The 144179-nt window shown below is 34.9% G+C and overlaps 2 protein-coding genes and 1 long non-coding RNA gene across 6 annotated transcripts; 1 reads left to right on the plus strand and 2 right to left on the minus strand.

The window, feature by feature from the left end:
• Window positions 1-14091: 14091 nt before the first annotated feature.
• Window positions 14092-75478, minus strand: ANKEF1 (ankyrin repeat and EF-hand domain containing 1). Of its 4 annotated transcripts, none has more exons than XM_074287861.1 (10): window positions 75183-75478; window positions 45441-45816; window positions 43647-43846; window positions 42554-42703; window positions 41758-41881; window positions 24136-24958; window positions 22097-22323; window positions 20748-20926; window positions 17916-18053; window positions 14092-14420 (listed from the first exon to the last, which is right to left on the minus strand). In XM_074287861.1, exons 2-10 carry the CDS (start codon window positions 45784-45786, stop codon window positions 14262-14264), a joined length of 2346 nt encoding a protein of 781 aa, XP_074143962.1. In that variant the 5' UTR covers window positions 45787-45816; window positions 75183-75478; the 3' UTR covers window positions 14092-14261. The 4 variants fall into 4 exon arrangements, with proteins under 4 accessions (XP_074143962.1, XP_074143963.1, XP_074143961.1 ...); XM_074287862.1 differs by lacking the exon at window positions 75183-75478 and adding an exon at window positions 72862-73258; XM_074287860.1 differs by lacking the exon at window positions 75183-75478 and adding an exon at window positions 46800-49095.
• Window positions 66657-69493, plus strand: LOC141555187 (uncharacterized). The gene is made up of 2 exons (XR_012486088.1): window positions 66657-68787; window positions 69387-69493. It is a non-coding gene; the product is annotated as an uncharacterized LOC141555187 (long non-coding RNA).
• A 1333-nt stretch (window positions 75479-76811) lies between the features above and the next one.
• LOC141553317 (short-chain dehydrogenase/reductase family 9C member 7-like) lies at window positions 76812-115295 on the minus strand. Its single transcript, XM_074285051.1, has 4 exons — window positions 114797-115295; window positions 113002-113154; window positions 108198-108328; window positions 76812-78173 (listed from the first exon to the last, which is right to left on the minus strand). Exons 1-4 carry the CDS (start codon window positions 115203-115205, stop codon window positions 77847-77849), a joined length of 1020 nt encoding a protein of 339 aa, XP_074141152.1. The 5' UTR covers window positions 115206-115295; the 3' UTR covers window positions 76812-77846.
• Window positions 115296-144179: the final 28884 nt, after the last annotated feature.

Consider the following 144179-nt stretch of genomic DNA (forward strand, 5'->3'; position numbering starts at 1 on the left):
TCAGAACACAAAATTTTCGTCTATTCCTATTGGGACAAGCTTCATGAAAAATGAAATAGTTTCAATAATTTCTTTACCAATGTTTTATTTAAGCAGGTAGCATAAACTTCTGTTCTTTGATCTCTGTTAGTTTATTTGATTTTTTGGCTACAATAATTTTTAATTAAATTAATTCATGAACCAACAGATAATTTACTAAATTGGTTATTAATCTCAAAAACATTCATTTTGTAAATTTCAGTATAAAATTTATTGGCAATGCATTGATTTTAGAATGATGTTATATATAAATACAGTGTAAATAAAATGATATTGATGGTGTTAAAGTATGAATTATAGAAAAAAGCATCAGTGATGGTATATGGAGTAAATCTGTTTCTTTGTAACCATTATTATAACATTAAATACTTCAGATGCAAAAAAATAGTTTAGGAGTCAAAAGCTCTTGAGCTTCTAGCTTAAGATGGTAACATGAAAGCTTGTGGAAAAGCCCAGCTTTTTTACATAAATCTAAGCAATGATCTAAAAAGGGGACACCAGATAGACTAATGAAGAAATCAAAAAAGAAATAACGTTAAACTTCTTCATCTGCACATGAACATAAAGACATCCAGAAACTAGATAATTACAGAACTCCGACTAGGAAAATGGAACTCTGTCATCACTCAACAGGGACAAACAGGGACATAAAAGGTTGTCCATGAAATGAACATGTTGTCCAGGAAATTGAGGCACAAAGAAGAGTATAATGAGAAAAATATAGGGAGACAAAGAAAAAGCCTGAGACTTCTACAGCAAGAACCATGGAGTATAGTATGAGTAGAATATGGCATATGTTACTTTACAGATGCACAAGTACATTGCTTATAGTTAATTTTCAGGAAACAAAGTGTTTATTAGTTGTCACAGATAGTCCAAGAGCATTTATTTATATGGCTTGCAATTTTCATTATTTGTGAGGGCTTCAGATAGAGTGCTATTTAAATCTTAAATCTCATAATTGGATTTAAGAACTTTATTCACAAATAAAAGATGGTGGAGGGATATTTTTATAAAAGCTTTTTTATTTTCAAAACATATGCATAGATAATTTTCAACATTCATCCTTGCAAAACCCTGTGTTCCAAATGTTTTCTTCCTCTCCATCCATCCCCTCCCTTAGATGGCAAGTAATCCAATATATGTTAAACATGTGCAATTCTTCTATACATATTTCCACAATTTTCATGCTGTACAAAAAAAATCATGTCAAAAAGGGGAAAAAATGAGACAAAATACAAGCAGTCAACAAAAGGAGTGAAAATATTACGTTGTGATCCACACTCAGTTCCCACAGTTCTCTCTCTGGGTGCAGATGGCTCTCATCAACACAAGATCATTGGAAGTGGCCTGAATCACCTCACTGTTAAAAAGAGCCATGTGTATCAGAATTGATCATTGTATAATCTTCTTGTTGCTGTGTACAATGATCTCCTTGTGATGCTCACTTCACTTGGCATCAGTTCATGTAAGTCTCTCTAGGCTTCTCTAAAATGCTTCTGCTGATCATTTTCTATAGAATAATAATATTCGATAACATTCATATGCCATAACTTATTCGGCCATTCTCCAACTGATGGGTATCCACTCAGTTTCCAGTTTCTTGCCACTACAAAAAGGGCTACTATACATAGTAGTCCTTTTTTTTGCACATGTGGCCCTTTCCTCTTTTATATGATCACTTTGATACAGGCCTAGCAGAGACACTGCTGAATCAAAGAGCTTGCACAGTTTGATGGCCCTTCGGGCACAGTTCCAAATTGCTCTCCAGAAAGGATGGATCAATTCACAATTCCACCAACAAGTGCATTGATATTGGCGAGTCCCTAGTGCTGGTGTCTCAGATCATATGGAAGATGATAGACAATTGATTGGCTAGTTAGAACTGGGTTGTGCACTCTAAAGTTTCTTCCAAGTGAGGAATCCAGGAATAATTCCTCAAGGGGAAAGAGACCTGAAGCCTTTATGTCCTTACTTGAGCCACCAAATGAAGTCAGAAGAGAATGGCCTGTTGCTTCTAAGTCTCTATTATTTCTATTCTTTCTTGAATTGAAGAGGAGTTTGGGGATGGCTATGAATTTGTAAACATATAACCAAAAGCCCTTGAGTAAACATTGCACCAAGATTCTCTTGGTGCTAGATAATAAGGTGCCTATTAATAAGGTGATCTATTGTAATAGATCTGCCCAGCAGACTAGTAATAGCAAAGTTGCAACTTCGTCTACTCATAGACCATGGTAGATTTAGAAGTGAACTTGTTGAAACAAATGCTATATGAAAACTATTTAGTCTCAAACTGTTCTCCTCAGGGACTCACGATGGTATAGAGGAAAATCTAAACCCCAAGGGGTGAGGGGAAATGTTTGTACTAAACTTGCTATCACTGTGAAGATTCCTTTCTAAAAATTAATTCATGTTAACTAGTTAAATGGAACTGGGGTACTAATTACCAGTGGCTAATAGTTTGTATGGTAAAATACCATAAAATAATGGCTCAAATCAATAGTATTAGTGAAAGTCACTTTATTACTCTTCTCAGTGATATTCCTACCCTGAAAGAAGAATATTTGTATTCACTTTTAAGTCTAGAGCATTACTGCATTAAATATTTCCCTCAATATTAGGCACTGATGAAGCAAAGCATTAGGGGAGATATGGAGGGAAGATTCATTATCTCCAGGTGGGATGATCATGAAAGACTTCATAAAGGAGATTTGCACTTGAACTGGATTCTAAATGATGGAAAGGTTATGTAATAGATGAAGGAGAGGAAGGAGATTCTTGGCATAGGATATAGTGTCAGCAAAGGTATGGAGAACAGAAAGCACTGGACATGTTGGGCAGACATATAGTGGCACAGTCTAGTTGAATTGTACAGTTCAAAAAGAGGAATAATATGAAAAATTTGGAAAGCTTGAGTGATATCAAGTTGTGAAGAATGTTGGATGTCAGTGAAAGGAATTTCAGTTTTACACAGGCAAAAATCTGAAAATTTATAAGCAAAGGTATGACATGATTCAATCTGTATATGAGGATAATTGTATATCCTAAGATTAGAGTAGTAGAAATAAAAATAATACATAGAAAATGGAACAGATTGAAGAAGTCAAGGAGATTATGTAATTTAGGTGGATTACAATAATTTTTCTTCACTGGTGGCAGTGAAAATGGAGATAATGGAGGGTGACCCAAGAGTCATAAAAAGTAGACTTGACTTGGCAACTAATTGCATGCAAGATGTAAGCAAGAGAAAAAAAGGCAAAGTTAACACCAAGGTTTCATACTTGGGAGACTGAGGGAATGAGTGTGCCACGGACAAGAAAAAAAATAAAGGCGTATGGAGCAGATTTAGAAGGAAAAGCAGTGAGCTTGGTTTTGGATATTGAGACACAAGAGTGATGGGGAAAAAAGAGGAGAAAGTATAGAGAATGAAGAAGAGCAACTAACATAATAAAATGGATTGACTGAAGCTGGAATCTTGGGGAATAAAGACTTTAAAGGGTCAGAAAGATGACAACAATGAGTAAATGAGGCTGAGGAAGAACATGCTATTAGAACCAAGATACTCCAACATCTCCAAAGGTGAGGGAAATAAGATTATCTAGAAAGTGTCACCAACATAGAAGAAAGTTGAAGAGGTATGAGAACTGAAAATGAAATAAAGATGATGATATAATATATTATACAGATCAATGAAATTGGGAGCAGGAAGATCTGTGCTCAGATATTCTTCATTTCACACTACCTATGTGACCTTGGGAAAAGTATTTTACTTCTCTGGACAATCAGAAGATTGACTGAGGTGACTTCCAAGGCAAGATGTTATTAATATTTTTTGTGTCATGGGGTCCCTTTATCAGCCTGGTGAAACTTATGGATCTTTTCTTAGGATAATGTTTTTTAAAATGTATAAAAATTTGAAATACAAAGAATTAAAAATGAAACATATTGAAAAACTATTATTAAAAATTTCATAGACTTTTGGTTAAGAACCCTGCTGTACAGTGTTACTATTGGGCTTATATCCCAGAGATCTTAAAGAATAAAAAGGGACCTGTGTGTGCAAGAATGTTTGTGGCAGCCCTCTTTGTAGTGTCCAGAAACTGGAAACAGTGTGGATGCCCATCAATTGGAGAATGGCTGAATAAATTGTGGAATATGAATATTATGGAGTATTATTGTTCTGTAAGAAATGACCAGCGCAATGATTTCAGAAAGGCCTGGAGAGACTTACATGAACTGATGCTGAGTGAAATGAGGAACAGGAGATCGTTGTATACTTCAACAATACTAAATGATGACCAATTCTGATTGGACGTGGCCCTTTTCAACAAGGAGATGAACCAAATCAGCTCCAATAGAGCAGTAATGAACTGAACCAGTTACACCCAGTGAAAGAACTCTGGGAAATGAGTGTGAACCACTACATAGAATTCCCAATCCCTCTGTTTTTGTCCGCCTGCATTTTTGATTTCCTTTGTACACTATTTCAAAGTCCGATTCTTTTTGTACAGCAAAATAACCATTTGGACATATATACATATATTGCATTTAACTTATATTTTAATATATGTAACATGTATTGGTCAACCTGCCATCTGTGGGAGGGGGTGGAGGGAAGAAGGGGAAAAATTGGAACAAAAGGTTTTTCAATTGTTAATTCTGAAAAATTACCCATGCATATATTTTGTAAATAAAAAACTATAATTAAAAAGAACCCTATTGTAAGATTTTTTTCCAACTCTTAATACTCAAGGAATTCCTTTCTTTTACACTGACAGATAATGTATGTATATGTTCTTGTATCATGTAAATTTTCAACCTTATGGACTCTCCTCAATTTATTTGCTCTTTAAACAGATTAAATGTAAGCGAAAAAAAGAAAATTAAACACTTCAGAAGATTCAGGATAAACCTAAGTCATTCATTCATTCATTCAGTATACATAGTAAGGATAACAAATTGTTCTAAACCAATTACTGATACTTTCAGTTTAATCTTTATATACCTTTTGGTAGTAGACTCCATGGTATCTTCAATAATAGCCAACAAGAATATAATACTTTAAAGTTTATCCCCAAAAAAGGCCACAAATAAAATATTTTTAGTAATCTGTTCCTCTGCCTCCTATTAAGCAAAATTTAAAGGAAACAAATTAAAAAAAAACACAAGTCCCTCAATACATAGAACAGGGGGAAAGGGACAAACATTTAAATAAAGCACCTACTCTGTTGTCAGACAAACTGCAAAATACTTTACAAATACCTCTTTTGATTCTTACAACCTACTTGCTATACAACTTCCCCCAATCCCCACATCAACCTTGTCTAAATTTTGATGGGATATAGTTTAAATATACGTGTGCTACATGTACTTGTGTGTGTATATTTATCAAAAATATGTATACATATATGTGTGTGTATGTAATATTCTTCTCTAAAATGTAATCTTCTCTTGTTGAGGTTTCCTTGGGATCTCTGGAGGCAGCCTTAGTTTCAGTTCAGTAATCACCCCAAATGCAGCCAGTTATTAAAGTCCAAATCTTTTATTGTCTCTTTCCAAGTCTTGTCTCCTTTCTTGCATCCCGGTTAGCTTTCTTAGAAGCCTTCTGTAGTCTTGGTTCCGAGAGCTTGAGCTCTGGCTTCTGAATCTCCCCAACAGAATCCTGGCTGAGGCTCTGAGAGCCACTAGTGCACTTGTGTTTCTGGTCCTAAGAGCTTCTTGCTTATATGCCCCACACTGAGTATACACTAATCATTATATCACTAGAAAACCATAATTTGTTGTAGGATTAAATCAATGCTAAACTAGATTTAACCATTGTCTCAATTACACTCAGTACCTTGTTTCAAGTTCTGGCCCATAACATCTCCTTCTAGGATTAAATCAATCATACTGAACCATGCTAAATTAGATAACTATCAATTCCACTGACTTAGCACCTTTTTTCAAGTTCTGGCCCATAACATGTATATACACACACATTATAAGTTGATCACTTCCCTGTTAGAAGGCATGTTTTGTTTCATCTTCATTCTTTTGGATTTGTGGCTTATCATTGCCCTGACCTGAATTTTAAAATCATTCAAAATAATTTTTCTTCTTTTTAGTGTCATTGAGTGTGTGTAAATTGCTCTCCTGGTTCTGATGACTTTTTCTTCTGACATTTTCCATTTTGTTATTTCTTATGACAAAACATTGTATTGTTCACATAAAACATTGTTTAGCTATTGTGCAATAAAAGGGCATTTCTTTGGTTTTTAATTTCAATACATGAAAAGCTGACAAATTATTTTTTTAACCTAGTACTGATCAGTTCCCCCCCCCACCTTTTTTTAAAATAATTTTTATTTACCAGATATATGCATGGATAATTTTACAACATTGACAATTGCCAAATATTTTGCTCTAATTTTTCCCCGCCTTCCCCCCCCCCCCATAGCAGGTTGACCAATACATGTTAAATATGTTAGAGTATAAATTAAATACAATATATGTATACATGTCCAAACAGTTGTTTTGCTGTACAAAAAGAATCGGACTTTGAAATAGTGTACAATTAGCCTGTGAAAGAAATAAAAAATGCAGGCAGACAAAAACAGAGGGAGTGGGAATTCTATGTAGTGGTTCACACTCATTTCCCAGAGTTCTTTCGCTGAGTGTAGCTAGTTGAGTTTATTACTGCCCTATTGGAACTAATTTGGTTCATCTCATTGTTGAAAATGGCCACATCCATCAGAATTGAGCATCATATAGTATTGTTGTTGTCTTAATCCTGCTCATTTCACTCAGCATCAGTTCATGTAAGTCTCTCCAGGCCTTTCTGAAATAATCCTGCTGGTCATTTCTTACAGAACAATAATATTCCATAATATTCATATACCACAATTTATTCAACCATTCTCCGACTGTTGGGCATCCACTCAGTTTCCAGTTTCTTGCCATTACAAAGAGGGCTGCCACAAACATTCTTGCACATACAGGTCCCTTTCCCTTCTTTAAGATCTCTTTGGAATACAAAACCAGTAGCAACATTGCTGGGTCAAAGAGTATGTGCAGTTTGATAACTTTTTGAGCATAAATTCCACCAATAATGTATCAGTGTCCCTGCTTTCCCACATCTCCTCCAACATTCTGCATTACCTTTCCCTGTCATTCTAGCCAATCTGACAGGTGTGTAGTGGTGTCTCAGAGTTGTCTTAATTTGCATTTCTCTGATGATAACTTGGAGCATCTTTTCATATGAGTAGAAACAGTTTCAATTTCTTCATCTGAGAATTGTCTGTTCATATTCTTAGACCATTTATCAATTGGAGATTGGCTTGATTTCTTATAGAGTCAATTCTCTATATATTTTGGAAATGAGGCCTTTATCTGAACCTTTGACTTTAAAAATGTTTTCCCAGTTTGTTACCCTTCTAATCTTATCTGCATTAGTTTTGTTTGTACAAAAACTTTTCAATTTGATATAATCAAAGTTTTCTATTTTGTGATCAATAACGATCTCTAGTTCTTCTTTGGACATAAATTCATTCCTCTTCCACAGGTCTGAGAGGTAAACTATCCTATGTTCCTCTAATTTATTTATAATCTCATTCTTTATTCCTAGCTCATGAACCCATTTTGACCTGATCTTGGTGTATGGTGTTGTGAGGGTCAATGCCTAGTTTCTGCCATATTAATTTCCATTTTCCCAGCAATTTTTGTCAAGCATTGAGTTCTTATCCCAAAGGCTAGGGTCCTTGGATTTGCTGACAAATATTTTTACACATAGATATTTTTTTCATCTTTATTTGAAGAATTTAATTGGGTCAAAAGGTATGTATAGTTTGAGTTGAGGACCTAAGACAGAGTCTTGGAAGAGCTCTATACAGTCTTTGAATTCAGTAAATACTGAAATGAGGTCAAACAAATGAAAAAAGGAAATCAGGAAAATAGTGTCACATTTAATTTCTTTACATAAAAACTTTACAATTTTATATAGTTAAAATTATTTACTTTATGTTATGAGATCCTATGACTCATTTAGTCATGAACTCTTCCCTTATCCATATATCTGAAGGATATTTTCTTCCTTATTCATTAATTTATGATGTGAACTTTTGTATCTTGGCCTTGATTTGGAACTTATCTTGATATATGGTATGAAGTGCTGCTCAAAACTCAATTTCCGTGAGCATGCTGTCCAATTTTCCCAGTATATTTTGTCTAATTTTCCCAGTATATTTTTGTAACTCAATCATTTATTCAATCAATATTAAGTATCTATCATACATACGTTAGCCTTATGGTAAGTGCTGGGGATACAAAAAGGAAAAGGTAGTCCAGATGCTGTCCCCTCAAAGAGTCTAAAATTTAGGGAGGCCTTTCCCTAGTAATTGTTGTATTTTGGATTTATTAAACACTATATTACTAATTGAGGCAGTTAGGTGGCACAGTGGATAGAATGCTGGACTTGAAACCAGGAAGACCTAAGTTAAAATTTAGCACTACAAACTTGTTAGCTGTATGACCTTGGACCAGTTACTTAATTTCTATTTGTCCCTGGAGAAGGAAATAACAAATCATTCCATTATCTTTTCCCAAGAAAACCTCATAGACTGAAGTCCACAGGGTCATGAGGAATTGGACAGGATTAAAATGACTACACAACAGTTACAGTTTGCTTAGTTTTGGTGTTCATCTTATTTGTTCTGATTGGCCTCTCTCTTGGCCAGTTTCAAATCATTTTAGTAACTATTGCTTTGTTAGTCCAACTTTAAGATATGTTACTAATAGATCTCTCTTACTACTTTTTTCTTATTCATTACTCAGTAAGTTCTGGATATTTTGGTCCTTCATAAGAATTTTGCCATTTTTTCATTCTATAAAATATTCTTTTAGGAAGTCTGCAATAGAACTGAAAGATTTTAACTAGATTTTAAATTTTTAAATTATATTGTTGATCTATCCATGATTAAGGTTCCTATGATTATTATGTTTATATTTCTACCAACAGTGTTTTATTGTTCAACTCATATAGACCCTAAGTGAATCTTGGTGATAGACTCCAAAATATTTTTTTAGAGTGGTGTGATCTACTTGCTAATGCGGTAATTAAAATTTTTGTGCCAATGCTCATTAGGGAGATTGATCTGTATTTTATTTTTCTTTTTTCTCTCTCTCCCAGGTTTAGATGTCAAAACTTTTGTGTATCAAAGAAATATATTGGAATGATCTTATTGAAAAGTTAATATTAATTATAGAATTGTTCTTTGAGTGTTCAATAGAATTTCTTTTGGAATTCATTTGGTGCTAGAGGTTCTCCCCCCCTCTTTGGGAGTTCACTTACACTTTGCTCAATTTCTATTTCTGATAATGTATTATTTAAATAGTTTTTTTCTTTTCTTTTTCTTTTTTTTTTTTTTTTTTTTTTTTTTTTGCTGAGGCAGTCAGTTAGGGTTAAGTGACTTACCCAGAGTCACATAGCCAGGAAGTGTTAAGTGTTGGAGGCCAAATATGAATTCAGGTCCTCCTGACTTAAGGGCCAGTGTTCTATCCATTACACTAACTACCTGCCCCCAGTATTTTCCATATATTCATCTATTTCCTCTAAGTCATTAGTTTTCTGAACATTCAATATAATGACAAATAGCTTCTGATAATATCCTTTATTTTCTTTTTGTCATTTTTCTATAAACAATTTGGTTTTTCTCTTTTTACAAATTAATATTTTTACTTTTTAAAAAAATAGTAACTGCTAATTTTTGTCAATTAAATGGCCTTTTTGCTTTTAAACCGTCCTTTGTCAGAATTTTACTTTGTTAATTGAAATTTTTGATTTGTTGATGGTCAAATTTATTTTTAATTTTAAACTGAATGTCTATTATTGGTTTGTTCTTCTCTTCTTTTGTTTAAAATAAATGTTGATATATCAAAGTTCCCCTCAAAAGTGCTTTAGTTGCATCTCATAAAATTTATTATGTAATTTTATTATTGTCAATTTCTGATATAATTTTATATTTTTCTATAATTTGTTCTTTAATATAGCAGTTCTTTTAAATTATATTACTTTCCAATTACATTTTACATATTTATGTTTTTTTTACTTCATTGTAATTAGAAAAAAATATTTTTACTATTTGTGCTTTTTTATAATTTAATGTGCCTCAGTACATAGTCTGATTTTGTAAAGATGCTATATACAATGAGCATTAGGTAAATTTCTTTCTATCCTTTCAGTGATCATTAAAGATCTCTAATTTTCCTGAAGTTCTCATTATGTCCATAATTTCTTTCCTGTTTATCTTTGGATTACATGTTTTAGGTGTAATGTTTTTCCACCATTATAGTTTTATCATCATTTTTTTCCTCCAATTTAACACTTAATTTTAAGTATTTGAATGCTATATTATTAGGTTCATATGTACTAAGTATTGATGCTCTTTCAACATTTATGGTGCCTTTGAGCATAATATACTTTCCCCATTCATTATTTTATAATATTTATATTTACTTCAGTGTCCTTATCTGATGCACCATGATTGCCAGACTGCTCTAGTTCAACTGATGCCTTAATTTCTTGATTTGAAAACTGTCCATAATCTTTGAGGATTCAGGAATGGAAAATGAATTATATTCTTATAAATTTGACTTGGTTTTATCAGAAACACTTGCTGTAAAAATTGTTTCCCATTTTTTTTCTTTTCTTCTAATCTTGGTTGTGCTAGATTTCTTGTGTAAATAAATAAATAACATCAAAATGATGCATATCTTGCATTTCATAACATTCTTGATCTCTCATTTGCTCATAAATTTTTCCTTCTCCATAGATCTGAAAGGTAAATTATTCCTTGTGCTATAAATTTGTTTACTGCATTATCTTTTTGTTAGGATTACCAGGTGAGAACTCAGGTTTTCTGGACAGTGACAAGGTGAGAATTCAGGTTGACTTGACAGTTCTCTGGCTCAGACCTTTGGTTCGGGCCTTTAAAGGGAGTTTACACCTTAGGAATTCTAGGAGGAGCAAGCTCATTGGTCGGAGTACTTCTTCCCAGAAGCCCTTGCATTATCCCACGCCCATTCTCTGGGAGGATAAAAAGAGGCAACATTGAGCCTGGAGAGCAGTCTGGACTGGGGAAGGACAAGAGCTGGAGGAGATTCAGAGCCAGGATTCAGGAAGAAGAAGAGGCTGGCTGGAGGCTCCAGAAGCTTCCCAAGAAACCTGCTCATAGAGGAAAAGATTATACAGAAAAGAAACCTCCTCCCAGAAAAGATTTACAACTGAGAGACGATCAGAACTTTACATCTTTTAGTCTACATGATATACCTATTTTGATATCCTGGCATATGATATGAGATGTTGGTCTATGTCTATTTTTTGTCATACTATTTTCCAGTTTTCCCAGCAGTTTTAGTTAAAGAGAGATTGATAACCATTTTATCCCAGAAGTTGGAATCCTTGAGGTTATCTATTTCATCTTTCTCTGTTTTATTCATGTAAGCATTTAGAGATATAAAATTTCCCCAAAGTATTGCTTTGGTTACATTGCACAAATTTTGAATATTGTCTCATTATTGTGATTCTCTTTGATGAAATATTGATTGTTCCTATGATTTGTTGTTTGACTCATTCTTTGGAAATAGATTAGTTCCTAATTATTTTTTAAATTATCTTCACTTTATGTATGTAATTTTTATTTATCTGAAAATGATGAATTTTTAATGTGTCTTCATGCATTTCATTATGAGGTTTTTATGCCCATAAGTGACCAATTTTTGTGTAGTGGTGCCATGTACTGTTGAGAAATACATATATTCCTTTCTATCCCTATTTAGTGTTCTCCAGAGCTCTGTATCTAACTTTTCTAAAATTCTATTCATCTCCTTAATGTTTTTTCTTTTTTTTATTTTGTGCTTAGCTCTATTCTAGTTCTGAGAGGAGGAGAGGGAGGCTGAGATCCTCCACTAATATAATTTTGCTATTTCTTCCTGTGACTCAGTAAACCTATCCTAGAAGAATTTAGATGCCATACTACTTGGTGCATATATGTTTATATCAGTTTTCTTTTATCTTTTCATTAGATCTATTTTTGCTTTTGATTTGTCTGAAGATCAGGAGAGCTACTCTTGCACTTTTTTTAAACTTTAGCTGAAACATTATATATATGTATATGTGTGTGTGTATACAGACACACACACACACACACACACACACACACTGCTCCAGCCTCCAATGTTTTAACTTTACTCTGTGTATATCTCTTTGCTGCAGATGCATTTCTACAACACAATGTAGGATTCAATTTTTTAATCCACTCTGTTCTTCACTATTGTTTTATGGAACAATTCATTCTATGCAATGACAGTTATTACTAAGTTTATATTTCCCTCCATCCTATTTTCTACCCTTATATACTTTTTCCTTCCTTTCACCATGTCCCTCTCCTCATTAATGTTTTGCTTCTGACCACTACCTTCCCCTGTTTGCCCCCCTTCTATCATCAGGTTCCACTTTTATTTCCCTTATCCCCTCCTACTTTCCTATAGGGTAAGACAGATTTTTCTACCCAACCGAGAATGTATGTTGATCCCTCTTTGAGCTAAATCAAATGAGAGTAATATTCAAAATATGCTCATCTTTTCTTCTATTGTAATAGATCTTTCATGTCTTTTTATGTGACATATTTTACCCCATTCTACATCCTCCTTTCCTCTATTCCCCAGTACAACCTTTTCTTCACTTAATTATTTTTATCATCACAAAGTCAATTTATACCTATATCTTTTATCTAAGTATACTCTTTCAATTGTCCTAATAGAAATACAGTCAAGAGTTACAAATATCATCTTCCCTTGAATTCAAACATGTAGGGAATTCAAACAGTTTGATCTTATTAAATATTATGAGGTTTTTTCTTTTCTGTTTACCTTTTTCCCTTGAGTCTTGTATTTGAAGACCAGACTTTCTGTTTAACTCTGGTCTTTTCATCAGAAAAGTTTGAAAGTCCCCCATATCATTAAATTCCCATCTTTTCTTTTGAAAGATTCTGCTCAATTTTGCTAGGCAGTTGGTTCTTGCCTGTAATCCAAGTTCTTTTGCTTTCTGGAATATCAAAATCAAAGTCCTCCAATCCTTTAATGTAAGAAGCTGCTAATTCCTGTGAAATCCTGACTGTGGCTCCTTTAGATTAGAATTGCTTTTTTTCTAGGTGCTTTCAGTATTTTTTCCTTGACCTGATAGTTCTAGAATTTGAACTAGTCCCTTTTTTTCTGGAGCAGAGGATGGCAGAAAATGAGCACTTAATATGATAGAAAGCCAAAAAAAAAAAAAAAAAGAAAAAAAAAGATTTCTCTAGGACAGCTAGATGGAAGTCAGGAGAACCATAGTTCAAATACCAAGACAGACATTCACTAAGCTGTCATTTAAATTTTGTTATTCTCATTTTCTTCATTTGGAAAATGGAGATAATATGATTGTGATGAAAATCAAATGATATAACATATAAAAAGAGCTTTGAAAATTCTTGAGGGCTCTATAAGTATTAAATATTATTAGTCTGAGGTTGGCAAGTGGCAGAACTAAAAAAGGAAAAACACATGAGGGCTAATTTGTAGAAGCTGTTTGCTTTTTTATACCTAAATTTATACATAAAATATGAAAACTTTTGAACAATGATGCTTTGTGTTTAACTTCTTTTAAGTCCCTCCAAAATGTCACACTTTCCAAAGGAAGCCTTCTCTAAATTCTCTTAATTCTAGTACCTTCTTTTTTGTTAATTATTTCCTATTTATCCTTTGTATAACTTGCCATGTATATATTTGCTTGTACATCAAATCTGTTAGATTATAAACTCCTTGAGGATAGACATTTTACAAACTATTTTTATATCTCCTGCACTTATCATAGTGCCTAGCACATAACAGGTGCATAACAAATATTTATTGATTAAATACCATCATTATCATAATGATAAACTATATGGATAAGTATATTTTACAAACAAAATTGTTGATTAAAATTATATGAAAACTAACTAGCATTAAAAATAATTCATTGAAAAAATAACATGGTTCTTCTATGGTACAGAATATTTATGGCTGTGTTTAAGGATGTTGGCTCTCATTTGTAATCTGAAGTATAAAATTAAAATGACATGATTTATCTTTGCAGAAACATCTAACTCCTCTAAATTTACATCAGTGCTATGTAAGGCATTTACCAAAGACAGACTTGAAATATTTTAGGAAGCCATAGAGGCTTCGAGAGCTTGAGCTTTTTCAGTGATATTCTTTTGAAATGGCATCATGAACTCTTCAAAGTCCACCTCATAACCGAAACGCTCACGTCGCATTTCTCTTTTCTTGACTAATTCTGCAGTTGAAGCTTCAGGGCTCCAGAGCTGTAAAGAAAAGTAAGGAATCATTACAACATGTCCAATAGGAAATAACCCTGAGGTTAGAATAATTTTTGGTTACAATGAAATTAGGATGATTAAAGCACTCCTATTTATTTTTGAGTTTTATCTTTTGTGATAATGGTCACTTCTAGCACCATCCAAGAAACATGTATTATGTTCTTACTTTGGACAAGACATTATAGGCACATCAATAATTTAAGTATCTAAACTTAAACTAATAACAGTAATAATAATTTTAAAATAGAGACCTAAAACAGAAGAAATAAAAATTATGGGAATATGAGTTGTCTTGGAATTACTATAATGATGAATTCAGTGAGTCTGCAGATAAGGGCACATTCTAATATTCTCATTTTCACTTCTGAAAAGCAGACATTTTAACCACCTGTACAATAGTCCACAAACATGGGAGGAAGATATTGGGGTATTATCAGCAAAATATCAGGATAACAATTTGTTCCTGGACTGTTTCTATCTCATCTTTCCAAAAAAGGCAAGAACAGGATAATAATAATAATAATAATGATAGCATATCTGATAATTGATATAATGCTTTTCAACTGTGTTATCCAATCCTCACATCAACATTGTGAAGTAACCAAGTAAGTATTATTATCTGCATTATAGAGGAATAAAAGCTGGTCTGAGGAGGAGGAGAAGTCAAAGGTCAGACAATGTTTTTTCCCACTGCTGTGCTATGTTGTCTCCCCTTCTAAATACCCTCTTACTAGCTCCTCTTAGCAAAGTGGTCCCTGGTTCAGATATCTAAAGTTTAGAATGGAAAGAATGGAAGAAATGGAAAATGAAAGAAAAAAGGGAGGAGACAAAGAACTCATTAAACTCTGCTCCCTTGTGGTACCAGGACTAAATTTTAGAGATTATCCACAGTTGTAGGCAATACAAACAATATATTCAGGTGAAGGAAATTTTTGCCTCAATGCTATAATTTGATGGACATTGGGAAGCGCTCCCTTATCCTAAATAATTTCTCCACCACTTTAAGTGGAAATGAGCTAGTTGGAACATTTCAGATATAAAGCAGTAAAATATTATACCCGGGACCGCAGTGGAAATAAGAGAGATTTAAAGAGGAAGACCGAATCTTAGGACTCAGAGTTGCTTATTGTCTATTATAAATGGAGAAAGGAATTCAAAGATATCTTTAGAAAGAAAGGATTCAAAGAACTGCTAATAAAAATGTAGAAAGAAAACTAATTTAGAGTAGAAAACAAATTCAATTTAGACCCTCAACTGAGGTTAACGTCAGGATAAGCTGTAGGGAAACAGGGAATTAAGAATTCAGGGAGAATGGCAGTCTTAAGAGGCAAATTTGAAGATTTTGAGTATAGGTGATAATTGAAGTTTTGAGATAGGAAGGCGCTCCAAAGGAAAGAAATACAGAATCAAGAATTACAGAAAGGGAAATCTGGCCTTAAAAAGGCCTAAAAGACAATGAAAGTAGAGAAAGGAATCAGTAAAAGTGGAGATGGGAATTTCAGAGTAGAAAAAATGAAGAAAGAAGAATTTGAAGAAGAAAAGGATTTTTAAAATGCCAAATGTCAAAATGGGATTAAGAAAATGAGCATTTAGAAAAAACCTTTGAATTAATTTAAAAGAGGTCATTAGTTAATGTTTATAGGGCTTTTTTAGAGGAATGTTTGGTGTAGGAACCAAATTGAAAAACCTGTTATAGGAAAGGAATATGTGATGAAATTGAAGCAACAGAAATAGACTATTTGGTTCAGGAATTATACTCATAAAATATAAAAGCTATAAGGCCCCTTAGAATTCTATATTAAAAATAAATAAAAAGAAAACTATTGTACATATGCTAATATCATATGTACTATCAAATGAGAATTCTGTAGGGTGAGATAACCAAAATGTTTTGTTTTGTTTTTTCCCCCAAATGAGGAAAACTATATACATATAAAGACAATATAAGATGTTATTGGAAAAAAATGTGATTGAAAATACTAGAGAAGAAAAGATTAATTTATAAGATGATAAAACCTCCCACTTCTATGCCTTTCCATAGATTCTTCCAGGCTTGTAATTCAGTTTCTTTCTCATCTTTGCCTGTTAGAATACTAAATTCAAAGTCTCTCTGAAGAATTTTGGCATGATATGGGAGATACTGGCAAAGGACCATCCAGCATGTCATGTCCACATCAAAGAAGGCTCTATGCTCTATGAACAAAGTCTAATTGAGTTACTCAAACATGAGATGCACAAATTTAGAGAATTTATAAAATGTTTTAATACATACCTGTTGATTGATTATTCCTTAACCAAATTATTAGACAGCAATAGGTTAGCTTAAGAAAGAAAAAAAGATATTTCTTTCTCAGAGAGAGGTAGAAAGAAGACCAAGATGTGTTAAAATGAAGATAAGAGCAGATGAGGACGCTTATGGAATGATTGGTCACAATACAGAAACTGCTTTATCCATTAGAAAATGCTATATTTAGAATCAACAGGCCTGCATTTAAATACTGGCACTTTAGTCACTGAACATCTCTACGACTTAAAGTTCCCTTTCTAAATTCCTTTCTCTTCTAACTGCTATACTATTTCTGGACTTTTCAGTAAAGCAAAAGTGAGGTTACCTACTTAGAGTGAGATGGGATAAAGAACTTTAAGAGAAGTCCCAAACCTTGTAGCTATGAAAAGTATACTAGGGAAACAAGAAAAGATGTATGAAGAGACTATAGTAATTAATTGTATATAACAAAAAATTTCAAATGTCTATAATAGAAACCTTAAAAACATACAGAGAAATATATGGCATAAAATTATTATTAATATTAAGAGAATTCATCATGAAATAAAAAGAAAGACTTCAAAGAGTAAAATATCAGTTCTTATCTCTAATTCTACTCTCTTTTCCATTTTAACAATAAATTAGTTTCTTTGTAACTTAAAATTTTGATTTGTTTAACATTATTAATATATGTAACTAAAATATTTGTAGATATGGAAGCTTTTACATCAGGAAATTAACTGATGGCACTTAGCAAATTAGTGGAAGTTAGCATTGGATTATAGCTCATCTTTTATTCAACATCAAAATATTTGGAAGAAAAGTGGAAAATTCAGTTAGCTATGAGGATTTTGAGGTGCTGTTTACATAGCCTGAAGGTTACAATTTAAATACTGGTTAGCTAAAGAAATTCAGGATCTTCTCTTTCCTCTGAATTATATTCTTCATATAAGCAAGTATACTAAATATCAAAATTTAAAAAGAAACATGATCTGAGAGAAAAGATAAGTAGATCTTAACACTTTAAAAACTACTAAAAAACAAATGGCTAGTGATATCTTTAAGCATCTTAGCAGATTAGAAATTAAATCAGAGGGTTATGTTGACATATAACATTTAATATAACATTTAATCAATTCACATGTTATTTCAAGAGCATCTGAAAAGTTATAGTGTGAAATTATAAAATATGTGTCTTCTGTTAAAGTACTTACTCTCCGTGGTACGAATGTGATGTTAACTTTCTTTGTAACTCCACTGGTAATCAGGTTATTGAGATGAACAACATTATCCTTAACAGGCGCTTTTACTTCCTTTATATGTGGGATATTATAAACTGGTGGAAGTGACTCCTGAAATTTAATCCAAAGAAGTTATTACTTATAGAAAAGTATTTTGTATGTTTTATAGTTTCTTTTTTTTTGTGGCTATATTCTAAAGCAAGAAATAAACTTATTACCATTTCATTCTATAAGTAAAAATTCCAATCCAAGCTGAAATAGTTCCAATTCAGAGATTTGGGCAATTTGGGAAAAAATTGGCTATCTTGGTTGCTATGTTAGTGTAGCAACAACCATATTTCATAAAGGCTTACTCTAATCTTTTATGACTAGGTGCTTTCTCATTGGTTGGAAGGCTTGCTATCAACTGAAAATTACATTAGCATATGACATGAATCTGTCACTTATCACAGTGAATTATTATCACTGTCACAATCAGTTTAACTGTTTTTGTCTCATACCAAGATTCCCCCTCATTCCTCTTCATGCTAGGGCTGCAAGGACTTCCAAAGAAGTCCTTATTTTCTACCACACTAGCAGTCCTCATTGTTGAAAATAGATACTGTACTTCTTTGCAATCACAGTAACATTCAGAAATACCTATATTCAATTCTTCACTGGTTTTCCAGGTTTTAGCATGAATCTTTTTGGTAACTGAGAACTAGATGGATAGTAAACTTGACCCATTCCCAGTAGATTGGAAACATTTCAGGAGAAGGAGGGAATATAAAACATTCTGTTGTTTAGATTACTAAGGCAAGCATGCCATCAAATTATCACCGAAGCACAACATCTCAGATAGAAGCATCATTAGCCATCAGATCTAAGCCATCCCCAAAAAGAATTCCCTTCCTTCTGGGAACACTATAACAAGGGCCATACAGACTTTGCTTGAAGACCTCCCTTAAAACACATCCTTTTTTTTTTTTTTTTTAACTTCTCTCTCATATAAGACCAAAAAAAAAAAAAAAAAAAGGAAAAAAAAATGGAAAACATACAAACTTTCATAACATGACAATTTAGTTTGCAAACTCAACATAATTATATACATATAATACCTATGTGATTATGTTTAACTTAAAAAGGATACAAAGGCAGGCTCAAGTAAAAACAAACCATCCCCTCCCCACTTAATACTCAATTTTATGCTAAGTTCCAATTTCCAATTATAAGAATGTTTTAAATTAGGCTGAAATATGTCTCTCTGAGACTTTTTTGCAGCTCCTCTAAAGCCACTCCTTTTACACTTGACAGTCCTCCAAAAATCTCCTCTTTTTACTTTCTCATAAAAGATGGTTTTTGTAATCTCATCTACCTAATAACCATTCTACACTTCAGCTTTGCTAGTCATATTCACAAAATTTAGTGATTTTGTGAATTAAATTAAATTTTAGTTAATTAAATTTAGTTTTAAATTTAAATTAATTTAATTTAATTAATTTAGTATGACTTTTTAGACATGATTCATGATAGCGTTCCAGATATCATTTGACTAAAGCAAGGAATGGCATGATTCTATCCTACCTAAGCTTCTCTTAATGAGGATTGCTTAGGTGTTATTTTCTTATCATACCATATTATTGACTCATATTATTGACTCATTGACATATTATTGACTAAGTTCACTAAAATCCCAGGTCTCCTTTACATGAAGTGAGATCCAGAACATGTACCCATTTCATATTTGTGAAGTCGTTTTCTTAAACCAACCCTGGGAATTTACATTTATTTTCTATAAAATTTAATCTTAATAGAGTCATCCTATTGTTTAATCCTGACTCAGATTTTTTGGCTCCTGATGCCAGGTTGAAGCATATGAACAGATCAATAGATTTATGATTCACCCCAAAAGAAGCATCACTATCACTCCAGGTTGAAAATGACATTAATTAATGACCAAACTCTTAGTATGATGATGTAATATTGAGAGTTTCTGTGTATTAGATACATATACCTCTTGACCCAAGAGTTCAGGTTCAGTGAAATATTTTCAATATATTTTAGAGAAGTATTAAACCATTATAGGCTTGAATGAAGCAATACAATCATTTTAGTGATTCTTAATAAGAATGCCTTCTTTTTCCTTGAACCATATTGATATTTAGTTTGAAGAATTTAGAATTCAAGGTGGATTTTTAAAAATATGCTAAAGTTTGAACAGTTAAACTGAAAAACTTTTTTTTTCTTAAATAATCTTAAGAGAAAGGTAGATGCCAGTATTATTATGTCCACCATTTTATGTATAAAGATCTAGCTATGGATACAGTTTTTATTTGCCCCAAGGATTTCCAGGAAAGCTTCGTTCTTAAGATAGACATATTTTTATTTGTTGTATTTCTAATACAATTATAACTTTTCATTACATATATAATTTTTATAATATTTTATATATACGTATATACATGTATACATATATATGTATATACATGTATACATATATACACATATATACATGTATATACATATATACATATACACACATATATACATATATATACACATATATATGTATATACATAGATATATAGATATAGATATAGATATAGATATAGATATAGATATAGATATAGATATAAATATATTTAAGTGACTTGCCCAGGGTCACACAGCTAGGAAGTGTTAAGTATCAGAGGGCAGTTTTGAATTCAGGTCCTCCTGACTTCAGGGCCGGTGCTCTATCTACTGTGCCACCTAGCTGCCCGTAAAAATATTTTAGCACTATAAATTCTTCCAGGATCATGTCACTTGGACATTTTTTTCTCTTACCTCTTCTTTTGGAATTTCAATTGGAGCTGCAGGTTTTGGAGGTAGCTTTGGTTTAGGAGTTGGCTTTATACCCTTTCCTTTTGCTTCTACTGCTTTTGGCAAACGGTCTAACTTTTCTTGAATATAATTAATTATTCTGGTGTCAGCAAAGGCTTTAGCAATATCCATAGCATCCTGTCCTGTTAAAAAAAAAAGACAGCAGTCAAAAGATGTACATGGTGGGTATAATATTGGTTATGCCAATAAATCTTTGAAACATTAGTCCTATGTAGTTCAAAGGATATTTAAAATTGGAACAGAACCTTAATGATCACCCCTCTTTATTCAGGTTCTTTTTCCACTAAGCTGCATGACTACTTGAGTTTACTAAAATTAAGATACATTTAAAATGCTCTTTTATTGGCATTATTAAAATGACTAGCTCTATTCCTTCCTTTCCCCTTTTTTAACCTGTCTCTGATCTTTCTTTGATGAAGTATCTTCAAAATGGAGACTGTAAATATCAATAATTCATATATTCTATATCTTTTAACTATAGTTGCTGCCTCCAAAGAATCATGGGCTGTTGAAGCTGGCTATCATTTTAGAGTACTTTAGTCCAATCCCCTTCATGTCACAAATGAAGAAACCAGGTGAGAGGCAGAGAAAGTAAAACATTTGCCCAAGGTCTAGTCAGGGCTGGAATCTAAACTTGCTTCAGATGCTTCTGACTCCAAATCCAGGGCCTGTTCCAGCATATGTTGATTTCCCTCCCAAGAATGGTGCTACATTTCTGCTCCACTATTATAAAGGCTTGGGATGGAGGTGACTGAATGTGTATAGCGACTATTCTGTTAACCCACTGCTGACTCAACATTGCACAGGCTCATCTATGATAGTTTTATAGAGCTTAAGAGAGGTTACAAAGATTGTCACTAACTAGGAAATAATTCATCTCTTAAATGAGATTAAGTTTCTTTTATTCTCTCTATGATTAGGAAGTTATTATTCCTCTCACATCTATAAAGGACCTAAACATAAGGATTTTAAATTTATCATGTGGCTGTGATTTCCAAGAAACTCTTAACAGAACTGGCCCTACATTTTTGATTTATATTCATTTGTGTGGAATACCCCAAATGGCTTTTCCTTGGATTCTCAGAGCAACAACAACCATTACTCAAATCAATCTTTTATTCCCCTGTAGGAGGAAACTGGAGTCACTGCACTGCTTATAGATTATAAGATGTGTTTATGTTTGTAGCCATAGACAAGAAGTTTCAGAAGTACAGTCACATGACAATAAAATGCTAACTGTCTTGAATGCTACTATGCCCAACTCTGATTCCAAATTTACTTCTCCAACATACCTTTTCTATCTTTTGCCTGAAAGTCAGCACCTAATTCTATTAAGTATCGTACAGTGTCCAGTCTACAACTTTCAATGGCTCTCATCAAAGGTGTTGAATTGTTGATTGAAGGTGCATCTATTATGGCGCCATTCTTAACAAGAAGTTCAACAATGTCCTGTTGACCTGCATGGCATGCATGATGGAGTGGAGTCCACAGGAAATTATCTGTTTCATTAACATTGGCCCTGTTTAAAAAAAAAAGTTGCATTAATTAATGATTCTAGATTATTTTCAAGTTACTTTTCTTTAAAGTTAAATCTAAGTTGAACTTTTAAGATAGTATTGCATCTTCAAGGTGGTACAGTATATAGAGCATTAGGCCTGGAGAAAAAATGAATTCAAATGCAGCCTTAGACACTTACTAGCTCTGTGACCCTGGACAAGTCTTTTAACCTATTTTCCTAAGTCCCTTACCTATAATGGAGAAAGAAATGGCAAGCTACTCTAGTATCTTTGCCAAGAATATCCCAAATGGGGTCACAGAGAGTCAGACATGATTCAAATGACTGAACAACAACATTATTTCATCATTTTTTATGAAACTTCTTCAAACTAGGTAAGTTATGACTACGTAAAATAGCTTGCCATAAATTTCAATGGGACTTAAGATTTCTAAAATAATTTTGTTTTTTTCTTTGCCTTTGTCTTTATCAAAGTTGCTACATGACAAATAGCAACAGCTCATGTTTATATAATACTTTATAATTTATGATGTACTTTCCTTATAGTAACCCCAAGTAGCAAGCAAAATAAGTATTATCACCCCATTATGCCAATTTCAAAGAAAGTGAGGGTCAGAGAGATTAAAAGATTTGTTCTTTGTTTTAAAGCCAGTAAGTCTTCAAGTCATGACTAGAACTAGTTATTTTGACTTTGAAGTGTTTATTTTTACCTCACCTCACTGGCTCTAATTGCTTTAAGTATGTATGCATGCCTGTATGTATATAAACCTAAAGGCATATGCCTATATACAGGCATATAATAAACTAATAGATATGCATGTATATAGTACCCATATGAATGCTTATATATATATATACACATTTACATACACATATGCACATACATTTATATAATATATATACATTTATATATATGTACATATATATACACAATATTTACATAAATATTTACATAAATATACATATATAGATGTAAATCAGAGTTCATGAGAAAAGCACTATAGAGACAATCCAATTTTGGATATTATTTTTTCTTAACATACTGCTACTTGTAAAAATAATTCTTATGTCTAGTCCCAAGCATAATATTTTAGTTTCAAATCTGCATTATCTCATAAAGGCAAGTGCAAATAGATTATACTTGATTTTCAAAGAAGCTATTATTTACTGGAAAAAAATTAACTAGTGTGCTTTAGGAAGAAAAAAAATTCACCTCTTGCTTGAATTGACTGGAGTGTCTCAATTAAAAAAAAAAAAAGACATCTCCAAAAAGAACAACCCCAAACCATTTAAAAAGAACATCCCCAAACCATTTAGTGGTCCCGATCGTTAACCAATTAGGTTAGGGGAAGTTTAGAAATCTGATGGTCTAGCCATTTGGATTCCTTACTGCTACATGGAACTTTGAGTTGGGGATGAGAGTGGAGTGGGGAATTGTTCTTTACAACAAGCATTATCTTCTTTCACCAAGGTGGTAGGAGTCTACTCTCCCACAGGAGAGTAAAGAGAGTAAGCCACAGATGATGACCTATAGATCACAAAAGGAATCCAGAACTAAGTTCTCCTGTGGCTTTGTAGGAGAGTCCCTCTCTAGATTTGCAGAAAGCAAAAGGATTTGAAGAGATCACCTGTAATCATGATTTTAGTCAACTACCCTAAGGAGTCCAGCAGGGAGTTAGTACAGAAAGACAAAATGCTTTTAGGGAAACCAGTAAAATTCTAGAGTGGAATATTGATATCCTAATCTTTATTACAATTTCTTTTGTTCTTGAAGAATGATGACCAGAAAAAGCTTCACCAAACAAAGTAACATACCCCCTTTCAAGAAGAAATTTCACAGCATCTATGTTTCCACATTCACATGCGGCCATTAATGGAGTTCTATAAAATTTGTCCTTCATATCTACTGGTATTCCTGCTTCAAATGCTTTTTTCAGGGATGCCAGATCTCCAGCTTTAGTGATGTAATTAATATCGCAGTATACTTTTCCAGGGTCATCAATATACCAGTTAGAATCATCCTGAATGGGATGTCTAGGTGGAAGATCTCGATTAAATCTATTGCAGTCTGTAACGTTTTGGTAAGTTTCAATCATATAATAAGGTGGCCCGCCCTCCTTTCGGTGTTGAAATACGTTGTCAGGAATATAAGGAACTGGAAGAGGAAGAACAAACTTGCCTTTCTTCGCTTTCTTGCCCCTTCCCTTCTTCTTTTTCTTGAGTCCGTAGGATCCCAGCACAAAGGACTTTTGCAAATATCTAGTCCCTTTAAAGAATTCATTAATGTTAACACCTGCTCCTCGGGTCTTTTCATGTTGCTGAGCAATAATTGCTAATTCTTCACTGGTTGCTATGGTTTGCATATCCTCAAGCATAATCACAAAGTCCTCTTTAGTTATAGTTCCATTGCCACGGTCCAGAGGAGCAAAGATCTCTCGCAATTCTTTTTCATGTTCATCAGACCAATCATGTAATCTAACAGCCCAGGGGGGATTTGGATTTTTCACTCCAGGCCTGGCTAGCTTTTTGGCAATTCGTTCAGCTCTGCGTATTTCTTTGGATGCTGCCTTGAAGCCACCATCTTTAGCAACATTTCTTGGTGTCTTGTGATCTAAATTCTTCCATGTTAGTTCACATCCTAAAAAAACCCATATATTTCTTTACTAATTGGGCAAAAGACTGGCATGGCTTTTTTGTTGTTCTAAAAGGACTACAAAACAAATCTGTATATTATTCAAATAATTATTGCATATGTTTACAATTCTAACATAATCATGGTTATTTCTATAGTTGTGAGGACATTTACATAGGAAAAGATTGCTCAGAAATAGAATGATATATCTTTCAACTCTTATAAAACTGAAACAGTTTCCACAACATGGGTAATCCCTCCTCAGACTCAAATCTCAATTTTTCTATGCCCTTCGGAATTGTAAAAATATCCATTATCACCTGTTGGCTAATCTGGTGATGGATATTTCTTTGAACTCAGCTAGGATATCCTCAGAGATATATGTCCAAATGCTTCCTGAAAGCTTTTCAATTTTGTAGACTAGGTAAAGAAAGGTAAAGGAAATCAGAGCAAATGTTGCAATTCTAACTTAATACAGTATATTTGTAGACATGGTGGCTCAAACAGCAATCATTCTGGAAGATTCTAGGGAACACAAATTTGACAACGAATTTCCTTCCCAAAGTGAACAGAACTCAAGTCTAACATCAGGAAATATCTTAGAAGAATAAGCAATTTTAAAAGGATCCTAACATCAGAAGCAATGTTGAAAGGGATGCTCAAGACATATCCATAAGAAGAGAATGAATCTCAAAACTTTACAATGTTTCAAAGAGAAAGGTGCTAGAAAAATCCACTAGAAAAAGATGAACTTGTTTTTAAAAAAAATCACTTAAAATGATTTTATATTTAAATGAAATGAGAAGACTAGAAGAAATAACAGAAAAGAATTGAGGGCTATGGAAAAGAGAAATGGAAAGTGAATTAATAGCTTGTCAGAGGAGCTAAAAATCTTAACAAACTCTTTGAAAATTAGAATGGATCAAAGAAAAGCCGATTCTCCAAAACAAGATCAAAAGATTGGGGAGGAAATGAAAAACATGTAAAATATCTCATAGAAAACAAAACAATCTAGAAAACGATCTAGATCGAGAAAAATTCAAGAATTATTGCATCATATCTAAAAGTCATTTAAAAAAAAAAGCCTTGACACTATAAGAAAATTAAAAACTGTCCAGATCTCTTAGAACCAAAGGGCAAAATGGAAATAAAAAATACACACTTGTCCCAGTTAATGTTGGGAGCTCATTGGTAACATAATGCAACTTATACTCTTGTCCCCAAAGAATTACCTCTATAACATCCCCAAAAAGTGGTCTTCTCGAATATAGGGGAACACTAATTTTTCCCAAAGCAACCATCCCACTTCTGGACAGCACCAATTATTAAGAATTTTCTCCTGACATTAGGATTAAATATGCCTCTTCCCAGATCCCCATAGTGTTCCTATACTGTTCTGCTTCTAAGGCCAAAAAGAACAAGTTTAATCAGGATTACACATGATAACCCTTCAAATTCCTGAATTCATCTACCATCTATTCTCTGAGTCTTTTCTTCTGCAAGATCAAGATTCTTTTAAATTTCAAAAAAATCTTTTGACATGGACTCAAAGGCCTTCAATATTTGAGTTTCCCTCTTATGGATACTCTATATTTCATCAATGTCCTTTCTAAAATATAACATTCAGGAGTGAACAAAATACATCAATTGTGATCTGACCCATACAGCAGACAATAAAACTGTTACCTCACTGGGCAACAGGAAGTGCAGTGAATAAAATACCAGGCCTGGAATCAGGAAAACCTGAATTAAAATCTGGCCTCAGACATTTACTCACTGTGTGATCCTGAGCAAGTCACTTAACATTATTTGTTTTGGGTATCCTCATCTGTAAAATGACATTGGAAATGGCAAACCAGTCAAGTATCTTTGCCAAGAAAACCCCAAATGGAGTCACAAAAAGTCAGACACAACTAAAATGATTGAACAACATTATCTCCTGATTTCAATGTAGTTCCATTCACTAAGACCTCTAGATTTTTTTCAAAGTCCTATCTTATACAGGAAGTTTTTCGTTAATCTCAGCATACAAATCTCTTTATTTGCCCCTACTAAGTTCAAGGTTCTTTTTCCTCGAGATCTTTTTATATTCTTACTTTCAGATTATATATATATATATATATATATATATATATATATATATATATATATATATATATATATATATATATATATATATATATATATATATATATATATATATATATACATACATATATATTAGCTAATCTTTGCATAATCTGCAAACTTAATGGGCACATGCCTTTAATCCTAGATAAGAGTTTAGTTACATAATTACAGATTTACATACTATATTTCCATATTCAATATGAGGTAAAATAGTCAGGTGGGATCAAAAAAAGATAAGGGTTCACTCATCAAGAGAAAATGCAAATATAATCTTTCTTTTTGCACTTAAACATAAAAGAAAGCCCATTCCATATACACATAAAATACCTGATACAACAAAGAACACAATTAAATGAATTCACACAATGGCCCTGTCCAAAAAGCTGTTTCTTTCTGTAATCTGATTTCTATTACCTCTGTGTTAGGTTAGAAAACATACGCTATTATAGTTATCAGGAGACATGGTTAATCATTATAACTGTAGTTCTTAAATCTTTCAAAATTGTATCCTTTATGTTACATTTTTAAAATATTGTTGCTTTTGTATAAATTGTTCTCCTGATTCACTTTACTCTGCTTTAGTTTGTACTACCCAAGATTCTACTCAAATCTTTTGTCATTTCTTGCTAGATTTCTCTTTTGTTTCAGAATTCTAACATAACTGATCATTTCAGAAGGAATGTTTGAACATCCTCTACTCCTTGTTGTCCTTATTAGAGAATGGAACACAAAACTCTTCAGGGTAACTTTTTACTGCTTATATATAAGTTTATCTTTTGTCTTTCAGAATATTATATTTGAAAATCTATTTTAGTAGGAACTTCCAGGTCTTATAAATCTTTAAAACATTATTTTTATATATTTGACCGATTTCTTTCTGGATTCTCATAGTATTTTTCTTTGATATAGGAGCTCTTAAGTTTTCCTTATGATATCTTGAGACTTTTTCTTTAAGATTTTATTGAGATAATCAGTAGGTACTTTCCATATTATCTTTGTAATCTGGTTCTAACGAATCCAGGCAGTTTTCACTTTTAACTTTTCTGAAAAATAGCATATAGTCTTTTTTTTTTTTTTAAATCATGGTTTCTTAATAGACCATTGATTCTTAATTATCTCTCCCTGAATTGTTTTTTCAGGTAATTTATCTGTTATCTTACACTTTCTTCTATTAAAAAAATCTTGCTTTTTTTCTTTTTTTGCTATTTCATGGACCCATGATTTCTGTCTGGTCCATTCTAGGTTAAAAGGAGTTATTATATGTTGAAGATTTATTTCTTCCTATTCTATTTGTTTTCTTTTCAATTCTTTTTCTTGTTTGTCTTTTGCTTTGTTTTTTTCCATATATGCATATAGTGCTTGTAGAAAAATCAATTTTTCCCATGTTAAGTGATTACTGTTATTTTTAACAAAGTTATTAGGTAATACAGTGGGTAGAACATTAAGTAGCAAGACCTGGAACCTAGAAGAGCTCAATTCAAATCTAGTCTTAGAAACTTAGTAGACTTTATGCCTGAGAAAGTCATTTAAACTTCTGTTTCTCACAGTTACTTCAGATATAAAATGGGAGTAATAATATCACCTACTTCCCTAAGTCGTTGAGCATCAAATGAGAGAATATTTTAAAGTACTTGGCATAGTGCCAAGAACATAGTGGGTACTTAATAAATTCCTGTTCCTTTCTTAAGCGTCTATTTATAGGTCTAAAATAGTTTCTTGATATTTGTGTCTCTATTCATATCTCCATCTTTTCTTCCTGAATTGGGACCCTCATGGTGATTTTTTTATGACATGTCTGGCTATGCTTGGTGTTGCCTGGATTACCTGGTCTCTTGTACCAACCTTCTGCTCCTTGGATTTGCTTTTTCTTGGATCTGTGAGGTTTATTAGAATGCTGTAACTTCGTGAAAATCTATAGCATTGGAACATAGAGGACTAGAAAAACCTTGGAACCCTTTGGTACTATGGCTTTGGTACCAGACTGGTTGCTGTTTCTCCCCAAGCCTGTGAAAAAGCTGTGAACTTCTACATATCCTTGGACTTTCTGACTCCCCAAGGCTTTCTTGTAGGTACTTTTAGATATGTAGAATCTTGCAGACTACCATTGTCTTTGGCTCTTCCCTATTCATACTTGGGAGGCTACTGAAAATAGTACTGATGCTGCATATGGACCTTTGGTGATAGAGCAGGCTTTCCAAGAATCCCTGATAAAAAGATAAGAGTTGCTTAGAAACACTGATATGCAAACACAAGAGTCAAAAGAAATATAAGAGAAATAAATATGAGGAGAGAAAAACAAATTAGAAATCAAAAGGATGGCCCACAATTCCTGAATGAATGAATAAACCATGCTATATGAAATATGTTGGAATACTACTATACTATATAAGAAATGCTGTGAGAAACAGAATATTTCAAAAACATGGAAAGCCTCATATGAACTGATGCAAAATGAAGTAAGCAGTACTAGAAAAAATTGTATTGTAACAATAATTTTTAACAGTTTTGAAAACTGATAAAGTATGAAATGAGCAAATTCAGGAGAACAATTCATTCAATAAGAATAGCATTGTAAAGTCAAATAGCCTTGAAAGCTATAAGAATTCTTATCAATGCAACAACTATTCATGTTTTCAGAGAACTGGTGATTTTAAAGAACTGATGATTAAATTTGTAGTTCACATCTTGATAACAGAGGTAATGGAGTCAGATTATAGAATGATAAATATGCTTTCTGAAAAGGCCAATGAAGTAATTTGTTTTGTTTGCCTATGCAAATTTTTTTCTTTTTTTAATGGGGTATGGGTGGGAAGGAGAGAAAAAAAAAGTTCTATTCATTAAAATATAACATTTAAAAAATGAAAAATGGGAAAGTAAACAATTCTACTTTTTTGTTTTTTCTGAAGCAATTGGGATCAAGTGACTTTCCCAGTGTCACACAGCTAGGAAGTGTTAAGTGTCAGACCACATTTGAACTCAGGTCCTCTTGAATTCAGGGCTAGTGCTCTATCCACTGCACCACCTAGCTACCCCATTTAGTTCTATTATTTTTTTTAAATTTTTAATAGTTTTTATTTACCAGATATTTGCATGGATAATTTTACAACATTGACAATTGCCAAACCATTTGTTCCAATTTTTCCCCTCCTTCCCCCGCCCCCAGATGGCAGGTCAACCAATACATGTTAAATATAAATATGTAAATATGTTAGAGTATAAATTAAATACAATATATGTATATATGACCAAACAGTTGTTTTGCTGAACAAAAAGTTAATTCTATTTTTTAAAGAGAAGTAAGAAAATGGGGAAAATCTTAGTTGTAATTTTCTCTGAAACACGTCTCATTTCTTAAGGAATTGACTCAAATTTTTTTTAAAAAAGAGCCATTTTTAAAGGATAGTCAAGGACATACGCATTTTTCAAAAAAAGAAATTTAAGCTATCAAATCTCACATAAAATACTATAAATCATTAATAGTGAAATTCACATTAAAACAACTCTTAAGTGCCATCCCATACCCAACAGATTAGCAAGTTGACAAAAAAGAAAATGACAAATGTTAGCATGATTGTGAGAAAATAAGTATATTCATTCACTGCTTGTGGAGTTGTAAACCAGGTCCAGCCATTCTAGAAAGCAAATTGAAACTATGCCCAGACACTGACTAAATTATGTGTTTTCTCTTGATCCAGTGAAACTACTACTTGGTCTATATTCTAAAGAGATCAAAAGAAAAGGGGGCGGGGAGGAGCTGTAATTACAAGTATTCAGAGCACTTTTTTCCTGGTAGCAAAGAACTGGGAACTGAGGAAGATCCACCAATTGAAGAATGAATGAATAGGCTGAACAAGTGATGATATACAAATATGATGGAATACTATTGTGTTGTAAGAAATGATGAAAGGGATAGTTTCAGAGAAACCTGGGAAGACTTGTTTGACCTGATGATGAACAAAGTGAGCTAAGCCAATATTATAAAGACAACCTTGAAAGACTTAATGACTTTCTACTAATATGGCTTTGGCAAATCACTTCATCCCACTAGGACTCAATTTCCTCAACTGCAAAATGAGATTAAACTAAATGGCCAGATTGTTTTCAAGATAAGTACTCTAACAACTCTAGAAGCTACATAAACAGGAGCAGAATCTGGACATTAGTCATCCTTTATCTGATTTTCCTATATATGGATAGTTAGATTTAACAAGGAGTATTATTCCCTCCCACCCAATTTTGATAGGTTAGTTTATAAAACTTATTTTGGAGGCTGTACAGTATTACTGAGACTCATCCATAAACAGAAATATTTGAAATACATTATTTCTATGAAATTTCTATTCATACCAGCCAGATGGTCAAAAAACATCTTAGCACTTTTTTATGCCTTATTTAGCATTGTTAATAAGAGGGCACACAAAGTTATTCTATTGTATCTTTTAATAAAAGACCCATGATTCTGAAAAATATATGGGAGACAGAAACCTTAATCAATTAAATATGGGGTTTTTAGGAGTGAAAAAAATATTTCCCATATTTTATCACTGCCTATTTCCTGAACTTTGCCATAATGTATGTGGTTATAGTGTTCTATTATAGAAAATGACTTGCACAAGGCCACTTTTTCCCTTTTGTGTTTTTTCACTTACCCTCAATAAAAATGATTACCATTTTCTACAAAAAGCCTTATGAAAAATAAAGTGGGCACATGGAATGGTAGTTTAACCATCTATGACTTTTTTCAAGTGAATTTATCTTTCCCTATTTCATATCTATACTTTGTCTCCGTCTAGCTACTTCTGTTGTGTTTTTTTTTAACTGCAATTTATTTCTACTTTCTTATGTGGCATATTGGGTACTATTATATGCTAGAAGTCCAAATGTATTTTTAAAAAGTTACAGAAACAGTGATGATTTTATTCTAATCCATTTTTCATTTTTACCATTCATTGATAGTATTTAGACAGGTCAGGTAAAAGTTGCCTCGATTAATCCATTATCTTCCCATTTTAATTTTTTTCTTCTAATGTGGTAGTGCTTTTTACTTTAACAAGTTAATGGCTTAATGGAACATTTTTTTTGTTTAACTGCTGAGATCGATCTTTTGCCAACCTCTTTGTAAATTTTTTCTATCATATATTCTCTCTAAAATGTAATATTCTTAGCACCTTGTTTCAAGTTCTGGCCCATAACAATATAACACTGTTTTATCAATGAAGTTGATAAAAGTCTTCTACAGTCCTACTCCATAAAATTTTTCAAGTTATATCTATCTCCAAACAAACATTTGGTTGTCGTATCTCTCTTCTTTGCAAGGAGATCAGGTTTTTGACTCCTAGAATCTCAGAGGCCATCTAATTCAATCCATTCCTCTTTGCTGATATGTTTTCTAGAATCCTTTGGCCTTCTCACTGTAATAACTTTTATTAGCTAAACTCCAATAAATAGTGATAATTCTATTCTAACACATTCTTCATTTTAACCATTGGTAGTATTGTTTTGATAGATCAGGTAAAAGTTGCCTTGACAAATCCATTCTCATTTTAATTTTTCCTTCTAATTTAGTATTGATTTTTTTCTCTTAACAAGCCAGTGGCTTATTGAAACAGAAAGTTAATTTGAAAATGACTTCCTTATCAGTAACTATCCATTTCTAATCTGTTAAAATAGTCAAAATTTCATTTATTATGCTATTCAGTACAATTTCCAGCATTTCTCAACTCATCTTGAAGAAAGCATTTATGATACATAAGTATGACTTCTGTGCAGTTTACAAGCCTTTAACCCTTTTTTTTTAAATAGTGTGCATTTTCTACAATAATTTTTCACAGTCCTTACCTATATCTTCCCTTTGAAGTGCAACTGCTGTATATTAAAGTTTATGGTGGATGAATTTAAAGAGTATCAGTGAGTTCTTCATAGAATTTCTTTACCTCCTTGCCATGCTAATACATAAGCTTCTTGCAAATACTGATCACAGATAATGAACATACAATGATGGGATGCTCTTCATGGTATTTCTTTTTTTCCCTTATACAAGTTCTTCTTAGAAAGAAAACTAAAGAGATTGGTTTTTACCATTTAGCCAAAGGAAAAAAAGAATATTAGAGGGGTTTCCTGGAAAAGAAAGATTGAACAAATAACAAAGAACAGAAAAAGAGCAAAGTCTATAGCTATAGACTACTGTAGCCCCACACACACTATATACCTAACATTACTATTGTCAGCTTTCAAAATTGAAACTCCCCCACTGGCAAGGAGCAACTTGAAGTGCCAAATACAGAATTTTGGAAAAGAACTGTTAATATTTGAGATGTAAAAGTTGGGTATTAGTGAAACTGCCTTGAGGATTTCTCTCTAGGTTTTTTTGGGATGCTCACTTCCATTCCCCTCTCTTCTGCATTTTTTCCTTTACTTTAACAATTCTATAATAGAGAACCCACTAAAAGTAGGTTAGTTGTACTTCTCTAAAATTATTTTTGAACAATATTAAGTGCTTCTCAATTTGTGTATGACAATGAACTATAACCCAAGTGACCATTCAGATACTGTCACTAAGTTTTATTTGAATGTTAAAAGAAAGGGCTCAGAATAGAAAGAAACCATACTCCAAGAGAAGAAGTTGAAGTACCAAATTATAAAATTAATTTGGAATCATCAGTACAAACAGATTCAATTGATACAGCCATAAATGAGAAGAAAAAAAGCAGTAATATTTGAGACCAGATTCCTCCTGGGACAGAAATAGGCAGAAAAATTTAGAGAAGCAGGAGGCCAAGACTAGGTGAGCTTATTTTCAATTTTAAAGTATGCAGTCTTTCTTGTTGTAGTGAATTGTGAGAAGGAAAAACTATAATCCTGATGGTGAGCTGAAAGAAATCCACCGTTTTAGGGAAAAGAATGAGTGTTCATTTTACAAGCATGTTCAATATTTCCTCTAATATAATGGATTACTGGCAGCTATTTGCTAGCACCACCAGCCTCTTATATTTAAAGCTTATGGATCTGAAAGCGGTCTAATTCTTAGCACTCTCATAATGCATGTTCACATATTACTGCCAGTAGGATGTTTATCTATCTACTGAAATCTTCCTTCAATGACTTATAATACAGAAGTGGCCCTGAATTTTTAAAAAATAATATTTCTTTTTTGAACTTATTATTTTATTTTTCTCAGTAACATGTAAAACTCTTTTTAATCTTTGTTTTTAAAACTTTGAGTCCCAGATTCTCTCCTTCCTTCTCCAAGGAGCAATTCAATCAATATAGATTACACATCTGAAAGTCATACAAAACATTTTTATATTACTTGTGCTGTTAAAAAAAACACAGACTAAAAAAACTCAAGAAAAATGAGTTTTATTTGAATAAAAAAACTCAAAAAAATAAAGAAAAGAATATTCAATTCTTTTGGGGGGCATGGATAGCATTTTTCATCATAAGTTCTTCAGAGTTGTCTTGGATCACTGCATTGCTATGAATAGCTAAGTCATTCACAGATATCTTAATATTGCTATTACTTTGTACACCATAATTTTATTTTGAATCAATCTTTCCAGGTTTTTCTGAGAACATCCGGCTTATGATATCTTATAGCACAATAGTATTCCATCATAATCACATAACACAATTTGTTCAACCATTCCCCAATAAATGGGTATGCCTTTTGATTTCCAGTCTTTGGATGTCCCTTAATTCTTAAAAGCTATCCTGGGAAATATTGGCTCTGGCTTCTCTTATCAAGCTGTAAATACTTCAGTTAGTGTCTCAGTAATAGGAAGTATCTCTCTGTGTATAATCTAAGTATTCATCAAGCTATGCATTGAGGCTAGAGAAGATAATCACATAAAGATTAGATACTAGATAGTGAATTATTTGGCTATAACAAACACAGTTAGAACATTTTTCAATTACTTCTTTTAAGGTGTGGTCTTCATTGATGGAAGGCTTACTCATACCAATCACAATTATATTTTAAAAAGGATGCAGATTTTATGGTCTAAAGTTTTTAAGATAGTCATGAAATTGGTTATTCTTCAAAGATCTTAAGATCAATGAAAAAAATTTCTAAAATGAGCAAAAGATACTCTCATCAATAGATAATATGACATTGTTTACACAGAACTAAACTGAGACCTGTTGAAAACCTTAGGTTAAAAAGGCCAAGATCTCCCACTGTACCTAGGGCCATCTCTAGTCACCTTGATCTGTATCCTGCCACTTACCCAAATGGCTCTGGAGGGGAAAATGAGGCAGGTGACCTTGACCAGCCTTCCTTCACCTAAATCCAATTCACTTGCATGTCATGACATCACCTTCCTGACATCATGGTCCTCTTGCAGAAAGAAGGACAAACAACACCAAGAGAGTCAAGACACGAGTTCAAATTCTACCCCAAATACTTACTAGGTATATTGTGAGGAAAATAATTTGCAATTCTGATTATTATATTGGAACTACTCTCTTCAAAAAGAGTAGAAAATAAAAATATTTACCCTAAAATACTCGAATAAAACAGTGAAGTGAGCTACTAAAATATTTTGAGATATTATAAAGCAAGATAAGTCTTTCAGAAATAGCAATACCTAAAAGTACCAAGAATTATGAAGAACATTATATTTTATTTGTGCATCTAATGATCTGAAATATAGAGCTTTCTAAAAATTCTATTATTTTTTTAACATGCTAGTATTACTCATTTTAAGTAAAATTTAACCAGAGAATAGAGTGAGACTCTTTAAGAAATGAGAAAATGAAAACTATGTTGGAAATTGGTTCATACTGATCAATTAGTCAAGCAGCATTTTACTGAGCGTTTATTATGTGTCAGGTACTATGTTTTAGTGATAAAATAATGGCTTCCAATATTCAGAAACAGAAATATAAGTGATAAATGGGATAGTTCCTGCAATTCATGGAATTACTAAAACAACAAACAACATATTTAAGGATTTATATTGGAATTGTACCTTGAAAATTCTAGAATGATTAATACCCTTTCTCTAGGCACTCCATTTCCAGACTGCAGACATCTCATTTGTTGTCCCCCCACCCCCACCCCTCATGTTTGGAACTCTCTACTCATCTCCGTCTTCTGGCTAAAAGTTCTCCTACTGCAAGCTTTTCCTAATCCTTCTTAATTCTAAAGCCTTCTTTCTGGGTTGTCCTCTATTTACCCTATATACAGTTTATTTATGATAGTTATTTGCATATTGTTGTGGCCTTATTAGATTGTAGCTGCTTGAAGCAGCAAGGACAGTCTTTTGCTTGCCTTTGTATCCTCAACATAAGTCCCTAAAACAGAATATATAATTAGTTTTTATTGACTAACTTATTAAAATCCCTGAGAATGCTGGTTTTTAGAAATATTATCAGGGATTCTGTGAAACATTTTTCTTTTTTGCCTTTTGTATCAAAGGGGCAAGGCCTGTGAACAAAAGAATGAAGTCTTGGCTGACTTCATATTTTTTCATACACTTGTAAAACATTTTGGTTCATCTTTAGAAATAGTTGTATCAAATCACAAAATAAGCTAAAATGTTAAATGCTAAGCTTGATTCAGGGGGAAAAAATTAGCTTTAGTTAAGAAAAATTTCATTAAGAAAGCAAATGCCAGAAAAAGTAGAAATATCTGACAATAACAGTATAGAAAATGAAAAGATTAGGGAAATTAATTTGGAAAAAGTTAAATTCAGTAAGGGGTTATTTTTCCCCTTCTCTTTTTTCCTCCTTTCTCTTTTTTAAGCATATTTTCTAAGAACTGTGTAGTACTTTCTATTTATAAATTTAACAATAGTATAGAACATGGAATTAAAACAAAAAAATCGATTCTTCATTTTAAGGCCAATGTTGTCTTTTTTACTTAAATTTTCAATTCTTTGTCAAACACTAACAAAAAAGATGCTTGATTTCTTACATGAAGTCTTTCCTGATTATCCCAAATGCTTACTTCTTCCTTTTCTTTTATTTAACAACTTATATTTATTCTTTATATTATTCTTATATATGTTTGTACACACACATATACATATGTGCCATATATATATACAGACATAGTACATATAAATATAAATACACACATGTATATTTAATGTGCATATATAAACTTGCCCCTTCCTTGAAGAGATTATTTCTTTTTTTTGGTATTTGTTTACTTAGTGCCTAGAGTATATAGTGGTTTTCCAATAAATGCTTATTGACCGACAGAGGCTGCCTAGCACATAGTAGGTCCTTAATAAATACCTGCTGATTGGTTAAATTCAGAATTTTGCAGATGCACTCAATTAAAAATGAAAAACAATAGAAAATATGCTAGAGTAAATTTAAACATTTTATACTGATATACCATGTATTCATTATTTATGTATTACGTCCACTAAAAGCCTACTCTGGTATATTTCATCATCAGTCATAGATATATTTTTGACTACTTAAAGACTGTACCATCAAAGTACCAGATGATGACAGGTTTTATCAAGATGGGAAAAATATGAATATGGAACAGGATCAACTATACCTGCTGTCTAAAACCTAAGCCAAGTGAAGTTTTGTGGATGTTTACTAACATCTATTCAGGGATTATAATCTAATCTGCATTGGGAACTAGTGTCCATATTTTAAAAAAATCTTATATTCTTCAAATAAATTCTTCAAACATTCTTCAAATTATATTTCTTCAAATAAATCACAATTAAATTTTAATATACAAAGTATTTTATATGCAAGCCAAGTTATACTTGATTTTCAGTTGTTCTTTAAAATTGACTTTAAACGTAAAACCCAAAAAGCTCATCAGAAATTTTATCAAAGTTTTCAAAGAATAGTGAAATAGTGAAATATGGACTATTGTTCTGAATTTATTTCTTCAGTGGTTCCCCCAAAACACATATATTATTAAATCATATATTGTGTGTTGAGTATTAAAAACAAACTTCCAAAATTACTATTGAAATTTATGTACTCAGAAACTTATTCAGTTATTCAATGGCATTTTAACCCTTTATAACTTCTGCTGAACTAGTGAGATGAAGCTCTTATCTTTTAAAACGATATTAATCTAACAAAGTCTCAAGAGTAGAAAAAAATGACAGACTAAACTAAAGAATCCCTTTTATTAAACATTGGCAATTGTAATCCAGCCTTTGCATGAATATTTTTAAATAAATCCAAACTATCTTTTGGATTGCTATAATTGTTATTATCTTAGTTGAAGAAGCCTAAATTTGATTCTTTAAAATTAACACCAATTACTACTAGTCCTACTACACAGCGTCAACCAGAAAAGGTTTAAATCTACTTCTCTGTGATAAGTCAGATATAACCTTCAAGGTACATCTCCTTTTCTCTAGGCAGAGCATGATCCAGTTCATTTAAATGATCCACCTATGGCATGATCTCAAAATTCTTCACAATTTTGATCCTCCTCCTCTGGACTCTCTTCAGCCTAATAATATTCCTTCTAAAATGTGGAGCCAATTTAGATACAATTTGCCAATGAGGTCCAACAAGGCCAGATTACTGGAAACTACCCTCTTGGATACTATGCCTTGGATACTATGTCTCTTCTTAGACAACCTAAAATGCATGATTGCTTTATGATGTTTACTCATATTGAATTTATACTTCATTAAAACCCCAAGATAATTTTCAAATTAGTCACTATGTAGCTATATGTGCTCAAGATGACTGCTGATAACTCATATGAGATTTTATACTGGCACCTATTAATATTTTATTATATTGAATTTTGACCTCTATTGTTGTTAATGTTAATTTGTTTTTTTTTGTTGTTGTTGTTATATATTTGTTTGATTTTTATCCCAGTGGTATTATATAACATTTTGGCATACTTCCCAGGACTGAGTTACTTAAAAACATAATAAGCATATCTTGTAGCCTTTATCTCAGACACTGATTAAAAAAAAAAAAAAAAAAAAAAAAAAAAAAAAAAACAATGAAAATCCCAATTATAAATCTTACAAGCTGACTCGGAACATTAATGACTACTTTTTGGCTATAGCTATTCAATCAGTTCCAAAATCATCTAATAATACTCTCTCTCTCTCTCTGTATGTATGTGTATATGTGTGTGTGTGTGTGTGTGTGTGTGTGTGTGTGTGTGTGTGTGTGTGTGTGTAAAACTAGATCACATCTATTCCTCTTATCAACAAACATGTAAGACTTCATTATATGTTTTGATGAAATTATATGATACTACAGCATTCTCCTGATGTACTTGTTCAGTAAATATATCAAAAAAGGAAATGTGGCTGACCAGGAAAAACTTCTTATTCTTTAGAAAGACTGTCTTTTTGTGATATTGAATTTTTTCTGAGATATTCTTTAACCTTCTTATCAATAACGAGTAGAATAATTTTGCAAGGAATTAAACTCAAATTCATTACTCTTATTCTGAAGGTTCCACTCATTAGAACCCTTTAACTCACAACTGTCCTATCTCATGCTTTGTATTCACCACATACTCTTTTTTTCAAGGATTACTAAAGATAGTTCAGCAAACACATTTACTGGTTTCTTCAATATCTTGGGTTATTATTTACCTATATGCGATAAATTTTAACTCATTCAGGTAGCTGGATGCTTTCTTACTATCAAGCTTCTTATCCTGTATTTCAGTTCCATATTTATTTTTGTTCTATCTTTGAAGCAAGAAAGTTCAGTATATTCTATTGTCATATTCATATATCTTAAGCCACCCTAGTATGCCTTCTTTCCATAAATATGTGGATTTTAAAAAGTATTTGTTTTCTTTATAATATTTCTTTATCAACTCAGGTCATTCTAAACTTTAATGTTGAAACAATCCATATAGAAAATGCCATGATTTTATATTCATCATCTTCTATCCACTTTTATTTCCATTTTTTGTATACATGTTTCAAAGCTTAGATTGAACAATTATTTCCTTGGAATATAAGTTTCTCTTTTGACAACTTCCTTTTTTAATCTTCACTGGAATTATTTTATATTTTGTCTTTAATTTTCATTATTGAGAATTTTGATCCTTCCTGGGCTTATTTAAATTTTAATTGATCAGCCAATTTCAAGAGGCTTAAAGAATGGAGCTTTTCTTTAATCTAGGGTATATGTCAGACTGTGCCTGGCTTCCCTCTCCCCTTATCTATTACCACTTCCAAATGAGGTTTCATCTCTATTTACACAACTAGTACTCTCTTTTTGGTGATAATCAGGTCCAGAATGGCTAGTTTTGTTTCTTCCTACTTTAAAAAAAAATGAAATTTTAACACAGATTTATCTACAAAAAACTCTTCTTTTATTTCCCAACATGACTCATATGGAAATGTTAAAAATGAATGTATACATATCAGATTGATTGTTACTGTGGGGAAGAGGAAGGGAAGAGGAGTAGGAAGAAAAAAATATTTGAACTCAAAATCTTACCCAAAAAATTGGTGTGATGGAAGGGGCTCTTTTCAACAGCAAGGTGATGCAAGTCAATTATAATGACTTGTGATAGAGCCATCTGCATTGAGAGAGAGGACTATAAGGACTGAATGTGGATCCCAACACAGTACTTTCACCTTTCTTGCTGCTATTGTTTGCTTGTTTGTTTTATTCTTTTTTATTCTCCCCACTTTTGATCTGATTATTTTTTTTTTGTGCAGCATGATAAACGTGGAGATGTTTAGAAAAATTGCACATATTTAACCTATATTGGATTACTTGCTGTCTAGGGAAAAGGAAAGATGGAGAGGGAAGAAGAAAATTTTGGAACACAAAATTTTGCAAGGGTGAATGTTGAAAACTATCTTTAAGTGTATTTTGAAAAAGTAAAAGGCTATTATAAAAAAAGTTGAAAATCATCTTTACATGTGATTAGAAAAATAATATACTACTAAAATAAAATTAAATAGAAAAAAACTTGCCTTGTTTTCAATTTGGATCTATAATTTAATAGCTCGCTGTTTTGTTGTTCAGTCATTCAGTCATCTTTAAAGTCATGTCTGACTCTTTGTGACCCCTTTTGGGGTTTTCTTGGCAAAGACTGGAGTGAGGATTTTATCATTTCCTTCTCCAGTTTATTTTACAGATGAGAAAACTTAGGCAAACAGGGTTAAGTGGCTTGTCCCAAGTCACGCAGCTAGTGTCTGAGGCAAGTGTTGAACTCAGGAAGATGAGTCTTCCAGATTCCATGTCTGGCACCCTATCCACTGAATCAACTCACTGCTCTTTGTAAAGTAAGTAACTTGCTCCTTAGAAACCTCAGTTTCCCAATCTGCAAAAAGATGAGTTAGGACTCTATAACCCTCATAGACTTTATGTTCTGTGATATTATGACCCACCTCTTCTGGCTTTACACTACTTTTATTGATTTCTCCATGACTCCAACTTTGGGTATCTTCTCTTCTTTCCCACTTCTCACATGTTTTTTTGTGGTTTCTGTCTTATCCCATTGCTCCATGAAGGCAGGGATTGTCTTTTTCCTTTTTTGGATCACCAGAGTGTAGCACAGTACCTAGCACGTAGTTGAAGCTTAATAAATGTTTATAGACTATTGATTATAACTTTTAAAGTTTCTTTCAACTCAAAAAACTTTATGATTCCGTGATTAAGACTTGATAATTGAATACTTATATAGTAAAGATTATAAATCGACAATTTACATAGCTACAATAAAAAGTTAAAAATTTTACCTCGTTGAGTTATAAATTTACAGCAGTCTGCAAAACCACCCATGGCAGCATAATGGAGTGGTGTATTTCCATTCATTGCAATAATCCCCAAATCTCCATTATAAGCAGAAATAAGCTTCAGGATCTAAACGAAAATAAAAGGTTTTAAAGGAATATAGAATACATAACAAAGGACACAGATGGAGTTTAATAATTGTTTTAATGAAGTAATGAGCCTTTAAGAAATTAGGATGTTAACTATTAAAACTAGGGAGAGGAATTTTAATGGGCTGAAATTGTTTTTTCAGAAAAAAATAGCCCTTATATTCTTTCAATTTTGTTATTTTTATTTATTCTATTTAATTTTACCTATGGATTACTATTTGCTGGTTCAATTACATGATTAAAATTTTAAATTTAGAAAAGTAATGGAACTCACAGAAGACATTTTGTAAAAGTATGATAATTATAACCAGAGTTGGAATTATTGAAATATGTAGGTCCTTTCAAATTAGCAGAACTTCAAACTTTGTTACAGTTGAGCAGACTGAGATAAATTTTCAACCAATTATAATAAATTAAACAGTCACTATACAACATATAAGTGAGCAACTGTATAAAAGAGGTAATGCTTTAAAAATTTTGCCTGAAATTGTTGCAAGTGTATAATCTTTTTGGGAAGTCACAATGGCATTTAAGATATACATAACTCAAATTTTTAAAATCTCTGTTTACTAAAGATATTATGTAAATCCTGGGAAAAGGGAAATATAAAATCTATGGTAGGAATTTTAGAAGTACTTATCAAGATTATTACATCAAAAAAGCCTCCTTTGGCAGCAAAATGTGAAGCATGTTGCCTCTCATTGTCATAAGCATTAACGTCTCCTCCTCTTTCAAGTATACCTCGAACCACATCTATCTCTCCTTCTCTTGCAGCTTCCATTAATGCAGTTCGACCTGTTGACTAATATTGAAAAAAGCAGGTAATATTTACCTTGATTATACAAAGCAAGTCTTTGCCACTAGATTGATTTTAACTTCATGCTATATAAAGCCCAAAACATAATATCCTTTTGAATATAAGATTCAAAGATTCAAAAACTATTAGATCCTTGGGTCCTAAAATTTTAATAAGTACAATTTATATGACAGTGATTAAGCCTAAAAAAAAGAGACCTTAAATGAATGGTGTCAAAAAAGGAATGGCTATAAGAAACTAATGTTAAGGAAAGTATGTGTTGTAAAGTTGTAAACAGCTGATCAATAAATTGGGATAGAAAAAATAATGAAGTTAATTAAATGAAAATTAAAGAGCCTATACCTACTTTAAAAAAAGTAAATTTTGAAAATACTCTAGTACCATAAAATAATTATTATAATATAAGGAAATAAAATAATAGCTAAATTAAAACCTGAGTAAATGTTTTTTTAGTATATAAAAATAGCAAAAAAATTTACTTCTGTTGAAATATAATTTATGTAAGTAGTCTTTTCTCTTTTATCATTTTCTATTTTTCTGTAATGATATTTTACTTTTATGTAAAATTTTAATTTTTTTCTAAATAAAGGTTTTGTGTGTCAACTTATAATGTTATTAGTGAAGGAGGACTTTTTAAAGAAAACTTCCTCCACCAATCAGGACAACTCCTCTTCTTCAAATTATAATTTTATAGAAGTATCTAGGAAGTTATAATATTAAGTGACTTGTTCAGGATACATTATCAAAAATAGAATTTGAATATTCACATACAGATTAGTAGAAATAGCTGCTACTAATCTGAGTTTGGTATCTTTACTCTAAGCAATTAAAATTAGCTTCTGACCTCTTAATATTTCTATATTTAAACATTAACATTATACTAATATAGTATGTAAAGAAAATAATATTTATCATAATATTGTCATACCGAATTGATTGCATTTGGATTGGCTCCTTTTTCCAAAAGTCTCATACACACATCTTTAATTTGATGTGCTTCTTCACAAGCTTTAAGAAATACTGGCGTTCCTTCAAATGTACAATTGTTGACATCTGCCCCATTTTCCAGGGCAATCAGAACACAACGATAGTGTCTTTTGGTGGGCAATAAGCAGTAAAACAGAATCCCTGTAGAAAACCAGAATCATATCACTGAAAAAAACAGTATTAGTCTGCAATGCATCAGGTTCTGAAATGCAAAGAAATTTCAAATGTCAGTAAATGTAGCATATATATGTGTATTATGTATTTAATATATGTATGTATGCATATATGCATGTGGGGAGATAGGTAGGTGAATAGATCAAATCGACAGATAGATAGATGGATGGATGGATGGATAGACAGATAGATATGCTTAAGCTGATAAGGCCAGACAGGTGTTCCACAGACCAAATCAGATCTCCCAAATATGAATTTTATTAAATATCTTTCAGCAAAGGCTTAATACCACAACTTTATTTTACTCATTTACTATCATTATATAAAAGGATTCTGTCTCTAATTATAAATTACTATAAAAATTTTCTCTGTGTTTAAGATTACTTCACACACAAAGGAGCAACTGACCTTAATGGTTTTGTAGTTTTGTTAGCTCTTTTAGACCACGAATAATTCTGCCAACTCACTCATGCTTAAAACCAGTATAAATTGCTGGGGCTTATCTGGTCTATTTCTTGGTAGATTGAGTGCTGAAAATCCCCTACCCAGAACTACTTAGAGAACTGACAAGGGGAATAATAAGATGCCAGTATTTGGATTGTTAACACAGAACAAGAGGCCCAATTGACAATTAAGCAAGCCCTTTTCAGACAGAAGAGACTATAACAAAGCATTATTACAATGATTATTATTACAAATTATTTACAAATCTATTAAAAAAACAACTCAAATGAACTGGAATGGAGTACCACAACTAATTCAATCTTTTTTTGAAGCCTAAGTTTAAAGACTTGAGAATGGCCTAGACTATAGAGCTAGTATGAAGAAAAGAAACATCCTCAGGGACAGTACTGGCTTAGAACAATTCTATTAAAACTAACTAAAACATGGAAAAGTATAAAAATCTGGACAACAGGATTGTTAAATATAATGGTTCCTGCTGCTGGAGAGATTAGGCTGGTTTACTGGATTACTCAAGTTTAAGAGTTCTGAGTTATTACAGGGCCAAGTCTGATACTAAAAGAGCCACATCACTACTACTATCACCTACTACTGCCCAGAGCAGAGGCCACAAGACTGACCAATGTAGAAAATAGAACATGTAGGAAAATAGAGCAGATTAAAGCTCTTCTGTCAATCAGTATTGGTATCTAGCCTGTGAAAGGCTAATGTATTTCCAAGCCTGGGTGAAATAGGGGGATTCAGTTTCAAAAAAATAAAATAAAATAATGAGTATGTTCTTTGTCATTACAAATATAGGACAGAATATCATCCCATGTAATGCTGACAATTTCCTGTTTAAATTTAAAATCAATTAGTACATATTAATTTTTCTAGTGCTGACTTCTTTTACCCTAAAAAACAATTCAAGCTAAATTTTTTACAGAATAAATAAGTATGGTAAGATTTTGGCCACTGGAAAAAGCATTGAGTAAATTGCTTAATGATGAAAATGTTAAAATCAAGGACACAGCTTAGAAAATGAGAAAATGCTGCTTCTACCTCTTGGGATCTAGCTGCAAATATAATTTTATGTTTGATATTATGATGGGATTTTTACCTTTTCCTTCATTATCAACAATGGTCATATCTGCTTGTGCTGCAGCCAATTTTTCCATAGTTAAGTCATGGCCCAGCTCTGCAGCTCTCATAGTTGGAGTACATCCCCTTCGGTCTTGCACATCAGGATGAGCTCCTAGCTGAAGAAGAAAGCTGACCATATCAACATCATTTGAGACAGAAGCCAAATGAAGAGCACTAACACCATTAGTAGGCTCAGTGAAATTAATAAGTTCAGGGTATCCCATTTTGGTCAGTTTCTCTATCTGCTTCTTATTTCTTTCACGAACACATTGAAGAACTTTATATATCTGCAAATTTTCAAGTCTCTTATCCGCTAACGCCATTCTTGATCAACTTTTTCCTAAAAATCGTTTCTAGATTTAAGAAATGGAAATATAAGATCATTAGTTTTAATCATTCCGTTTTATTAAAATATTTTTATTATCTTAAGAACTATTTTTTCTCATTTTGACAGTGCTATCATTTTATTGTGTAACCCGAAGTTAATATGCTTGGGGAAAGCACATATAAAAAATAATACCTAAGGCATTTACCTTCATTTTAATACTTATCGAAAGTAATAGATAATTTCAAAAGTAGAAGATACTTTAATAGTCACCTAATCCAATCTCAATCACTACTTGAAAAAGGTCCCATCCCTTCATAATTCAGCCACAAATTTGATAAAAATACATTTGTTAAATATCTATTTTATGCTTGGTGCTGGAGAAAAAAGACAAAAAAAACCCTGTCTTAAAGGAGTTTATGTTCTGACTTTAATAAAAATATATCCTATTTTCCCAAATAGAATTTTTTTCATCCTATGGGGGTAATTATTTAATTATCAAATTAAATCTGATTTACTGTGCTATTTAAACAATATATCTAAGTTAATTACTATGCTTTTAAATGTTCTTTAATTAAAAACACCAAAATATGGGTTATTTCATAATTTTAAAGCACTAAGTAACATCTGGATCACCACTTGCTTCTTTCACATGGGACCTCCAAAAACAGTAATCCAGGGCCTAGGTCCCCTGCAGGTCCGAAACCATGCAAACCAAAGCCTCACAAACCCTCAGCAATGTAGTTTCTTTTAACAATCTATCTGAAGAACTAATTAGCTAAAAAGCAAAGACATTTAATGAAAGAACATAGTAAGAAAATCAAAGTAGCAATGGAAAATTTTGCCCATAAATGTCAGAAACATTTATCTATAAACACACACATTGAGAAAAAGATAATTAAGAATCAGATAATTAAGAGTCACATATAGGTGTGTACACAAAGGAATACACAAAAATTCATATTTAGGGAATACAAGATGCCCAAGGACATATGTGAAACAGCACCTCACCCTCCAAAAATTCAGGGTTGTACCACTGTTTTCTGTTGCTCTTTTTGAACGAACTTCATTTGGGGTTGAATCTGGGCATCATGTTGTATCTCTGCTGCTCTTTGTCTTTTCCTCCAATGCTTTTCTGCCAGATATGTCTTGTGATCATTGATTAACATTATTTCTACCTTCTAAGTTTTAATTCCTCAGGGACACCTGCCAGTTTCTGTACTCTTAAGATATAAGAACTGGAAAGTTTCTCCCTAAGGAAGGATGATAGTTTTTTAGTCAGAATCTCCATGGCAGAGCACCCTAATGACCCTCAATCAGGACCAGCAACCCCATCATCTTCACCTAGGGTGAGATAATTCAGCTTTGGAATTGAGCCCGTGACAGAACTGCCATCCATAGTGACTGGAGGTGACTTCATAATGGACTCTCCAAAGGGTAAATCTATTAATAGAAAGATTTCTGACTTGGACTTCTCTTATCTAGTCACTAGTCTTTGACTCTTATCATTAGACTAGAACTAGAGCCTAAATCAAATAGATATCTTGCCATCTTTCTGCTGTAAATGAACCCCATCTACCTCTTATTCAGAAAATGGTTCAATTCTAATTTGAGATCTAGGACTGAACTACCTGAAAAGCCCACAAAAGCCTCCTACCTTAAAGAGCAATCAATAAAAAGACTTTATCTTTATTAAGCCTTTACCATGTACCAGGCATCGTGCTAAGCAACTAGAGAAAATTTTCTTCCACTCAGAAACTATGTGATTCAGAGTCATAGAGTGTCCAGTGTGAAATTTCCCTTTCAATATTACCATTTCTCTCTCTTATACACATCTATATGTCTGCCTAATTCCCATGTTCCTATCTCAACCTATCCTTTCATTTCATTGGGCCCAATGCAACCTAGGTTCTACTGTGAACCAGTTACCTTTAACGTTACTTTTCTTATGTTCCTTCTGTTTTCCTGAAATTCTTAAGTCTGACACCTCTTAAAAATCACTGGGGCAAGGATCACTTTCTCTAAAAGCCAACTTTGTAGACTAAGAGGAGTAAATATGTTTCTTGTTCTTTCCCCTGATATTTCTTGACTTTCACAGTCACTCAGCAACTTGTCTTCTTTGTGGTTCACAAACTCTATTACCCTGGTGGTTATAAGGTACTGGATTCCAGGTCATTTTGCTTCTTTCCTTCAAGAAACTCAGAGCCTGATTAACAGCCTTCAAATCTACTCCAAACTATCATACTTGGGGACATCAGCCCAAATATTCTGGTTTTCTATTCACCAGCCTCCTTAAATGGAGGGATAGTCATAAATTAAAGTCAAACCTTGATCCTCATTAACACCCACAAGTCACACATCTCCATAATCAATAACTTTAAAATTCTCCTGAACAAAAATCCTTATTCCCTCTTTCCCTATGCATCTCATATCAATAAAATTTCTGTCTTTATCAAACCTCTGTTCCTTCCCAAGCATCAACCCTACTCTAGTTTCATTCCCCTTCTTTCAGAATCTTCAAATCCCCCATATATTAACCTGTTGTACATATACTGTCCTCTACCCATGAATCACTTATTTCTTTGTCTAATACTTTTCATTTCTTTCCAAACTACAGTCCTTCCTTACTCTTGACAATCTCTTTCACTCATAATCACATCCTAGAGAATAATCCCACAGGAAGCCATACAACCCCACTGACTGCATCCCCTTCAAGTATGTTATTTAGGTTCTTATTTCTCTTCAGAAATTCTTGTTTTACAGAAAACTCACATATGAAAAGTGCTCACATGGTGATCAGAAGAAACAACACAAGGACACTCAATATCTCTCTGAAAATGTTGGAATCAACTATGTAATAGGGGAGAATCTGGAAAAGGACATCTCAACATGGTGTGCCTTCATGAAAAACAAAAGTGCTGAATGAAGCAGAATTGCAGTACCTCAAAAGAAAGGCAACATAGTCAGATTTAGAAACATCTCTACTCCATGTGGTCATATATACTATTTTTGCCCTATTAGCTTCTAAACTCATAATGGTTTGTTCAGCCATAGTTAGACACACTATCCCTTGTACATGGGGATATCATTTTGGTCCTCTTCAAGAATTAAGGACAACAATGAATCAAAACCATTCCAAGCCTCCTTTTTCTCTCATAATCAACATGATCCCTCCTCTTGCCTCTCATCAGAGTACTTCAAATATAATGCTTAGGACAATAGTTGAACTGGGAAGGCCTAAATTTTTTTTTAATTTTTTAATTAATTTTTATAATTATAACATTTTCTTTGACAGTACATATTCATAGATAATTTTTTTATAACATTATCCCTTGTACTCCCTTCTGTTCCAAAAATTTCCCCTCCTTCCCTCCACCCCCTCCTCTAGATGGCAGGCATTCCCATACATATTAAATATTTTATAGTATATCCTAGATACATTATATATGTGCAGAACCGAATTTTGTTGTTGTTGCAAAGGAAGAATTATATTCGGAAGCTAAAAATAATCTGGGAAGAAAAACAAACCAAAACAAAACAAAACAGTGCTCACAGTTTATATTCATTTCCCAGTGTTCCTTTTCTGGATGTAGCTGATTCTGTCCATCATGGGAAGGCCTAAATTAATCTCCACATACTCCCCAATATGAAATAGGGCTGTTAGGAGTCAAGAAGCAATGGGGCTGTATGAATTAACTTGCATCAGGTGGACCCAACTATAGACCTTTTGGGCAAGGAGGATAGAAAGACAGTTTTAGGACTTTGTCAAGGAATTCCTGTGACTTGAAGGAATGTCCTTGCTGATTGATTTTAAAATTCTTTCTGATTGTATAGATGGCTCTCATCATCACAAGATTATTGGAACTAGCCTGATTCATCTCATTGTTGAGAAGATCCATGTCCATCATAATTGATCATCATATAATCTTGTTATTGCTGTGTACAATGATCTCTTGGTTCTGCTCATTTCACTTAACATCAGTTCATGTAAATTTCTCCAAGCCTCTCTGAAATCATCCTGTTGATCATTTCTTATAGAACAATAATATTCCATAACATTCATATACCATAACTTATTCAGCCGTTCCCCAATTAATGGGCATCCACTCAGTTTTCAGTTTCCACAAACATTTTTTGCACATATGGGTCACTTTCCCTCCTTTAAAAACTCTGGATATAAGCCCAGTAGAAACACTGCTGGATCAAAGGGTAAGCACAGTTTGATAACTTTTTGAGCATAGTTCCAAATTGATCTCCAGAATGGTTGGATCCTTTCACAGTTGCACCAACAATGTATCAATGTGCCAGTTTTCCTACATCCCCTCCAATATTTATCATTATCTTTTCCTGTCATATTAGCCAATCTAAAAGTTGTGTACTGTTACCTCAGATAAAAAGTATTTTTAAAAGAATTCTTTTTAAAGAAAAGAACCCTCAGAGGAGTTTTAGTAATTCACTGTATCATAGAACCCTGAGCAAGATGGCCAAACTATCCATACTTCACTATTTACAAAATTCCTTTGCCCTAATTTTATGACTCAAATCTCTCTCAATATGATTCTCATTCTCTCTCTTTCACTCGAAGCTTAGAGGAAGGGGTGACTTCTGCTCAAGGTCAACTTACCTAGGCAATGTGTAGCAGTGAACAGACAATATACTTAACAGTTAAGAAGACCTAACTTCACGGACAACTTCATGATAGTGGATAGAGCAACTGCCCTAGAATAGGGAAGACCAGAGTTTAAATCCAATCTTAGACATTTAACACTTCCTAGCTGTGTAACCTAGCAAGTCACTTAACCCCAACTGCCTTGCAAAAAAAGACCACCTGAGTTTAAATCCTGCTGCAAATACTTCTCTGTATTATCCAGACAAGTCACTTCTCTGCATTATCTAGACAAGTCACTTCTCTGTTTCCCATCTATATAATGAGGCAGCAGAACTTCCAAGACCAATTCTAAATTTATTATTCCCTTATTTGTGTCCTTAATCAGATATATTTATAAATGTAACAATGTAAATGTAACAACTAGTTCTCCCCCCAAAAAAATATGTTGCACACACTTTTAATCTTCAATATTAATATTTTCTCCATCATTCTCTTGTCTGATCAAGAAAAAAAATTAAGTTCTGATTTGTACTACTCTCAATTTCCAAGAAATGACCACACTGAAAATTTAATCATCAGCTCCAAAACAAACAGATTCTAATTCAACCCTACCTTATTTCAAATTCCCTGACTCATCTCCTCTGGAAGCTTGAGCTTTGACCATTCCCCTCTGTTTATTTACTAGTTCTTTTCCTCCTGAGTATAAACCTGTCCAGATCATTCCCATTATTAAAAAACCTCTTCAAGTGGCAGCTAGGTGACACAGTGGATAGAGTACCAGCTCTGAAGTCAGGAGGGTCTGAGTTCAAATTCAGCCTCAGAAACTTAACACATCCTAGTGAACCTGAGCAAGGCATTTAATCCCAATTGCCTCAGCAAAAAAAAAAAAAAAAAAAAAAAAAAAAAAAACCCACAACAACCACCTCTTCATTTGCCAAGCTAGAAATATGTATTTCCTTTCCCTTTCACAGGCAAACTTCTATACACCTTCATTACTTCCTCTCTCTCTCTCTCTCTAAATTCCCCTCATATTCTTCAGGTCTTTGCAATCTAGCTTCCATTGTAACCACTCAAATGAAGCTATTCTCTCCAGGTCTTTAAAGATATCTTTATTGTTAAATCTAATGACTTTCTTTAGTCCTTATCCTTCTTGATCTAACTGAAGCTTCTGATACTAGTAAATACTCCCCCTCCCGTTTCCTGGATAATTATCTCCGTCCTAGGTCCTTGTAACATTGCTCTATTATGATTCCTGTATCATTCTATCCCATTTATCTCACTCTTCTTTTCAGGATCACTTCCATGTCTTACATGTTTTGAATATAGATACTTTAAGACTCTCTATACTCTCTGTGATTTCATAAGCTACCATGGTTTTAATGATCATTTCTATGAAGATAATATTTAAATCTATATATTCAGCTCTCAATCTCTCTCTTTAATTCTAATCTCATTTCAAATGCTTGCTAACTACTTACTGTCACCTGCATTAATAGATCTTCCAAATTCAATATATCCAATATTGAACTCAATATTTTCTCCTAAATAATAATTAACAAGTTTTGGCCTGGAGTATCTCTTGCCATATATATGGCATCATGAAGAACAATCATGAACTGTGGGATAAAACAGGAACTACAAACATTTCACATATCTTACTGACCTTAACAGTATAGAAATTCCCCAACCACCTTGTGTCTTAAAGAGTGAAAAGCACATATAAATAAGATAGTATAAATTATTCAAAGACATAAAATATATGGTCTTATCCACTGTTGCAACTACTTTAATTTTCCTTTCCAACCACTTCCTTTTTTTATCCTGGATGTATCAATGTTTGTGCAGAAACTTTTTACTATCAAGAAATCAAACATATCTATTTTAATCTTTTATACTTGCCTTCCATCTCTTGATTTAGCTTAATAATAATTTGTCTTTTGCACATTCATACAATCCTGGGGTTACATGTAACCTTAGGGATCATCTCATCCATTCTCCCACTTTTCCATAAAGGAAGCTCACACCAAGAAGATAAGCAATTTATTATATACTGTGATCATTAAGCTAGTTTTTGACAAACTGTGGCTATTTGTTTGCTTTCCAGATAAATTCTATCAATTTTTAACAGGTCCCTTTTTCCATGCTTTTTATTTTCTTTTTTTTTGCAAAATTCAGAGTATGGAGCGGCATTACTTGGAATAGACGGTAGTGTTCAATTATTTATTTTGGAGCAAAGTACTAAGCAACTTATTCTGTTCATGTTAAGGACTAAATCTCGAGAAATTTGAATTCCTGTCAATTTTTAAATTAATATTATGCCTCCATTGTCCTAACTTCCTAGAAAATAGGCTGAAATCCAAATAAGAAACTTGATTTCTTGGAATGAAGTAAATAACAATAGATCTTATTTTATCATATGTCAAACAACAATTAAAAACAAATCTTCAAGGCATTCACATGTAATGACCAATAATAAGAAGGATGAATGGAATAGTCAATGAATATTAGAATTTGGAAAAGGGGCCTGAGAAGTCACCTAGTCCAACCTGGAGAACTAGGAATTGTCTACACAAAAATCTCCATAAACTGGTAATACTACATCATCTTTGCTAATAGACCTATTTTGAAGGGGAATTCCCTATTTCCTGAAGCAGTGGACTGTATTTTTTGCACATCTCTAATCTTGGGATTCTTCCCCCCACAACACAATGTAGCTGATGTAGTTACAAAAAAAAGCCAAGAGTAGTTAAAAGAGATGATGACATGTTAACATATGAACACAAGTATTAACACCCAGTGATCCCTTTATGAAGTATGAACACCTTTCTCTGAGTTAATCATAAAGGGCAACAGGATTATCTGGTTTTAAAAATGGGCTACATTGTCTTGGAAGCTTCAGCAGCTCCAGATAGTACATGCTAACATCTGCTTGTGAAGCAGGTAAGGAAGAGGAGATTTCTCTCATCTTTCCCTCTATAAATTGTAATGGAGCATTGAAGGAGAACTACACTAGAATATACTGTCTCCAGTTATGAGCAAGAAGCACATATTTCAGAAAGACACAGACAAAAAGGCTGTCATTTAAGGCCAAAAGCAAATCAAAAAAAGTGAACCTGGCTGCAGAAAGGTACAGCTATATACAGAAGTGAAAACTAGCCCTGGCAATACTGGGTCAAGCTAGAGAGAAACACTGGAAGATTATTTGAATAACATACCTCTTAGAAATGTGCCAAGCTCAAAGAGCTGCTTTCTGAGGACTGAAATGCAGAGAAGGAAAAGTCCTATAGTACTAGAGTTTGTAAATTGTCTAAGCTTTTGAGTGAGTGCCTATTTTTTGCACAAAAGTTGCATATATTTGTGGGAGATGGTGCTCCCCAAGTTTATGAGGAAGAATGTTCTATAACTAATGATTTTACTGCAATATCTTAGTAAATGTCTTGTGTCTAATTGTATTTCCTTGCTTATCATAAAAGTGAAACATATTGGTGAGGGCTCATTGAGTTCTACAGTATTATCAAAACATTGATAAATGGATGAGCTTGAAGAATAGAAGACCTGAGGCTTATCTTTCTTTTCTACCTTATTCATCACAAAGAAATTATAAAATATAAAATTATAAACCCTTTAAAATCAGGGTTTATATGTAGGCTTATATGTCCCTATTATCTGGCACATCTTAGATACAGGAAACATTTAATAAATATCTGTTGAATGCTTTGAACCAGAAAAAAAAAAAAAAATGTAAGTTATAAACCGGCATCAAACTGGCTCCTTCTATGAAAAGAAAATAAATATTTTCTTACCAAAGCAAGAAGTTTCCTAAATTGAGCACAGGAAGTTGAATTTTGATTTCCCATACCAGACAATACCAGACAATATTCCTGTCAAATTTAGATACTTCATATCAAAAGCATTCATATCTTGACTTCCATTTTAAATTTTAGCAATTTACAATTAAAACACTTTTTGGATTTCAGGAATCTGCTCCTCTTCCCAATCTGATTCTCAATTGCCAGGAGTCATGATCCTCAAAGGTGCTTCCTCCTTCAGGTATGCCATATGGTCTGTATGTGCCTCTATTGTATCAATTATTCATTGAACTTTCTTAAATCAATGATTCCTCAAACAGTTAGATGGAGTAATTGTCACTCCATTGCTTAATTGTTATATGTTATGTTCTATAACCAATTTTGGAAGGTGTGAGTAGGTTGTAAGGAGGTCAGGGGGAAAGGATCCTTTACTTTTCCTCACAATGGCTTCTTCTATTCAATTTTTCCTGGCGTGAAAATCTCCCAGAACTGTTCAAATTTAACTAGAGCTTTGCAATATAAAACCACCAAAGAAATGGGCAACTCAAATGGGAAGCTTTTCTCACACTAATCAAGAGAAGTATTTGAACCTTATAAAGAAATCAAAGCATATATTCATTTTTATAGTTAAATACTCCATTAACATCTCATGATTGCATTTTGGGTCCCACTCTGTGATCATATCAATTAGAGCTCAAAATGCTCTCCTCCACATAACTTTATCAAAAATTTTGAAAAATCAGAAACAAAATTTTTGATATTGAATTGAACATCAAGGCAAAATAAGGTACTATGCAAGAATTATCACTTGACAACTTTACCATTATCATTTTGGGTGGCTTAGGAAAAAAATTCTTTTACAATAAGGAAAAAGATAAGTAAATAATTAAGTCACCAAATTTTATTTTCTAGATTTTTCAGTCCCACATAAGAGGAGTAGAAATCTTTGTTTCTCTTATGAGCAATTGAAAAATGAAACTGAAATTGGTATTCTATCTGCTAATTATTTTTCAATTCAACAAACATTACCTACTTTTTTTGTGTATGTTAAATACAGGCAGAATCCCAAACTGGAAAAATGCTATTTCTAACCTCATGGAATAACATAGTGGAATAAAACAATGTTTTGGCACAGTTCCCTTCTAATTGTCCTGCCTCAGTTTCCCTTAAGTTGTTCTGCTTCAATCCCACTGGTTGCAATACTAGCATTCTCTCCTGATCATTAGGACTGATATAATTAGGGCTGGCTACACTAACATTATAAACTGTAAATGTTTCATCCAGATAAGGAGTAAGACCTTCTATCTTAAACATCATGACCCCAGACCTTCCCTACTTATCAAAATGTCCAGTGCCCCCTCCATTCTGTCATTGTTGCTCTTGATCCCAACTTATTAGAATGTCCTGTGCTTCCCCCTACCCTGTCAGAACTGGATTGATAGTTCATTCCGGTTCACAGTGCTCTGACTCCACCCCTGCCTCAGTCTACCCAGTAGCTTGGAGCCACATGTATATGTTATTTCATGGGAACCTCACATTCCTGGCTAGATGCTTTGAGAAATCAGCCCTGGTGGCAACATGCCTGCAGCACAATCTCTTCCTCTCAAAAGTATTAAAAACTCTCTAATCTCCATCTTGTCTCAGTTTCTCCAACTTTACATTTGGAGGTCTCACCTAGATATGAGATAAAGATTAGAGACTTTTCAGTTCTCCACCTGGGGCCTCGGGAAGGCAGAGAATCTGGGTTCTTGACCTAGAAAGGCTGGCCCTCTGGATTTCTCCACAGTCTCCAGAAAGAGAGCAATTTTCAGGTACAGCCAAGCCCAATAGTGGACACCTTCAATTTGGGCCATAGGAGAGTTAATTCTGGGTGTGTCTTACGGCATAATCTGATCTGTTTATCTGTTCTGTTTGTCTGTGCTAGCTTCTGGATTCTCATTATAATAAAACACCTATGGGTATTGACTTCTGAGGACTGTGCACACTGGACTCAGTATGGTACAACAACTCTGGTTCTGAGTACCCTTGGGAGACACTATCTACTTCTCTGGGCATTCTCTGGGAAGGCACGAGAAATGCACCAAACTAGAGTTTGGAAACTTAAAAAGCTCCATTTGTCTTCTGGGAGGGGGGGAAGACTTTAGAGCTGCAACAACTTCCCTCAGGGATTTACTAAGGTTTCCAGATAGCCCCTTGTTCTGTATATGTTAAGTGTTTTGTTTAATGTTGTAATTGTACAGTCTATGTTTGTGTGATTTGTGTTCTGTGTGACTTGTCTGTGTTTTGTTGGTTAAAAAGCTCTGTTAAAGTTTTAAGAACAATGATTAAAAATTGGTCATTTCAATGCTGCAATTGTGCTTAGTATAAAAATTGCTTGTGGGTCTCAACTTCTTAACCTTTTGAACTAATTTGTAAGAAAAAGAAAAGAGCTTGGCTATTTTAAAACTGGCAGGTAGGTTTTTCCTTGAAGCAGTTTTCAAAGGGTGTTAGTAAGATTAAAGGGGAAGAGCAATAAAATTCAGGATTGGCCTGGGTTGGGCAATAAAAGTTCTAGAGAGAAGATGCTAATTGCTGTGAGAAGAGAACTCAGGCAGAACAAAGAGAGAAAAAAGAAAACACACTTTATCCTTTTGGGCATTTTTAAATGGTGTTGTGGGAAATGGTTTTACTATAACCTGTGCATGCTAGATATGGTTATCTTGAGTATAAAATCTTAGAATCTGTCTGAATATTGAAACATTTGATACTGAGGAGAAAACTTATTTTTCAAAAATTGTATTTGATTTGATTGAGTTTAACAATGGCTTGTTAAAGTGAAGTTATGTTAACTTGCCTGAAAGAGGTTACATGCCTCCAATTAGGTAAAGTATGTTACCTTCTGAAAAATACTGGGTAATTTGTAAATATTATAAGTTATGCTTTGCTGGACATGTGTGGGTTTTATGGATTTATTTAGCTGTTCGCTGTATTGTGAAGTTTTGAAGGGAAAGGACAAGAGAATCTCTGAAGCTGATTTAAGAGAGAAAGGGAAAGAAAGTATAGGGAAGGTATTTGGGAGGAGAGATGAAGGAAATTTTGCATGTGGAAAAGGAGCTGGGTGGTGTAGGGAGAAAAGGAATCTTTTGTCTTCAAAGGTAAACTATTCAACTCCCCCTTCACTCCTCCCCCACGGCCTTCTGTTACTTTAGCAATAGAACATCTAGTTAGAAAAGTGGTTGGGTAAAATTACCCATGCATATATCTGGTAAATAAAAACTATTTAAAAAAAAAAGAAAAGAAAAGAAAGATGGATGTTTTGGGAAGTGTTTAGAGTATGGAGTATGTAGCAAGAGGAGAGGAAAGTTGAGTAGAAGGTCCAGAAGCATGGTGGAGTTAGGAGAAATGCTACATGCCCCGTGGAATAGGGGAAGTGTGTTCCTGGAAAGAGCACTGTCAAGGTGACAATATAATTATCCTTCTCCCCTCCTCCTCAGGTGTTCTAGCTGCTATTTGCAGAAGTTTGGCTTTGGGCTGCAGAAAGCAAGTGATTTCCACTTTTATTATAGTTAATTGAATATTTCTTTTAGATACATAATGGTTTCCTCGGTTAAGAAATATGGTCATAAACATGATCTATAATTTGGTAGGGTTATTTCTAAAACTTTAATTAATATTTTTAAGAATCTCTTAGATTCTTTTATGTGGTATTTGGATATACAGTATTGGATATTATGTATAAGTTTTAATTGATTGTATTGATTATATCCTGAAATTATGCCCATTATTTAAAGGGCCTCTGAAAATAATAGTTTTTTTCTTTGTCCTTTTGAAAATGTTTCTGTTATGGACAATTTACAATTTGGGATTTCTTTATGTATTGGATATTATGATTTGTGTAATGTTCAACTTACAAAACTACCTATGTAGATATGAAAGAGAAGTTGTGGAACTCACTGGGACACATTTCTTACTGTTATCAATATAAGGTCATGGTAAACTTGTTTGGGACTTATCTGAAGTTTTGGTTTATTGTTGGAGGTAAAATTTCTTGGGCTTGGAGTTAATACTATTTAGAAATTTTAAAGCTCCATCCTTTGACAGTTAGTGGGACAATTAACTGGAATAAAAATAAGTTTTCCTGTATATGCTGAAGGATCAATTTTTATATTGTAGTCATATTGATGGGGGTTGAGATCCCTTTAAGATTCCTTTCTGATTTCCCAACCCCCATGGCTGACCTTTGATTCACAAATCCTAGTCAAAAAGCACCCTTTTGAATTCTAATGATATCCGGGCCCAACCCCTATTGGATCTGAGCTGGCTTGAGTTTATCTGCTCAGGTTTCTCCAACCCCTATAAACAGTTTCTTCCTTATCTGAAAGTCTGCCATGAACTTGGCACCACCCACAAGTCCCTTTTAGGTATAAAAGAGCACTCTCTTTGCAGGAGCCCTTCCCCCTAAAACATGGTATCCTTCTGGCTATGTAAGGGTTCCTGCCTGCCCACTTTACTTTACTTCTAAACTTTACTTCTAAATCCCTACAATTAACCTTTTTATTAATCTAGATTTCCAGGCCTGTAAATTCATTTACAGGGGACACTGCGCCGTCATGGGACTATCTTACTATCTATGCGCTGACCAAACGGGGTCCCCCTTTCCTATATCTCTCATCATTATCCCTGTATTTTTCCCCCTGTGACTGATCAGAGCCAATGGTCAATAGAAATTATTAATGCAATTCAATTATGTCATACCTTGCTGTTTCCAATCTGATTGTGTGTCTGTTACTGGATATTTGTATCTGTAGATAATTAGGTTTTTAAAGATTTCTAACTTTAGCACAGTTGTCTGTGAAACCTAACTGCTGTTTTATTGGGACTATAGCTGACAGCCTTTTCTCTGTCCTGTGAGCCAAGCATGTCTCCTTACATGGGAAGCTGCTGGCCATATTACCCTTTTCACATTTTGTAGCAGACTGTTCTAATCTTCATTTGTTAGATTTGGGTTTTTTCCCCTAGATTTTGGTCAAATTACAGCTACATTAAACTACTTCTGGGACCAGGATCAGCCCATGGGAAGTTTTGACCATTGATCAGCATACAATACACATCCTCCTGCTTGGACTGAGAGTCTCCGCCCCTTATCAGCATGAAGCAGTATTTGAATGAAACCATCACCCCTACTCCACTTTGAACTGATATGGGGAAATTGGGAATGGTTGATGAAAGACTGTTAAACCCTGACTGGGTCATCTATTACTGTGTGTTTAAGATGGGATGGAATTGTATTACTTTGTGTTTAAAATTTGGGATGGAAATGTCAAAATTGTGTAACTATGGCTGTTATGTTTATGGAATTTTTAGGAAACCCTACTGTACTAGTCTGATGTGTATAGGAATTTAATTCATCTCAGGATTTATATGTAGGATGGTTCTTTGATAAGAAAAGCAAATGACTTAACAAAAAGGGGAGGAAGAAATATAGGTAATTAGGGAAACTAGTAGATTTTTCTCAAAAATACCTGAAAAAGTGGGAATCCCTAGTTCCTATCCACTTTGTCTTAGGCACTTCTGTCCCACCCCTTATCTCAGTAGTTCAGATTGAATTGGAAATCCTTTAAACAGTGCTTTTTTCATTTTATTATGCTTCAGCCTTGGAACCCCTTATTCTGTTGGAATTGCCCTGGAAGACTCAGTTTGGGGGGCTATTTTTTAGGAAATCTCCAAGATATAGATACCTGTCTTGGGACTGGCAGTCTTGCTGATCTGTTTCTCCAGTCCTGTAACCCCAGTTCCTTCATTAGTATTTCAGCATTCTCAAAGGACATTATAGTTTGATATAAGGCCTCTAAAAGTTCAGAGTTTGCCTGCCTTGATGGTCTAACTGTGCATTCTCTGATAACTCCACTCAGAAATCTGGATCCTTTCAGTATCCTGGTAGCAGTGTTTCCCAGTCTGTCTGTTCTCTCAGGAGGGGATGGATAGATCCACTTTTGGTCCCATTTTTCCCCCTGGAGTCTATCAGACAGAGAAGTGCTCTGCCATTCTTTCCCCTCATATTAGGGTTAGGGCTGGCAAGCACCAACACCCTTAACACTGCAGCCCTCCTACCAGGCAGTTCTGGATATGTTAAGTACACAAATGACAACAGATCTAACTCACAGTGAACTGTCCATCTCACAATGGATTCTCTAGCTGATATGCTCCAGAACTGCAGAGGCCCTGACATGTTGCAACAGGGAGCCTTTGTACTGCTGTTAACTCTGGACTTGTCAGGGAGAAAGTTGTCCTTGCCTCAAGTCCTTGCATTTTTCTAGTTTTATTTTGGTTTATTTGCTTCACATAAGGTTGGTCAAAATTATGGTGCTGAGACCTTCCAGGTATCTAGAGGAAGGTAATTCAATGATTTGAATATTCAGAAGAGAAAGTATGGAATGTTGTGCCACAGTTCCCTTTTAATTATTCTGCCTCAGTTTCCCTTAAATTGTTCTGCCTCAGTTCCTAATTGTTCTGCCTCAATCCCCTGGTTGCAACACCATCCTTCCCTCCTGATCATTAGAACTGATGTAATTTAGGGCTGGCTACACAAAGTTATAAACTGTAAATGTTTCATCCAGATAAGGAGAAAGACCTTTTATCTTAGGCATCATGACCCCAGATGTTCCCTACTTATTAGAATGTCCAGTGCCTCCCCTCCATTCTGTCATTATTGTTCTTGATCCCAATTTATTAGAATGTCCAGTGCCTTCCTCCACCCTGTCAGAATTGATAGTCCTTTCCCCGCTCACAGTGCTATGACTCCATTTCTGCCTTGGTCTATCTTGGTACCTTAGAGCCACCTGTATATATATTTCATGGGAATCTCATGTTCCCAGCTGGATGCTTTGAGACATCATCCCTGAGAGCAACATGCTCCAAGCACAATCTTTCCCTCTCAAATAAAATATTAAAAATTCTTTAATCTCTATCTTGCCTCAATTTCTCCAACATTACCCCAATAAACATAATTTATGTGAGTAATTTTTTTTTTGTTTTTTGGAGGAAAAGGGGGGTGCGTGTCCAGTACCTGTGATTTTACTGGGATAGGGAGATCCCTGTGAGGAAATGCTTTCTTTACAATTCACATCGCTATTGTCTGCTATTCAATTTCTATATAGTCTTTAAGAGTTACCTGGGGGCACTGAGAGATTAAATAACTTACTTTACTTGTCCAAAATCAACATCACTAAACCATTATATGTGTCATCAGCCTTAGTCTGTCCTTTCTTCCTGAAGGAGGACCATGACATTGGAAAGATATCATTACTTGCCAAATGAACTAGATTTAAGTGAGGAGGGCTATGCAAAGTCAACAGCTAAACTCTTTCCCCTACAGAGTCCAGTGGTGGGACTAGGTCCAGTGGCAAAGTGGCAAGTCATATGATTAAGATGACAGGGCATGGTCCTTATGGCAGTGGGAGACGTGGACTTTTTAAAAGATTATTGTCTTTAAGTTTAAAGTTTGGCCAAAGCAACACCTATTCGGTGTTCTATTTAGACAAAGAATAAGCTCTTTTACCTAATCCAGAAAACAAAACCAAACAAACATATCAAGGTAGGAAATGGAAGCTCTCAGGGTTTCTGGCCAAAAAGGAAACAATTGTTATTCACACTCATCTGAGGCACTGGAGCCCAAACCATGACCAAATGAGGCTTGGACTGGGACCAACTGTACATATCAATCAAGGAGAGCCAGAGTGATTTAAGTTTAAGATTTAATGCATAATCCTTTAGAAAGTAATCTAGCCTATAAACCCCTGTGTGTTATAAGTGATACTGAACTCAAATATCCTGACTCTAAGACCAGGTCTCCATCCAGTACTCCATGCTGTCAACAAATAAAAGTTAAAAGCTAGGATAAGAAAGGAACCGTTGAAATAATGAAAAGTCTACTTCAATTATCTGATAAATATAAGATATATAATCAAGAATATAAGAATATAAGAAACCAAACTATTCTCCAATAAATAAATGACCAAAAAAATATACAAATAATTTTTAACTGAATTTAAATTTTCAAAACACTTTTTTGACCTTTATATCCTCAGTGCTTTTCACATAGTGCCTGGCACATAACTAAACGAAAAAATAATTTAAAACTATTAATAAGCATAGGAAAGATTTCTCTAATCACTAATAAGCAGAGGAATGTAAATTAAAATGCAACTCAAATTTTCTGCTAATATAGGATAAGAGAAAAAAGAATTGTTGAACATTGGTGGGATTATTGATATGCTGTTGATGGGCTTCTACAGATTGGTTCAATTATTGTAAAAATTTGGTACTACATAGTACCAAACTATACTGTTTATATTCTGACCTACAGGCCCCACCATGGTACATATACTACAAGAAAGTCAAAGGAATAAAGGAAATCGGCTCACACATACCAAAAAATTCACAGTATTTTTTCAAAGCAGCAGCAGCAAAAAAAACTGATAAAAAGATTAGTGCCTATAAACTAGATAATGTCTGAACAAATTATGGTATATTTTGTGGCATCCTAAGAAACCAAAAACATGAGGAATTGAGATATATACTAGAAAATATATACGAATGGGTAGTATGTGAAATAACAGAATCAGGATTCCTAAGTAATAAACAATAACATTCCCTCACAAGAGTGTAAAGAGGAAATTGGAACAACGTCATTGTCATTAAGTTCTAATTCAGAGAAGAAGAGCTTATACCTTTCTCCTTTCTTTATAGATGTGGGAAGATATGGATACACAATGTTAAAATGCTGTTAATACTGCTATTGTGTTGTTTTTATTTTAAGTGGCTTTTTTTTTCCCCATTTCTCAAGGAAAGGCTTATGGTGTGGATGGTCTCTGCAAATGACTGAAGTAAAAAGCAAAAAGGTATGATTAAGATTTTTTAAGACCATGAGAGGCCACGTAGTATAACAAGGTTGGAAGCTGTGGAAAAATCTGGATTACAATCTCCCTTCGCTCATTGTAAATCCCTAATTTCCTGAATTTCCACAACTATGAAGTAGGGATAAAAATGCCCTCACAAAGTTATGAAGAACTTCTGTTGAGTGCTTTACAAATCTTAAAAGACTAACTATATTAACTTACTTTCCCCTTTAGTTTCCTTACTACTCCTTTTCAGTTCCTTCTGCAGGATCATTATCTCCTGCCAATATCTGGTATCTTTCCAAATCTTCTTGATATAGGGTTTCCCTGCAGTGAGATCATCTGTTCCTAAGGCTTATATTATATCTTGCATGTGACTCCCAAAACTATACAAAGTATCTTTTTTAAACTTGTTAAAGCTTACAATGAATAGCAAGGTGATGTAGTGGATAGTATGTTGACCTGGCGTAGGGATAAGGTCATCTTCTGGACTTCAAGATCCCTACTAACTGCTTGACCCCTGAGCAAGTCACTTAATCATGTTTGCCTCAGTTTCCTCATCTGCAAAATAAGTTAGAGAAGGAAATGGCAAATCACGCCAGTATGTCATGAATTCAGACACAAGACTACAAGCTAATATCATGCTACATGAAGGATGCATCAGCAAGTTAGATAGCAATTCACAGCTTATTAAAAGTTAAAATGGCATTACAACTTTCGGGGTACTGTGTATCTATTCCAGATATCTCTTCTGAACATAAGATCTATATTTCTGTTTTCTGGATACCTCTTTCCAGGCATCCCACTGGAGCTTTAATTTTAACATATCCAAAATTCCAGATGCCGCATCTTTTCTCCCATAAACCAGCCTCTCCTAAATATGTGTATAAACCTGGAAAACATATGTGTGTGTGAATTCTATTGATTGCCAAGGATATAGAAGAATCAACCAGTTTTGACAACAAATTGGAGACTGGGTGAGGGAAAGGATGAGGGGAAAAGCAATGAATCCCAGTTGTGTTGCCCTCAACAACAACAATGAATACATATGTACATGCATATATATTTGTGTGTATAGATTGTATTATGTACATATACATGTGGATATATCCATGCATATATTTGTATACATATATATATATATGAATATATCTGTGGATATATCTATATGTACATATGAATATATGAATATATGTATATTATTATTCTTGAGGGCAACACAATTCAACTTTATGATAGATTGTTTCCTCTTCCTCACCCTCATCTCCAATTAGTTTAAATCTATTGGTTATTCCTTCACATTTTTGACATCCATCATTTCTGCACACTCCCAACATTTTTTTGAGAAAACATTCTTCAGTTACAAATTGTTTTCTCACTAAAAATGTTTTAAAATTATGGAAAGAGAGAGAGAGAGAGAGAGAGAGAGAGAGAGAGAGAGAGAGAGAGAGAGAGAGAGAGAGAGAGAGAGAGAGAATAGGTGTCTGCTTTCAAAAAGTTCACACTTTAATTGAGGAAGACATTCATATAAGAGAGTTCAGCAGGTCAGATGGAAAAACTTCTATGTTCTAAGGCTGTAATGGAATTTCAGACATCAAAGCCCAAGCATCCTTGGGGGGGTATATCAGCAGGTGAATGTCAATGCCCTGGAGTCTTATTAGCACAGCAGCTAAAAAGTCCAAAGGAGATAAAGTCCAAAGGAGAAATTCTGGTAAGTACCAGTTAATTCCCTATGTCACTTTAGAAGGATTGCAGTTTTTGATTGAGCCTTTAGCATATCCAAGAGTTGTGAGAGACCATTTGGGCAATTGATTTATAAGACTGGTATTAATATTAATGTAGCATGAGGGCTTGGCCTATAAAAGCCAATCCTGAGAGCATATTCAGATATTCTCTGACTGTTTTAAATTCAATTGACTATATGAAAACTTGACAGAATGTCTTTCGAGCTGTGCTTGAATGAGAGACTGGTACTGATGATAACAATGTTCTGGAGTCAGAAAAGTTAATGACTTGGGAGATTGATTAGAATAGATGAGAGGCAACCTGTTCTTCATTATTTTATATTTCCTTTCAAGTGAAGTGTGACTACTTTGAGCTGCCTCCCCAAGAGTGGGAGGAATCCAAGTAGATACCCTCCAAACATGTCATATTAGTTGTGAGCATATGGCTGTTTCTATTGCTGAACTGCTTTTTTCTGATCTTGGGAGAATGAATATTTTGAGATAGAAGTGTCCAGTCAACTTTGTAAGATTGAGAAATCCAGGATTTTCATCAGCAGTCTGAACTTAATGATAGGTAGCAGTAGCCATCAAAGCAGTAGCGGCCAATGGTGTGGAAATACCTGCAATGGATGTAGAAAGAAAGTCTGAGGACAGTGGAAGTTTCAAGAAGTGTGTTCCATCATGGTAGAGAGAAATGTTGGCTATGGATTCAAGAAAGGCATGGGTACTGCAAGTCTAGATGAATGACCTATTCAGTAGTAAGATATATCTGAAGAGAAAATCATGAAGACTCTATGAAGGAAGAAAAGAACTTCCAAAGCCAGGAATTGGGAAGTATCCCATTGCCACATGTTTCTCTACAGGTATGTCTTACTACTATTGTACTTTGATCTTGCAACCATCCTCCCCATGCATACTGTATATATTGGTGGGACAGCGTGTCCCCAGGGGACACAGGTTTTGAGGGAATGTTTTGCCCCAACTATTCTTGCTATATTTTCTTAGCAAATGCTTCTGATAAAAATAACAACAAAAACAACTGAAGCTGCTGGCTGATTGTTAATGGTGAGTACACAGATGGGGGCTTAGAAATAACACTATTAAAAGTAGTCACCCTTAAGATTATTTATTCCTAGACTGGGAAAGAATAGTCACTCTCTAGGGACTTCAAACTACAAGGGCAAGTACAAGTCGAAAAAGTAATCCCATAAGTGGTGCCACATCAGTGATAGGAACACATCTCTATCACTGTTGTTTATAGTTTCAATTCTTCTTTTGGTATCCATTAACCATTTATTCTTTGGGAAATGGCTCTTGCAACGTCACATATTTATGTTAATTCTGTAGATCTTGGATTTTTCTCAGAGATGATAGATTCAAAGTTGTTTCTATCATTACTATCCCCTATCCCTATTTTAGTTGATATTTGTAGGTATCCTGTCATAGTAGGTATTAAGGACCTAATTCAGGGCCTCATTACTTTTCCCCCAGATTATTGCAATGGTTTCTTAACTGGTTTCTATGATTCTGGCCTCATCTTTTCAAATCCATCCTTCATATAGTTGCCCAAATTATGGTACTTAGGCAAAGGTCTGACCAAGTCATTACCCAACAATTCGTCTAAGATGAGATCCTACACAATCTGGCTCCAAGAATCTACCTTCCCATCTTCAAGTGCTCTTATGTTCTAGCCATACAGATCTGACTATTTTCCAAATTCAACATGACATTTATTATCTCCATGCATTCCTAGAAATCCTAGCATTCCATTTCCATCTTTCAGAAAATACTAATCATCCTTTAAACAGCTCAAGTATAATTCCTCTGAGAAAGTTTCCCAATTATCCCCAGTTTTTTTAATTTAATTTTTTTATTTTATAATTATAACTTTTTTTTGACAGTACATATACATGGGTAATATTTTACAACATCATCCCTTGCACTCACTTCTGTTCCGATTTTTCCCTTCCTTCCCTCTACCCCTTCTTAGATGGCAGGCAGTCCCATACATGTTAAATATATTATAGTATATCCTAGATACAATATATGTGTGCAGAACCAAATTTCTTGTTGCACAGAATTTGCTTCAGAAGATAAAAATAACCTGTATCCCCAATTTTTAATGCTCCTAAAAGTTCCTCAGATTTTCCTAAATTGTGCTCCTTCGACTCCCTACCCTACATTATTCTTGCCTATGCATGTATCATCTACCAAAGATTTTTGTTTTTATCTTTGTATGATACAAGTATTCTTAATCTGGAATTTGTGAAATTGATTTCAAAATATTTTTTAACTATATTTAATGTAATTGGTTTCCTTGGAGATTAGTATGTTTCATGCATTTAAAGAATTAAAAGGACCCATAATACCAAAAAAATATGAAGAACCTCTGGCATTATGTCCTATAGTAGCTCCTCCCTACTCCTCCTTACTTTCTTCCAATATATGCCAACTAGAAAACCAAGTTTCCCAGAATCGTCAAAAAGAAAAAAAAATCTTTGAATACTATTAATTGTTTTAATGGAGAGCACTGACACTGAGCATATACATATGGTCATTCATATGTTCACTGATATATTCAACTGTGAAGTGGATTCACGCTGGATATATGAGAAGTTTTACTATATTTATGTAGCATTATGAAGTATTTTAAACTGCTTGTGAATTTTGTTGAACTTCTTTCTTTCTAACTAATGTGGTCCTTCCTACCCTTCCCCCACTTAGAATATAGAATCAGAAGCATTTGGACATGTCAGGGAAGACAGCAGGTGACAATGGAAAGAAAACCGGATTCAAGCAAGGTTTATTTCAAATCCCAGTTCTGCCAGTTATAGCTATTGGTTGCTATTGCTGAATGGTGTCCTATTCTTTGTGACATGAATTGGGGTTTTCTTAGTGAACATACTGGAATAGTTTGCCTTTTCTTTTCTAGTTCATTTAATAGATGTGGAAAATGAGGTAAGCAGGGTTAAGTGGCTCACTGGATAAGTAATTCGGCTAGTGACTAAGGCTGGATTTTAACTGATGTGAAGATGAGTCTTCCTGATTGCAAGCTTACTGCGCCATAGATATATTACTTCTCTGAGTTTTTTCATCTGTAAAATGGGAATACTACTTATTTCCTTACCCCTCTTCCCAGAGTTGTAAATTAAAGCACAGATTGCATAGGTATAAGCATGTATACCACTGATAAAAGCTTCATGGGAAAATCACAATAAAGGTTTTTGTGAACAAAAACCACATGATCCTGTAGCCAGTTTGGTGACTGGCTTCTCTAGACTTAAAGGGGTGGATGTTCAGATGATAATTATAAACTCAGTTAATCACCAGTTCAACATGTCTCCAGCTTGGAGAGCCCGCAAACACACAAACTCACACACATGCCATTCCCTCTTCCTCCAGGGCTTCATGCAACGTTTGCATAGCCTTCAAAAAACCAGGATTACCATCTCACCAGATGGAGGAATAAGATCTCTTATTTTAGGATGAAATCAGAGCTACTGTCATGCTATGGATGCTAATGCTCGCTGCAATGTTTCATCTTCACCTTTTTGAATACCACTAAAATTGTATAGGGTTCCATATCCCCCCCTTGGACAATGCTTAAGGGCGGGAACACAAAGCTCTTTGGATGGGCAAGACCCGCCCTGGATTCGCCCGACAACTGTGCGTCCTAAAACTGTACACTGCTCAACAAGTATTTTCCCACTAGCCCATCCCCCGACATCCCCAGGGAGGGAGCCGAGGGATGTCCTCAGCAGTCTCATTTCAAGGGCCCAGTGTATCCAAGTCCCTTAACTCCCTATGCAGTCTCACTTTGAGGGGCCCAGTGTATCCAAGTCCCTTAACTCCCTATGCGGTCTCACTTTGCGGGGCCCAGGGTTTCCAAGTCCCTTAACTCCCTATGCGGTCTCACTTTGCTGGGCCCAGGGTTTCCAAGTCCCTTAACTCCCTATGCAGTCTCACTTTGAGGGGCCCAGTGTATCCAAGTCCCTTAACTCCCTATGCGGTCTCACTTTGCTGGGCCCAGTGTATCCAAGTCCCTTAACTCCCTAAGCGGTCTCACTTTGCGGGGCCCAGGGTTTCCAAGTCCCTTAACTCCCTATGCGGTCTCACTTTGCTGGGCCCAGTGTATCCAAGTCCCTTAACTCCCTATGCGGTCTCACTTTGTGGGGCCCAGGGTTTCCAAGTCCCTTAACTCCCTATGCGGTCTCACTTTGCTGGGCCCAGTGTATCCAAGTCCCTTAACTCCCTATGCGGTCTCACTTTGCGGGGCCCAGGGTTTCCAAGTCCCTTAACTCCCTATGCGGTCTCACTTTGCTGGGCCCAGGGTTTCCAAGTCCCTTAACTCCCTATGCAGTCTCACTTTGAGGGGCCCAGTGTATCCAAGTCCTTTAACTGCCTATGCGGTCTCACTTTGCGGGGCCCAGGGTTTCCAAGTCCCTTAACTCATTATGCGGTCTCACTTTGCTGGGCCCAATGTATCCAAGTCCCTTAACTCCCTATGCGGTCTCACTTTGCTGGGCCCAGGGTTTCCAAGTCCCTTAACTCCCTATGCGGTCTCACTTTGCTGGGCCCAGTGTATCCAAGTCCCTTAACTCCCTATGCGGTCTCACTTTGTGGGGCCCAGGATTTCCAAGTCCCTTAACTCCCTATGCGGTCTCACTTTGAGGGGCCCAGTGTATCCAAGTCCCTTAACTCCCTATGCGGTCTCACTTTGAGGGGCCCAGTGTATCCAAGTCCCTTAACTCCCTATGCGGTCTCACTTTGCGGGGCCCAGGGTTTCCAAGTCCCTTAACTCCCTATGCGGTCTCACTTTGCTGGGCCCAGTGTATCCAAGTCCCTTAACTCCCTATGCGGTCTCACTTTGCTGGGCCCAGTGTATCCAAGTCCCTTAACTCCCTATGCGGTCTCACTTTGCGGGGCCCAGGGTTTCCAAGTCCCTTAACTCCCTATGCGGTCTCACTTTGCTGGGCCCAGGGTTTCCAAGTCCCTTAACTCCCTATGCAGTCTCACTTTGAGGGGCCCAGTGTATCCAAGTCCTTTAACTGCCTATGCGGTCTCACTTTGCGGGGCCCAGGGTTTCCAAGTCCCTTAACTCCCTATGCGGTCTCACTTTGCGGGGCCCAGGGTTTCCAAGTCCCTTAACTCCCTATGCGGTCTCACTTTGCGGGGCCCAGGGTTTCCAAGTCCCTTAACTCCCTATGCGGTCTCACTTTGCTGGGCCCAGTGTGTCCAAGTCCCTTAACTCCCTATGCGGTCTCACTTTGCGGGGCCCGGGGTTTCCAAGTCCCTTAACTCCCTATGCAGTCTCACTTTGCGGGCCCGGGGTTTCCAAGTCCCTTAACTCCCTATGCGGTCTCACTTTGCTGGGCCCAGTGTATCCAAGTCCCTTAACTCCCTATGCGGTCTCACTTTGCTGGGCCCAGGGTTTCCAAGTCCCTTAACTCCCTATGCAGTCTCACTTTGAGGGGCCCAGTGTGTCCAAGTCCCTTAACTCCCTATGCGGTCTCACTTTGCGGGGCCCAGGGTTTCCAAGTCCCTTAACTCCCTATGTGGTCTCACTTTGCTGGGCCCAGTGTATCCAAGTCCCTTAACTCCCTATGCGGTCTCACTTTGAGGGGCCCAGTGTGTCCAAGTCCCTTAACTCCCTATGCGGTCTCACTTTGCTGGGCCCAGTGTATCCAAGTCCCTTAACTCCCTATGCGGTCTCACTTTGAGGGGCCCAGTGTATCCAAGTCCCTTAACTCCCTATGCGGTCTCACTTTGCGGGGCCCAGGGTTTCCAAGTCCCTTAACTCCCTATGCGGTCTCACTTTGAGGGGCCCAGGGTTTCCAAGTCCCTTAACTCCCTATGCGGTCTCACTTTGAGGGGCCCAGTGTATCCAAGTCCCTTAACTCCCTATGCGGTCTCACTTTGCTGGGCCCAGGGTTTCCAAGTCCCTTAACTCCCTATGCGGTCTCACTTTGCGGGGCCCAGTGTGTCCAAGTCCCTTAACTCCCTATGCGGTCTCACTTTGTGGGGCCCAGGGTTTCCAAGAACCTTAACTCCCTATGCGGTCTCACTTTGTGGGGCCCAGGGTTTCCAAGTCCCTTAACTCCCTATGGGGTCTCACTTTGTGGGGCCCAGGGTTTCCAAGTCCCTTAACTCCCTATGCGGTCTCACTTTGCTGGGCCCAGAGTATCCAAGTCCCTTAACTCCCTATGCGGTCTCACTTTGCGGGGCCCAGGGTTTCCAAGTCCCTTAACTCCCTATGCGGTCTCACTTTGCGGGGCCCGGGGTTTCCAAGTCCCTTAACTCCCTATGCGGTCTCACTTTGCGGGGCCCGGGGTTTCCAAGTCCCTTAACTCCCTATGGGGTCTCACTTTGTGGGGCCCAGGGTTTCCAAGTCCCTTAACTCCCTATGCGGTCTCACTTTGCTGGGCCCAGTGTATCCAAGTCCCTTAACTCCCTATGCGGTCTCACTTTGCGGGGCCCAGGGTTTCCAAGTCCCTTAACTCCCTATGCGGTCTCACTTTGCGGGGCCCGGGGTTTCCAAGTCCCTTAACTCCCTATGCGGTCTCACTTTGCGGGGCCCGGGGTTTCCAAGTCCCTTAACTCCCTATGCGGTCTCACTTTGCTGGGCCCAGTGTATCCAAGTCCCTTAACTCCCTATGCGGTCTCACTTTGCGGGGCCCAGGGTTTCCAAGTCCCTTAACTCCCTATGCGGTCTCACTTTGCTGGGCCCAGTGTATCCAAGTCCCTTAACTCCCTATGCGGTCTCACTTTGCGGGGCCCAGGGGTTTCCAAGTCCCTTAACTCCCTATGGGGTCTCACTTTGTGGGGCCCAGGGTTTCCAAGTCCCTTAACTCCCTATGCGGTCTCACTTTGCGGGGCCCGGGGTTTCCAAGTCCCTTAACTCCCTATGCGGTCTCACTTTGCGGGGCCCAGGGTTTCCAAGTCCCTTAACTCCCTATGCGGTCTCACTTTGCGGGGCCCGGGGTTTCCAAGTCCCTTAACTCCCTATGCGGTCTCACTTTGCGGGGCCCGGGGTTTCCAAGTCCCTTAACTCCCTATGCGGTCTCACTTTGCTGGGCCCAGGGTTTCCAAGTCCCTTAACTCCCTATGGGGTCTCACTTTGTGGGGCCCAGGGTTTCCAAGTCCCTTAACTCCCTATGCGGTCTCACTTTGCGGGGCCCAGGGTTTCCAAGTCCCTTAACTCCCTATGCGGTCTCACTTTGCGGGGCCCAGGGTTTCCAAGTCCCTTAACTCCCTATGCGGTCTCACTTTGTGGGGCCCAGGGTTTCCAAGTCCCTTAACTCCCTATGCGGTCTCACTTTGCTGGGCCCAGTGTGTCCAAGTCCCTTAACTCCCTATGCGGTCTCACTTTGCGGGGCCCAGGGTTTCCAAGTCCCTTAACTCCCTATGCGGTCTCACTTTGCGGGGCCCGGGGTTTCCAAGTCCCTTAACTCCCTATGCGGTCTCACTTTGCGGGGCCCGGGGTTTCCAAGTCCCTTAACTCCCTATGCGGTCTCACTTTGCTGGGCCCAGTGTATCCAAGTCCCTTAACTCCCTATGCGGTCTCACTTTGCGGGGCCCAGTGTGTCCAAGTCCCTTAACTCCCTATGCGGTCTCACTTTGCGGGGCCCAGGGTTTCCAAGTCCCTTAACTCCCTATGCGGTCTCACTTTGCTGGGCCCAGTGTATCCAAGTCCCTTAACTCCCTATGCGGTCTCACTTTGTGGGGCCCAGGGTTTCCAAGTCCCTTAACTCCCTATGCGGTCTCACTTTGTGGGGCCCAGGGTTTCCAAGAACCTTAACTCCCTATGCAGTCTCACTTTGTGGGGCCCAAGGTTTCCAAGTCCCTTAACTCCCTATGGGGTCTCACTTTGCGGGGCCCAGGGTTTCCAAGTCCCTTAAATTCCCTCTCTCCCCCAACCTTAAGTCTTAGTCTTAAGGATGAAATCTGGATTTAAAACAAACCAGACAGACCGTGTGTAAGGGAGCGAGGGAAGGTGGATAATGATCTCAAAGGAAGGGTTGTAAAGGAGCCGCGCGGACGTGGCGCGTCACTTACCTCTGCAGCTCCGTCTAGCTCTAGAACAGAAAGGGCAGCGCGCGGGGGCCGGCGGCCGGCGGGACTGCCTTACCCTCGCAGGTGGCTGTCCCCGCTCCCTCCCTCCCCGTGAATTCTACCAGCAGCAGCTGTGGTCTGTGAAACGGGGCTGAGCACCTCGTTGCTAGTGATGCTGCCCGAGGCAGGCCTGGAACTCTGCAGCCGCGTGGGTAAGAAAATAAAGTCTCTATTCTCAGAAGGCAGGCTTCTAGGAGCCGGGGAAAAGGGGGTCGGCTGGAGAAAGAAGGGGGTGGGGATGGGGACGGGGGACAGCGGACAATTGTTCGTCTTGGCCACGCCTTTAGCTACCATAGCAACCAAACCTAGGGTGCGCGGCCACGGAGCCAAGCACGTCCAACCTCAAAGGCATGCAACCAACCACTCACTCGCCAGAGACGCCCCTCCTCCGCGTGGAACGCGAACTCGGGATGCGGGGTTGCGTTGCGCATGCGCGTGGGGACCACCCTGTCCCCGCCCACTCTAGGAATAAAGAGAAGACCCGACGCGCGCGCCTGCCGAAGCTTACTGGGCGGAGCGCATGAGTGTTCTCGAAGGCTGCCGGGCCACTGACTGCTTAAAGATGCTGCCATTCTCTCACATCCCTCCAGCTCCAGAGCCACCCTGCTTGACGCTTATCGTCAGAAGGGTGGGGTTGGTTCGAAGTCTGCCCGGGGCTGTGAGCTGTCATTGAACCTGCTTCTTCATCAGTTCATTGAGAGTGGGGGACTAAAACTCTCTAAGTTCCCTGCAAACTGTAGATTCATAATCCCATGGCCCCTTCTCTGAGTCTCTCCCCTGGCAAGTCAGTGGCCCGCGCGCCGCTCTGCCCGAGCCGGCTCTGCAGGCTGAGCCTCTCACCACGGGGGAGGGGACCGCGCCCCTCGCTGGCGCGCGCCTTGCGGCTGTCCCCCAGGTCCGAGGGCACAGCACGGAAGGGGCCTCTCTGCATGGGAGAAGACCCGGGCCCCGCTTCTCTTCTGGACCTGCAGCTGCATGGCACCGCTCTCCTCTGTATCCCTTCGCTGGGGAGGGTCTATAACCGCAAGTGTCTACTAAGCTACTCGTGTTTGCCAGGCCTGGTGCAAGCCACAGAATAGAAATGCAAAGTATGATGTCATTCCTACCCAGAGAGTTCATAGTGTAATGAAACGCAAGATTGTTTGATACACAGATTCACAAACACCATGGGGAAGACAAGTTGTATCACACACACACAAGTATACAGAGTCATTTGGGCGCTAACAGCTGGGAGATGGGGAAAGGATACCCAGTTCAGACTTATCCTAAAATTAAGTGAGGTACATTCTAGAAACGGGAAAGACCCGTGCAAAGACAAGGCAGCGGGAGATGAAGTATTCAGAACGAGAATTATCCCGAACATCGCTTTGCGTGTGTCAGAAGGAGAAGTGATAGCGACTGAGGTGGGGGCAGTTTGAAGCTAGGTTGTGTAGAATTTTAAAAACGGAGACATCTTATCCCACTAAAGTTGGGTGGGGCATTGTCATGGTCAGATCTTTAAGAAAAATGGCTCTGACGTCAGGGTGCAGGAGTAGTGGGAGGCTGAGGGAAGTAGATTAAAAACTAACTTTTGGAGGGGGTGGAGTAATAACTCGGTCAGGGCCTAGTTGACAAAAATAAAGCTGCTATTGGGAGTTGTTTTAGGAAACAGTGGGCAAATTGCTGGGCTTGGACTTCCAATTTGTTCAAACATTATTAGCTATATAACCTGAAACAAGTCACAACTCCCTAGACCAGGAGTTTCTTGGCAAGATCAGGAGGTATCTATAATAGTCTTCATCTCTGTGTTGCTGTAAAGACCAAATAACATAACTATATAAAATACTTTGCAAAATTCACAATAGTATATAAATGTCAACTTTTTGTGAAAATACTTTGTACTCTTTGAATGAGAATTACTTAGCCTAATGAAACATTATATTTGACTTTTTTCATCATTCTTAATCCTTAGGAATCTCCTCCTTGGGATGAAAAATATTCCCCTTTTATTTCCTATTGTATTTTTCAGTGGCTAAAATAAATGGCAGATGATTCGTTTTAGTATTAAGTGTGAAAAAAATTTCCCCAAAGAACAAACCATTCTCAATTGAAATACTGAAATTAAAAAGTACTTTTGGATAAGGAGCTATTCCACAGTGAGTTAACCAGAATTCAAATCCATCTTCAGACACTTAATAGCCAGATGACTTTAGGCAAGTAAGTTAACCCCTTCAGTTTTTGCCCTCTATAGAAAGGAGATAATAGTAGTTCAAATACAGTCCCACCTTTAATCACAGATGAAGTTGTAGCAATCCTTCCAATAGTTCTTTGCTTGATCTGCTTGCTAGTAAAAATGCCAGAAAGGGGAGGTATATGGGGAAGATGGCATGCAATTTGGGGTCTAGGCCCCTGCTTATTTATGGCCTGCGGGTAAATTCTGTACTCTCAATAATCCATTTTTCCCGACCTTGAAATAAAACCCTAAAAACTTTATGAACTCAATCCTTGTCCAACAAGAACAAGTTCCCTTGTAACCCACCCACCACCCACCACCCTCTTCCCTCACCAACTCAGTAACTGTGGAAACATCAACTAGGCACATACTTAAGTCTGGATCTATGACCTAGGAGACCCTTAGGACTCACGTGAGAAGGCATTGTGACATGGTCTAATTACCACTTGCTTACCCATTTCTCCAATTGTTTTGAGGGTCCACTGCTTGGGAATGCACTCCATTGCTCAGTACTGCATAATAAGGAAGGATATTGCCTTCTGTGTTGACTGGAAGACATATATATTCCCTTCTGCTAAAGCCCTCTTGCTCAATCACAAGCTAGAAATGCCTCCTAAGTGAGCACCAAGACTTAAAGAGATGTTCTTAAACCAATTGCAATTTGCATTTCAATTACTGACTTCAGAACCCAGAACCAGCACCAGTCAGGACTGCTATTCCCTTGATTTAATAGTGTGTGTGTGTTGGGTGTGTGTATTGCAAGTAACCAATTCATTTTCCATCTAACCACATGTAGATTCTCTATCTAAAGCAGAAGACTGACTATGGAATTCTCTTGCAGGATAAACATAATAATAAAATAGCTAGCATTTATTTATATAGTGTCTACTATGTTACCAGGCACTATGTTAAACTCTTTATGAATTTTATTTTGTAATCATCACAAAAATCCTATTATTCCCATTTTATAGCTGAAGAAATTACCACAAACAAATGACTTGCTCAGAGTCACAGTTTGTAAGTGTCTGAGACTGGATTGAATTCAGGTCTCTGTGACTCTTGGCCCAGCACTCTATTTATGGTATCACCTAGCTTCTTTTGTGATTTCAATGCACATTGCTTCTCTAAAGATAAAAGCTAAAGAAGAGTATGTTCACATACAGAAATTTCTCACACTAAAGTAGTTTATGGCAGAAGTTCCTCTATGGGAGATTGGGCTCAGGGGATCTCTAGAAATGTCTATGGATAAATTTCAGGAGGTCCATGAACTTGGATGGGAAAATAGAAATTGCATCTTCATATTCATTAATAATTAACTCAGATTCTTAACCTTTTCTATTTCTAGGATGCTTTTAACAGTGTAATGTTGAAACCTGTACATCCCCTCTCAGAATAATATTTTAAATGCATAAAATAAAATACCTAGGACTAGAAAGAAAACCAATTATGTTAAAATATAGATTTCAAAATATTTTTAGAAAATAAGTTTGCAATATATTTTACATAATTAAATATATACATATATATATATATATATATATATATATAAAACTCATATCAAATTGCTTATCATATTAGGGAGAAAGGAGAGAAGAAGGGAACTTCGAATTGAAAAATTTTTAAAGTGAATGTTAAAAATTGTTTTTACATACAATTGGGAAAAAATAAAACATTACCCCCCCCCACACACACACACACAAATTCACAATGTGCAGGTTAAGTTCCGGCTCTAATTAAAAAATGAGCATTTCCAAATATTTGTAAATAAATGTGGCTTCACAAGACTGTCAAAGAAGTCCAAAGTATAAATGAAATTAAGAATTGCTGGTCTACACTATGGTCATAACAATAAACACACACAAACTAAACAAAAAACAACTCCCCTAGTAAGCTCATATTAAACTGAACAAGTCACAACCTCTTTCAGGCTCATTTTCCTCATCTATTAATGGGGGTGGACTAGGAGGATTATAAGGTCCTTTCCAGCTTTAAATCTCTGATCATATCACTGTTAATAATCTAGAAAACTGTGCTGAATAATTCAACAGGAATGAAAATGTTAAATCTTGTACTTAAGTTCAACAAAGCAACTTTAAAAGTCCTGGGTTGAACTGAGGGAGGGAATTGTAGAGTTAGCAGTTATATATAAAATATCTAGGAATTTTAGTGGACTACCAGCTCCTTATAAAGGCTCTGAAAGCTACTGCAATCTTTGGCTACACTAAGAAAAGCATACGTTCCAGCAACATTCCAGATGATAATGCCCTACTATAATCTGTCCCATAAGTCCTATATTCAGTTCTAAGAATAATGTTTTAGGAGGGATATTGATAAGATAGACAAGGTTCAGAGATGAACAACCATTAAAAGGTAGAGGGGAGTAGTCCATATCATACATTGACTGAAGTTAATTGGCGTGTTTAGCCTGGATTAAAAAGGATCAGATAATTATTTAGTATATTCAAAATTCATTTATTTTAATTAAAGATGTGGTCATATGTTCATGTTTCCAAAAGGTGTACAAAATTGATATTTTGGTTGTAAATAAATTATATTTTTATTTTAGTGGCTTTTAGAATTTCGAACAATATTTTCAGGCATCCTGGTTCTTAAAATTCTATTCAATATGACTTTGGGAGATGATTTACTTTTTCTGACAAGTGAATCATAGACTTCCCATAGTATTTTTAAATTTTATTTCAGGCTCCTTAAAGAATTATTTGAAGTAAAAAAATGAATCCTTTAGGGATGCTGGCAAATAGTAATAAGCATAAACACTACATTTTTCCTTAAAAGTAGCAACCAAATATCTTGATTTTGGCTGTTGACTCAATAAAGCATCAACTATAGCATCAATAACTTCTTTTGAGTCATGCTTTCCATTTTTTAATATTTCATTCACTCTGTTAAAAAATAATTGTAGGTATTCTTTACTATAGCTTGCTTTAGTTTCTTCATCAAATGTATTCCAGTATTTTTCCACACTCGGTACTTTCAAAATATTAGTGGCAGGACAATAGTTTCCTGGTTCAATAAGAGAAACCTGAAAGACAAAATTAGGACATTCATATTTTGTGAAATTAATAAAATAAAACCCCATCCATATTCTCTACTCTATATAAACATGAAGGGATTGGAGTTTTATGAGAATAAACAAAGGTTTACTGCTTTTCTTTACACAATAGATTCTACTTTATGACATTACATTTTCAGGCTTATTATTGGACAATGCTCAAAGGAAAGTTATACTAACACAATGAGAATGGTTTTAAATATTTAATTTGGGGGCAGCTAGGTGATGCAGTGGATAGAAATCAACCCTGAAGTCCAGAGGACCTGAGTTCAAATCTGCCCTCAGGCACTTAATTAACACTTCCTAGGTGTGTGACCCTGGACAAAGTCACTTAACCCCAATTGCCTCAACAAAAAAATAAAAATAAGTGTATTTAATCTGTTTGAAGCAAATACATAAGGAAAATGAGAAAATTTGGAAAGTTGCTCCAGAGAGGTGATTATTGAACTCTTTTTTTTAATAACCACATTTTCAAATAACTGGTCAAAGGGGCTACCTTAAAGAAAGAAGACCTCTCTCTGCCCTCAGCATCCTAATACCTAATTCACTCAAAAATTTTAAATTCACACCAATAAATAATTATCAAGAAATTCAATGAAATTTGTAGTTTAGCTATAAAAGTGGCTTCTTCCAACTCAAAAACTGCACTAAAAGTCCTTTTAGTATTATAAAAAAACAAACTTATAAAATGTAATAATTTTGAAAGACATAAGATTTCTGATCTTAATTATCATAAGCCATAATTCCAGAGCATCACTGATAAAGTCCTAATAGAGAGATTTTGTTCAGTTAATTTTCAGTCACATATGACTTGTGATTCTATTTGGGGTTTTCTTAGCAAAAATCCTAGAGAGATTAGCCATTCCAGCTCATTTTTAGGTAAGGAAACTGATGCCTAAGGTTTCACATCTGGTAAATCTCATCTGGTAAATGTCTAAGGTTGAATTTGAACTCAGGTCCTACTGACTCCAGGCCTGAAATTTTATACACTCTACCTGCTAGCTGTCCAGATACACAAAATGAGACACATTTTTGACATGTTCAATATGAATATTTGTTTTGCATGACATTCTTTAAAAAAATCATTTTCTTTTTTTTTTCCCCAGTGGAGAGGTGGCAATTGAGGGAAAATACATATTTAATCCTCTTTTTAAAAAATACATAAATTTTGAAAGTCAGCCTGAAGACTATGATCAATAGGAAAGGGACATGATAGTCTAATACCAATGAAGACCACTAAGTTGGCAAATTCCCAAAGTGAATAGAGAAGTATGTGAGACACTTATTGCCTCAAAATTCTAGATTCAGAGGCATAAAGAGGACACCTTCACGAAAGCCAAATATGATCACATAACTCCCAAAAAAAGAATTAATCCCAAAACAAATGCAACAGATACTTGACTATCTTCAGATATTCTACAAGGATTATACAAAAATCTATAAGATATAAAGCAAGTTTCAACAAAAAAGAATACAGTCTTGGAAGAGGTAAACTTTAATCAAATGAGTACATGAGATAGCAAGAATAACAAAAGATTGAAAATATCAAGAACTGTTGACACAGAAAATAGGTTAGTAAGAGATAAATTAAGAATAATTGTAGATAGAGCACCAGCCCTGAAGCCAGCAAGATATGAGTTCAAATCTGGTTTCTATGGCAATTATGATTTTTAAGAAAGCTTGGAGATTATATTTCAAGAAATCACAAGTAAAAATTGATCATATGTAGTAGAACTAAAAGGCAAAAATGAAGTTAAGAAGAATTAACTGATGACTTAATTTGATGACAAAACAAAACAAGTTCCAGGAATGAATGGTATACCTCAAATCCAGAACTCCCATATCAAAAGAAAAAATACTGCAAGCATCCAGGAATAAGTCATTGAAGTATTAAGGAAACAGGATCATTTAAGATCTAGAATCATCTGATAATAAAAAGAGATTTTGGAATATGGTATTCTAATAGGCAAAAGATTTCAATTTGCAACCAAGAAAAGCTCACTTTGCAAAGTGTTGTGTATCATTCTACAGGGAAAAGAAATGGATATTTATTGAAATAGCACATTTTCAAAGATTTTTGATTAAAATTTCAGTTATGTCAGAATTTTGAAATATACTTGTTGAAAAAAAATTTTAAAGAAATATATATATATATATATATATATATATATATATATATATATATTAGAATTAAGAGAAACTTAGGAAGAAATAAGAAATTACTTCAAAGAATCTTGGGTAATATGAAATGAGGTAGAATGAAGGGATCAGAACTTATAGAACAATTTTTTACAAGAACAATATTTTTAGGAAAAAAATACTTTTAATGATTTAAGAACTACAATCAATAAAATGAGCAGCTATGTCTATTGAGGTCCTATAACAAAATATGTTTATGGACATCATTACATAGAGGTGATAAAATCAAGGTGCAGAGATACATTTTTGGAGTCACCATGTGGATCCATTTTGCTTAACATACACCTTTCAAATTTTTTTTTCCTTCTGTCAGTTTTTAATTAGGGGCACAAACAGGATAGCAGAGGTAAAGGAAAGTTAGCAAAAATGATACCAAAAAGAAGAGTATTATTTGAACAAGTTTTAAATGCAAAGGAAAGGATTAAAATAAGTTCAGATGAGAAGCAGATAAGAAGCACAGAATTTTTTGTGAATTTTTAAAAAATAAAAACTAGTTACATAAATATACCTTGTTTCATACTCAATTTGATTTTGTGTTTTGTTGTATTTTAAAAAATGTTCCTTTTCCATATTTAAGTCCAGAATAAAATGTTAGTTGCTTGTTGTTCTTTGTTTTTGAAGAGGATCAAAATGATATCACTATGTAAGAGTCAAGTTAATTCTGACTGTGACTGATCAGACCAGAAGGAGCTCAGAATCCAAATAGTCCCTATGAACACATATTTGAGGAGGATTAAATAAGTTTTAAAAAACAACAAAAAAATATATACTTTTTTGTTCTCTGGAAAAGGGAAGTCTCAGAATCTAGGTGGTAGATGGGCAAGTATCTGGTGAACTGTCATGTGCATTTTGATTAGATCTGTTTTCTTTGATGCTTAAAAAAAGGACTAGGAGGGATGGGTAGAAACTTGCAAGGAGGCAAAATTAAGGCCTGATATCAAGAAAAATATCTTAGAATTTGAGTTCTCTAAAAATAGAATGGACTGCATTATGAGGTAGTGTATTCCCCACTGAGGTCACCTTATCACTTTTTGGAGATGTTGTAAACAAACCCAGTTGGCAGCAGGGTAAAAGTATGATTTGTACTTTGACATCACTTAATTCCCAACAATAAAATTTCTTGATTTTGTATTAAGTATACCATTAACTTTTTAGCGAATGACATTATACTGATTGTATTAAACCCTTGGATATAAGATTCATCATTACTCAGTAAAATTTTATCTTATCTACAAAGAGAAAAAGTAAATAAAGAACACTATTATCTAACATATGACTTTCTGTCAAATTGTTCATTGAGTTCACAAACTTCTACATTACAAAGAAACTGCAGAAGGACAAAGTATTTGTCTAGAGTTGAATGGGACAAAATTTCAGGGTTTTCATAGTTCTTTTAATGACCCCAAGCTCCTCTATGAAAAAAAGATGTATCTCATTAACACCAATATGACTACAAGTCATGGAATACATGAGGATACTATGAACTGAAAGTGAGATTAAAAAAAAAAACAAAAAAACACATTCAGGGGCAGCTAGCTGGTATAGTGGATAGAACACCAACTCTGAAGTCAGGAGGACCTGAGTTCAAATCCAGATAGATACCTGGCACTTTGTGTTCCTAAACAAATCACTTAGCCACAATTGCCTTACTCCCTCTTTCCCCCCCCCAAAAAAAAAACACATTCAAAGTAACCACAAATTAAATAAAAAATTTGAGCTTAACATATCAATACAAACTCAGGATTTATATGAACACAATCACAAAACACTCCACAGAAATAAAAGAAGCATAGGATGGTTATTTTTAGTGATTCAGTTACTGTATCTGAAATAGTTCACAAATATTACTGCTATGCCAAACAGCCACATGGATACTTTATAGAAGTAGACAAAATAAGAACATTTATCTGGAAAAACAAAGTCTATAATCCCAGAATAAATAATGAAAAAAATTAGAACTGAAAGTATTACTAATTATCAGGCAAATGCTATAAAATCAGATATAAAGTAATAATCATCAAAGATATTTGGTACTATTTTGAAAGATGTTACTCAATGAAATAGATTTAAGTCAACAAATACAGAAGCGATTGAATATAGTAACAGTTTTTGGTTTTTTTTAATTAATCCAAGAATTCCAACCACAGGGGGTGAGGACTCTCCATTTGATTAAAAATTGTGGGGAAAACAGAAAAATATCCTGGCAGAAATTAGCCTTAAACAAGCAGTTTATACTATATATCACAAGCAACATATGAATACATCAAAAATATATAAGTTCATATAATATCTTTCACAACTATGACTAAGAAGAAAAATTTTAATTAAATGGAGGTTTAAAAATGAACATAGAAAATAAAATGGATAATTTTGCTTAGACAATCTTTTACAAAAGGAAGTTAAAGCAAAATTTAAAAAAGTAGTTATCAGTAAATTTCATAATGCTTTCTCACAAAGGTTTACTATCCAAGATATATCAGTAATTGACACAAATACCCAAGAATAAGATATTTCCAAATTGTCAAAATAGTTTTCAAATGGGGGACAGAGCCAGGATGGCAGAGAGTATACATGCATCTTCCTAAACTCTCCTTTTCTCTCAATCTATTTTAACAATACTCAGCCTTAGAATTAATACTTGACTGTCAAAACTCACGAACATTGGGAGCACAACACATTACCAACAGAAGATATTCTCGAAATTATTCAGAAAAGGTCTGTTTTTCCTTGTTGGCAGGGACGGAACAGGGTTAGGCCAGGCACAGACTTCAGCCAGGCAGTGAGCTGTTTCCCGTGAGAATGACTCGAGGAGGCCCCAAGAATCAGTCAAGTAAAATCAAAAAATGAAAAAAATAGAAAAAATATTAAATACCTACTTGGTAAAACAACAGACCTGGAAAATAGATCTAGGAGAGATAATCTAAGGATTATTGGACTCCCTGAAAATCATGATGAAAAAAAAGAGCCTAGACACTATTTTGCAGGAAATCATCAAAGAAAATTGCACATATGTTATAGAAATAGAAGGCAAAATAGCTATTGAAAGAATTCATTGATCACCTCCTGAAAGTGATCCCAAAATCAAAACTCCAAGAAATATTGTGACTAAATTGCAGACCAAAGTTGGTCTTTGAATACCCTCCCACCTTCTTTTCTGCACCATCCTAGACAACTTCCACCTTCTTGTAGGTTTCCAGGCTTCCCTTTGCTGTATACTAGCCACATTTAACTCCTTTTTTTCTGAGACAATGGGGCTTATCTGACTTGCTCAGAGTCACACAGCTAATAAGTGTCAAAGTGTCTGACATCACATTTGAACTCGGGAACTCCTGATTCCAGAGGTGGTGTTCTATCCACTGCATCTATCTGCCCAGAAACAAGCTCCTCTTAAAGCACCCCACCTCCACCTCTCCTCCATTCAGTCAGAACCCAATGTTCTAGATTACAAAATCACTTTTCCCTCTTTTATCTTTCCATCAAGCTATTATTTCCTCTGTCAGTTTTATATATACTAGGGATTACTGTGAATATTTAATCCTGAGTAAATTCTTAACCCTCTTAAGGATATTTGTATTTTATTACAGTAATCCTAAATCCAAGGAAAAAATACTACAAGCAGCCAGAAAAAAAAATTCAAATACTGAGGAGCCATAATAAGGATCACTTAGAATCTAACAGCATCCATATTAAAGGCTCAAAGGTCCTGGAATCTGATATTCCGAAAGGCAAAAGAACTTGATAGGTACCCAAGAATAACTTACCCAGCCAAACTGAGCATTTTTTTCCAGGGAAGAAGATGGGCATTCAATGAAATAAGTGAATTCCATTTATTCCTGATGAAAAAAACAGAGCTAAATAAAAAGTTTGATCTCCAAATATAGGACTCAAGAGAAGCATAAAAAGATAAAAAAGAACTCTTGAGAACTATATTTCTATTATGGGTAAACATAAAGAGTACATGTATAATTTGGTTTTACTGTTATAATATTAAAAAAAAGGAACTAGAGTTGGAAAGGAAATTGTACCAGAAAAAGGGAAAAGTAGAGGTAAAGAAGAAAACTACATCTCATGAAGAGACAAAGGAAATCTGTTATATCTGAGGGAATGAAGGGAGGGGGGTGAACATAGTGTGAATCTTAACTCTCATCAGATTTGGCTCAAAGAGAAAATATTAGCCATAATTGGTTTACATAGAAACTTCTCCCACCTCATTGAAAAATGGGAGGGGAAAAACGAAAAGGGAAGGGTTGGGGTAAATAGAAGAGAATACAGGAACTAAGGAAAAGGCTTAAGAAAAGGGGAGGGACTTCAAGGGGAAGGGAGGGATTCTAAAGAGGGAGGGCTGAGTGAGACAAGTGGTGCTCATAAGTCTAATACTGGGGAGAGGGATAAGGGGAAAAGGAAAGAGAAACACATAATTTGGGGATAATAAGATGGCAGGAAATATAGAATTAGTAGTTTAAACCATAAATGTGAGTGGGGTAAACTCCCCCATAAAGTGGAGGGGGATAGTAGACTGGATTAAAAGCCAGAATCCAACAATATGTTGTTTACAGGAAATATACTTGAAGCAGGGTGCTATATAGAGAATAAAAGTAAAAGGCTGCAACAGAATCTACTATGCTTCAGGTGAAGCCAAAAAAGCAGGGGTAGCCATCCTGATCTCAGATCAAGCAAAAGCAAAAATTGATCTAATAAGATCAAGGAAGATAAGGGAGGGCACTATATTTTGCTAAAGGATAGCATAGATAATGAAGCAATATCAATACAAAATATATATGCGCCAAGTGGTATAGCACCTAAATTTCTAAAGGAGAAGTTAAGAAAGCTGAACAAAGAAATAGACAACAAAACTATAATAGTGGGAGATCTCAACCTTGTACTCTCAGAACTAGATAAATCAAACTACAAAATAATTAAGAAAGTTAAAGAGGTAAATAGAACACTAGAAAAGTTATGTATGATAGATCTTTGGAGAAAACTGAATGGATACAGGCATACATTTTTTTCTCAGCAGTTCATGGAACTTATACAAAAATTGACCATGTATTAGAACATAAAGACCTCAAATTCAAATGCAGAAAGGCAGAAATAGTAAATGAATCCTTCTCAGATCACAGTGCAATAAAAATTACATTCAATAAAAACCCAGGGGAAAATAGACCAAAAAGTAATTGGAAACTAAATAGTCTCATCCTAAAGAATGATTGGTTAAAACAGACAATCATAGACACAATAATTTCACTCAAGAGAATGACAATAATGAAACGTCATACCAAAATGTGTGGGATGCAGCCAAGGTGGTAATAATGGGAAATGTTATGTCTCTAGAGGCTTACTTAAATAAAATAAAGAGAAAAATCAATGAATTGGGCTTACAACTAAAAAAGCTAAAAAAAGAGCAAATTAAAAAGCCAATCCCTAATCAAACACTAAACTTGAAATTCTAAAAATAAAAGGAGAGATCAATAAAATTGAAAGTAAAAAAAAAATTGAATTAATAAATAAAACTAAGAGTTGGTTTTATGAAAAAAACCAACAAAATAGATAAATCCTTGGTAAATTTGATTTGAAAAAAGAAAGAGGAAAATCAAATTGTTAGAATGAACTTCCACTAATGAAGAGGAAATTAGAGCAATAATTAGGAATTACTTTACCCAACTTTATGCCAATAAATTTGATAACTTAAATGAAATGGATGAATACCTTCAAAAATATAGGTTATCCAGATTAACAGAGGAAAAAGTAAATTGGTTAAATAGTCCCATTTTAGAAAAAGAAATTAACAAGCTATTAACTTCCTAAAAAAAAAAAAAATCTCCAGGACCAGATGGATTTACATGTGAATTCTACCAAACATTTAAAGAACAATTAACTCCAATGCTATATAAACTATTTGAAAAAATAGGGAATTGTTAGGATTCTTACAAGATGCTAAATCACTGGAATGGATATAATTATCTAATTTAGTGTGGTACTTAACAATTCTCTAGTTCAGTAATGTATTTACTAGAATTCCATGAGATTCACACCTTTAAGAGAGCAAACTTTTAAGGAGTTCCCACAAGCCCAGAGAGTACCCACAAGCACATTCTCTGGGAGGATATAAAAAGCCAGGAGTTAGTCAAGGAGAGGACTTCTCAGGAGAACTTCAGGGGACTTTGGAGGAGAGGACTTTGGGAGATTCAGGGCCAAAGAGGACTTTGGGAGATTCATAACTAGGACTGACTTCTGGGAATTCCCACAAGCCCACTGTAACCCACTCTCGGAGGCAGAGTCTGATTCATTCCCATATCTACCTTTGTGGCTGGAGACATTGGGGAGGACAAGAGGCTGGAGGCTGAAAGACTAACCTTTGGATTTGGAGACATTCGGACAAGAGCTCTCGGGAGTCAAGAAGAGAGATAGACCTCTACTAAAGCTAACCAGGCCCCAGGAAAAGATTCAGGATTTTGAAGGACACAATATAGGATCTGGACTTTAACTCCTGGCTGCATTTTGGGATTGAACTGAAACTAAAGCCAAGGCTGCCTCCAGAAGCTCCCCAAGAGATCTACTCACAGAGAATGATTACAATTTAGAGAACAGAACATTACAGGAAATGAAGGAGTCTTACCAAATTCCTAGATTATGAATAGATCATGAACACATTTTGACATGGGTTTTATGACACAGACATAGTACTGATACCTAAACCATGTAGGATGAAAACAGAGAAAGAAAATTATAGACCAATCTCCCTAATGAACATCAATGCAAAAATCTTAAATAAAATCTTAGCAAAAAGATTACTGAAAACTGTCTCCAGAATAATACACCATAATCAAGTAGGATTTAAACCAGGAATTCAGGGCTGGTTCAAAATTAGGAAAATTATTAGCATAATGACTATATCAATAACCAAATTAACAAAAACGATATGATCATCTCAATAGATGCAGAAAAAGCATTTGATAAAATCTAACACCCATTCCTATTAAAAACACTAAAGATTAGGAATAAATGGATTTTTCCTTAAAATGGACAATAGCATCTATTTAAGATCATCAGTAAGCATCATATGTAATGGTGATAAACTGGAACCATTCCCAGTAAAATCAGGATTGAAACAAGGTTGCCCCCCTTTCACCATTACTATTCAATATTGTATTAGAAATGCTAACTTTGGCAATAGGTTGAGAAATAGATTAAAGGAATTAGAGTAGGTAATGAGGAAACCAAATTGTCATTCTTTGCAGATAATATGATGGTATACTTAGAAAAGCCCAAGGATTCTACTAAAAAGCTATTAGAAATAATCCACAACTTTAGCAAAGTTGCAGGATACAAAATAAATCCACATAAATCATCAGCATTCTTATACATCACCAACAAAATGCAACAGCAAGAGTTATAAAGAGAAATTCCATTCAAAATAACTGTCAATAGTATAAAATATTTGGGATCTATCTGCCAAGGGAAAGTCAGGAACTATATGAGCAAAACTACAAAACATTTCCCACACAAATAAAGTCAGATCTAAACAATTGGAAAATATTAAGTGCTCCTGAATAGGTCAAGCAAATATAAAAAGATGATAATACTACCTAAACTAATCTATTTATTTAGTGCTATACCAATCAGACTCCCAAGAAACTATTTTAATGACCTAGAAAAAAAAAACAAAATTCATCTGGAAGAACAAAAGGTCAAGAATTTCAAGGGAACTAATAAAAAAAAAAATCAAATGAAGGTGGCCTAGCTGTACCTGATCTAAAACTATATTACAAAATAGTGTCACCAAAACCATTTGGTATTAGTTAAGAAATAGACTAGTTGATCAGTGGAATAGGTTAGGTTCACAGGACAAAGTAGTCAATAACTATAATCTAATGTTTGACAAACCTAAAGGCCCCAGCCTTTGGGATAAGAATTCATTATTTGACAAAAATTGCTGGGAAAATTGGAAATTAGTATGGCCGAAACTAGGCATTGACCCATACTTAATACCATACACCAAGATAATATCAAAATGGGTTCATGATCTAAACATAAAGAATGAGATTATAAATAAATTAAAAGAACATAGGATCATTTACCTCTCAGACCTGTGGAGTAGGAAGGAATTAATGACCAAAGAACTAGAAGTCATTATTGATCACAAAATAGAAAATTTGGATTACATTAAGTTAAAAAGCTTTTGTACAAATAAAACTAATGTGGACAGAATTAGAAGGGAAGCAATAACCTGGGAAAAGATTTTTACAGCTAAAGGTTCTGATAAAGGCCTCATCTCCAAAATATATAGAGAGAATGAACTCTAATGTACAAGAAATTAAGCCATTCTCCCATTGACAAATGGTCAAAGGATATGAATAGACAATTTTTAGATGATGAAATTGAAATTATTTCCATGCATATGAAAGAGTGTTCCAAATCACTGTTGATCAGAGAAATTAAAATTAAGACAACTCTGAGATACCACTCCATACCTGTCAGATTGGTTAAGATAACAGGAAAAGATAATGATGAATGTTGGAGGGGATATGGGAAAACTGGGACACTGATGTTTTGTTGGTGGAGTTGTGAATGGATCCAACCATTCTGAAGAACAATATGGAACTATACTCAAAAAGTTATCAAACTGTGCATATCCTTTGATCCAGCAGTGTTACTACTGGGCTTATATTCCAAAGAGAGATTAAAGAAGGGAAAAGGGACCTGTATGTGCAAAAATGTTTTTGGCAGCCATTTTTGTAGTGGATAGAAACTGGAAAATGAATCAATGCCCATCAATTGGAGAATGGTTGGATAAATTGTGGTATATGAATGTTCTGGAATATTATTGTTCTATAAGAAATGACTAGCAGGATGAATACAGAGAGGCTTAGAGAGACATACATGAACTGATGCTAAGTGAAATGACTAGAACCCGGAGATCATCATATACTTCAACAATAATACTAAATGATGATCAGTTCTGATGGACGTGGCTCTCTTCAACAATGAGAGGATCCAAATCAATTCCAATTGATGTGTAATGAATAAAACCAGCTACACCCAGAGAAAGAACACTGGGAAATGAGTGTGGACTACAAAATAATATTTCTACTCTTTCTGTTATTGTTTGCTTGCATTTTTTTTTCTTCTGAGGTTATTTTTACTTTCTTTCTAAATCCAATCTTTCCTGTGCAACAAGATAACTGTATAAATATGTATACATATATTGTATTTAACATATACTTTAACATATTTAACATGTATGGGACTATCTGCCATCTAGGGGAAGGGGTGGGGGGAAAGAGGGGAAAAGTTGAAACAGAAGTTTTTGCTAGAGTCAATGTTGAAAAATTACCCATGCATATGTTTTGTATATGAAAAGCTATAATAAAAAATAAAATTAAAAAAAAAAGTCTTCAAATGATTATAAGCAATCAACAATTATATGAAGAATGTCCCAAATATATATATATATATATATATATATATATATATATATATATATATATATATATATATGTATGTATGTATATATATATATATAATATATACATATATATGTATGTGTGTGTATGTGTATACATATGTATTATAAATCTAAATTAAAATAGCTGTGAATTTCTATCTCATATCTATAAGAAACAAAAAGATAACAAAAGATGAAGAAGGTAATTCTTGTAGTTTTTAGAAAGACAACTACTTTGATATTAGTGCTATTTGATAAAATAAATAATTAGACTAACTGTTTTCTAGAAAACTTTTATACTCTATCCAGAAGATCATAAACAACTTTTGACACAGTGATTCTTCTACTGGATATATAACCTAAAAAGGTTAAAGGTTCAGTGGGAATACCTATATGATAGAAGTACTTCTAGCAGCATATTTTTCTTGTAAGAAACAAAGTAGAGAGGTGTCTATCAATTAAAAATGGAGGCTTTAGAATATTGAGTATAATAGAATATTAATAAATGACAAATATTAATAATTTAGGAATCTCTAGAAAATTAATATGTTGTTGGCATATACAAAATTAATATAACTAGAAAAAAATTTACATGATTACCATAAATAATAAAATAAAAAGCTACAGACCTAAAATAAATTCAGTAGTCAATATGATGCCTTAAAAACACTGAAGATACAGCATGCTCTAAACAAGAAGAATGAGACATAAATTTTCTGATCTGGCCATTGGGTTCTGCTTGATTATACTTATATGTTATATGTTATATGATAGGGCTTCTGTTCGGAGTGTGTGAGGCAGGTGAGTTATTGAATAGTGATAATACATTACAGGCAGTTAGATACTTATTAATTGAATTAATAGAGATGCAAAAAATAGGGGAAAGGGCATCAAAACACTTTAAAATAGAGAAAAAAAAGCAGAGAAGTGCAAAGTGGAAGAAAAATAGAATTTTGTTATTGCTTTGTTAAATTTAATATATACAATTTTAAAATAAACTGTATATAAGTTATTTCATATGCAACTGTTCTCATTTGTCCTTATATCACCAATTGTGCCTTGTCAAGCCTTAAACTTAGATTATTTTCACTATCCACACAGCTTTCAATTATTTATACATGAGCAGCTGAATAAAGGTGGGGAAAAAAAAAACCAACTATTTTGAATTCACTGCAGTTATGATCCCTTATCTAAAAGATCCCTCACTGCTGCTAGGCAATAATTCTATACTCCGTTTATGACCTCACTATCCCCACTCTTTGTGGGAGTTCTTTCCAGTCTTTTCTTTATACCCTGCCATGGCTTCTCTCTCCCTTCCCTCTCAGCTGAGAAGTTTGCTCTTCACTATATTCTCCCCTTTTCTTCTTTCTTCCTCATCCCATATCACTCAGATGCTTCCTATTCCTGTCTCCTCCTTAAACCCATTGCAAACAAAGAAATGGCCTTCTTAACAATACTAATCCCTCCACCTACACAGGCAATCCCATTCCATTCCATCTCTTCCAGGAGATTATCTCCTCTGCCATCTCTCTTCTGATTTATCTTCAGTCTATTCCTGTCTATGGGTCCTCTACTGTCTATATGCATATTTGTAATTCTTCCATTCTAAAAAACCCTCACTTTTTCCTTCCATTCCATTTATTGTCTTATTCTGCTCTTTGTGGCTAAATTCCCTGAAAGGGTTGTCTCTAATAGGTACCTTTACTTTTTTCCCCTCTTACTTTCTTCTTAGTGTCTTTAACAATCTGGTTTCCACTCAACATTCCACCAAAACTACTTTCTTCAAACTTACTTATACTTATCTCTTAACAAATCCAAAAAGTCTTTTTCCAGATTTTCCAAATTCCAAATTCCAAATTCTTTTCAAATTCTTATTCTCCTTAACCTTTCTGAAATCTTTGTCACTGTTGGTCATCCTCTGCTTTTTTGCTACTTTCTCCTCTCTAGATTTTTCAGAACTGTGCTCTCTATTATGAAATCATTCCTGTTGCAAGAGAACTCAGCAGCTCCCAGCGAAAAAAGACTGGAAAATGAAAACCAGCTTACCAAAGTCAGAGCTGGATCTGGAATAGCCACAAAGATGGGAAATACCATGAAGTTAGAACAGGCTTCACAATTAAAACTAATCAAGTCAATAAATGACAGGCTTGTGACAAGTGTCAGAACTATCATCATGTGCTCCCACCATGATGAACTCTAATAAGGGCAAAGAAGAAAATTTTATGAAGACCCAGAGACTCTCATCAATCTGCTAAAGGAGGACAAGTTTGTAAATCTGCATGACTTCAATGCCAGAATAAGCACAGACTATCAGACATGGCAAAAATCAATAGAGGGACAAGAGTCAGAAACAGGAATAGCAACAGTCACTGCTGAAGATTTATGTGACCCATGATCTCAACCACACTGTCTTCCATTTAACTAAAGACAATAAACCTTCAGAGAGGTATTGTCATAGCAAACATTGGCATTTAATGGACTATATCATTGTCAGAAGAGACAGGCAGAATGTGAGAGTTACAAACATGATATGTGGTACAGAGCTCTGGACCAATCATACATTTATCCTTTCCAAAGCTAAATATTTGCATTCAACAAAAGCAGCAGCCTTAAGCCAAGACAACTACTAGAAGTTCTCAGGTGCTTCTCAGTGTGCACAAAGTTTGTTGCTGACTTGGAGGGAAAGCTGGATCAACATATATTAAAGAAAAGGAGTGGATAGTTTTCAGAGATTTGGTGCATTTACTGGTCTGAGAACATTCACAAACATTAATCTTGGTTTGATGAAAATAAAGGAAAAATTTAGAATGCTAGTTGAAAAATGAGAATACCATTAGCAGGATTACTAGCAGGATACTTCATCTGTCTTCAAGAAGGCAGAGTTCAACTCCTTCAAAAGTAAAGTTCAAGAGAAATTTAAGAGAGATGAAGCATTCTTGGATTAATAACAAGGATGACAAAATTTGGTTTCATGTTGATAGTAACAATCCAAAGCATTTTCATGATGTTCTGAAGACTATTTATAGACCAAAGAGTTATGGTATATCTCAACTACTTAGTGCCATATTGATTAGTGATAAAGGCATGGTCCTGGAGAAATGGGGTGAACACTTGAATAGAGTTCTCAATAGGTCATCATCAACCAATGCTGAAGCCATTAACTATATCTCAGATTGAAGTCAAATCCTCTCTAGTCAAACTTCCAACTCAAAAATAGATTTTTATTACTCATGAAAAAGTGCTAATTCGTTTTCACTTGAGTTTACAAAGCAGAGGGTCTTCTGCTCACAAAAATAGTTATCTAAAATCTTCAAGTTATTAGGCAAGACAAGGTTTATTTTCCAGGAGTTCAAGGATACCTACATTATCCACCTATAAAAGAAAAGAAAATAGTTTGTCCTGTGACAATCACAGGATGAGAGAGAGAAAAGGGGGAAGGCTTTTCAGTCATTTCTGGCAAAATTTTTGCCAGTGTTCTCAATAGGTTGATGCTTCATTTGGAAAATGGTCCTCTACCTGAGAACCAACGTGGCTTTAGAAAAGGCAGGAATGTTTGATATGGTGTTTATTGCAGAACAAAGTTATGTACACAATGTTTGTTAAAACCTTTGATACTGTCCAGTTGTAAGGGTTTATGGGAAATTATAACAAAATTTGATTGCTCAAAAAAATTCATCAGTGTTATAAGACAGTTCCATGACAGCATACTTGCAGAGGTTCTGAATAATGAATGATGCTTTCAAGTTTTCCCAGTCATCAATGGAGTAAAGTAGGGCTATATACTTGCTTCCATGCTTTTTAGCATAATGTTTCAGTGATTTTGTCTAATCGCCTTTAAGAAGAATGAAAATGGCATCAGGCTTGATACTGTATTGGTTGTAAATTATTTTACTTGAAAAGGCTATAAACCAGAACTAAAGTGGAAGGAAATTGATTCATGATTTTTGTCAAATGATTATGCACTTAATGTAGCTTTTGCTACTGAGATCCAATTTAGTATAGAATGATTCTCTGTTGATTGTGCTAATGTTGGTCTAACAATTAACACAAAGAAAGTAGATTCTTCATCAGCCATCACCAAACAGAATTTTTCAATGCTGTGGATAAGTATACTCACTGTGGCAGTATACTTTCCAGAGTTATACACATATCCCTGATGATTAGGTTGACATACTTATTATCAGTTCTGGTTCAGAGTTTAGGAGGCATTGAAAGAAAGTATGGGAGAGAAGAGGTATTAGACTGCCTACCAAACTGAAGGTCTACAGAGCCATTGTGTTGACCTCATCATTATAGACTTGTGAAACTTGGTCAATGCCATACCAGGAAACTGAATTGCTTCCACTTGAATTTTCATAGGAACATTCTGAATATCAACTGAAAAGAACTGAATTGCCTACCATTCAATAAGGCAAAGAGTGTAACTCCAATATTGAAATTATACTAGTGGAGAACCTTAACTTTCCCTTCTTCGGTACTAGATAAATATAATTGCAAAATAAACATGAAAGTTGAGGTGAGTAAAATCTCAGAAAAGTTGGAGGTGTTAGACATCTGGTTAAAGTAAATGAGGATAAAAAGGAATATACCTACACATAACAACACCTACACAAAAATTGAACATTAATACCTCACAATCAAATTCAGAAAGACAGAAATATTAAATGCATCCTTTTTAGATGATGAGGCATATATATATATATATATATATATTAAAGAGCCATGGAAAGATAAATTAGAAATTAATTAGAAACTAAATAATCTAATACTGAATGAATAAATGAAAAAAATCATAGAAACAATTAATTTTCATCAATAATTAGGCAACATGCTAAATTTTATAACACGTACCCAAAACAAAACTTAAAGGAAAATTTATATCTTTCAATTCTTATATCAGCAAAATAGAGAGGATCAATGTATTATGCATGCAACTAAAAAGTAGAAAAAGAACTAATTAGAAATTCCCCTTTATGACCCCATTTAGATTTTTCTTGGCTAGGCTACTAAAGTAGTTTGTTATTTTCTTCTCTGGTCATTTTATTGAGGAAGAAACTAAGGCAAAGAGGGTTAAGTGACTTGCACAGTTTCACAAAGGTAATAAGTGCCCAAAACTAAATTTGAATTCGTGAGAAAAAGATTTTTCTGACTCCACAGCCAGTTGCTACAGGAATCAGGAAGAGCACTAGTAAGATCTAAATTCAAATTTGATCTCAGGTACTTATTAGCTATGAGCCTGAACAAGTCATTTAATCCTGCTTCCCTTAGTTTCCTCATCTTCAGAATGAGAGGGATCAGGAAATAGTAAACAATTCCAGTGTCTATACCAAAAAAAACCCCAAATGGGATCATGAGGGGTTAGACACAACTGAAATGAATGAACAACAAATATCTCTAATTAAAAATTAAATTTAGAAATTCTGAAAATCTAAAGATAGATTAATATAATTGAAAATAAGAAAATTATTGGGTTATTAAGTAAAATCAGAAATTGATTTTATTAAACTAATAAATAAACCATTGGTTAATTTGATTTAAAAAGTAAGAAAAAAATTACCAGTATCAAAAGTAAAAAGGGTGAATTGACCATTAATGAAGATGACATAAAAGCAATTATTAAGAGTTATTTTGCCAAATTATATGGTAATATATGTAGCAATCTAAGTGAAAGTGAAATGGATACATATAAATATAAAAGATTTTATAACTTTTATAAATATATATTTTTATAAAAATATAATATATGTAAAAATATAAATATAAAATATAATTTACCCAGATTAACAGAAAAGGAAATAGCATATTTAAATAGTACTATTTTAGAAAAAAGAAATTAAATAAACCATCAATGAACTCTCTAAGGAAAAAACCCTAAAATCAAATAAAGAGTCACAAGTCAATTTTGCCAAACATTTAAAGGATGTTTAATAGCCATGCTATATGAACTTTTTGGAAAAATAGGCTTTGAGTCCTATGAAATTCCCTTTATCACACAATTATGGTGCTGATACCTAAACCAGAAAGAGCAAAATTAAAGAGAGCTAGAGACAAATTTCTCTCATGAATATTGATGCCAAAATTTTAAATAAAATACTAGCAAGGAGATTATAGCAATATATCACAAAGATCACATTATCACATTATGAACAGGGAGAATTGATAGTAGAATGTTTTTAAATTTTAAATTTTTTCAGTTTTTAAAATTCATTTTAAACATAAATATAAAACAGGCTAAAGGGGAGAAAAGTACATGTCCATATACAAAGCAGTGCATGAGGGAATTCAATAAAAAAAATTTCCATTTTAAGATACCCTCTGTAATAAATAAACATTCCACATTGTTTTCAAAGCTATCTAGCTTTGCTTCCTTGTAGTTTTTTTTTTTGTTGTTGTTGTTATTATTATTCTTTTGTGCATATTTTACTTTATTTTTTTCCTCTCCCTAAGATGGCTGCAATTAAATATGTATGAATGTGTGTAGAGAACCACACATAGTGGGGGAACTTTGGGTAAGGTATAAGACCCTTCAGCGCAGAGAAAACCCACAAATAATATCTGGTTTGGCTCCCCATTTCCCTTTGGTGCCCACATCCCTTCCTGAGAAGTCAGAGAAGGTGTGATCACCTTCCTTTAGTGTTTTCACCTTTTCCTGAGAAGTCAAGGAGGGCATGACCACCTATATTCTACTTGAAACAAGGGATACTTACGGTAAAGAGAGGTGTTTACATATCAACCGCAAGGTGCTTATCTAGTTAGCACTTGCACAGTGTGATTGATAAGATAATGGTTTTCTAGTTGTGCCCTTACTTAGAATGCTGTAATGATATTTAAGGACTGAGAGGACTGGAAATAGAGACTCTCCATCTTTGACCCTCCTCGTGAGTCTCCTGCCTACTTTACTCTTCCATTAAGACCAAGGCTGGTCTCTAGATCCTCCAGAGAGCTAGTCTGGACACTACATATGTGTGTGTATGTGTATACATATAGATATACATATAGATATAGATAAATATACATAAATATCTATAAACATACAATATATACATACATCTACTCATACACTTATATGTAAAACTTTACTGTGCATATTTCCATTTGTCATTTTTTTGTCTGGAGGTTGACAGCATCTTCCTTCATAGGTCCAAATCTCTCATTGTTTTTCTAAATCAACCAACTCATCATTTCCCATTTCATCACAGTATTTTAACATAATCACAATCACATACTATCTGAGAGATTAACCATGAAGTTTCCCCCAACCCCAATTTTCTGCATTCCTTCTTTCTATTCTTGGTTACATTGCTTTTATTTTAAGCAAGATAATTTTAACTTAATATAAATTTTCCATTTCACACTTCAACAATGCTTTTGTCACATATTATATGTTAGGCCTGATAGTGCTGGTTATTCTTCTTTGCATTTTTCCCCTCTGATTTCTTTGAAATTCCTAAACTTTTGTTCTTCCAAATTAACTTTGCTAATATTTTTTCTAATATAGTAAAATATTTTTAGTAGTTTAATTGGGATGGCATTGAATAAATTGATTAGTTGGGTAAAATTAGTTCTATTATATTGACTTTACCTATCCCCATACAATAAATAGTATTCCAGTTATACTTTATGTTTCTATAACTTCTGTGTTTGTTTTGACAGGTGTAATCTCATGTATTTTATACTAGTCTAGCTAGTTATTTAAAATAGCCTAAAATAATATGAAATAATATTGACACAGTGTAGTTTCCCTATTTTTATTTTTAAATCTATTTTAGCTTTAGCTAAAATGTCTGAAACCATGATTAATATGACTTTCTTATATAATAAATTTGACTCTAGCTCTTCACCTCATCTCTGCATATACCTTTTATTTTCATGTGTGCTTCCTAAAAACATCAAATTTTCTAATTCAAATTTTTGCTATCCATTTCATATCATTCACATTCTCATTCATAATTACTAGTACTTTTTTTTATTAGTTACGGAATACCCTTCTCATCCTATTTACCCAATATTTTCTCACTTTTCTACTTCTATACACTATCTTGCCCTTTTCTTCTTTAATCTACCCGCCTCTCTAAAAGTCCCTTCTTTATTCTCTTTTCCTACCCTATTCTCTTGCCCTCTTATTTATTTCAGAATGTAGAAGACTTTTATCCCCTTCTAATAAAGTATGTTGTTCCTTCTTTTAACCATTCCTGATGAGAGTAAGATTCCAACATAACCTTCCCTCCTGTACACACCATTCTTATTTACTAATTCTTTCTTTTATGCTTCATTTGTAGAAGATAATTACTCCTTTTTTTATCTTTCCCTACTTTTTTTTGGAATTACTCGCATTACATATAACTCAGCCCAAGCCTTTCTTTCAAACTATCCAAGTAATGCTGACAATCATACTGATAACATTGTCATATATAGTATGCAAATAATTTGAACTTACTGTCCTTTAGAACTATCTTTAATATATATATATATATCAGATTTTCCATTAAGGTCTGCTGTTTTTGTCACAAATATCTGATAATCTTTCAGTAAGTTAAATGTCTTTTTTTTTTTTTCCATTCAGGATCATATTTAACTTTTTGCTGTAAGTTACCCTTGGTCATAACTCCAGCTCTTTTGCTAAGTGGATATAGTATTATTGGCTATGATATTCCTATAAGTTTTCCTTCTGCAATCTCTTTTTGATGGATGTCTAGTGGATTTTTTCCTATTTTTATTTTACCTTCTTGTTGTAAAACTTCAGGGCAATTTTTCCTGATAATTTTCTGTAATATTGTATCAAGATTATTTTTAATCATAATTTTCAGGTAGTCCAAATATTGTTATTTCTTTTCAATTTGATCTCCAGATCAACTGTTTTTCCAGTGAGATGTCTCATGTTCTTTTTTACTTTCCATTCTTTTGATTTTGTTTTATTATTCCTTGGTGTCTTATATTAGCTTCCCCTTGCCCAATTTTAGTTTTCAAGAAATTATATTCTTAAGCTTTTGATTTTCTATTTCTAGTTGACTGAGTTTTCCCCATAATTTTCTTGAATTGCTCTTCTCTTTTTCTCTTTTTCCCTTGATCTCTTTTATTTAACTTTTAGAATCCTTTTAAACTTCTTCCAAGTACTCTTCTTGTGCTTGGGACCATTTGACATTTCTCACTGAAAAAGTGATTTTTTTTTTTTTTAATTTTAGCTCCACTATCTTTTCTCTGAGTATGAACCCAATTTTTTCTGCTCTCATAGTAGCTATTTATGGTTAAGTTTTTTCTACTTTGATTAAAGATTGTTTAATTTTTATTTTGTTTTATTTTATTTTAGCAGCTATTAACATAATTAAGTTCCAGTCCTAAGGTCTGGGGATTGATGCCCCAAGCCCATGAGCCTTCTTTTTTAAAATCATTGCTTAAAGATAGTCTAAAATATTTTAAATTGTCTCTCCTGGATCTATTTTCCAGATCAGTTGTTTTTCCATTGAGATATTTCACATTGTCTTCTTTTTGTTACATTCTTTTATTTTTGTTTTAATATTTATTTCTCTTAAAGTCATTAGCTTCCATTTGCTCAATTCTAAATTTTAAGGAATTATTTTTTTCAGTGAGCTTTTGTACCTCATTTTCCTTTTGTCCAGTTTTACTTGTAAAGAGGTTGTTTTCTTCAATGAATTTATGTATTATATCTTTTTCCATCTGACCAATTCCTCTTTTTAAGGCATTCTTCTTTTCATTAGCTTTTTGTACTTCCTTTAACCATTTGATCTAGTCTGTTTTTTAAGGTATTATTTTCTTCAGTATTTTTTGTCACCTTTACCATGCTCTATTGATTGATTTTTCATGATTTTCTTAAATCATTCTCATTTCTCTTCTCAATTTTTCCTTTACCTCTCTTACTTGATTTTCAAAAGCCTTTTTGAGCTCTTCCATAGCCTGAAAAAAAAACTTATATTTTTTCTTGGAGGCTTTGGCTGTGAGAGCTTTGATTTTGTAATCCTTTTCTGAATGTGTGTTTTAATCTTTCTTGTCACCATAGGAACTTTTTATGGTAGGAATATTTTTTCCTGTTGTTAGCTCATTTCCCTAGCCTACCTACTTTGTTAAAGTAGAGCTCTGCTTCCAGGGTGAAAGGTGTATTGTGCCAAGTTTCACAGGTTTTCTGAAGCTGTTTTTAGAGATTCTTCTAAGGATATGTAAGTTTTTAGTTCTTCCAAGATGGTATAATCTAGGGAGAAGTGTTTGCTCCTCTCCTGGTCTGTGCTCTGGTCTATGAGTGACCACAACCACTCTTTTCTGCCCTGAAATTGTAAGGCGGGTCCTTGTTCCACTGTGGCCACAAGTTCTGGTATGTTAATCCTTGCCCTGGGACTACCATGGAGGACTGTGACCTGGGTCTGAGCATGGGCAAAGCAACAGAATCGTGCCTTGGTGCTAACAAAGAGACATCCATAATCTCCTTGTGACCAACTGTTCACCCCTCTTTGCTCTCTTTGTGCTAGGAAAATCAATGGCACCTAAGGCTTTCTTCTGGTTTTCTGGGGCTGAAATTGTGCTGGCATGGTCTGAGCTGGAATGCTCTCCACTCTCACCTGAATGTAACAGGTCTTTCCTGCCAATTTTCTAAGTTGTCTTAAGCTAGAAAATTGTTTCACTCTGTCTTTTAGTAGGTTTTTCATCTTTCAAGTTTGTTTAGAGTCATTATTTTAAAAGATTTGGAGGAATTTGAAAAGGAGCTCAAGCAGATCCCTGCCTTTACGCTGTCCATCACTTCTTAGTGATATTTTCTGAGACCTATCTTGGGATCCACCTTGGGCTCCTCTTCACCTCAAAGCCATAATTAAGACTTCCAGCCATGCTGTCCCACAAACACATATGGTCCCTTCAGTGGCTACAAAGAAGTCTGGAAGCAAATCCTGGATTCTATTCTTTTTCAAGTGTCCAGAGCCAGCAGGTCTCCTTCTTTCCTGCATCCCCATACAGGGACAGGTCTGCACAGCTGTGCTTTGCATCCCTCCACAGTAAAAAATCCTTCAATCTTCTACTCAACCTTCTGACACCCACACACTTTGTGTTTTCATTTCACTTAGGATCCACTGGATCAGGTCAGGTCTTTCCTGCAGTTTTCTCAAATTATCTTATAAGGACAATTGCTTTATCCTAAATTTTGTTTATTTATGCTGTTCTACATTCCTCTTGGGCTATATTCTCTCTTTTTTGGAGGAAATTTGGAAAGCCAAAAGTTTTCTTACTCTACAATCTTCACAGAATCCTCTCAGGTTACATCAATATTGAGAAAATTATCAGCATAACAACAAATAACAATAAAACAATAAACAACAAAACAAACAAAACCAACAAAAGCCATATGATTATCTCAATATGTGTAGAAGAAGCCTTTGACAAAACACAGTACTTATTCCTATTAAAAGCATACAAATAAATGGAATTTTCTTTAAAGTTATTAGTAGAACCCATGTACAACCATCACCAATAAATATCGGTAATGAAGATAAGTTAGACACCTTCCATAATATAAGGAGAAAAGGATATTTGTTGTTACCATTATTCAATATTTTACTTCTAGCTACAGCAAAAGGAGAAAAAGAAATAAAAGGAATTAGAATATATAATGAGGAACTACAACCATCCCTCTTTGCAAATGATATATTTAGTGAATCCTAGAGAATCAACTAGAAAAAAAACTAGTTGAAATAATTCACAACTTCAAGAGTCACGGGATATAAAATAAATGCTCATAAATTATCAACATTTCTATTACAAAGTCCAACAGTAAGAGATAGAAAGAGAAAATTTTATTTAAAATAAATATAGAAAATAAAAAATATTTTGACATATCCCTGTCAAGATCAATTCAAGAAGTATATGAACACAATTTAAAAAAAAAAACATTTTTTTCAAAAAATAAAATCAGATGTAATCATTTGGGGAAATGTTATTTATATGTAGGCTGAGCTAATATAATAAAAATAACAATTCTCCCTAAATTAACTTCCTTATTCAGTACCATACAAATTAAATTTAAAAAAATTATAGAATTAGAAAAATTAGCAAAATTCATCTGGAAAAACAAAAATTCAAGGAAATCAATGAAAAAAATATGAAGATGAACTTGTAGTATGAGATGTCACACTGTGTTACAAAGTGTGGTAATCATCAAAACAATCTGGTGCTAGCTAAGAAATAGAGTGGTAGATCAGCAGAACAGATTAGGTTCAAAATACATACTAGTAAATGACTATAATGATCTAATATCTGAACAACTCAAAGATTCAAGCTTTTGGGATAAGAACTCATTATTTGATAAAAATTGCTAATTAAATTGGAAAATAGTCTGGCAGAAACCAGGTAAAGACCAACATACATTGTCTCAAGAAAAGGTCAAGTAGGCTCATGATTTAGATATTAATATCTAATATCTATATTATAAGCAAATTAGGGTAAAATGAAATTTTTAGTTCTATGGGTAAGAGAAGAATTTGTGACCAAAAAAGAGAGAGTATTATGAGATACAATATAAATGATTTGGATTACATTAAATTGAAAAGCTTTTCCACAAACAAAGCCAATGCAGCTGAGTTAAGAAGGAAAGCAAAAAACTGAGGAAGGGGTGGGATAAGATAGGGATAAAGGTTTCATTTCTCAAATATTTGGAAAACTATGTCAAATTTACAGGAATATAAGTTATTACCCAATTTATAAATGGTCAGAGGATATGAATAGGCAGTTTTCAGAAGAAGAAATCATTATCTGTAGTGAAATAAATAATTATATGAGATAATGTTCTCTAGAGAAATGCAAATTAAACCAACTCTGAGGTACCACCTCATACATATTAAATGGGTTAATGTAATAGGAAAAGAAAGTGACAAACATTGAAGGGGGAGGAAAGATTGGATATTAATGCATTATACCATTGGGAAAGCTGTAGACTTATCCAGCCATTCTGGAGAGCAATTTAGAACTATACCCAAAGGAGTTATAAAGCTGTGCCTACCATTTGATCCAGCAGTAACACTTGTTCATTTATTTCAGTTATGTTCTGATTCTTTATACCCCCTTTGGCATTTCTTGGCAAAGACAGTGGAGTGTTTTGGCATTTTCTTTTCCAAGTCATTTTATAGATGAGGAAACCAAGACAAACAGGGCTAAATGATGTGCTCAGGATTATATAACTAGTATCTGAGGGCAAATTCAAACTCAGGAAGATCAATCTTGCTGACTCCAAGCCTGACACTCTATCCACTGCCTCACTTAGCTGTGCTTCACAATAATACTACTAGATGTATCCCAAAGAGATTTTTTTAATGGAAAAAGAAATATAAAACTGGGTAAACTTATATGAACTGATGCAAGTTGAAGTAGTCAGAACCAGGAGACCATTGTATTATAGTAACAGCAATATTGTACAATAATCAACTATGAGTGAACTTAGCTTTTCTAAGCAAGACAATTCCAAAGAACTTATGATGAAAAATTCTATAGCCCTCCAGTGAAAGAGCTAGTGGAATTTGAATGCAGATCAAATTATACTTTTCTTAAACTTTGTTTTTGTTAGTGAGTTTTTTGGGGGTGTTGGTTGATATTTTTTTCACATGATCACTAATATGGAAATGTGTTTTATGTGACCATACATGTATAACCTATATCTAATTATTTGCTTCTCTTTTGTTTGTTTTTTTAATACACATTGATTTATGAATCATCTCGAGAAAAAAAATCATAACAAAAGGGAAAAACAATGGGAGAAGAAAAAAAACAGAAGAAAGAAGGGAATAGAGCATGTGTTGATTTGCATTCAATCTTCATAGTTCTTTTTCTGGGTGCAGATGGCATTTTCTGTCCAAAGTTTATTGGGATTGCCTTGGATCACTGAACTAGTAAGAAGAACCAAGTCTTTCATAGTTGATCATTGCATACTCTTGCTGTTACTCTGTACAATGTATTTCTGGTTCTACTTGTTTTGCTCAGCATCAGTTCATGTAAATCTTTCCAAACCTTTTTTAAAATCAGCTTGTTCATTTTTAATAGAACAATACTAATCCATTATCTTCATATACCACACTTTATTCAACCATTCCCCAATTTTGGGGCATATACTCATTTTGCAATTCTTTGCTACAACAACAACAAAAACTGCCACAAACGTTTTTGCACATATGGGTCCTTTTCCCTCCTTTATGAGTTTCTTGGGATGCAGACCCAGTAATGGCACTGCTGGGTCAAAGGGTATGCAGAGTTTTATAGCTCTTTGGGTATAGTTCCAAATTGCTCTCCAGAATGGTTGGATCATTTCACAACTCCAACAATGCATTAGTGATTCAGTTTCACCACATCCCCTCCAACATTTATCATTATCTTTTTACTGTCATCTTAGCCAGTTTCAGAAGTGTGAGGTGATTTGTATTTCTCTAATCAATAGTGATTTACAGCATTTTTTCATATGACTATAGATGGCTATAATTTCATCACTGAAAATTGCTCATATCCTTTGATCATTATCAATTGGGGAATGCCTTGTATTCTTATAAATTTGATACAGTTCCTTATATATTTTAGAAATGAGATTTTTTTTTTAGAAACACTGGCTGTAAAATTTTTGCCCAGCTTTCTATTTTCCTCTTAATCTTGTTTCTGTTAGTTTTGTTTGTGCAAAACCTTTTTAATTTAATGTAATCAAAATTGTCCATTTTGTCTTTCATACTGTCCTCTAGTTCTTGTTTGGTCATAAATTTCTCCCTTCTCCACAGATCTCATTGGTAAATCATCCCCTGCTCTCCTAATTTGTTTTTGGTGTCATCCTTTATGCTTAAATCATGTATTCATTTTGACCTTATTTTGGCATGGAGCGTGAGATGTAGGTCTATGCCAAATTTCTGACATATTCTTTTTCCAGTTTTCCTAGAAATTTTTGTCAAATAGTGACAAAAATCCCAGAAGCTGGAGTTTGGGGATTTATAAAATACTAGATTACTATAAGCCTTGATTATTGTGTTTTGTGTCTGGTCTGTTCTAGTGCTCCACCACTCTTATTTCTTAGCCACTATTCAAATGGTTTTGATGACTGCTGCTTTATAATACAGTTTTGGATCTGTTTTATTATGTTCATTATTTCCCTTGATATTCTTGGCCTTTTGTTGTTCTAGCTGAATTTTGTTATTTTTTTAGCTCTATAAAATAATTTTTGGCAATTTGATTGATATGGCCCTGAACAAGTAGACCAATTTAGGCAGAATTGTCATTTTTATTGTATTTGCTTGGCCTACCCATGAGAAGTATTTTGTAATTGTGTTCATATAGTTCCTGGGTTTGTCTTGACAGGTAGACACCCAAATATTTTATTTTTGCTATAGTTATTTTAAATGAAATTTCTCTTTCTAATTCTTGCTGATGGGTTTTGTCAATAATATATAGAAATGCTGATAATTTAGATGGATTCATTTTATATTGTGCAACTTTGCTAAAGCTGTTGATTGTTTTGAGTAGAGTTTTGGATGCTTTTCTAGGATTCTTTAAGTATATCATCATATCATCTGCAAAGAGTGATAGTTTTAGTTCCTCTAATTACTTTAATTTGTTTTTCCTTTCTTATTGCTAAAGCCAACATTTCTAGTACAATATTGAATAATAGTGGTGATAATGGGCATCTTTGTTTCACCCCTGATCTTATTGGGAATGCTTCTTTCCATTACAAATAATGCTTTACATAGATACTGCTTATTATTTTAAGGAAAACTTCCTTTATCTCTATGCTTTCTAGTGTTCATTGGAATTTTCCTTGTGTGATCCCTTTCCAAAGGTAGTTCTTTTAATGACTTTTCCCCCCTCTATTTCTCTATTTCTAGACTATTGGGCAGTTTTCCTTGATGATCACTTAAAAAATGCTATCTAGGGTTGGTTTTTTTGTTTTGCTTTTTTTTTTTTTTTTTTTTTTTGTCACAATAGATAATTACTATTAGGGCCCTAAACTACCAATCAATGTCATAATCCCCTACTTGTTTTAATGTCATCTTTCTCCTTAATGGCATCTGAGGTCCCTTTTTAATTGCTAAACTCCTTTGCTTGCTAAAAATTCTTATGGATTTAGCCTGCTGTTAGTAGTATAAAAATATCTTTGCCTCTTGATTGGAAGGAGAGGAGGGGAAACAGGAAAACCTGGTAAGATTTACATGAACTGATGCAATGTACAGTGAATAGAATCAGGAGAATCAGTAACAGCAATATAGTATGATGAATTCATTTCAGTCCAAGATAATCCCCAGATCTAATGATGAAGCATACTATCTGTTCCCAGAAAAAGAAATGGTATTTGCTGAGTACAGACTAAAGCACTGTTATTTTTCCACTTCCTCTCATTTTTTGAATCTTCTAGTAAAAAAGTTATTAGTATAGAAATTTTTTACATGATTGCACATGTATAACCTATATCTGATTGACTGCTTTCTCAGGGAGTTGAGAGGGCAGGGAAGAAAGGAGGCATAGAATTTGAACTCAAAATTTTAAAAAAATGCTTTAAAATTTTTTTAATGTGTAATTGGGGGAAAATAAAATACTGTATTTAAAAAACAAAAAACCCCAAAAAATTCCAGGAAATGATAGCTAAATTGAAAAAAGTCTTAGATGAAAGAAAAAATACTACAAGCAGTCAGAAAGAAATAATTCAAATATCCCTTTACCACAGTCAGGATTACACAAGATTTAGCAGGAATGGGGCTTAAAAGAAGAGAGGGCTTGGGATATGATCATCTAGAAGGCAAATAAAAAAAGTGAGAACCAACCAAGAATAATCTACCCAGCAAAACTAAATATAATCTTTCAATAGGATGGATATTTGATGAAATAGAGTATTTTTCAAACATTCCCAATGAAAACCAGAGCTAAATAGAAAATTTAATTTTCAAATGTAAAACTCTAGGAAAGCATATAAAGGGTAAATAGTAAAAAAAAATCATGAGGAATTAAAAAAGATTAAACTGTTTATTTTTTTTATGTGGGAAGATGATATATGTGTATTCTAAAAACTATCATTTTTAGAGCAGTTAGAAAGATTCTACACAAAAAACATAGTGGTCCGATTATGTTGGGTGATGTAAAAAATAAAACATAAACAAGAAAGACATATCCATTAGGAAAAGAGAGAAGGAATGAAGAATGGGAAAAAAATACCTTATATAAAAGAATGCACAAGGAAAAAATTTTACAGTGGTAAGGAAAATGTAGGTCAGAACAGACAATGCTTGAATCACACTCACATCTAACGTTTCAAAGAGAGAATAAATAAATGCACACACACACACACACACATATATACACACATGCATACATATGTGTGTGTATGTATTCAATTGGTAATAAAAGACAGAAAGGATTAAAATATTGGTCACAGGGAGATCCTGTTTGATTCTTCCATGAGTATGAGTAGTCAAGGAAAGAAAGAAGAAATTAGTATATAATCATTGGTATATAAGTTGAAGTAGAATGTTAAATCCAAATCTTTATTTTAAAATTTTGTGACTTTTTCTTCTTTCTCAAGATGCTTATAAATATTATGAGAGGTGTTTGAGGATATTGGTGGACTGTGTTAATTCAGGCATTTCTTTCTCTAAATTGGGGATGCTTAGATTTAGACTGATATTAAATTAATCAATGTGTTTCTGGATGATTTATGACCAAAACACAGAGTATTCATATCTTTTTAAAAACATTATCTTTTAGAGATTATTTCTTCTATGACAGAAATATCCAACTAACAATTAATGCATATCACAATTATTGATGTTAGCCCCCCCCTTTTTTTTAATAAATCACAAGATATACTTTGATTGGGTTATTTTTGAGTTATACATAAAAAGTCAGTCTTTCCATGTGACTCACTTTCTCTATAGGTAATAACTAGGAAGGGATTTAATGTACTACTTTTGCATGAGAGAATATTTATCACCCACTGAATAGTAAGACATAAAAGGAAGAGTCTTATATAAAGAAATATTCTTTATATAAAAATATAAATCATTATCCAAAATTTGATTGTGTTCTTCCTAAAAAGTTCTATAGAATCAGCCACCTAAAGAAGTATAGAGCCAGAGATATATAAATTATATGAGCCAATGTGAGTTCTCAATTAGTAGGGTAAAATGTTCCACATGCATTGGCCCTAATCCCTTGAAACCTCAGGGGGATACATTCAGTTGCTTCTTCTCTGTAGTTTATATTCCAGACTTACTTTTCCATATAAATAGATAGTCATCCATTTCTGAAGTAGAGATGTTCAGGCATACTGGAGAATCATCCTTTTAATTAAGGGATTATTTTGATAGTTAGAAAAATTCACAAAATTACTTAAAATTACTTACCTTAACTCCAAATTTCTTGAGTTCAACCCTTAAGATATCACCACATTGTTCCAATGCAATTTTTGATAAAGAATAGGAGGCACTTCCTAATCCTATAAATGCATTTATACTAGACATGAAGATTAAACGTCCTAAAAAAAAAATCACATCTATCACAATAAAATCAACAAATTTAACCAAATGTTTAATATGGGTAGGATACTATACAACTCATGAAATGTACATTATGTGCCAGTCCTTCAGAAATTTATAGTACCTCTTGAATAAGTTGTTAATAAAATATATTTATATATTTAGTTAAACAAAAGATACATGATCAAACTGAGAATAATTTAGAAAGATATATAGTGAAGATTAAAGAGTTTAAGAAAGACAAATAAACATCCTTCTTTATTTTTCTATCATTTCCTCATTTTTCTATCCCTATGATCAGCCAGTCTTGGAACTTAAGTCCAATTCATTTTAACTTAATGCAATAAATTGTTCATATATTAAATTGATATTTATAAGTCATGCACTACCTATGGGAGATCTACTACCTAGGGATTCCTTATAAGAACTGTATCATGTTATCATATTTGGCCCTCTGTTATTTAGAGAAAATTATTCCTAATGTAAGTGGTCTAAACTGACATTTTTTGTACTGATTGGTAGTAGCATAATTAAGTGGATAATGGAGCCCAGGTTAAGTATACCTACCAGATGGATGTTATAATGGTGTACCCAAATTCTTTCAGTGCTGCTATGTTAAAGACTATAATACTAGAGTCCTTCCAAAAAAAATCTGGGCAAAGGAATGTCCATTCTGGCATTTTTCTCAAGATTTATTCCCAGTCATACTAATGTTAATGGGTATTGGATTTGGAGACAACAGCAAAATAAAGAAAACATATATTTGAATGGTTCTATTAATACAAATTATTTGGCTAGAAAGGTGACAAATTGCTTGAGATTTATCTTGTGGTAAAAAATTATTCTGGGATTTCACATTATATATGGATAGTTTCCTATAAAATAATCTGTTAAATAATTTATTGTTTGTTTTGCTGACTTCCAAGGGGATTTGAAGTAATTTGTTCAAGGTCATACAACTAGTAAATATCTGAGGTCAGATTTGAACTCAAGAAGATGAATCTTCATGACTTAGGCCTCATTATACCACCCAGCTTTCCTATAGATACTACCAGATATAAGAGATGATGTAATTAGAATAAGGTCCTACATTTGGACTCATGTTTCCCAAAAGATAAGAAATCTGTGTATTTTGATGACTTTTGAGTCAAAAGACAAAAAAGCAATAACAATAGCCAGGAATAATGTTATCCTTTTTTAAATAAGATACTTAACTCCCTATTTTTAGAGCAAAAGGACATTTTCCAATTCTCCAAAAGGATTTACTGTAGTAACAAATTAGGGGGAAAATGTGGTTTTTTTTTTGACACAAAATTTGCTTCTGCTGCAAAACCATTGCATATTCTTTCATTATGATTGTAGTAGTGGTATTTTGATGTTTTGATGGGAGCATAAAAGCATTAACAGTTCAGGAAATGATATTAAGGTTATGCAGTTTGACCCACATAGAGTGGTAGTGGTTAAAGATTCAAGATAGATTGATAAATGAAATAAAGAAATGAATTGAATAGAATGAACTTGACAGAACTGCCTCCAGAGCTTCACCTCAATGAATATCTATAATAATATTTTTGCTATAATAGCATATGAAAAAGAATAGGATCAAATTTCACCAGATCTTGGTTAAAAAAAAATCTTTCCCTATCTATGAAATAAGGCAGTGAATCATGATGTATATATTAAAACAAGCTACCTCTGTAAAATAAGTTATTATGAACTATCCTGACAGATGGAGTGGAAAAAATTTTGAATTATTGACTAATCTTGTAAAAATGAGACTGTACTAAGATAAATTCCATTGCCTAATATATATCAACCATATATTTTTGGTGACATTGTCAATTCTAAATAATTAGGAAGAAGGCCAATGCAAGCTGATGCTTTCTCTTCAAGTAAGATAATTAATAATCAATGGGTAAAGTTGTAGCTTAAAAACTTGCATGGGTACCAACTTTACATTATAGAGCTGCTAATAACAGATTAGAGATTCGAAGGTTCAAATGGATTCTAAGTATCTCTCTTTCTCCTATTCTTTCTGAAAAGTTCCTAAAAAATTCAATGCCATATTTGGTTAGTAAACTGCTTCAACTACTTTCCATGTTGAAGTCTGAAAATTCAGAAGACTATCACTTATATGACTGATGTTCCAGGATAATAGCAAAAGGATCTTATTTCCTGTTTTCTGTCTTAGCTTTCTTAGCTGTGATATTTTAATGTTTATAGAGCTTTTTGACCATCTGCTATATTAGAGATCTTCAAGGAGTACTTAGAAATGGGAGAGCCCAAAGTCAAAAACAATAGTTAAACATTTAAATAATCAGATCTCAGGTACCATAGAACAAACCAATCATACATATGTACAACACAACAAAGAAGCATAAAAAGAAAAGAAAAATATAGTATTTTTTAATGGGATCAAAGAAACTCTAATGCTTTGATTTCATTCACCCAGGGAATTCCCAAAGTGGAAACTGCCTTTGCTGATGTAGATCCATTATTGTTGGCAACTTAAAGTCATGGGCAATTGTCTAGGACTCTGAGAAGTTGGGTGATTTGCTTTTGGTCGCAAAACTAGTATATATGTGAGCCAGATTGTAAATTCAGATCTTCAATTTTAGGCCTTATCTAACACCTTTGGCATCTAGAAAAAGTGACATTATTTAAGGTTGTAATTCATGATTAATTGATGAATTCACTTTATTAAGTACCTGAGTGTTTTTAGGCACTGGAAATATAAAGACAAAATGGAGTCATTGCTATCAAGTTTAGGTGAAAATAATACAAGAAATAATAATAAACAATTCAGTTCAGGAGGCAGAAGATGCCCTTAGTAAGGTCAGGGGTGTGTTAGGGCCATTTTTAACCAGCTTGGGAGAGCCAAGTGTTAAATATTCACTGTGAGAAGTTATACTTCTGAAATCAGCAACTGGTATAAATTAGCCCTTGATTTATTGTTCTCCTGACTATATAGACTTTAAAAACATTTAATAATATGGATAAAACATAAAAGAATCTTTCTAAGGTTTATGTGATTTTTGTGAAATTAATACAGCATATGACATTATGAAATGTTTACATAACTTATATTTCAGCAGTATTTGGGCATTTTATTTCGTATTAATGAATCACAATTAGGTCAGTCTTTTTTTTTTTAAAGAATACATCCATATACCCTTCCAGTCCCACTTATTAAACATTTATCATCACATCCCTGTATTACTCTATAAAAATTGCTTGAGCTCAACAAGCTCCAGAGAATGAAGTCATCAGCAGATTGTGGAGGCCTGGTGACTATGAGCTAGTAATATGTAATATAACAATTAATAACAATAATGATAGTAAACACTGGCATTTACATACCACCTCAGTATTTTCAATGCTGAATTGAAATAACTTTCAGTTATTTCCACCAAGTATCTCGGTTAAGCATAACAACATTCCTAACTATATTCATATATTCATCAATATTTTTTAACAATCCCAATGATCTGATAACTTTGTTTTAATTAATTATTCTTTCTAAGCAGATGCTAAATAGAAGCAGTTTGACATAATGGGTAAATAGCTGGTTTAAGAGTTAGGAGTGCAGGTCTCACCTCCAACACATAATGGTCATATAACTAACTTTAAGTAAATCAGTAAACCTCTCAACAATTCCATACAAATCTTTAAGTCTGGGAATTACATTTGCATTAGAAGAAGAAAATTTTCACACCAGTAGTTTCCTAAACCAATAAATGTCAAGTCCAGGCCAGAAAACAAACCAATTTCTACATCCCTAATTAGAATTTTTAGACAAGTTCAGGGATTATAAATTATATTTTTTACCCTTAATTTTAATGCTCTGGGGCAATGTTTTTATAATGTGACTACTACTAGTGATGTCTTTGTATGCCAAGAACCTTAACCTTTCTCCCTCAGAGATCATGCTAGAGATGGAAGCAACTGGATCTGCTGAAAACTTCACTTCTTATGTACATTCATTTTTTTTAAAGGGATCTAACTTAAGAATCACCTTTTAAAGCAACTACGTCAACCTTATCCCCATTAATAATTCTCATACTTGTTATTCTACAGAATTTTTAGTTGACAAAACTTTGATTCACTATACTTAGTTTGTATTAAGGTGTCTTTTGTGATTCTCTTCCTTCTACAATATGCAGGACAATTCCAGAAATCTTAGTGCAATTTTGGGCTATTAAAACTTAAAACTGCACTAAGACTTTTGGGACATCTATTAGGCAATAGCTCTATAAAGCCAGGGATTATTTTATATCCTCACAGCTTTTATTAGAATACAGTACAAAACAGAAGTCCTTATGCATATTTGCTGAATATATATTGTATAACTAGTAGTCATTCATTTCTGTGATAAGGGGATAAGAAGCCAGGCTAACTAGTTAATTCCTAACATTCATTGACACAGCTAGTCACAAACATCTAGTCTAAAAAATTAAAAGAAGTGTTTTGTTTTAATATTATAATAACTGTTGTGTTATCATTTGTAATTAGATCTGAAAGAGTAAGCTCAGACATGGAATCTTGGAGCCTTAAATTATTGACAATTTGCTTTTATTCTGGCATGGAATATAAGTGTTTAAAATTAACTTCTATATCATTCAGAGTCCTTTACTAGCATCCATTATTTAACAATAGTGAAAATATTACTCACCTTGACTCTTTTTTATAAGAGGAAGAAGTTTTAGAGTTGTTCTGATGCTTCCCAAAAAATTGACATCTATAACTTTTTTTAATTCATCAAAAGATATCCATTCCATCTCACCACACAGTGATACACCGGCATTATTTACTAGTCCCCAGAGACCTAGGAGAAACAATATTTTTATAATCAGTTATTATACTAATGATTGAAAAAGAGAACCACTGTCTATCAAAACAACATTATAAGCTATATTATGACACTTTTGTGAAAAATTATATTTTTCCACCTTGTTATTATTTAAGTCTTTGAATGAGCAGTTATATAATTGAATAAATTAAAAAGTATTCTGTATCATTTGAAAATTGATTTTATTCTGTAATCAACCCTATTTTGTATTACTACCCCATTTTGTATAATTTCTCAAGCCAATTTTTCAGTCCCCGGGATAAGGTCAGGAACACACACAGCTTTTTCTCTTGGCAGTGATTTGCCATTTCCTTCTCCACCTATTTTTACAGAAGAGGAAACTGAGGTAGGCAGGATTAAGTGACTTGCCCAGAGTCACCCAGCTAGCTATTGTCTCAGTCTGAATTTGAATTCAGTTCTTTTTGACTAGTGCTCTATCCACCACGTCTTTTAACTGCCTTCTAGACATCAGAAAGTCTGCTAACTCAGGTCTACTAACAAAGCCTGAAAGATGCTGACAGGTCCCATAAAAAATTAATATTCCATAATTGTCAGAGAAAGATGGTTATTAGTCCCATGTGAGTATGCTAGCCCATGTCATGACGCCCCCATTCCCATGATGCTCTCTACTCTGAAAATAGGAAATAATTGGCAGAGGGAAGGCACTAGAAGGAAGAGCAATTGGGAAGGACTTCCTGTGGAAGGTGGGCTTTTTCCTGCAATCTGGAGGAAGCTGGGAAAGCCAGGAGGCAAAGATGAGGAGGGAACATTTTCTATGCATAGGGGACAGGCAGTGAACATACTCAGAGTAAGAGGAATGTTATTAGACAAAAACTCACAAATCAATCAACCAGTGAGCATTTAATTAAGCCACTTCATCTCTCTGTGCCTCAATTTTCTCATCTGTCACATAAAAGAGTTGGACTTGGTGATCTTTTAACTACCAAATTATCTAATGTCTCCATTCTCTTTGGAACCATACCTACCAGAAGTTCATTGGGAGATGGGAAGTTGGCAAAGATAGGGGAAAGGAGAGGAGAGGAATGACTTTATTCTAATTAACTTTCCCTAAAAACCTGTTCTGGAAAATCTCAGTTCTTCACAGGATTGTTGTGAGAAAAGTGTTATATGTGAGTTATTAGATAAAGACACATCAATAAACAAACATTAGGTGCCTACTCTGTGTCAGACACTGTAATAAGCACTGAGGATATAAGTACCAAAAAAAGATTAAACTATCCCTTCTATGCAGGGAACATTTAAGAGGAATAAAAAAGAAATGGTATGAAGAAGACTTAGGGAGGAAAAGAAAATTTTGGATATGATTTATCACTCTTTTTGCCCTGGGGATAGGATATAACTATGCACATTAGACTGGAAGAAATTCCATTGGGCTATGCTGGTTGTGGATTGCAATCTTAGAAACTCATTTCTCCTCCACTCACCTTTCTCCCTCAAGTCTGGGATTCAGCCATTAGTCTTTACTCTTATCTATCTAGCAAACCCTGTCTAGGGGTAAAACCAGTGGATGTTCTCTTTGTGAGGATAGGTCTTAGCCTTCAGGGTGTCCATAGAATGACTAACTGGGGTCTGCTCTGAAGTAAGGAAAATACTGTACCCTTTTCAGGCAGATTCTTCAGGAGGAAGTCCTTGGCATCGGCCACATCTTGATCTTGAGTGACATCGAGTTTAAAAACATGCATGCGACGGCTAGCTCCAGCTTCCTGCCTCAGACGTTGTGCTCCTTCCCCATCTGGAAAGAGGCAAGTGGCAAACACAGTGAAACCAAGATGGAACAGTCTCAAGGCCAGGGAATGCCCAAAACCAGTATCACAGCCAGTGACAAGCACAGCTTTGCCAGTCACATCAAGTTTTTTCTGATGAAAGCTTACAAAGGAGGCAAGTTTTCTCCAGGCTAGCAGTAATAGTCCCAAAAGGAGAGCTCCCCAGAACAGGTGATTCCAACCATGCATGAATCCTAACATCATAGGTTCAACACAAAGGAAGAAATTGGGAATTACAAGCATAGCCTGACTTATCTTCTAAGATGATAACAGAACATAGAGAAATGTGCCTTCCTTACACAACAAAGAGAAACGTGATGCTAAATACTTTAGGCTAACTGGAAGGACTGAGTAAGCCCTGGATAAGTTCCTCCCCCAACTCCTCCCTGATAGTTGAATGGTTGTTACAGGCTGTGCTAGGAGGGGGATGGCTACTCTATAAACAAATAGACTGAAGGGGTAAACTAAAGGACGCAAAGGGAAGTCTGGGGAATGTGCTGTGCTGGGTTTTGTATAGGCTTCCCTGGACTTGCCCCTGGCATTATTCCTAAATTGTCCCAAACTAGGGAGAAGAATAAATTCAGTTAGGAGAAACAGGAAGGATTATTAGAACAACAACATTTACAGAATAAACAAAGAAGAAAAAGCAGGAGAACTCTAAAAATGAATGGAGGTAGTGTGCAAAAATGTTGACTTTGGAATTACAGGAAATAACCCCAAATCTTGGCTCTGTAACTCGTTTGACTGGACAAATTACTTCAACTCTCTGTTCTTCAGTTATTTAATTTATAAAATGAGGAATTTGGACTAGGTAATGTCTAAGACAGTTCTAAATTCAGAATATTAAATAACAATTCCCCTCCAAAAGAGGGTGAACTCAGTCCATTTACTAGCATCCAAAGTTAAACTCAAATTCCACCCATGGAATTCTGATATATATTAATATCACATAAGAAAGTGACAGAGTAAATAAATAGTGAATAGTTTTATAGGATTTTTCTTTAATCCACTAATAAATTGTCACAAACACACACACACATGCACACATTGGCTAAATTAGTTATCAAGACATTTTCCAAGTGTATTAAAACATGTTAGAGACCCACTTCTACGTGAAATAGTTAATTTTAAAACATTCTTTAGTTCTGTCTTCACATTGGATTCAATTGACTGTTTACTACAACTTTATTACTCTTAATATAAATAGAATTTCAAAATGTATGTTAATGAATTATGATTCCTTTTGTGTGGCAATGTCTTCTCTCAAGTATATCACCTGTGTATTGAGATCAGGGGGTATTTGTTAGCCATGGAGGTTAAATGAATGTCCCAATGGGTTGATTAATACAATTTACAATGGAATCTTTTCCACCTATCCTGGAAAAAAAGACTTTGACTCTTGCTTAAGGGGTGAAGAAAGGACAATAAACCTGATTTGCCTGTTCTATCCAGAGAGAAGATAGATACTAGATTAGAATTATATTTCTATTCCCCCCTCAAGATATCTATATCTATCTATCCATCCATCTACCTATCTATCTATATATTAATATAGTCTAACAAAATAGTTTTTTCTTAGGTTCAAGACACTTTCCTGGCTACAATCCTCAAACTTATTTCTGAAGACTTGACTCCTTCCTACTTAGCACTAGTAACAAATAAAAAAGACCGTAACAAATAATGAATACCAAGTAAATCTATTTCTCCCAGCAGACAGCCAAGAGAAATTAAAATTGTAAAACTAATAATATACTAGACAAATATAGAGTGAATGAGCTCTCCTACTGGAAGTATGATACCTTAGTTTAACTAAGGGAGAGATACCTCAGTCTCACTCATGGGGAAATTCTCTGAAGTTTCTACAGAGGTGAGCTGGAAATTATGGACATGTATAGATAGATACATAAAGTATAGTATATAACTATGCATATGTGTATACATATATATTTATATACATATGTATGTATATATACATTTTATTTGAGCATTCATTTACAAATTTTTGAGTTCCAAACTTTTTCCTTCTCCTAGCCTCCCCCTACCCATTGAGCAATATGATATCAATTATACATATGAAATTATGTAAAAATTATCTCCATATTTGCAATGTTACAAATAAGTCATGAAAATAAATAACAAAAGTATGTTTGAATCTGCTCTCAGAATTAATCAGTTCTTTCTCTGTATATGTATAGCATTTTTCACCTTAAGTTTTTTGGAATTGTCTTGGATCATCATGATTAAACTAGAAGTCTCTCACAGTTGATCATCATTATAATATTGCTGTTTTGATGTACAATCTTCTGGTTTTGCTCATATCACTTTGCCTTGATTCATACAAATCTTTCAAAGTTTTTGAAAGCCTTCATTGTTTCTTATAGCATGATAATTTTCCATCATATATCACAACTTATTCAAATCATCCTGTTGGTCATTTCTTACAGAATTTTATGTTATTCCATAACAATCATATACCATAATTTATTCAGCCATTATCCAATTGATGGGCATCCACTCAGTTTCCTTCTAGCCACTATGAAAAGGGCTGCCACAAACATTTTTGCACATGTGGGTCCCTTTTCTTCCTTTAAGATCTCTTTGGGATATAAGCCCAGTAGTAGCATTGCTGGATCAAAGAATATGCACAGTTTGATAACTTTTTGAGCATGGTTCCAAATTACTCTCCAGAATGGTTCGATTCATTCACAATTCCACCAACAATGTATCACATCCCCTCCAACATTGGTCATTATCTTTTCTTGTCATCTTAGGTGTGTAATGATATCTCACAGTTGTCTTAATTTGCATTTCCCTGATCGATAGTGATTTGGAGAACATTTTCATATGACAAGAAATAGTTTCAATTTCTTCATCCAAAAATTGTCTGTTCATATTCTTTGACTTTTTATCAATTGGAGAATGGCTTGATTTCTTATAAATTTGAGTCAATTCTCCACATATTTTGGGAATGAGGCTTTTATCAGACAGAACCTTTGAATGTAAAAAAAAAATTTCCCAGTTTATTGCTTCCCTTCTAGTCGTGTCCTCTTTAGTTTTGTTTATACAACAACTTTTTCTATTTTTTTTTTTTTTTATCAATAATGGTCTCTAGTTCTTCTTTGGTCACAAATTCCTTCCTCCTCCACAGATCTGAGAGGTAAACTACCCTATGTTCCTCTAATTTATTTATAATCTCATTCTTTATGTCTAGATCATGAACGCATTTCAACCTTATCTAAAAAGTTTTCTTAATACTGAACCAGCCCTGCATTCCTGGCATAAATCCTACTTGGTCATGGTATATTATCCTAGGGATGATTTTCTGTAATATCTTTGCCAATATTTTATTTAAGATTTTTGTATCAATATTTATTAGTCTATAGTTTTCTTTCTCTGTTTTCATCCTACCTGGTTTAGGTATCAGTGCCATGTTTGTGTCATAAAAGAAATTTGGTAGGACTCCTTCAATCCCTAGCTTTTAAAATAGTTTATGTAGAATTGGAACTAATTATTCTTTAAATGTTTGGCAGAATTCACATTTAACCCATCTGGTCCTGGGGAGTTTTCTTTTTCCACTTCACAAATTCTGTTTTCCTGGGAGATTTTTAACCTTTTCCAATTCACAAATTCTGCTTTCCTGGGAGTTCTTTGCCTTTTCCATTTCATAAATTCTGTTTTTCAGGGAATTGTTTTCTTTTTCCACTTTATCAAATCTATCTTTTAAAGAGTTATATGCCTTTTCCAGACCCTCTTGCAGAGTTTTCCTTTCCTTTCCCCATTTTTCTTCTAGCTCTCTTTTTAAGATCCTTTTTAATTTCTTCTAGGAGAGCCTTGTGTGATGGGACCAGGTTATATCCCCCTTTGGGGTTTTGTCTGGAGACAATCTGCTTTTAGTCTCCTCAGGATTTGACATCTGTTCTGCTCTTTCACTATAGAAGCTATCTATAGTTAGAGCTCACTTTGCCATTTTACTCATTTTTTAAAGATATTGGGATCTGCTTTTAGGGCAAGAAAGGTTTTCCAAGCTTCCTCTGCAGGTACCAGGGAAGCGTCAGCAGCTGCACTAGGATCATTCTGAGTCACTCCCAGTGCTGAGTAGGTGTGACCAGGTCTCATGAGACTCTGGTGTTTTGGGGGACACTCTTTGCCTTCTGCATTTGTGCTGGATGTTTTATAACTTCTCTGCTGATCTCAGGCTTACAATCAGGGCAGAGTAGCCAACATTGTAGTAGAATCCTCCCTGTAGATGTTCCACCACATGGAGTCTGCATCACCCCACAAGAAACCACACCCCACCTCAGATGTGCACAGCATGTGCTGGCCTCCATGCTCTGCCTGCCTGCTTGGCCTGGCCACCTCCCATGCCCAACCAAAACAGGCCTTTTCTGAAGATTTTTGACATTATCTTCTGCTATTAATTTGCTGCATTTCCAATATTTGCGAATTCTGCCAATCTAGAACTAATTCAGAGGGAAATTAGTTGAGGGTCCAGGGAGAAGTTCAGAAAGAAGTGTGTGTCCTCTCTGCCATCTTGGCTCTGCTTCAGAACTATAACTTCTTGAAAACATCAGCACCTACCTACTCTCCAACATAGAGCCTTAAAGAGTGGTCTGGGATCCTTACTTGCCTAAGGTCACATATCTAGTAGCAGAAGTTAGACTTAATCCAAGAATGTGTGACCTAAGGTCTTATCCTGTGCTTTTTCTCTTAAAGTTTATTCTTATGAGCATGTAAGACGAATGATTTCATCATGTTATTTCCAGTCTTATCAACTCTTCATGATCTCATTTAGGGGTTTTCTTGGCAAAGATTCTGCAGTTGTTTGGCAAAAAAAAAAAAAAAAAAAAAAAAAAATCTGTTCCTTCAAATGGTATTACTGAGAGGTCTATATGATGGTTGTCCAGTGGAAGGGGTTTCCTGTAATTATAGACTTATCAGAGGAGACTTAACTTCTAGGAATTTGGACCAAGAGCTAATATATTTCATGATGTTTGAGTGAGTTGTACAGACAATGCAGCTATTAGATGAAATTGAAATATCCCTTCAAAGGACCCCTAAAGTGTTTCTTGTTTTAATTATCAACCTCCCAGAAAAGTATAATAGGAGTAATAAGGGACAGTTTCCTATTTGTCAGTATTTGCTTATGAATCTTTGGTCTACTCTTTTGTAGTAGAAGAAATAACTAACTAGCTATCTTATGCTTGGTATCTACTGATTTATACATTTAGCAATTTTTCTAGGACTCTATAAATTCTTGTAAGAGTAGTCATAGATATAATTCAACCCTAAACTTCATTTAGACCAACAGGATGAATACAGAGAGGCTTGGAGAGACTTACATCAACTGATGCTGAGTGAAACAAGCAGAACTAGGAAATCATTATACACTTCAACAATGATACTGTATGAGGATATATTCTGATGGAAGTGTATATCTTTAACATAGAGAAGAGCTAATCCAATTCCAATTGATCAGTGATGGACAGAATCAGCTACATCCAGAAAAGGAACACTGGAAAATGAGTGTAAACTGTGAGCATTTTTTTGTTTGTTTTTCTTCCCAGATTATTTTTACCTTCCGAATACAATTCTTCCTTTGCAATAACAACAACAACAATAAAATGCGGTTCTGCACATATATATTGTACCTAGGATATACTATAAGATATTTAATATGTATGGGAATGCCTGCCATCTAGGGGAGGGGGTGGAGGGAAGGAGGGGAAAAATTCGGAACAGAAGGGAATACCAGGGATAATGTTGTAAAAAAAAAAAATTACCTATGCATATGTACTGTCAAAAAAAAAATGTTATAATAAACTTCATTTAACTAGATTTTCTCTAAGTATCTCTTGTAGGGATTGGTAGAACTAATTTCTTAGCAGGTCATCAGCCTCTCAGGAGCTAGATTATTCAAAGAAGGCTGGCTCAAGTGAGTCCAGGTTGGTGTGCCTTTATGAGAAGTAGCTTCCTGGGCATCATTCTATAGAAATATTATTAATATTGTATTCCATTTGAAAATAAAATCTAATTATCTTTTCTGGTTTTTCTTTCACAAATAATTAACATAGAACAAATAAACTTTTAAAAATTGCTAACTTTATTAATACCACTTCTTAAATCATCAAAAGGGTTGCTGACTAGCATTATGGAAGTACAGACATGGTAATTTGTGCTTTCTTTCTGTTATACTCCAGAGATTTTGACCTGGATGGCACTTAGTTTGAAGATAACTAGAGCCTGCATTTTTCCTCTTTTGTCCTCTAGGCATTTTTTCTCATTTCTTTTACTTTCTTTCACCATCCCATGAATGCTCTGAGATGGTATAGACTCCTTCCCTTGCTTGGTCTAGGCTCCCATTCCTAAGATTCTATTACTATTGTCACTCTCCCAGTATGGCCTTAAGTTACTTATCTTAAGCTTGGTCTTGGACTTAAGAAGATATGTATTTGAGACTTATTTTACCTTAATATGATGTTATCATATTAAATATTTTTTCATAGAGGTAAGATAAAGTTCAAATTTATTTTAAATAAGTTTGTGTGTGTGTGTGTGTGTGTATATGTATGTGTATACACATATGTGTTTGTCATCTGAAATTTCTTTTTTGTCATCTGGTAGCTCTATGAGTTTTCTTAATATTTTTGAAAGCAAAGAAAAATCTTCTTGAGCACTAATCCGTAATAGAGAACCATACCATCTTTGAACCATAAAAAGAGCAAAATTTTCTTTTAAATGACCAGCTTCATATTCACTGTTCATATGTCTCTTAAAAGTCACAGAATCATAGAATTTGGGATTGGAAAGGACCTCAGCTATTGCAACTCTAACCCATACTCAAAGGCATCTTTACAATAATATATCTAATAAGTGATCATTTGGCCTCTACTTGAAGACTTCTCCAGGCATCTCATGCAATTTATGGAAAAAACAATCTTATTGATATTTGAAGGCAGATTTGTTTCTCTACTCTGACTCTATTTAGTCAGAAGAAAAATTAGAAAATTGACAAAATGTAGGATTAGAATTGTACTTCCTTGTTTATTGGGTATATATTATATCTATATAAGCCACAAGGCATGTGCTTAGAAAACTGGCACATTTGGGTTCAAAGCCTGCTTCTGAGATACTAGCTGTGTCATCTTAGGCAAATGATTTTCTAAGTATTGGACCTCCAGACCTTCTATATAACTTCCAAGATAGAAGGGGGCTCTATAAGGCATCAGATCCAATTCTTTTATTTTATAGATTAGGAAACTGAAACCCAGAAAAGTGAGCAGTAAACAACTTTTCCAGTGTCACAGAATTAGTTAGTATATGGCAGCTGGGCCTTAGAATCCAGGTGCCTCAACCCTATTTGAATACTGTGTATAATATCCAAAGAGAATTCAAGAGAATTGCTTAGAATTTTAACTGTACCTGTGTGTGAAAATATTTGCTTTCGTGGCAAAGAAAACAGTATAAGATAAATAATAGCAAGAGAGGCAAGGTTTAATTTAACCAAATTAAATGAGAATACTAGGTTGTTCAGTACAGGGAAGAGAAATGATGTATTAAGTCAGTAAAAAATATTGAAAAATAATTGCATTGAGGAGAGAAAGAGAGGGAGGTGATAAAGGGAAGAAAGAAAGAATGCATACTAGGAGTTAAATTCTAATATTTTATTTTGAAATTGGTTTGGTTGTCTGCTTTTATAAGGAATATCATGCAACTACTTTTTTCTTTACTTGTCATTCTTCCTTTGCCTCACAATGGAAATTTTTTAGAATGGGTATGTTCACAGTTTTTTCTTCCTCTTTACCAGCTTTGTAGATTTTTATAGATCTTTAACCCTTTCACAGAGAGACATATGGATGGAGGCAGCAAAAGCTATATGAAGTGTACGTGATTATTTATACTAAGTAATTAGGTCAAATAGCTGAAGTGACTTAGATTTTTTTCAATTTAACTTAATAAATGTCATATTAAATATTTTTTTCATAGAGGTAAGCAAAGGTAAGGTCTACATTTATTTTAAATTACTTTGTGACTAGCCTTCTGACCTGTGCAAGAACCATATGTCATGTCTCTTTCTAATTCTGATTTTAAAATCTTGAATTAAGTTGGGAAAGAAATTAACGGGATTCTGAATTCTATTACTGGATCTACTTCTGACTAGGTGAATGACACATAACTTAAACTTCTTTGAATATTATTTTTTCTCATCTATAAAACTGGTTTATTTTTAAAGCCTTTCCCAATTTTAAATGTTTAAGTTAAAATCTTTTAAATCTCTTGAAAAATCTTTCATAATAATCTTTATCCTTTTTATGCTCATTTAATTAAACTAATTTACCTTAATTAAGCAACAGAATTCAATAGATAAATAGTTGTTTTTTTATTTGTCTTCTCTGTATTACTAAAAATTTCACCTGAATAGGAGAATTTCCTTCCATTTTTCATTGCAATTTCACCTACATTATGGGGTTAGATAGGCTAGCTTTGAAACCACTTCATTCTTGATCCTTATGCAACATGTTCCATTGACATTAAACACCCCCATCCTAAACTGCTTTTGGCTTCTATGATACTGATTTATCATAATTCCCCTCCTGTCTGTCTGTCTGTTGTCCTTCCAGCACCCAAGTGTGGGTATGTTTGATGGTTCTATCTATTCTTAGCTTTCTTTTATCTATATTTTCCATCCACTGAGAGCAGATACTTTTATAGTTTAAAGTCTTTTCACAGATATCATCTGACTTTTTCATAGACTGTACAAATCTCACATGTCCAAAAATGAATTGAGAGGGAGTTTAGGTCACTCAGTGGGCTGGATACTAGGCTTGGAGTCAAGAGCTCATATGAATACATGTGAGTTCATATGCAGTTTTCAGACACTTTTTAATTAGGTGACCCTAAGCAAAGCATTCAACTTCTGTTTGCTTCAGTTCTCTTAATTATAAAAAGGGGATAATAGCAGCTACTCCCTACCTCCCAGAGTTGTTGTATCAAATGAAATTAAAATTGTAAAGTGATTATGTAATGGCTCAGTTTCCCTGAATTATTATGCCCTGAATAAAATTATTAAAAGCCCCACTCCTTTGTTCCTTGCCAGTAGGACTGGAGGCTCTGAAATACCATTGAGTCATAAAACTCCAGGTGTCTTAACTCAAATGCCTGGTGGGATAATTCCCCCTCCTTTGAGTATTGCCCCTTACCTTGCTGTCTCCTGCCCTCGATTTTCTTATCTTGTCCACTCACTCAGTATCCTCACCACCACCCCCTTACCCTTATCCTGTCAGGATTGAGTTATGATCCTTTCCTGGAATTATGACCTGTCCTCCACCTAGTATTCTTCCCCCACACACCTTATCTGTCTTTGTTTTACCTAGCTATAAAAGTTTCCTGAATTAATTGCTCATTGCTGAATGCTTTGAGACAAGAATTCCATGCAGCTGGCTGGCTTCAGCTAGTCTAAATTCTCCACAATTAAAATATTAAAAACCAATCTCTGCCCTGACTTCTGGCATTACATTTGCAGGCTCCAGAAAGATATGAGATCTGAGAGGAATATTAGAGACTGGAGAACAGCAGATCTTGGTGAGGAGCTTTGGGGCAGCTGGTTCTGGACTCTTTTAAGGGAGCCTACCCCATGGGGAAACCAAATCCAGCAAGGACTCACGGCCAACAAATCTCTATTTGACCTATGTGGAGATCCTGGTTTGAAACCCTGCAGGTAAGTTTTCTGATTGCTAGCAAATTTGTGCCCCCAGAAAAAAGTTGAGCTGATTAGCCATACAGCCCTGTGAAGTGCCAATGGGATGCTATGTGGCACTATCTGGTCTGAGTACATTTGGGTACAAATCTGGGTGTATTTAAACACAATTTAGTCTGGGTGCCTTTAAGCATAAGTCTGGGTGCCATTAGGCATAATTTGGTTCTGGACATTTTTTGGTGTGTAAAAATGCAGAAAGATATATCTGGATGCTTTCTCAATGCAGGGAACATACTTGATCTATATTGACCCAATAGATCTAAATGCTATTTTATTTATTGGGACTAGAGCTTTAATATTTGTCTGTCCTGTGAGACAAGCATGTTTCCTTAGATGAGAAGCTGTTGGCCAATCTATATTGATCTCTCCATATCTTGTATCAGTCCTTGTGAATCAGTCTTTCTATGTCAGACTATTCTAACCTTTAATTGTTAGATTTTTTTTTTATTCTAGATTTTGGTCAAGTTACAGCTGTATTGACCTGTTTCTGGGACCTAGATCAGCCCATTGGATGCTTCCAGCATGCTATATCATGCCACATGCCTCCCTGGAATAGGATTCAATTCTGTGCTCATTCTCAGCAGAAAGCAGTTTCAGAAAGAACCTGTCCTTAATGGACTTTGAGCCCCATTGATTTTGAAGGAATTGGAACTGGTTCTAATTGTGGCCCTTATTACAATGTATTTAGTATTTAAGATGAAAAATATTGGGTTAAAATTTGGGTAACTGTTGCTGTAAAGAATGCTTATAATATGTATCTATATTATCTAATTGAACACAATGTTCCCTTCAGAACATGTAATTATTTGAGATATCTTTACATAAGTTCCAGGGTGGAAAACCCTTACTGTACCAGTGTATTATGTATAGGAACTTTAATTCACTTTCAGGACTTATATGTGAGGTGGCTACTTGACAATTGGAGCTTTATTTACCATCCCTAGTGCCACTAGTTCCTGTTCACTTGGCCGTAGGCACTACTGCCCCTCCTAGCCCACCAGTTCAAATTGAAAGCCCTTCCAGCAGTCTTTTTATGTCTTTACTCCTTGCTTGGTTTATTATTTGTACATTCGTTTTTAAAATTATTAAAACCCATTCCTTTGTTCCTTGCCAGTAGGACTGGAGGCCCTGAAATACCACTGAGTCATAAAATTCCATGTGCCTTATCTCAAATGCCTGCTGGAATAATTCCTCTTCTTTTGAGTACTGCACCTCTCCTTGCCGTCTCCTGCCCTCATCCTTCTTATTTTGTCCACTCACCCAGTGTCCTTACCCTTATCCTGTCAAGATTGAGTTATGATCTTTTCCTGGAATTATGGCTTGTCCTTCACCCAGTATCCTCACAACCCTCCCTCCCCCCCCCCCATCTGCCTTTGTTTCCCCTAGCTATAAAAGTCTCCTGAATTAATTGCTTGCTACTGAATGCTTTGACACAAGAGTCCCATGCAGCTGGCTGGCCTTGGCTAGTCTAAACTCTCCACATTGAGATGATTAAAAATCAATCTTTGTCTTGCCTCAGTTTCTCCATCATTATACTTATAATGCCTGAAACAAAGTAATCACTATAAAAACATGTTTTTATTACTATTGTTGTTGATGTTGTAATTGCCAATCCACATCAGTTCAGTGAATTCAGTATGTGAATGAAATCAGATTGAATAAAAAGTAAAATATGCATATATTCATATACATACATATATATGTTCCTACACACGTACATATAAAAATATATAAATGTTTTAAAACAAAATGGAAAAGCAATCATATCTGCTATACCTAAATTTTCAGAAAAGTAATTTATTAATCCTAGTCTAGTTTGTTTTGTTGTGCCACAGTTCTCTTTTAATGTCCTGACCCAGTTTCCCTAATTGTCCTATTCAGTTACTCTGCCTCAGGTTATAATCATTCCCCCTTAATGTTAGGATAAAGGTCTTATATCTTAGACCTTAGGCTATAGTCATTCCCTCTTAATGTTTGATGGGATAAAGGTTTTTATTCATTTTAGACATCATTAGAATATCAGGAGCCTCTCCAGTACCTCCCTCCATTATGTCATCCTAGGTTCCTCCCCACATTAGATCATCCCCATCTACTTGCCTCCCCCATTATATCCTCAGTCTTGTTACCCTATAAAAGAATCTTGTATCCAACATTTAGTGCTGGATTCTTTGAGATGATAGTCTCATTAAGAAGTGGGACCAAACCATGGATCCATTTGATCCCAGTAAATCTCTCCCATTTAATAAATTATTGAATTGTTCTCTAATCTCTATCTTGCTCAGTTTCTCCAACATTACAGTTTTGGCTCCAAAAGCACAAAATGCCTTGATATATAAACAATTGATAGGGGCTATTCAGTGAACTCCTTAAAAGTGTCCTCTCAAGGATTTTTAAGTCACTAACCACCACCCACCAGCATAGGAAGGTAACATTTTATTCTTTTGCTAATGCTGCCTCCTTTATTTAAATAAACTCACTGTTAGCACTTGGGACATGAAAACTCCCACTGAGTGTCAGACTATTATTAACTGTGGGATGCTGGGGAAATTAATTCACTTCTCAATTTCTTCATATGAAAATGAGGGGATTGGACTTAATGGCTTTTGAAATACCTTCCAGTTCTAAATACATGATTCTATGAGTCATAGACAAGATTTGAATACAGGTCTTCCTGACTCCATAATCCATAATCTACATACAACATATCCCTCATATTTTTCTGATAACAGGACTCAATGTTATTTAAGTATATAATCTCTTCTTGGCCAACTAGGTGGCACAGTAGGGTCATCTGTAAAACTAAAGGACATGTGTCTTTCTCAGGAAAACTCAAATGGGATTGATGTAATAAGACTCTTTGATCCCCTGATCTTTAGGGGGGACAGAGCTGGATCAGAAAACACTGTGTCTTCTGGTTTTGGCCCACCACCCTACATCTTTAATTCACCTGGCTATTACTCAGTTCTTAGCCTCAGGAAACTCCTAAAATAATCACCATTCTTAATTCATCTGGAGATTACTCTCTAACCCACTGCCTTGATTCACTGGGGTTGCTCCTTAGCCTTGGGTCATGGAATCAACATGTACTTCTTAGCCTTGAGGGACAGAAGATGGGAAAAAGCTGTATTCTGTCTCTCAATTCTCTTCTATTGTTCTAACTAGGTTCCTAGTCGATGAGAATTCTCTGTCAAAATAAATCCTCTTTTTGCCAACTTTAACTTGGAAACTGGGACTGCGAGTTGTTTCACAAAACTTGCAATATTGATCTGGGGACTCCCAACCACTGTTAGGGTGTCTCATCCCTCTACAGAATCAATTAAGAATTGGACACAACTGGAAAAAAAAAAAAAAAGGCTGAACAGCAACCTTTTCTATGCAAATGAGACTTCTAAGCTTATTTTTGATTAGACAAAGCAAATAAAGCAATCAAAGAATAAATAACAAAGGTAATCAGATTAATACCTGGTGATACTTTATAAAGTATGACCACCTTTCTCTGAGTCAGAAGACAACAGTTTCATTGAATGAACAAAAGTTGAAAGTTGTGTCCTCTCTTAGTGACTAATTATGTCCTCCTTTTGAGGTGTTATCTCTGTTCTCTCAACTATTTCAAGTCTCTCAAACTCTCCAACTGAGTTATTAAATTTCCTGCTAGACTCCATTGCAGATGGGTATGGGAAGGAGCAAATTCCCTCCATCCTTCATATAGAAGTGCTTTCTGTATGAAAACATTGAATTACTTTTCAAGACTTTAGTTAAAGTCTGAATGTCCTCAGCAATTTGGCTGTTTTCAATCCAGATGCTGCCTGTGGAAGAGACTTCTGTAAGAAAGCTAAAGGGAATTCTACTCTCCTCCCCCATCTGCAATGGAGTTAAGCAGGAGACCTATTCACCCAAAGGGAACCACCCCAATCAGAGAATCAATTCAAGAAATTTCAAAGAATAAAAGAGCAGAGACAAGCATTATAAATAGACATAACTACAGAAAGTCAATCAGTTAGAGAGAAAGCAGCTTAACAAGTAACATTTGTCAAGATACTATTAAAAGACAGTGTTTTCCAGAGCCAAGGACCAGAAAGCAAGCTGTACAGAGCTATAACAATCTTACCACTGTGTGGTATGGAAATGGTGAAGGGTCACCATTTAATAAAAAAGCTGGAGAGAGCTCTAGAGAAAAGCAAAGTTTATTGTACATTCTCGCGAGAAGGGCGTCCCACTCTTCGAGTAGACTATCGAAGAGAGGAAGCGCCTCCTGTGGGCAGGACAGCACCTTTAATCTCTAACGCAAAACGCCCCCTCCCACCACTGACCCTCATCCTCATTGGCTGAGAGTCTTACATTCTAAACTCGAGATCTACCCATGAAATTGAACTTGACCAATAAGTACATAGTTGCCCATATTTGGATGAAATAGGGAGATGTCATAGGAGGGGAAGGCAATGCCCTTTGCTCGAACTTTAGAGTCCTTCAGGCCTACTCGAACTCTGAAGTAGATGAAGCCCCACTCGATTTTCACAACTGTCTTGAAAGATCTCACCTCATCTCATTCAGTCCCTCCTCTTATTTTGTACACTGAGATCTCTTCAAATTTTTGTAACATAATTTCACATTCCCTATGAATTCCTCACTTCCTTCTGGTTCCTATTGGCCTTGGGCCACCGGCTCCACCCTTACCCTTTTAACAGCATCTATTTAACAGACCCTTTAGCTTTCTCTTCCAACCTGATCATTCCAGATGATGAGTTTTGGACAATTCTGGTTATTAATCTGATCAAACAAGGGATGTAGATAGGGAATAATATAACACCACTAAGAGCTATAAGGCCAACTAAAGGAGCTGCTTCCACCAGCTTCCCAAACCAGGACCATCTAGAAGTATTGAACAGTGAGGTCCAAGTCTGTACAGGAACATGAGCAAGTTTCCTAATGTTCTTAGTGATTTCCTTCACTAGATTACCATTGTTATCAATCTTTATACAACATGTGGATAAATTTAGTTTAGCACAAACTCTCCCTTCCTCAGCCAACAAATAATCCAGCACAAGTCTATGTTGTAAAATAGCCTCTCTGGTTTGAGTAGCTTCATCAGCCAAAAGATGTAGTGCCTCAGCTGTCTGATTGGTGATAATCTCTACAACTGCCTGAAGCCTAATTATCCTGTTCAACATGTATATTGGAGTTCTGTATCCCCAACTTCCATCTTGAGCCCAGGTCGCTGGCCCATACTCTTTGACTATTCTTTCTGGAGGCCAGGCCTCACCCCAACCATTTGCATCTCCAGTCCAAGTAATGGAGTTATCTAAACTCCGTTTCCCCCTTCCCAAATCATCATACAACTGAATCCCTAAATATTGGTTTGCCTGTTAGGGAAGAAAGAAAAATTTTGGCTTTATTAGTCCAATATAATAATTCCCTGTCCAATTGCAAACCTTGTCCTGTCTGATTTAAGCAGTATTTCCCTTTCCTATCTTCTGTCAATGACCACTGATGTTTCTCTTCTAAATTCCAGAAACCGGTCCCATTATGAATTTGGGATCTGTTGCTAAGGATCCAGGCTGGGCTTAAGGGTACAGGTACCCATGGCCATTAGTTCAATTGTTGGGATCCACCACAGATCCAACAATTCGATAAGTTAAATGTTCTCCCTATATTCTGCATGAGCAGGAGAAATTGGTTCTCATCTCTAGAAGGTCATAAGGAAATAGATAAACCCAAAGCTTAGGGAGAGCCTCATAGTGTTCAACTATTATAACACCGTAAAGTTAAGGTGAACTTCCCAAAGGAAAATATATCAAATCACAAACAGGCAAAGAGACCCAGAGTAAGAAAAGAGAAGTCATACAGTTACAATGCACTGGATTCAGAATCAGTGTTCCCATTCAGTGGAGGTCCCCTCCTCTTATGTAATTGGAGGTCTCCCCTGTCTTCAACTGTCCACTCTGATAAAGGTGGCGCCACAGGTCCTTTTGTCCTGGTGTGGTGTGTCCAGCCTCGTTCCTGGGTGCGAATCACAGTATCTGAAGTCAGTATCACTTGGTAGGGTCCGTCCCAGCACGGAGTCAGCTTCTCGTCCTTCCAGGAACGGATCAGCACCCAATCACCAACCTGAATTCTATGAACAGGGAAACCTAGAGGAGGAGTCTGAGCTATTAGCCCTTTTTGTTGAAGTCCTTGCAAATGTTCCAGCAATGATTTAACATATCTCTTAACAAACAAATTCTTAGTTTCTAAAATAGGGTCCCAGTCTCCCTTAGGATAAGCCTGGAAAGGATGACTATACAATAATTCATAAGGTGAAAGCCCAATATCTCTACGCAGCTTGGTCCTGATTCTAACCAGAGCGAGAGGAAGGCATTTCGTCCAAGGTAGTTGGGTCTCTAAAGATAACTTAGTCAGCTGCCATTTTATTTCTTGGTTCATCCTTTCTACTTTCCCAGAAGAGGGAGGATACCAAGGGGTATGGAGATCCCAAGTGATTTCTAAGGCCCTAATCGGATTCTGCAATACCTGGGCAGAAAAATGTGTTCCCTGATCCGAGTCTATCCTCTCCACCATTCCGTATCTAGGAATAATTTGTTCTAATAAGACCTTACTTACTGTCGAGGCAGTTGCTTGGCCTGACGGGAATGCCTCCACCCATGAGGTCAGATGGTGGTCATTATGACCAGCAAGAACTTAAGGCGACCCACTGGTGGCAGCTCAGTAAAGTCCACCTGGATGCTTTGGAATGGTCTGATTCCAGGAGGTCGTCCCCCTTTTGGAAGCTGGCGTTGGGCAGCCCTGTTAGTCCTTCGACAAACAAGACAACCGTCCACCAGTTGTGGAGCCATAGTATATAGGCCGGGGGAAACATACCTTGTCAGTATAGCATCACACAGGTTTTGGACATCCCAATGACTGCCCTGGTGCAGTTGCTGAAGGACTTGCCTCATACTTGCTTTGGTCAGTACCTCTCTGCCGTCAGGTAAGAGCCATCGTCCTTCCGAGTTCTCAACTGCTCCGAGAGTTGAGGCTTTCTCTTTTTCCTCCTGAGTAAAACTAGGAGAGGGTAGACTAGGGGGAAGTACAGGTATCAAAGCCATTATATGAGAGATTTCCTGATCTCCAGCTCCCTTGGCCTCCCGGTCTGCTAATCTATTTCCCCTTACCTCAAAAGAATTTCCCATCTGATGTCTCTTTACATGTATTACTGCTATATTCCTAGGAGTCAGAATATTTTCTAGTATCTCTCTGACTAGTGTATGATGAACCAGTTCTTTACCTTTACTGTTTACATATCCTCTTTCCTCCCAAATCCTCCCAAATACATGCACCACACCCCAGGCATATTTGGAATCAGTATATATATATTCCCATCTTGGTCACACAATAATTTTAACACTTGATTTAAAGCATGCAATTCACAACAATTCACAAGTTTGAGCCAAGTATGGGCAGGTAGACTGCCCTTGGTAGCAGTGGAAGTTCTAACAAACCCATTTCTTTTCCCATTTACCATCCTAGAAGAACTATACATAAATTCTAAACAAATATTTATCATAACCTTGTGTTGATAACAATAAGGAATTTGTCCCAATGAGTTTATATCCAAGTAGATCTTTCATAAGTGAACATTATTCATACAAATCAGTTTGTTTTTAAAAACACCCAATGCAAATACAATCATATACAGAATGTCTAATTCCACACAAGAGAATTCAAGAAGTTTTGATAAGAGATTCCCATTAACTTGTAATGGGAGAGACATTCTGCTATTCTGAAACATAAGGTCTTATCAAGTATTCTGATAGAGGCGGGGGGGGGGGGGGTTTGCAGAACTAAGAGGCAAGGAAACTGAGGCAGGACTGAGTCAGGACAATAATTCAAAGTTAAAATATAAGCTAGCCAATCATAGTCTAGCAAATTTTCAGCTAGAGTCCCCTGTAAAGGCCTTTTTTCTCTGCAGCCTTCTCCAAACCCCACATCTGCTAAAATCAGGTGTGTCTAGCTAGTGGACAGGTAAAGAGCTTTTTCAACTTTTTGCAGCCTCTCCCTTATCTGTAGAGACAAGAGAGCGAGACAAAAGGAGACCTTTCGTCAATCGCAGCAATTCTTAAAAGAATTGTGCCGAGCATAGAGCTCTAACAACGATCCAGGCCAGAAGCAGCCTGGATGTCCGCTGCAAAAAGAAAAAAATCTTTTACCTTTTCCAGAGTTCTATTCAGTACCCAAATTATGTCTAGTTTTCGAGGTCCTTCATCAGGGAACCAAAATGATGAGGTAAGCAAAGAGTAAGTAGTTTCCAATTCGGCCTAAACTGAAATAAGACATCAGTTTTTCCCAATTTTCTGACCAGTTGAAATCTCAGTTTCCCTCCCCCCCCTGTTTACAGAAATTATCAGATTATACACAACAGACTAGTAAATTTCCCAAAATAGCAATAGTTCTGTTCTCCAGGCGACAAAAAGGAAGCAGGATTAAAATTATGATCTTGGATTATGGAACATTCTTTTCTAATAGTATTGCCTCATGTTTCAACACTATGGAATCTGTGAGCCATCTCCCAGCCCTCTAGATTTAATATTGTTCTAACTTGAATACCCCTTCATTTCATCTTCTCTGCATATTTAATAGGGGATTGAGTGTCAAAAGTTCTTTCCCCACCATGATCATGCAAAACATGAAAAACGCATCTGAATATAGATCTATAGTCAGGAACTTGGGATTGGGGTTCCAGAGATTGCCAGCTTCGTCTCAAAAAGAAAGGCAAAGTGGGAGCTGTCCTAGTACTGTATATCTCACTGACCACTTGGCTCTGATTACAAACATAAGAGGAAAAACCAGGGGCATGATTTAAGGCAGTTTTACTTCAGGTAGCTGTCCTAATTTTAACCATCCCACCTCCAGATGGTGGAGTTTAACGACCTATGCAAACAGTTATACCTGAATTCAAAACTCCAAGTAAATATTAGCTTCAGTCCCAAAAGATTTTATCTAAATGTAGGCTGTTCCTTTAAACAGTAGAAATAATCAATATCTAAATCATCAAGGAGGTGCAGTTATTAAAAACAAACTAACAAACAAAAAAAAAACACCTCACTATACTTAATGGGAGGAGGGACCTCTCCACGTGGTCACCCTTCCCCCACACCACCATGCTTCCCGACCCAATATATCATAGCTCCATTTAAACTATTAATTACTTTTACAAATCAATCTTTCCTGTCCCGTCTTTAAGTAAATATATATGTATATATTTTTAAACTTTACACTTCAATGTTTGCACGTAACTGACCCAAATTTCATAAAACTTAATACATGCCCAACAGAGCTGACAAACACTTAAGGCATAGCTCAGTTATAAATTACCCAATACCTCTAGCAAACATACCATCTAAGTAGGGAGATACAACCACAACCTCCCCTAAGTAAGCTACCAGCATTTTGTTTTAAAAACCTATGTTTTAACTAAAAATCCCAAACACAGCTTTAAATTCCCAATAATATAAAACTACTTTGCTATCAGATTTAAAACAATGAACTTCACTAAATAGCGGTTTCTTTCCCCCGGCCCATGTGGCCCTACTGCAGTCAGGACACGTGGGAGGAAGAGGAAGGAAGCCACCATCTTCACTGGCTCAATCTCTCATACTTCCCCGTGTACAGGGTTTCTGATCCCAAATGGGATCTACTAACAGCTATTTCTGGTCAGCTGAAACGACCCCTACTTCAAAAGACCTAGTTCTCCTCCCCGCCTGAAGGCCCCTGGAAGGGCTAATGGAATTAAATCCTCTCAGGTCCTTCCCTTCAGGTACCATTTAATCCTTTTGGCACCACCAGTCTGCAACAAAACAACAATACCTTATCCACTTTTTCTTGCTTTTTATTTTTCCTCATATTTTGGCAGTTTGTTCCAATTACTTAATTTATCTCCCAAGGGAATATCTACCGGTATTTTCTGATATTTTTCTCATTTCTCTCCGCGAGGGCTGGCTGGGACTAGGCCACACCCATTGAATTTGGAAGGAGTTTACCAGACTCCTAAACGCCCAAACACGCTAACCGTCGCCGGTTAACTCAGTCACCCAGGAAGGCCTAGCTCTCTTCCTGTCTACCGTCTACAGCCCCCTCCAGAACCTATAACTAGACTCAAGGGGCTTCACAGGACGCTTACCTCCACTGGGTTGCTGCGCAGCAAATTACTTGACTGATCTGTCCTCCACCAACCGGTTGGGATTTTCACCGTGGAGTTTCCGTTGCTTTTCTCTGAGTTTCTCCACTTCGGGTCCACTCTACGTCAGGGAGCAAGGAGAAGCCCCTGGATGCTGGCGGGCTGCCTAAATCAAGGCAGGGCGCCATCCCACTAGCACCCAGGAGTTCACTTACTCACCAAGTAAAGGATCCCGGACGAGCCCCCAAACTGTGTGGTATGGAAATGGTGAAGGGTCACCATTTAATAAAAAAGCTGGAGAGAGCTCTAGAGAAAAGCAAAGTTTATTGTACATTCTCGCGAGAAGGGCGTCCCACTCTTCGAGTAGACTATCGAAGAGAGGAAGCGCCTCCTGTGGGCAGGACAGCACCTTTAATCTCTATTGCAAAACGCCCCTTCCCACCACTGACCCTCATCCTCATTGGCTGAGAGTCTTACATTCTAAACTCGAGATCTACCCATGAAATTGAACTTGACCAATAAGTACATAGTTGCCCATATTTGGATGAAATAGGGAGATGTCATAGGAGGGGAAGGCAATGCCCTTTGCTCGAACTTCAGAGTCCTTCAGGCCTACTCGAACTCTGAAGTAGATGAAGCCTTACTCGATTTTCACAACTGTCTTGAAAGATCTCACCTCATCTCATTCACCACTAACAAATAATAAAATAACAAAACAAACCACTTTACTAGGAGAATAACAAGAAGAGACAAATGAAGAAAGAAAGTAGATGGCCAAATAAATACAATAAAGAAATAATTAATTTAAGTAAAACAGATAAAACAGGAAAAAGTTGACAAAAAGAAATGAACAGAGGAGGAAAAATCCAAATCAAGTAAAGATATTTATTTAAGATTTATTGAGAATAATGCACTCAGAGCAAGATGTGTTCTAAAAGGAATTTATCAGGAGTTAGCAGACCAACAAAGCAAAGCAAAGATATTTGTGGACTCCAATTATATCCCAAGATATGTAGATTTTGAGCTTACAGAAAGAGTTTGCTAATATCAGGAGCCTTGATGGAACTGGGCATATGGTTACCCAGAATGCATACAGAGAAGCCATGGGTGAGTGGGGGGGACATTAATGTTAATGTAGTGATATTACAATTAGCTTGACTTTATTATAGATTCACCCAAAAGAAGGATAGTGAGCAGATACCATATTGGAAGGAAGATTTACTGAAGTTTGTGGTTCAATGTCCTGGTCTACATCCAATTGATGCTACTTTCTTATTGGCTGATTTCTATGCTATGCCTAGATTTGATGAATGATGGAAGTTAGTGATTGAAGATTTCTGTAGAATTTGGGCTGCAAGGAGGAAGCAAGAGAGGCAAAAATCAGAATTTCATCATTGTCATATAAGTGTTAGCTTCTACTATCAGCTACATAACTAGGAGGTAAATTTTTAAATATATGTGTGAAACAGTAACCCCTAATTCAAAATGATTACTCAGAGATTTCTCAAAGTGAAGAACAGAAGCTTTATTAGAATCTGGGGAAAAGAAGGCAGTCTGCTCACTGGAATCTCACAGAGGAGAGGGGGTTTTACAAAGGCCAAAAGATGATTTAAATAGTCAAAAACCACAGAACTGTGACCCCCCCCCCCCCTCCCCTCAGCTGGTTAATTTTCACTGCCTACTTAAATGGAAGTAGCAAAGATTTGCTAAATTCTAATCTGGCCAATATAGTTGACTTATTGCAGGTGTGTTTGCCTAAGTTTATGATGGTCAATTTGTTTGCAATGTTTGCAAATGCTTGCCTGTGGGTTTGAACTGAGAGGAACACTCTATTGTAATGTTTGTACAAAGAATTTCATTTTCTCAAACCTATCAGACATTCATAAAGTAAAATTTCAGTTATAGGTTTAATCTACTTTAGTTAATGATTTAATGAGAAACCACATAATCCTTCACAATAAGGAGATTTATTTAGAGGTAAGTAATCCATTAAGCCAAGGGGGCTAAAAGGTTTCTAGAATAACCTAATAAGGAGACTTAGTTTTATTTACCTCAGGCTTTCTCAATCAACAAATAGAGATAACTAGTTTGGAGACTTCCTGATTATCTCCAGGCCACTAAATAATTAGTTCTTCTATAAACTGTTAAGTAAAGGTCAAGGGAGTTATCACAGGTATTTCTGCTAGAAGAGCAAATAGAAGAGCAAGTCTTGCTTTTCTTCCTTGAGCTTTAATGATTAACAGACCCTCAGTGCTGAGTCTTGAATTACCCACAGTTATCATTCTGAGAAGTCCTCAGTTTCCCATTTCACTAATATAGGATATAATGTGTCTACCAAAAAGATACATATGTGTAACCCATGCTTGCCTGCACAAGCTCAGATCACTTGACATGGATGTACCTCTAAGAAGGCTTACTTGGGTGCACCCCTATGTTCTAAGATGAAATAATATAAGATGGGTAAAGTATAGCCCTTGTTAGTTGGCTATTCAGCTGGAAAATCTGGATTGAAACTGGTGAGACTAAAGGAATCACTTTTGTCTATTTGTTTTCTTTTTGGCTTGTGTTCTTTCCTGCTGCATCCAAAAGGAGATCAGTGTAGACAATGCAAGATGCCCTATTTTTGCTCCCTCTTTCACCCTATGGTTCTGAAAAATATCTTTTAGGGTAGGTAGGTGAGTGGTGATATTTGTTTCTGTTCATTGTTATTTGTCTTTTTCAGTTTTTAATACAGGCAGTTGTAATGTTCTCCTTTGGGTTTTCTTGGGATCTTTGGGAGCAGCCTTGGTTTCAGTTCAGTAATCACCACAAGTGCAGCCAGGAGTTAAAGTCCAAATCCTTTATTGTCTCCTTCAAAGTCTTGTCTCCTTCATTTGGGGCTGGGCTAATTTTCTTAGAGGCCTATCTCTCTCCTTGGTTCCAAGAGCTTGAGCTCCTGCCACCCAGTCCTTTGCCTTCTCTGCTTCTGCCTCTAGCTCTCCCTGAATCCATTGTGCTTCAGCCTCCAGCCACCATAAAGGTGGAAGATGGAATGAATCTGGCTCGGCCTCCAAGAGCTTCTAGTACGCTTGTCTTTTTTGGCCTTAAGAGCTTCTATCTTATATGCCCCACACTGAGAATACAAATCATTATATCACTAGGAAACCATTATTTGTTGTAGGATTAAATCAATGCTAAACTAGATTTAACCATTGTCTCCTCAATTCCACTCAGTACCTTGTTTTAAGTTATGGCCCATAACAGGCAGTTATTGTACTAATGCCATGTTGACCTTGGAGCCAGTATTTCCTGCAAGATGATGCAATCATCTAACCTGGCATAGAAGCCAGGAGAAATCAGGGTGCTTGGCCCACTTGAGCCTGAGTAGGGTTTGATGTGGAAAGTATAACTGTCTATTTGTCATTATAACTTTTGAAGTAAATATTACTTTTTAAATGCTAATCAGATTGTTAATGGTTAAATGTACCTAGAGTAAATGACAGAGCCCTCCCCCCCTTAAACTTGAAGGAAGATCTTTTTTGGGGGCTAGAGTCAATTGCAGAGAGCCTCCATACATCCAATTCTGTAAAGGGTTTCAAGGTATGCTCAAGGAAGAACCAAACATAATTGACTTTCAAGCAATAGAGGGATCAGTGTAACTTAGATGAATAGATAGATAAATAGTGTTATCTATTTACATATATATAATTTCAGTTATGTAAATTGGAAAAGTTCCTACATGAGCAAAATTGATACTCCTGAGATAGGGAATTAGGGAAAATAACATATTTTTATTTGTGTCAAATATATCTGATAAAAGTCTGAAATGTTACATGTATATATATGCCTATGCCACATATACATGCACGTATTATATATGTATATATATATATATATATATATATATACATACATATATGCACACACACACACATATATATATATATATTTACCTGCTGTGTATGTATGTCTATATATATACATATATATCATGTGTGTATATATGAATATTTATGTATACAAATATATATGTATATACAGACACATTCAAGTAACAGAAATATCTAAGACTAAAATCCATCCATCTGCCAACAACAACAACAAAATTGGTCAAAGTATATGTAAAACAATATGTAAAAATATGTAAAACAAAAATAATCACATGTGTCTCTTTTCAACAGTAAGGTGATTTAGGACAATTCCAATGGTCTTGTGATGAAGAGAGCCATCTGCACCCAGAGAAAGGACTGTGGGGTCTGAGTGTAGATCACGTCATAGTATTTTCACCTTTTTTTATTGTTTGCTTGCATTTTGTTTTCTTTCTCATTTTTTTTCCCTTTTTGATCTGATTTTTCTTGTGCACCATGATAATTGTGGAAATAAGTATAGAAGAATTGTACATGTTTAACATATGCAATGTAGGGGATGGAGTAAAGGAAAAGGCAGGGAAAAAAAAAAACTTTGGAACACAAGGTTTTGCAAAGGTGAATGTTGAAAATATTCTATTCATGTTTTGAAAATAAAATGCTTTAATCAAAAAAAAATTACAAACTATTAACAACCATATAAAATAATACTTTAGATTAATAACAAAAAGAAATACAAATCAAAAGAGTAGTAAGATCTTACCTCTCATATAGCAAATTAGCAAAAATGACAAAAGACGGAAAAATCATGAATAACTAACACTAATATATATTGCTTTAAGGTTTGCAAAGTCCTTACAGATGCTATTTCATTTGAATAGTCATTGTTGGAAGACTGGTGGAAACACAGGCATATTAACATATTGTTGGAGAAGCTGCAAATTGGTCCATTAATTATGGAAATTAATGCAAATATGAAAAATGAGTGATTGAAATATCTATACCCTTTGACACAAAAATTTCACTACTAGGCACATACACCAAGGAGATCAATGATAAAAAGAAAGAATCCATTTAGGACAAATTATTCACACCTTGTTGGTGTGTAGTGACAATGGAATGGAAACAAAAATGGCTGTTTATGGTTAAGATTTAGCTAAACAAATTGCAGAACATGAGTGCTGTGGAATGCACAAACCGTGCAAATGCCAGAAATCAGACCAGCTGTTCTGGCTCTCAGAGAGATCATGAAACATGAGAGAAAGAAAGACAAAAAAATACCAGTATTCCTCCAAAGTGAAGACTAGTAAAAGAAGATCTTTATTATCATTAACTCTACCCTTAAATGCTTTCTAACCACAATTTCTGTTGCTACGGAAACACAAATGAAAACAAAAAGTAGATAAATTAATCAGTATATGAAGGGATTATGGAAAAATTGGGTTCAAGGAGAAATTTTAACATTCTCAAACTGTCTCTCCTCCTATCCAGAAAGGTGGCTTATTGCTCCTGCAGATCCATTCCTCTCAAACATTTCTACTCCCATGCTTCCAGGCCTTCCCCTGGCTAATGAGCAAACTGAAGTGGGAGTTTGTGCCAATTTAGAATGACATGAATCACTATAGAATAAGTGTAAATTTAAGTAGGCAAGAATGCCTGGAAAAGTACAGATTGGAAATACAGCAAGCTATGAACAGACTAGGCAGTTGTGATTACATCACCTAGCCGGTGTGATTACCTGGGAGATCAGAAATGCAATGGAATATTGCTTTAAGAACCAAGAAATGTGATGAATATCTATTACAGAGGAACACATGAATTGGTGTAAAGTGTAAAGTAAACAGAAAAAAACGTAAAGAAAAATAGCAGCGAAATAACTGAATCTGAGAGGGCATCTCCCAACACTAACCCTTTGCATAGTTGGGGCACCATAATTGTGGAGCATAGTGTATATATCAGATATTTTTCAAAAATATTTTGAATAGTTCTAACATTTCCTCCTTTTGATTCACAAATATTTATATACATCCAGTATATGTATACATATATATGTGTTGTGAGTATATATGCACATCTATGTAAATTAGATACAGGTGGGATAACTGAAAGGGAGAGATGAGAAAGAAATAGTGAGATATATAGAAGATATAAAAACAAAAGGTATAAATAAAAGTGTATTATTTTTTAAAAAAAGATTGGAAGTTCAAATTCACTGAAAATCCTCAAGCAGAGGCTGAGGAAACAATAAATTAGAATGTGAGAGGGAAAGCTCCAAGTAAATGAAAAAGGATTAGGAAAAGCATCCTGTAAAAGAAGAGATTTTGGTTGGTACTGTGAGAAATGCTGAAAAATTGGGTTTCCACAAGTGATATAATGGGTACCACTTACCAAGAGGTTTTCAGAATGAGAGGTTGAGGAAGATTAAGATTGCACAGAACAATTAAGAACAATTAAGTGATCAGTAGAAGTCTTGAGCAAACAAGGAATTAGGGAGCTAGGAAGGCACAGGTGAATTCAGCCAATCAAAAAAAGTCTTGTAGTTTTGAGACAACCATAAACTTAATGGCAAACCTAGCCCAAACTATTTGGGGTCATTGACCTACTGCATCTGCTTAATAGACTAATTGAATATTAAACCACACACCCCTAAGAGGAGTTTTCCACCATTTTTGAACATAGGGTATATGATGAGGAAAGGGGAACATGCTTATACATATTTAGAGGGAATGTAGTAGGTAATCAGAAAGATTGTAACCCAGAAGAAACAGACCAATCTATTCTCTGAAGGGAGAGGTTGTGCCAAACTAGCAACTATAAAGCTTCTCCCACTTCTGTATTCAAGGCTCCCTCTTCCCAAAGAGAAGAGTAGGGTGTGCTTTTGATCAAAAACATTAAGACAATTCTTTAAGATTCTTCTTTAATAAAATTTTCTCAATATCTGATTTTCATTGTCAAATGTATTTCTAACAATATTTAAAGAAAGACAGGGGAGTCACTATATTCCCTTCTGTTTCCAAGTGTTTTACTTTCTCTGCAAAAAAAAAAAAAAAAAAAAAAAAAAGAACAATAAAAAGAATATCTTTCCTCAAAAACAAACAAAAAGAATATCTTTCCTCAAAAACAAACAAACAAACAAACAAAAACCCTACCTACCTGAAAAGGAAAAGTTTTAAAATGTAAATTGCAAAAAGAATTTTTAAGATGCTGCCATTGAGGTAATTTCTTGATTGCCTAACCAGGATGATAAATCTCTTAGATTTAATAGATTTTTTTTTATTTAATAATCTCTTTCTTTAGATTTAATTCAATCAAATAACCATAAGTTTTCCTTCTCTCACACTAGTTCTTTTCTGAAGAAACAAACTTGAAATGGCATTAAAAATTATCTTTATTGAGTCACTCTTTTAAAAACAAATAAGGAGTAGATAAAACATTTAGTTTCCAAGCAATTGTTTTAATTAAGCTCGATACTTATTGCCCTAAGCATAAAACACAAATGGAGTAGATTTTCTGGATTCCATTGATTTTTTTTTTTTTTTCAAAAAGCCAAAATTCAGTCACTCTCTGCTAGATTTTCTTAATAACTGGAGCTGAGAGAGGAAAAGGCCATAGCCATTAAATCTCCTGGGGAAGTCGACCATCTGCTGCTAATGCTACCCTTACTAGCATTCCCAGAGCTTTTTTCAGACTCCTGCTGTGGCTGAAGTTTTATCCCACCCCACTTTGTTCTTTTGATGACTCTTTTTCTTGGTTTAAAAGAAGCATAAATACCATAGTCCAATGTAACTTGTACCGGTTTGGAGAAAGTCAGTTTTTCCTGTCAGAAGGGCTGTTAGAGAGAGAAATCTCAGTAGGTAGAACTTTAAGAAAATGAATGTAAGAATTTCCTTTTTTAAATGAAGGGTGAATCTAATTACTTTTAGGCACAAACTTTCTTTAAGATCTTAAATCCAAGTGTAATGTACTATTATATTTCTAAGGTTATATCTATTCCATGTTATTACCATTTTTTCCTGAATAAGCAAAATTTTTAAAAAACCTAGTGATTAAATTGAATTAAATTATTTGAACACTGCCTTGTACATACATTTAACTTTTTTTTTTCATATTTAATCTAGCTTTTTAAAGAATCAGAAATAAAGCTGGTACTGTATTCTCAAGAGCAGTATATGATCTCAAGGAACTCTAAAATTCCATTTCTCTTTTTAATTTGTAAGAAAATTTCTAAGGAGACATAGGTATCCAGAATTATATAAGAGGAAATATGCTGAGGGAAAGGTAGTGATATATGATATTTTGTGCTGTCATAGCTACTGAAGTATTCAATTTTAATTTTTAGATCAGAAATGGAAATGATCACCCCGTGTAAATAAAATTTCACTTTACTTACTGAGTAAATGGTGTTGCCTAGACATTTTTAGAATCAGTCATATCAAATGTAGGGTTTTTTTTTCTGCTGATTTAAGATATCCTAATGGTTCTCATTCATTTTATCCTTTGAAACCATTCTGCTTCAAATATTAAAATATTTCTATATATGAAATATTACATATATACATATTTGAGGTAGTATATACTTATACATATGGATATGGATAAATACATATAGATATACTTATACATATATACACATATACATATATATGTGTATATATATACATATATATACATACATATATATACATACATATATATATATATACATATATATAGATATACTTATACATATGGATATGGATAAATACATATAGATAGATAGTATGCATACATATCACCTTAAATTTCTTATTCCTTCATATACATCTTGTGGTTCAGTTTCAGAATTGAATTTCCATTTACTTATACATCATTAATTTCATTCCCAATTCTCTAGCCCTCCAAATGATATAAGGATAGCAATTGTCCCTCCAGACTAGGCCAAATACTCAGTCACCTACTTATTTTCAGATTGAAAACAGCAAGATATTACATAATTGAATTGTACTCATGATTTCTATTGACCTTTTGCTCTGATTATAAAAATTTACCTAAGAGGAAAAAATAAGGGCATGACTATAATACCACCAAAACTGGTTCTTCAGGCCAAGGAGCATACACACGATAGGATAAAGCATCCTTAGCATTCTCTGATAACCAATTATAACAATTCCAATTTATAGCAAGATTCAGGAATAATCAGGTGGGTTCTTATTCAAAGAGACACAATTGGGAAACTGAGTTAGAAGGATCCCACTTTGAGTAGAAGCCAAAATTGTCCTCCCAGCTCTTGTCCAGATACAGACTTTTACCTATAACAGTTAGGGATCACATTTCTCTGAGTAGTTTACGGTATTTTCCTCAACTGATGAGTTACTGATTTAATAATTTATCAGAAAATCATTCCCAAATTCAAAACTCAAAACAATATTAGTTACAGTCCCAAGAGATTTCATTTCAATAGCAAGTTTCACCAGTCAGAGGCTTCAGGT

Source organism: Sminthopsis crassicaudata, chromosome 2 (assembly GCF_048593235.1).
Source record: "Sminthopsis crassicaudata isolate SCR6 chromosome 2, ASM4859323v1, whole genome shotgun sequence".
NCBI classification, from domain to species: Eukaryota; Metazoa; Chordata; class Mammalia; order Dasyuromorphia; family Dasyuridae; genus Sminthopsis; species Sminthopsis crassicaudata.

Bases quoted from the DNA above. Each gene is read 5' to 3' on its own strand.
- ANKEF1 (XM_074287861.1), bottom strand. From the start codon at position 45,786: ATGGCGTTAGCGGATAAGAGACTTGAAAATTTGCAGATATATAAAGTT. The intron at 42,704-43,646 runs GTATGACAATAT...TTTCAATATTAG, and splicing joins ATCCAAATGCAATCAATTCG to TCAACAGGTCGAACTGCATT. The intron at 24,959-41,757 runs GTAAAATTTTTA...GGGTTTTTTTAG, and splicing joins TAAATTTATAACTCAACGAG to GATGTGAACTAACATGGAAG.
- LOC141553317 (XM_074285051.1), bottom strand. From the start codon at position 115,205: ATGCTTGTAATTCCCAATTTCTTCCTTTGTGTTGAACCTATGATGTTA. The intron at 113,155-114,796 runs GTACAGTATTTT...TGTTTCTCCTAG, and splicing joins GAAGAATCTGCCTGAAAAGG to GTCTCTGGGGACTAGTAAAT. The intron at 78,174-108,197 runs GTAAGTAATTTT...TTTGTCTTTCAG, and splicing joins TCAAGAAATTTGGAGTTAAG to GTTTCTCTTATTGAACCAGG.